Source organism: Drosophila eugracilis, unplaced genomic scaffold (assembly GCF_018153835.1).
Source record: "Drosophila eugracilis isolate 14026-0451.02 unplaced genomic scaffold, ASM1815383v1 contig_1929, whole genome shotgun sequence".
NCBI classification, from domain to species: Eukaryota; Metazoa; Arthropoda; class Insecta; order Diptera; family Drosophilidae; genus Drosophila; species Drosophila eugracilis.
This window is the reverse complement of record NW_024572787.1, coordinates 1-128,410: the sequence shown is the minus strand read 5'-3', so window position 1 is coordinate 128,410 and position 128,410 is coordinate 1. Positions and strand designations below refer to the sequence as shown.

The 128,410-nt window shown below is 39.9% G+C and overlaps 2 protein-coding genes across 3 annotated transcripts; one reads left to right on the top strand and one right to left on the bottom strand.

Annotated features, from left to right (window-relative positions):
- The first annotated feature begins 44,568 nt into the window (after positions 1–44,568).
- On the top strand, positions 44,569–104,604 carry LOC108117450 (putative serine/threonine-protein kinase STE20-like). 2 transcript variants are annotated; one of them, XM_041817821.1, is made up of 4 exons: positions 44,572–44,930; positions 56,831–57,259; positions 84,220–84,447; positions 104,431–104,604. In XM_041817821.1, the coding sequence occupies exons 1-4, from the start codon at positions 44,627–44,629 to the stop codon at positions 104,496–104,498; spliced, it is 1,029 nt and encodes a 342-aa protein (XP_041673755.1). In that variant the 5' UTR covers positions 44,572–44,626; the 3' UTR covers positions 104,499–104,604. The 2 variants fall into 2 exon arrangements, with proteins under 2 accessions (XP_041673756.1, XP_041673755.1); XM_041817822.1 differs by lacking the exon at positions 84,220–84,447 and having other exon boundaries at positions 44,569–44,930.
- LOC121529830 lies at positions 88,283–91,019 on the bottom strand. Its single transcript, XM_041817823.1, has 2 exons — positions 88,921–91,019; positions 88,283–88,716 (listed from the first exon to the last, which is right to left on the bottom strand). Exons 1-2 carry the CDS (start codon positions 89,312–89,314, stop codon positions 88,544–88,546), a joined length of 567 nt encoding a protein of 188 aa, XP_041673757.1. The 5' UTR covers positions 89,315–91,019; the 3' UTR covers positions 88,283–88,543.
- Positions 104,605–128,410: the final 23,806 nt, after the last annotated feature.

Here is a 128,410-nt window from a genome sequence, read left to right as displayed (position 1 = left end):
TTTACATGATTTCCCCGACTTAGATGGGAATTTTAAAGTGAGCGCCAATTAGTAAATGTCCCCTGGCAGCAATCGATGTGTCGGCAGCGGGAAGGGGTGTGCCGGGCAGGTCAGCCTAACGGTCTTCCTTCTTGGTTGGGAATTATGTAGGGAATTAATCAGTCCCGCGCAGCAGTCAATGTGTCGGTAGCGGGTGGGTTTGTGCCGGGCAAGTCAGCCTAGCGGTCTTCCATCTTCGTTAGGAATTATGTAGGGAGGAACTACCTCCGTTATCGTTGGCCCTTAAGGCACAACAACCAATAATAAAAAATGTGTAACGGCTGAGCCGGAATTTAAATCTAAGAGCGATGGCTCTGTCTTTATTGAGATATCAAAATGAACTGAAGTTAAAGCTAACATAAAAAGAGACTCATAGTAGCCACTCCAATGGGTAGTGCTTGCCGCCTATGCACGAGCTTCCGGCCAGACGCTGTGTCAGCAATTTGGCCGAAGCGAGCTTTCGGACGATCGGTCATTGCCGTCGCCTGGTTAACTTTGTTAACTTATACCTTATAGGGTCGGAAACGCTTCCTTACTTTACCAGTAACGGGTATAAAAATGATGTTTTCCTTTCGACTGATATATTTAAAAATTTTAGAAATATCTTTTAAAATTTATTCATACACATAAAAATCTTTTGTTTTTTCCGTCAAATAGTTTGCGTCTAAAGAGGATAAAGTTAAAAAATTTATAGGTGACCTCGGGAAAAAAAATATTATGTAATTCATTATAGAAATTTGCAGCAATGTTTACAAAATGGGTTTATATTAAAAACGATTCATAGGGGGTTCGCTTTTTACAAAAACTTTGGCTAAACTTAATTAATGAACAACTCACTCTATAGGAAAACTTTAGCAAGTCCTGAGAAACTGGTAGAGGTAAAATTGGTTACTACATAAGAGTCTACAGATGTTCATAAACTCGGTCAAAAAAAACATTGTGCTAAAAATGTAGTTTCAAAATTCTATTTTCATAGTGTATCTAAAATAAATGACGAGTTCTATGCCATCCAAGTAAAAAAACTTTCAGTAGTATTTGATAAGCCAATGTATTTGGGTTTTGCTGTATTGGACTTATCGAAGTGGGACATGTATGATTTTCAATACTAATACATAACACCCAAGTTTCAAGCAATTTTAGCTTTAAATTATTTGGATTTATATTCGTTCTGGTCTATACTATAAAAACTGATGATTTTTAAAAAGATATTCGTTGTAACATTGAATCAAAGTTTAATACATCCGATTATTCAGGTGGAAGAATTTATTTATATAATTTTAAGAAAATTAATAAAAAATGGTTGGGATATTTTAAAGATGAGTTGAATGGAAAACCAATGAGTGAATTTATAGGTTTATGCTTCTTTGTCCTTATAATAGCAAAAGAAAGCGTAAACATAATAAGACAGAGTTTACTATGTTAAACCACGATGATCGTGCTACATTAGCAATAAAACATCAAATGTTAATTGAAAAGGATATTTTGTGATAATATTAATTTCCTAGAACCTGAATATATATTTTTAAGAGATATAAAAAATGGAGGAATTACAGGTGACAATACATTAAATGAACTTAGAGATAAGCGAGAAAACATAGAAAAAGAATTATTTTGTAAGTCAATTGAATTGGAAATGTTTTATTTTGATCCAGATTGTGGAAAATATAATTAAAACAAAAATAAATTGTAAAACATGTATAATATTTTATTAATATTGTTAATATACACATCATAAAATTGTACATATATACACATGGAAATATAAAATTAAAAATAAAAAAATTAGAAAATCAATAAAACACAAATTAAAATGAATTATTTAATTTTTTATTTTGAACTATTATATAAAATTTCATCTTTATTTACACAGCTGGCTTCGTCCATTGGAAAGCCAAGCCATTTTACCAAAACTTTATCCCCTATTCGCTTAAACACTTTCTCGGTCTTCTTGAGTTCTTCTTTATAAAACCCACCCTGAATCGGATTACCTCTATAATCTTCAAGTAAGTATGTTTTGGGGAATGTATATTTGATTACATTATTTTCTAATTTTAATGATTTCCGTTGTATTATTTTGGTGTGCACCAGAGAACGTCAAGGGTGTCTTTTTTCGACACCCGACCGGTGTCACCCACTCAATTCTAATGCACAGACACCCAAAACACTTATAGCAAATGAAGGGAGTGTCTGAAACACCCATGTTTCGGGATGAGTAATTCGGGTGTCTTCAACTGATCTGAGTGTTTCTGTTTTGTGGTCAAGTCGTTGTCATCTAAGGGATTAATAGCGTTTTGTCTCGTTTATTTTGACCGTTTAGATTATTATGATTCGATCGCTCTTTATCAAAAGAAAAATGTCCAAACTTGTTAACAGACATGATGATTATAAATCATTTTTAGTACACTATTCCCTAATGTCAGTAGGTAATTAAAGCTGGTTCTGGCACAGATTTATGGGCTATTAACCTGTCACATTATTGATAAAAAACATGGTTTCCCCCACCCCGAAACCCATTATCCGTCGTCTCCTGTGATAAGGATTTCCCCTCACCACCCCACAGGTCCTTTTGGTCCGATTTAGAACCGATATACGTTCATGGACGCACCATAATAAAATTGTCAAGTGCATAGTCAGGTATAAGTCAATGTTTCAAGTTGTTCATTCAAAATTCAGATTTCAGTAAGTAAGGAGAAAAGGGATACAAGGAGTGTAACGTTGCAGTAATTGCTTTCTGAGAATATGTTTCTAAGATATTTCTAGTAGCTAGAACATAGGACAAAGGCTGATTATAATACATAAGTTTTACATTTACCTGACTTGATTTTAAAATTTTAAATATTTATATGCACGGATACTCGGTATTTATGTGCGCGCCTGAGTCAGGTATTCTATAAGATCCTCCCTCCATTGGTTTTCTGAAAGACATGACCCTTTGCTATCTCTTGGGTGAGTCCTGGGAACTCACCCCTACCCTCAAGTGTGCGCTCGGGTCTGCTTTTGCGTGAAGCTGCGAACTCACCCCAACCCTTAAGTGTGTGCTGATATCTGCTTGTGCGCAAAGGTGTGGAAATTTATTTTTAAGCGTTTTAATGAAATGTTGCAGATTTTAAGTTACAATCGTGTAAAGCATACTATTGGAAAGGGCTTAAAAAACGCTTTCCAATGACACCAAACACACTTATTCTTTTTTTAGGGAGGGTCTATATAAGGACCCCCAATTGGCGAAATTTTTGCCTTTTTAGGGTAGTTGTGAGCACTTGGGGAAAACGGAATGAATTACGAACGTAATATAATGATCTTGGACTCCTATCACCTATACCGGAAGTATTGGAATTGGAAAGCATTTTGTCTGAATTCTCTGGATCTGCGGATGCTGCTCTAAGACATAAGACTGTCATTATATAACACAAGGTGTGCCTTTGATTCTAAGCTAGATAAATTTGTAATACAAACAGGTAGTAACGCAGGATCAAATTTTGTAGACTCCCTTGTACAATTTTAAACCAATCATAATGACTTCTGAAGACGAGTTTGAATTTCAGGATTCATTAAATTGTCATATTTAAAAAAAAATATTATTAAATGATAAAGTTAGGGATCATTGCCATTTAACAGGTTTCTTAGCTCATTCTGAATGTAACTTGGAGTATAGACTATATAAATTTATACCAGTGTTTTTACATAATTATACCCGTTACTCGTAGAGTAAAAGGGTATACTAGATTCGTTGAAAAGTATGTAACAGATAGAAGGAACCTTTTGCGACCCTATAAAGTATATATATTCTTGATCAGGATCAATAGCGAAGTCGATTGAGCCATGCCAGCAACTATAGCATATGCAAAGTTGAGATTAAGCGTGAAGATTCTTGAGGTCCCGGGACAGCGCAAATTTATTACAGCATCCTGTCACGCCCACTCGAACGCCCACAAATCGCAAAAAACTAAAATTTCTGAAATCTCAGGAACTTTTGTAGTTAGAAAGTTGAAATTCAGAAAGTATAATCTCTAGATGGCAGCGCATCTTAAAGTGGTACTACTATCCGGCCACACCCACCCATACGTCCACAAGGACCGTTTTCTAGAAAAGCTGATATCTCGGTAACTATAAGAGATAGAAAGTTCGGATTCAGCACGTAGGTTTTAATGATGCTCCCAAGGCGAATTGCTTTTTAATCAAGCCACGCCCACTCTAACGCTCACAAAATCCGAAAAACCAAAATTGCAAAAATCTCGAAAACTACAAGAGCTACACAATTTTTCTTAGGAAAACGTATTTAGGAGATGCCCCTGCAACTTGCCACGAAGTTGCATCCGGCCACGCCCACTCTAAGGCCCACAAACCGCGGAAAACTGCGGCGTCTATAATATTATTATGAATGCCTTCGTTGGACCTTGTATTACTTATTTCTGTTAATATCTATCGATTTACTAAAGATTTCTCCAATCGGAACATTATTTCGCTATTTATAAAGAAATTATATTATAAGGCCTCACATGGGCAGTGACGTCACTATAAACATACTCAACATACTTCCTCAGACAATAGGTGGCGAATTGTGAATTTCCACTAGCAAAATAATATTTAAAAATTTTTTAAAACAGTAACGGGTATCTTATAGTCGCGGCACTCGACTATAGCGCTTCCTCTTGTTTTTCTTAATATGATTGTCAGTTATTTATTGAAGACTTGGCTAAAATTCCTGGTAGTATTAATTCAATCTCAGTAAATAAAGAACAATATATTTCGGTGTCCAAAACCATAAAAACTTCAAACGGAAACAATTTCGAAATTCGATTTCTTGACACATTCAGATTTATGCCATTAAGTTTAGATACCCTTGCTTATAATTTAATTGAAGATCAGTTAAATACAGTAAAAACATTTTTTTTAAATGAAATAGAATTCAGGCTTATGCGTAGAAAGGGTATCTTTCCTTATGAATATTTAGAGTCAGCTAGTCGACTTGAGGAAACTTCCCTACCATCAAAAACATCATTGTATAGTTACTTTACGGAAAAGGAATGCTCTCAAGATAATTATGAGCACGCACATAATGTCTGGTCACAATTTCTTGTTCAAGTCTAAAGGATTATCTAGAGTTGTATTTAAAAACTGATGTTTTCTATTGACTGATATATTTGAAAATTTTAGAAAAATATGTTTACAAATTTATTCATTACACCCTCAGTTGCTCAGTACACCAGGTCTATCTTGGGCAGCCATGTTAAAGACCACAAATATTCAACTAGAGTTATTAGTAGATGTCAATATGTATTGATTTATTCAAAATAGCATTCGAGGGGCTTAGTACAATGTTGTCATAGATATAAAAAGGCAAATAATCATCATCCTTTTTAATGTATTTGGATGCAAACAATTTATATGGTTCGGCAATGTCATAACCTCTTCCATATAAAGAGTTTGAATGGTTGACCCCTAATGACTTAAAAAATTATACATAACATACATAACATTTTGTAATTCGACGATTAATACTTTGACTTACAAGTTTTCTTAGGTCTGCCCCCAACTTTCTGACACACTCATCTGTATATTGTTTTGTGGTCAAGTCATTATCATCTAAGGGCTTAATAGCGTTTTTAACACTTGTTAGTTTATTCTGAGCGTTTAAATTGCCATCAGTACCAATTAAAGTTTCATTTATATAAACACATCTTTTTAAATGATCTATATATACTCTAATTAAACAATAATTCTCTCCTCTCGCAGTTCCTCTACTATTGAGAAAATCTCATTATTGTGATTCTTGTTTATATTTCGTCTTTCTCTCTTTTCTCAAAAACATTTGTTTGTGAAAAGAAATCATTATACGAATCACTATCATTCATAAATCGGTATTGAGATAAGATTCGTTTTGTTTCATGTTGTCTCCCATTGGTTGTATAGTACAGATCATCGTCATCTGTCATATCATTCTCATGCTTTTCATTTTTGTATTCATGTATTCATTGGCTCCTATATTTGTTTTTAAAAATGTCTGCTTTTCATTTTCGTTAACAAGTTCATGTAAAGTTTCTGTAATAGGTTTCAATGTTTCCTCCAACTCTACAACACTTGGATTCTTTAGATGTTTTAGGTCATCAAACTTTCTCTTCAAGGCAGATCTCGCTTTTGTTAACTGAGCTAACACATTTATTATTGAAACCTGCATAAATTTAGATAAAGTAAGTTTTAAAAAATATATTATCTTTATGTAATCACTCTTCAGTTACTCGATCTATACTGTTTACTGGAAACTATAACTTCTAATATTTATATCCACCCCATCCATCCCATGAAATAAAATATGTATTGTTTATATAGATTTTAAAATTGTACTTATTCAACGTAATATAAAATATTGTTTTTTATTGATTGTTTATTTTTTTTATATTTTGTTTACTTATTTCTTAATATAATATAAATTATCATTCTTTTTATGAATATTAAATTTCCCATCAACCATTTCCTCAATAAATTTTCCTATTAATTTTTTGGTAATAAAATAAAGATTGGTATATTGTCATTATAATCGGTTACCCCCCCTCGGGGCCGTGGGGGGCCCCAGATTTTTGAGGGGGGGGTGTTCTTTTCGCCGGGGGTGGGGGGGGGTGGCTTCCTCCTTTAGGGAGTGGGGGGTTTTTGGTTCCTTCCGGGTGGCTTGGAGGGGGAAATTTTATTTAGAACCCTTGGTGGGTCTTCCTGGCCTTTGGGGCCCGGCCCTTTTGTGGGGTTTAAATTTACTTTCCATTGATTTGTTTCGCGGGTTTTTTTTTTTGTTCCTTTTGTTTGAGACTCTGACACAAACTGAAATTTAAAGACATAAATGACCACGAAGCAGTGTCCTATGTATGGGCATCCGCCCGCTCGGTGTGTGTTTTTGGTTGGGAGAAGTTTCCCCTCAATAATCCGGCCTTCCCGCTCCTTGTTTTCCGTTAACTACTCCCCTTCAAAAATGAGGCTATTTGGGCAATCATCTCCTTTAGTTGGGTTCTTCGGGCCTAGTTCTAAAAAATATTGTATTTGTTTCTCACAACAAAGGTTAGTTTGACTCAACACGGTTAAGGTAAGGAAGACTAAGAACGTTGCGATCCATAGTGACGTTCCGGGTTGTATTGATTGCCGAAACTTTTATTAAACAATCTTTTCAAATGCATTGTCGAGATATGTGCCCCTTATATGACACAGGTAGCATTATCCACACACGCGACCGAGCGATCATTGACCACCCCTTATCACAGTGATGGAGTGTAAATCGCTTTTGTTGGATCTCGCAATGCGATTGCGGCGTCTTCTAATGTTGGTTATGGTCAAATTCGGAATGACGTTGTCTTCCAGCCTGCAATTGGAAATGTGGAAAACGGTGATCTTGCTGAATTTATTTTCGATTTTTTTTTTTTTTTTTTTTTTTTTTATTTTAATTTTTTTTTTATTAGAGATTAGCAATTAGTTTTTGAATCCACACTAACAATGTTATGAACAAGATCTGCGTTGCGTCCCCAAGTCGGTCGCTGACCCGGCAATGTCCGCATTGCGCGGCCGTGATTCGTTTTATCATGTGAGCATAACTGAACTCTCTGAACAATGTCAATGTTGCTCTGGCGTTCCCCCATAAGACGTACATCCATATAGCTAAGCAGATGATTTTATATTCAAGGCTAAGAGCCGGGCATATTCAATATGCATAAGTCTTGACGGCTGCTCTGCAGCGGGAACGTAACGTGTTTGCATTTTTAATTCTTTCCTTTTATTTTTCCAATTTTGATAGCCATTTTTCAACATCGACTATATGACTAGCTACTGTTTAGAATGGCATGAACCAGGCATTTAGAACGCCAATAAGAATAGCTGTGTCATCGGCAAACGTAGATGTTGTTAGACGTGTGCTTGTCGGGATGTCTGCTGTGTAGAGGACATATAGTGTTGGCCCTAGCACGCTACCTTGAGGAACTTCAGCTCCAACAGTGTAATCATCAGATATAGCAGTGTTGCACCTCACAACAAATTTTCTGTCGTGAAGGTAAGATTCTAAAATCTTGTGGGTGCTGTAGGGAAGCATTGTCTTGATTATGTACATTAGACCTTCTAGCCAGACTCTATCAAATGCTTGAGAGACATCTAAAAATATGGCAGTACAGTACTCTCGTTTTTCGAAAGCGTTTGGAATTTCTGATGTTATCCGGTTGACCTGCTCAATTTTTCCATGCTTTTCACGAAACCCAAATTGGTGTGACGGGATTCCTTCCTGGATTTCCAGGTATGTGTTTATCCGAGACATTAGGCATTTTTCAAAGAGTTTAGATAGGCAAGAGAGTAGGCTTATAGGTCTATATGTCGTGGGGATAGTGTGGTCTTTCCCCGGCTCTGCTATCAATATTATAATTGACTTTTTCCATCTCACTGGAAAGTGGTCAAGTTTTGCGATGGCATTAAAGAGCTGGGGGAGAGTGCAAACGGCGCAGTATGGGAGCTCAAGGATAATTTTGGGAGTTATGAGGTCGCAGCCCGGGGATTTTTTCGGATTCATTTGTCTTTTGATGATGTTTACGATTTCATTTGGGCGAAACTCAATTGGCTCATGTTAAGGCTGGGGCTCATATGATAGAGTCGGCAAAGTAAACGCATTAGTGGCAGGATTTGGTTGGAAAACATTTTTAAGGTGGTTGGCAAACGTGCTGGCTCGGTCTGCCCGTGGAATTTCTAATAGGCATCACGGTTTCTTTCGGTGAGCTCAGAGTTGGGTGAGCTCTCCATAGTAAGGGTTTGGTACTATTAGTTGACAATTGCTCAATGTAGCGGCGGTGGACATATGTTTCTTCTTGCTGTAGAGCTTGAGCAAGTTGACGTGAGGTCATTTTTAATGGTTGATCCCATGTTCCTGGATGTCGGAGTAGAGTAAAAAGGACAGGCGATTGATCAGATGAAAGATCCGAAAGGCATTCGGCGCTTATCATGTTTTAAGGAATGTTTTTGGTAATCGCAAAGAGCTGCTTTCCTTTTGGAGTCACGAGACGAGATCCCCAGTGTGTGTGCTTGGCATTGAAAAATTGCATAAACTCATCTTCGGCTATTGTGAAGCGTGGGGGCAGTATACGGCGGCTAGCATTAATTGCTTGCCAGTATTTAGATGTATATTTATGGATGTGGCCTGTAGGTAGTTTTTAGCAAATGATCGTATCGTATGATAATGGTGCTTAATACGGCTCCTGATTAAAATTCCAGTCCCGCCGTGTGCTTTACCATCTGGATGGTTTGTTCCATAGAATGAATATCCTCGTAGTTGAAAATTGTATCTGTTTGTAAGATGTGTTTGTAAGATGTGTTTTTCGGAAACTTAATGATAAAATGTAAGATGTTATCGGACTGAAAAATTTAAATGGACGATACGGACAAAACATCTCTAATCGCGGTCTCGGCGGGCTCTTCCATCCACACACCTTCTAGGTCTGCATGATCTAGGATGCTGGGGCTAATATCATTAACCTTGGCAAGTGCCACTGCTAGCATCAAACCCTGCAGCTCCATTGTTATCATCCTATTCCGAGTTAAAAGCATCTCGAATAGGTGCCCAGTATCAATTTGGGATTTTTTTGCTGACCTCAGAAGTTGGTTGACAGTAGCGGAAATTTTATTGATTTAAATTTGTACTTTATTGTTATTATTAACCTGCCTATTGTTTGCATTTATTAATTGGAATTCTTTAAATTTAATTTTGTCAAAGTCCTCTGCGTCCAGCGTTCCTGCCACTACTTTTAACGCGGTCCCTAAGAAGTCTATGCTTCTTGCTACCCTATGATGGATGCTCAACGAGTCGAGCAGGTCGCGTAGAAGGGCGACATCAACAACTAGGAGTTTCTGCATGTGAGACTGAGGGAACATGTAGGTCATCCCATTAGATTCTTCGATAACGCGCCTATATTCCGAGAGATTCGCTGAGTGTTTTATAAGTGCGAATTCCTCACATATCAGGATTCGGCCATAAACGATGGGAATGTATTTGGCTTTGGAATAGTCCGTGACACGTGCCGATGTTGCGGCCAAAAGGAAAATCAGGGATATGGTTGAAAACCTGTAATTTGGATCTGTTGTGAATTTTGTTGAAATTTGGTAGCCCACCACCAAAGCATGAATAAAATAATAAAGGAAGCAAAACTTATGCCAAGTGGCTAGGAAAAAAGATAATAAAAAATGAAAGATTATCAGGCGAGCGATAATATAGTCACGCTCGGCCTACCTAAGGTTGTCTTTGTGGACCGCCCTCCCCTTATTGAGGACTGTGGCCCCATGTCCGCTTCAACGGTTTTCTCTTCACATAACGGTGAGAGTTTGTTGCCTAGGCGTCTCTTGGACTTCACCAGGACTTTTTCACCAACCTCGAATACTCTATTTTGGCGGGAAGCATTTTCCCTATTCCGGAGCTTCCTTCAGAATTATCTGGTTTTGAAAGCAATTGAGGGGCTTGTCCGTGGCTCACTGTGAATTGTGGCCGCGCTTTAAAATGCCTCTTCCTCTTCTACAACGTTGAGTTGTTGCCTCGAGAGGGCATCCGCAACAAGGCTGGCCTTGCCAGGCATGTAATGGATTTTGGCACCACACTCGTCGAAGCGTTCTTTCCATCTTTTAATTTTTGTATTCGGATTATAATCCGATACCGCGTAGGTCAGCGGTTGGTGGTCAGTGTAGATGTTTAAATCTTTGACCCTATAAAGGTAGTGGCGCAGCTTTTCTAGCGCACAAACTATGGCCAACAGCTACCTTTTGTTGGTAGCGTAGTTAACTTCTCTGTCCTTTAAGGTCCTAGAGATCATACTCTCCCTCATGGGAAAGCACTGCGCCAATGTCATACGCTGAGGCATCTGTCGTTGGATCAAATGCCTTTTTATAATCGGGGTACCTGAGGATGACATCCTCAGAGGCCAGGATGTTACGCAGCTTTTCTTAAAAGCTAGCTGTTGCGGCTCGGTAAACTGTACCTGGATGCTTCTGGATCTGTGTCTGCTAACATTTCCAAGCTCCTCTTTTATAATGTTCGAAATAGGCTTAGCTATTGATGCAAAATCTTTAATAAAGCACCTATAATAGCCAGCCAAGCCCATGAATGATCTTACTTCGAAAACCTTTTAGGCTCTGGGAATTCTTTAATGGCCCTGACTTTTTCCGGGTCTATCGTAGTCCCCTCGCTGGTGACTAAAAACCCCATAAAGTTAACGCTTTTTTTGAAGAAGACCGATTTCTGCGCCGACACTCTTATGTTAGCGTCGTGTAGGCTCTTTAGAACGTAGTCCACGTGTCGTATGTGGGCGTTTTCGCTTCTGAGAAGACGATAACATCATCGACATAGACGTAGTAAAATTTGCCAATCTGCTCTCGCAGTACGTCGTCGATGGTTCTTTGGAAGATGCTGGCAGCAGTCCTCAACCCGAATGACAGTCGGCGAAACTCGTATTTTCCCCCGTTTAGGGAAAAGGAAGTTTTCTCACAGTCATTTTCTGCCAGTATAATTTGGTGGTAGCCAGACTTCAAATCGAGCGTTGTGAAGTAATTGGCTTTGCCTAAATTCCCTAGTATCATAGGGATAATTGGCATAGGGTAGCGATCCGGTATTGTCCTGTCGTTTAACTTTCGAAAGTCTAATAATAGCCGCATTTTGCGGTTGCCAGATTCGTCAGTGCCCTTTTTGTCTACTACCCATATTGGGTTATTGTAGGGGGATCTCGACTTCTGGATTATGACGTTTTTAGTAGGTCTTGAATTTCGCCATTGACGAAATCTGCCGTTCCAATCGGGTACGGATAGGGTCTGGTATAAATGGGCTCCTCATAAACTGTCCTGATGGTGGCTACCACTGACGTGTTTTTCCTGTCGCTTAGCATTATTGAAAATGCTTTTCTGACTAAAGGTGGTGCGCTGGAGCAGTACACTTTATGATTGGAATTCTAGCTTTTCCATCTCGGAGCCCCATTTGAGGTGGCCGGAAGCTAGGTCAAGTGATCCTCCTGCTTACTTTAATAGATCAAGGCCGATGATGGCATCAAAGGAGGACAAGTCTGGTAAGATGAAGAACGTAGCGTTCCAGTTGAACAGGGATATGAAGCATTTTTTTTGTTATCGTGGTAACGCCATGGTTGGAATTTACTGAAAATGGCTGCATGGAATTTTTTGACGGGCCCATGTCTATTAAAATCTTCATTTCTACACCTGCTACTCTTCGTCTGATGACGGGTAGCAGGGACTTTCCACTAAAAAATGTATGACGTCCGAATCGTAATCTTTAACAGCATCGTCGTCAGTTTCTTGAGCCGCGCTTGAAGCTGCGGCAGTATATTTGATCCCAGTTTCGATCGCGCCCTGCGCGACGTGATTAAGCCTCTGCCTTTTGGGTGGGGCAGATCGATCGGACTCAGACGGCTTCCTGTTTTGGTATGCCGGGGCTTGGGATGGCTTGATCATCTTGGACAGCGATGGTTCGATGTCCATGGGTTCAGGGGTGTGGGGCAGAGTGTACCTGCGCCTTGTGTTGCTTGGCGTAGTACGGATTATTGTCAGCGTTTTTCTGTGCATTTGTCTGCGCAGAAGTCTGTCGGTATTCTTGGGCCTTTGGGTGCTGTTTTTTGTCTTTGTCCTCCTGGCTTTTGGCAAATGAAGCCGCGAAGGGGTACCTTTCATGGTTAGATTCCACTTCTTGTGCCAAAGCGAGAGCCGAAGGCATATCTTTCGGCTTTGCGGTAAAAAGGACATCCGTGAGGCTGCGCTTAAGCCCCGAGATAAATACTCGGAGTGCGTCATCCCAGAATTTGTCACACAAGACCTTTGCCGACGAGGCTTCGTACGATGTTGGTAAGCAAGGTGAGCTTTTTCTCGACCTCGTCATAGTATTGTAGGAGGGTCTTATTTCCCTGCCTAAGAGTACCCATTTCCTGCTCGATAACGTGAACCTGACGCTTATCACTGCACGTAAAATCGAGTCGATTTATAATCGCGTCGAAATTTAGCACAGTGCCAAACGAGGATAGCACGGCATCGGCAGGGCCTCTTATTTTGCTCCTAATAATGATGACCGCCTGATAATGGCGAGAGCTGTTTACGTATTTCCTTAAAATGCATATTGGTGTTCAATATTGGCTACTTGAACAGCATGTTGAACGGCCGCCTGTATGCGCGATTAGATAAATTATTTAGGATCGAAATTTAAATTTTTTGCCAGCGATTTTTTCGTCTTGGTTAAGAATTTTTATTCCGCACTTGTTGTGTTATATAGTAATATTTATTTATTTATTCACACAAAAAAGAAATGCAAACAATATTGGGAAGTAATTAGTTTATAAAAATGGTTTATAAATTTTATAATAAGATAAGAAATGTCAAGGCTAAACCGTCAGCCACTTAATGGAAATTAATTAAATTGAAAAAGTTAATGGAGCTGCAGTTTTTTAGCTGTCAGTGTAAGGAACAATATTTCAATATTCTCGTCTTTTTTTTATAAAAAAAAATCAAGCAGACATAGAGGGTATTTATGTAGATAAAAGTGCTCACATACATAATTTTTACGTGAACGCCAGTAAATAAAGATATGGGGTGGTATATTATAATCGGTTATCCCTTGCTGCAGTCAGTGGTGTCGCAGATGCTAAAGAGATGATGGGGTAGTCGTCTCTGGCGGTTGCCGAGGGGGTTGCTTCTCCTTGTAGGCAGTGAGCGATGTTTGGGTCCCTGGCGGTTGCCGAGGGAATTTCCTTCTATGACGGGATTACGGTGGGAGCACTTGCTCCGTTGTCACGGCCCTTGAGGCGCGGTGACCAATTCAATAAATTGAACTTACTATTAACGGCTGTGCCGGAGATTTGATTTAAAGTGCTCTTTATTGTTTGAGACTCTGACACAAACTAAAACTTAAGGCTAACAAAATGTTTTTCTTAGCGGCCACGCAAATGTGCAGTGCTCGCCGCTATGTATGGGCATCCGGCCAGACGCTGTGTCAGCAGTTTGGCCAGAGCGAGCTCTTAAATAATCGGACATTGCCGCTGCTCGGTTGCTTTTACATTTTCAGGCATCCTTGGCTTTGACAAAATAGATTTTTATTACATACCGTGTCAAGCTTTATTCGTTTTGCATTATTTTTAACATTAATTAGTATGAACGCTGTTTCTGCGGCATCATATTTTTCATCGTTCAACAAATCAAACTTGTTGGATTAACAGGTTCTTCCTATTATCCTCGTCAGTAAGATCGAATTCGACTTCTGTAGTCTCCTCGTTCTTATAGTTGTTGTTCTCCATGTTCATTTTATTATATATATATATTGCTTTTTGTTGTTTAGCAGTTGGTTTTGTTGTTAAGCAGTTGTTTTTTATTGTTTACTAGTTGTTTTTAGTTGTTTAGCAGTTATTTTTTGTTGTTTAGCAGCTGTTGTTTATTGCTTAGCAGTTGTTTTTTTTTTGTTGTTTAGCAGTTGTTTTTTGTTCACTTGTACAACGTCTGTTGAATGTAAAGTCCAGAAGACACACATACAACACATTTGTTTCACCCTCCCTTCCCGTCCTAAGTGTAAGCCAATCAAAACGATGGGGTATTGATTCACTCCATTGACAAAGGAAAGTAGAAATGAAAGACATAAATGACCACAGTTGTATGTATCAAAATGTTAAACTCTCTCGTAGTTGTATTGTATTTGTTTGTCCCAAATACTTGACAACTTCTATAGGTGGTTGTAGATTTCGAAAACTATCAAAATAATGTATATCAGTTTTATTTTGTTATATTCGACCCAATGTGTACCACTTAATTGTGAATCATCTAGGTTTACTATATCACATTCTCGAATTCTTGGAGAGCGTAGAAGTTAATCCCCCATATATACTCCTCGAAAATTTGGTATATAATTTTGAGCAAAAGTTGTAATGTCTATATTTGAAAGTGGTCTATTGGGTAGCGGACATGTTAGTTTTTTCCCTTCTTAATACCATATCCCTAACTATATGGTTTTAGGTAGAATCCCGGTACCCGGCCCACAAAATTTATATCCTGGTATATGGGCTTTAAAAGGTAATGTATTAATTAAGTTGTTGACAAGACCACCACCTCGTTTACAATTGAAAACATTAATGAATCGATTATAAAAACGTTTCCCCATTATGTTGAAGTTAAATCTTCAAAGATTTCTCATCGAATGAGGTACATAAGCTTTAAGAATGCGTTTAATAAGAAAAAACAAAAAATTAACGTTAGAAATATCAAAGATGAAAACGAGAAAAACAACCCTCACGACATAGTTCTCTCTTACCTAATACAATAAGAGCTCTTATTGTTGGACCTTCAAATTGTGGTAAAACCGACATTATGCTCATTTTGATAGAGAGTCCAAACGGATTGAAATTCGAACATATTTACGTGTTTTCTAAGAGTTTATATCAACCTAAATATGAGTACTTGGAAAACTTAATATAACCTATTAAAGGAATGGGATATCATACTTTCTCTCATATCGATTGTGTATTAGACCCCAGTGAAGCAAAAAAATGATGTAGCTTGTGAAAAACAAGAAAACATAAGATCTTATTTATAAGGTCCTAATCACTTGATTCGTGATAATGCAAACTTTATTATAATGCTTAAACAAGATGATTTAAATATGCGACACATATAAAGAGAACATATTAATACAGATATGGGGTACGACACATTCGTGGAAATTTGTAAAAAATGTTGGGAGGATAACTTTGGATTCTTTCCTATAAGTAAAGATAACGATATGGATAATGGAAGATATAGAAAAGGTTTTGATCAATTAATTTTGATTTAAAAAGTTATTGGATTTTTTATGAAAATAGACTAAAAACAAACATTTCCACAGTTTAAAAACTGATTTCATTATGTCTAGATCAGGGACCATGTCCTTGAATGGAAATAATTCTGTTATAAATGCAAACTATTTCCAACCAATCGAATTGGATGGAGTGTGATTTTTGAGTGTGCATTAATTGATTTTAATATGTACAATTCAATCACAAATATAGACGAAAAAACAATCTCTTCCATATTGGAACTAATGTAATCACCATTTCTACTGGATCCTTTAAACTAAATGATATAACTGATTATATTTATATATAACTTAAAGATTACGGTATTGAAAAATCTTTTAAAATTGAAAGCAATAACAATACTCTTCAAGTGGAAATAACTAGCACTCGGGAGCCTATTTACTTTAATAAGGAAAGATCAATTGGTCAACTTTTTGGTTTTGATAAAAGAGTTTTAGAGCCACACCCAACAAAAACATATCTATCGGATCAGACTGTCAATATTTTAAAAATTAATACTATTCGTTTGGAATGTAACATTAGTAATTAGTGGTTCATATGTAGATAATACACCCAATCATACGCTACATGAATTCGATATTAATGTTCCTCCTGGCTATAAAATGAATGTAATACAACATAATCTTATTTACTTGCCAATCAACTGTGATGAGATAAGCACACTTTCCATACGCATCGTAGATCAAAACGGAGATTTGGTAAATTTACGTGGTGAAAACGTATCAATTTGGATGCATATTCGCATGATAGAATGATTATTTATAATAAAAGCCCTGGTTCATACACTCAAAGAAGCATTACTAATTGTAAAGCAATATAAAGAGGATCAACTCTGAAAAGAAGCTCACTTACTGTAAAAAATAAATTATTTTTAAAGTCTCTCGACTTCAAACTTCAAAATTAATAAAATATACTGAAAGAAAACAATGAATGAAATTTTAAATGTTCGAGAAAAAGTTGACTCGGATGAGAGTATTTCAAAAAAAGAGTTTCATACATATTCGTCGTATAATCAAACATTTTAACCAAACGATAAAATTCGGATTACTATCCAACATCAAGACTTGGATGTTCTCCCTCATGAAAGTTATCTCATCTTTCAAGGAATTATTAGAAAAGATACAATAGTGGGTCCTACAACTGATAATGTTACAACTTTTTTTAAAAATAATTGTATGGCTTATTTGGCCTATTTGTCGGTATGACAACCACTCTTAACCATTTTTTATCTCTTGATAACCCTAAAAGTCAAAATCTATCAAATTCTGGATGGAGTGGTGGAGATGACTTTTCTACTGGTCCTTACTTCAACTTTTCTGTCCCATTTAAAAACTTTTTAGGGTTTGCTGAAGATTATAAAAAGGTTTTCTTGAATTGTGAACATGAACTTATGCTAGTGCTAACTAAAGACTTAAACCTAACCTAAAAACTAAAATAACTAACGTTTAAATTAGAAATGACCGATATATGTTGGAAAACTCCTCATGTGACACCTAGTGACACTGCCAAAATTAAGATGTATGATATTATTAAAAGTGCTGTAAACCTACCTATTGCATTTCGTAGTTGGGACTCCTATGTTAACCCAAAATTAGGACAAGGAACATAGCACTGTTGGAATGTTAAGCATTTCAGCAAATCGGGAGAGACCTAGGTTTGCAATAATCGGATTTACACTGAACGGAAAACTTGTCACAAATAATTTATCAAACTTGAAGGTTCATTTAAATTCTGACTCATACCCATATGATAATTTAAATGTTGACATTAATAAGAATCAGTTTGCTCACCTATATGAAATGAATTCAAGATTTCAATCTAGTTACTACAATCGTGAGTCACAACCATTTTTAACACAATCGGAATTTAAATTGAAAGCTCCAATTATTGTAATTGATCTTTCATATCAAAATGAAACAGTAAAATCTGGTCCTATTGACGTGAAAATTTCAACTGAACTGAAGTCACCAAGTGACGAAAATAGCCAAGCTTATTCTCATGCCTACTCATACACAATCGATTAGTCGAATATAATCCCTTAAACGGATTAGTGCAACGAGTTGTTTGATATTTTTTTAAAATGATTTAAAATATTATATCAATTGATATTGAAGGTTTCCTAAATTTATTTTTAAGGAAATTGGAATAGTAGTTGAAAAGGAACCAAACTTGAATAATAAACATAAATAAAACATATCTATAGATATCTATATCTATTTGAATTCACTTCATTTTTTCACAAAAAAAATATTTCGATAAATAATGAAATTTCTTGAAGAAATTTATAAATTTGTTCTACAATTCAATGGGAAGTTATTTAAAAATAATACCTTCAAAAAACCAAAAATATGTTCATGAATCAAGGTGCATAAGATAAGATGGTGAACACTTTACATTCTGTAACACCGACTCGAAGGAATAATTTCATTGTATCAATAATTAATAAATAAACCTATTATGTGAAATGAAAAAAAAAACTTGTTTACTTACATTTTATGAACAAGGAAAGGGAAATACAAGTTAACTAAGTCAACCGGGCGACGGCAATGACCGATGGTCCGAAAGTTCGCTCCGGCCAAATTGCTGACACAGCGTCTGGCCGGAGGCCCGTGATAACGGGTATTATGATATTATTTATGTTTTTCATTGTTTGCATTTTTTAAATTCTTTCAATAAATATCTTGGTGCCGAATATTATCGCCAATATAACTACCAGACTACATATTTAATACCCAGCCTAGACGCAAAGGCGCCGCTGGAAAATAAATTTATTAATTGTACATTTAATTTACCCCTTATATGTAGTCGTCTTTTTGCGTACGCCTAAATTCTTTGTGTTAGCCTCGCAACAATCTTGGGTTTGTTTTTGTTTCCATTGCTTACCCACTCCACTACGACACTCGAACTCGACACCGCGACGTTTGTATTCCGATTTTGTTAACTTCGTTTTTTTTTGTCTTTCGGAACGGCAGCTTAGCCACCACGGTTCTTTGCTGTGACAATTTTTGTTGTTTATATTTTTGTGTGCCATAGCGGAGACCCAGTACCCGTGACCCCCTTCCTCTTGTCATTGCTTGGCAAGGCAACAGCTCAGCAACGAGCTCTCGTCCATCGTTACCAAGCGGCATCTCAGCCCCCGCGGCCCTCCCGCCATACCCATGGACAATACCGCTTGAGCATGCATTAAATCGCTGGGCCGATTTAGCTTGCACAGCTCCATATGAGCAACCCATTCCAACAATATAGAAACAACAGGCAGGTCCCCAGCGACTCTGAATCCGAGACCGAAGGGCCGGCAAGAACTTCTACACCGAAGAGTGTAAATGTCGGCACTCCCTCAGCCAGAAACATGGCATTTAACCCAGATCAAATAAAGGCGGTAGTACAGGCTGCCGTGTAAGAAGAGTGTAAGCGTCGGCACTCCCTCAGCCAGAAACATGGCATTTAACCCAGATCAAATAAAGGCGGTAGTACAGGCTGCCGTCAACCATGCCCTACAGGAAGCGGCCATTGACAGCCAGCGCAGGGAAAATGAGTTGCGCCAGACTATTCAACAGCTGGCCAACCAAGTGGCGGCGATACAGGTCGCACCCGCCCCAACAGTAGCTCCTCAAATTAAAGTTTATACACCCATAGATATTAACAACACCGTCGTTTGTAAAGAGCCACTAGACGCCGTCAAATGCCTGCCCGAATTTTCGGGTGCCCAGGAAACATACGTCTCCTGGCGACAGGCAGCAGTAGGCGCATACTATATTTTTAAGAATTTCGTAGGTAGTTCACGCCATTATCAGGCAGTTATTATAATTAGGAGCAAAATAAGGGGCCCGGCCGATGCAGTGCTATCCTCATTTGGCACAGTGGACAATGCATGTCATAGAGCTGGAGATGGGCACCCTCAGACAGGGGAATCTCTCACTTCTACAGTATTATGACGAGGTTGAAAGGAAGCTCACCCTCCTCACCAACAAGGCGACTATGTCATATGAAGCCTCGGCTGCACAAGTTTTGTGCGAAAAATTCCGGGATGATGCCCTTCGCGTATTTATCTCTGGATTAAAACGCAACCTCACTGACGTCCTCTTCGCGGCGAAGCCGAAGGACATGCCATCAGCACTTGCCTTGGCTCAAGAGGTGGAGGCGAACCATGATAGGTATACCTTTGCATCATCATTTGCAAGAAGCCAGGAAGATAGGGAGAAAAAACAATTTCCTAAGGCGCAAGAGCGTCAGCAAGCCGCCCCTCAGGCTAATTCCCAATATAGTGGCGGTAAAAACCCCCATTTTACTAAGCAACACAAGGCACAAGTGCACCCTGCTCCGCGCAGCGATAGGCACCGAGGACACACTCCAGAACCCATGGAAGTGGATCCATCATTGTCTAAGATGCTTAAACCATCACAAGCCCCGGCATACCAGAATAGGAGGCAGGCGGCGTCCGATAGAGCCAACCCACAAAAAAGGCAAAGGGTAAACCACATTGCCCAGAGCGCTGACAGAACTGGTGATACGTACACCACAGCGGCCTCTAGCGCGGCACAAGAAATCGATGACGACGCTATCAATGAGTACGACTCGGATGCCATAAATTTTTTAGGGGAAGATCCCTGCTACCCGTCATCAGACGAAGAGTAGCGGGGATTGACATGAGATTTCTAGTTAATACGGGCGCGGCCAAAAATTTCATCCGACCATACGATGGATTGAAAGGCGTCCGCCCGGTAGAATCTCCATTCAAGGCTCATTCGATCCATGGAGTCACCAATATCACGAAGAAATGCTTCGTGACAAAGTTCAAACTTGAAGGCCACATTCTTCATTTTACCAGATTTGTCCTCTTTTGATGCAATCATTGGCCTAGACCTTTTAAAACAGGCAGGGGTGTCACTTTGTCTGGCCTCCGGTCAGCTCAAATGGGGCACGGAAGTAGACAGCATCGACTTTCATACATGTCCCGATGTAAATTTTACTGAGGAGGACTGCTCAGATGCACCAACTTTGGTCAGAAAAGCATTTTTGAAAATGCTCAGTGACAGGAAAAAAACCTTCGCAGACCCCAATGAGAACTTGTCCTACAATACGTCGGTGGTTGCCACCATCAGAACTATTGATGACACGCCCATTTATGCCAAACTTTACCAATATCCAATGGGGGCAGCTGATTTTGTAAACGGCGAAATCCAAGATCTGTTAAAAAATGGCATCATCCAAAAGTCGAAATCCCCCTACAATAACCCAATATGGGATGTAGACAAAAAGGGCACCGACGAAACTGGCAGGCGGAAAATGCGTTTGGTATTGGATTTTCGCAAACTAAACGAGAAAAAAATACCCGATCGATACCCCATACCGAACATTTCGATGATATTAGGAAATTTAGGCAAGGCCAAGTATTTCACAACCCCGGACTTGAAGTCCGGTTATCATCAGATCACGCTGGCAGAATGCGACCGTGAAAAGACTTCCTTTTCCGTTAACGGAGGAAAGTACGAGTTTCGCAGAATGCCATTTGGATTAAAAAATACAGCATTTTCCAAAGAACAATTGACGACATACTGCGAGAGCAGATTGGCAAATTTTGCTATGTCTATGTTGATGATGTTATCGTCTTTTCGGAGGACGAAAACTCCCACACCCGGCACATGGATTGGGTTCTCAAGAGCCTACACGATGCAAATATGAGGGTATCAACAGAAAAGTCACGATTTTTCAAAAAAACGTTAGCTTTTTAGGGTTCATAGTCACCAATACCGGGGCTACCACAGACCCAGAAAAAATAAAAGCCATTCAGGAATTCCCAGAGCCTAAGAACATATTCGAGGTCAGATCATTCCTTGGCTTGGCCAGCTATTATATATGCTTCATAAAAGATTTTGCATCCATAGCTCGGCCCATCACTGAGCTTTAAAAAGGGAACTTGGAAGTGTCAGTAGACACAAATCCAGGAACATCCAGGTGCAGTTCAACGAGCCCCAACGGCTGGCTTTCCAAAAACTGCGTAACATTCTGGCTTCCAAGGATGTCATCCTCAGATACCCCGACTACCAGAAGGCATTTGATCTAACGACAGATGCCTCAGCGTAAGGCATTGGCGCAGTCCTATCCCAAGAAGGGAGACCCATAACAATGATCTCTAGGACCTTAAAGGACTGGGAAGTTAATTACGCTACCAATAAAAAGGAGCTATTAGCTATAGTTTGGGCACTTTCCAAATTACGCCACTATTTTTATGCAGTCGAAGATATAAATATCTTTACTGACCACCAACCGTTGACCTTCACAGTGTCGGAATTCAATCCGAATGCGAAAATCAAGAGGTGGAAAGCCCGCATCGACGAGTCCGGCGCTAAAATTTTTTACAAGCCCGGCAAAGATAACCTTGTTGCGGATGCCCTCTCAAGACAGCAACTTAACGTTGTGGAAGAGGAAGAGGCTTTTTCTAGCGCGGCCACAATTCACAGTGAGCTGTCGCTAACCTACACCTTTGAAGCCACGGACAAGCCTTTGAATTGCTTCCAGAACCAGATAACTCTGGAGGAGGCACGCTTTCCGTTAAAACGCAGCTTCGTCCTCTTTGGAAACAAGAGAGGGCATGTGATTAACTTTTCCTGCAAAGAGTCATTACTTGATGAACTCGCAGATGTAATCGTTCCTAAAGGCGTAAACGCCATTCATTGTGACTTGCACACGCTAGCAATGATACAGGACGAGTTGGTTCGGCAATTTCCAGCCACCAAATTTTGGCATTGCAAAAACCGCGTAACGGATATTTTTGCAGTTCCTGAGAGACGGGAAATCCTCACCGTCGAGCACAACAGGGCTCACAGATCGGCCCAGGAAAATGTTAAGCAGATACTCTCCGAGTACTACTATCCAAAGATGGCCAAGCTAGCCACCGAAATTGTAGCTAACTGCAAAACATGTGCGAAAGCCAAGTACGATAGGCACCAAAAGAAGCATGAGCTAGGCGAGACTCCGATCCCCTCTCATGTGGGAGAACTGGTACATATCAACTACAAGTTTTCGAAGTTTGGAGTTCTGCAACATGTCCACTCTAGGACAATCGAAGATCTTAAACCGGCCATACTCCAAATCATGAACTTTTTCCCTAGGGCTAGAGTAGTCTATTGCGATAATGAACCTTCGTTAAACTCGCACACTATCTCAGCAATGCTTGACAACCATTTTGGCGTTAGCATTGCAAATGCACCACCACTCCATAGCGTCTCAAACGGGCAAGTAGAGCGCTTTCACAGCACCCTCTTGGAGCTTGCTCGTTGCCTAAAAATCGACAAGGGGATAAGCGATACTGTGGAAATTATTTTATTGGCAACCGCCAAATATAATAAGTCAATTCACTCTGTCGTTGACAAACTGCCAGTCGACATCGTGCAAAAGCACCCAGCCGACCCACAGACGGACGTCCAGAATAACACGCTCAGGGTCAGGGAAAATGCCTCTCGACAATGCAGAACATTCGAAGTCGGCGAGAAAGTCTTGGTTAAGTCAAACCGAAGGCTTGGCAATAAACTCACACCACTGTGTGAGGAAAAAGCTGTCGAAGCGGACCTGGGGACCACGGTCCTCATTAAGGGGAGGGTGGTCCACAAGGACAACCTTAGATAATAATTCATTTTTTCTAATGTTTACACCTAGCCACTTGGCATAAGTTTTTTTCCATATTTTTTCATCCCTAGCCACTTGGCATAAGTTTTTTCTATATTTTCTCACCCCTGTCCACTTGATATAAATTTTTGTTATAATTGTGTTTTCTTCTTTATGCTTTGGTGGAGGGCTACAATATTTTAAACAAACACTACAATACATCCAATATTACAGGTTCGCACTCGTATCCCTGTTAGTCCTGCTTACCGTAACATCGGGGCATGTCTCGTACTACTCGGAGGCCAAATATATTCCCATCACTGATGGTAGAATTTTAGTTTGGGAGGAATTCGCGTTCGTGACACACTCGGCGAACCTCTCAGAATATAGGCGCGTGGTGGAAGAAACGGATGGCATGACCAGCATTTTTCCCCAGTCACACATGGAGAATTTTTTAATGTGTCGAAGTCGCTTATCTGCGTGACCTGCTCGACTCGTTGAGCATCCACCACAGAGTAGCTAGGAGTTTGGATTTCCTAGGAGCTGTGTTAAAGGTAGTGGCAGGAACGGAAAGGATGGTGGCCAGACGCAGAGGATTTTGAAAAAATTAAACTCAATGAATTTCAATTAATAAATGCAAACAATAGGCAGATAAATATCAATAGTAAAGTATAAGGCCAAATCAATAGTATTACTACCACCGTCAACCAACTTCTGAGGTCAGCCAAGGGTACCCAAGTCGACACGGGGCATCTTTATGAGATGTTATTATCCCGAAATAGAATGATTAGTATGGAGCTGCAAAACTTATTACTAGCGATAGCTCTAGCTAAGGCCAACATTGTGAGCCCTACTATACTAGATCATGCAGACCTAGAAGATATATGGATAGAAAAGCCCACAGGCACCCCCTTCAAAGACTTATTGTCCGTTGCTTCCGTTAAAATATTACAGTCCGCTAACCTTTTGTATTTTGTCATTAAATTTCCAATAATCAAATCGTCGTTTATTAAAATCACTGTTTTTCCCGTGTCCCATCATGACACGATGCTCAGGCTGGATGACAGAATAATAGCTGATTGCAATGGAGCAATTCACACGGTCAACAATTGCTCCACAACACCTGGAGCCACATTTTGCCAGCTGGCGTTAAGAAGGTCATGCGCGCAAGAGCTCCACGCTGGAGGCATAGCGCACTGTTACATCCAGCACCGCGATCTACACCCAGTTAATCACGTAGATGAAGGCATCATAATTGTAAACGATCATCCGGCACGTGTGAGTGTGGATAATGGCACTTACATCCACGTACGAGGCACGCATCTCATTACCTGTACCGAGAGTGCCATAGTTAATGAAATCCTATATGTCAACAATGACAGAGCCCAGAAGAGGGTCCCAGGAGTAGCCAGCTCGCCCTCCCTGAACATTACTATGGAACACAACATCCTCAGTCTTCCGTACCTTCACCGCTTGAGTGAGCGTAATCTGGAACACATCAGGAGAGTCGGGGAGAATATAAACAACTATCATTCACATCAGATAGTACTGGTAGCAGGAGCAATATGCTGCGCGTTGATCTGCGTCGGTTTCACCTATCGGCGAGTCATCCAGGCCAGGAGAGCTACGGCCCAAATAGCAGATATGATCGCCCAAATAGGGTCGGCCGAGGGCGGCCTTAATCCTGAGCGGGGAGTAGTTAACTAAGTCAACCGGGCGATGGCAATGACCGATCGTCCGAAAGTTCGCTCCGGCCAAATTGCTGACACAGCGTCTGGCCTACGCTATGAGTCTCTTTGTATGTTAGCTTTAAGTTCAGTTCATTTTGAAATCTCAATAAAGACAGAGCCATCGCTCTTGAGTTTGAATTCCGGCACCGCCGTCATACATTACATTACATTTGTTATTATTTGTTGTTGTGCCTTAAGGGCCAACGATAACGGAGGTAGTTCCTCCCTACATAACTCCTAACAAGTGAAGGAAGACCGCTAGGCTTACCTGCCTGGCGCGCTACACAACTCCTAACGAAAGAAGGCAGAACACTAGGCCTACCAGCCTGGCACACCCCCTCCCGCTGACGACACATCGATAGCTGCCAGGGGACTAAAACTAATTTACATATACATAGACTCACTTGCACACGTACACATATACACTCATCGATTATGATGTACACTACCCCCGGAACTCAACCGCATGCTCTTACAAGATGTTCACAAAACAGATGGATGTATTAACTAGCGCTGGGGAACAATGACTACCCACAAAAAACCATAACCTCTTGTATCCTTTTTATCTATGTGTTGGAATAGAGAGAGAAATACCATAACACACATTTTATTACTGTGCGAGCATGGATCTTCCTCATCGGTACCACGTTTCATGTTTACACACATCTGGGGTTCCCATTCAACAATACACGCGTACACACTTAGAGAAGTCTTATCGGCGGTACAAAGCATGATCGAAGAGCAGCGAAAAGCCAAGAAGGCTGTGGAAAAACCTGTGCAGAAGTACTCGCGAGCGGCAAGAGACCCAGAGGCCAAGAAACCTGGAAAACGGCAGCACTTCCAGAAAAAAGGCGATGCACAAGGCGCCGGCAAACGAAGCCAGCCAAGGAGGAAATAGGGGGAGACATGCTATGGCAGAGAGCACCAGCAATCCCCAAGAACCTATGAAGAAACCAGAAGAGTGGAAACAGGTGAAACAGAAGGCACGGAAGCCCAAGGTGCGACCACCACGGAACGATGCGATAGTTATCGCAACCTCCACAGGTGGATCCTATGCGGATATCCTGAAAACAGTTAGGACAGAGCCTCAACTGAAGGAGCTAGGACAAGCTGTACAGGCCGTGAGGCGCACAGCTAAAGGGGAACTATTAATCCTCCTAAACAAGGTCTCCGATCCTAAAACCGTCGAACTCTAGACCACAATGAAAGCGGTCCTGGGTAGTAATGTCGACGTCAGAGCTCTGACTGAGACAATGTTGATCGAGGTAAAGGACATAGACGAGATCACCGACAAGACAGACGTCCTATGCGCGGTTAAATCCTAGTTTGATGTGGAACTGCCAGAATCCGCGGTGGTAGGATTAAGGGCGGCATACAGAGGCACCCAAACCGCCACACTAAGAGTAATGCCTGACATAGGAAGACGGCTCCTGGAGAAGGGCAAAATCAGGCTAGGATGGACCTGGTGCAGAGTCCGCCCAAAGATAACACCCAAAAGGTGCTTTAAGTGTATGGAGTTTAACCATATAGCAGGGAACTGCAGGAACCAGGAGGACTGTTCGAAATGCTGCTACAATTGCGGCGCAAAGGAGCACCAAGCCAGAGGCTGCAAAGCAAAGGCCTGTTGCATGCTCTGCAAGCGCAAAAAGGAGAAAGACTGCGAACACCCAACAATGAGTGGGAAATGCCCGTAGTTCAAGAAGGCCATGCCAGGACTTAGGGGCAAATGAAGTTCCTGCAGATAAACCTAAACCACTGCTACCTGCCCCCAAGCCTTACCCTTCCACAGGCAATAACTGCGCTCGATGAGATTGCAGAAGACGCCCGGGAAAATCGTCCCACCGTAATTGCCGGAGATTTCAATGCATGGGCCTCGGAGCGGAAAAGCGCTACTTGAGAGCTTCGCCGCACTTGACCTAGTACTGCTTAACTCTGGAACGAAACCAACCTTCTCCAGAGCCGGCACCAATTCCACCATCGACCTCACATTTGTGAGCGCTGGGTTGGCACCGGGCTGCAGCTGGGAGGTTAGTGACATCTACATGGGGAGTGACCATGCAGCAATCATCTGCACGATAAAGTCAAGAAATTGCCCAACACGAGATCCAAAAACCGTGTCAGGGTACAAAGTAGAAACGCTAGACGCTGAGATGATACAGATGTTGTTCGAGGACCTCTCTACAAGCGGCTCGGCTGAAGAAAGGGCAAACCACATAGCGGACTATACCAGGCTAGCCTGCGACGCATCTATGCAGGAAAAGAGGAAAAACCCTTCAAAAAGAAGACCCGCATACTGGTGGAATCGTGACATTGCGGAAGTCAGAAAAGAATGCCACAGGGCAAGACGTGCGTATCAACGATCAAGAGGAAGGCCCGAATTTGAGACCCTACAGATTGATTACAGGGAAAGAAGACGAGCCCTGGAAAACGCAATAAAAGAGAGCAAACGTAGGTGCTTTAACATGATATGCGATGAAATAGACTCCAACCCATGGGGCTTCGCATATAAACTCACCACTAAACGGTTTCGGGTATACGGCAGGCCACTGCCGACATGCCCAGCCAGTCTAAGAAGGATAGTGGAAACACTATTCCCCGTGCAAGTGAGCACGGCGCGAACGCCACCTACCGGGAATATAGCGAGCATAAAGCCCACAAGTGCCGAAGAAGTCCTCGGAATACTAGAAAAAATATTGGATGACAAGGCACCGGGACCAGATGGAGTTCCGAATAAAGTGCTCAAAATTGCAATTAGGGCAAATACAAAAGAGTACGTTGATATGTATAACGCTTGCCTAACGGAAGAAGTGTTCCCCAGACGCTGGAAAACACAGCGGTTAGTACTCATACCAAAGGGGGACAAACCGGTGGAGGAACCTTCCTCGTACAGGCCGCTATGTTTGCTGGATACGGTGGGCAAAATTCTGGAAAGAATAATCCACTCCCGGCTGGAGGGTACCCTTGCCGAAACAAACGGCCTCTCCGAGATGCAGTACGGCTTTCGAAAGGGGCTATCAACCACCGACGACGTCGGCAAACTGTGCGAAATCGCTGATAAGGCCATTGAGGGAAAAGGTGGTTGTACGGCAATAAGCAGTATTGCATAGCGGCAACTCTGGATGTTAAAAATGAATTCAACTCGGCTAGCTGGCATCATACACTAAATGCACTGAGGAACCTAAGCGTCCCAGCGTATATACAGTATATAATATCGAGCTATTTCGAAGACCGCCTGCTACTGTACGAAACAGAATCCGGGCAGGCAACTCACATGGTCACCGGGGGAGTTCCCCAAGGATCAGTCCTTGGCCCTCTGTTGTGGAACGTCATGTACGATGGGATTCTTAGGATCGCGATGCCGGAAGGGGCACAACTGATTGGCTTTGCGGATGACGTAGCCATAGTAGTAACGGCTAAAAAACTCCCAGACGCGGAGGAAATCTGCAACGAAGCTGGGAAACGAGCAAGCGCATGGCTCGACGACAAGGGTCTTGCCCTGGCAGCGCACCAGACCGAGGCAGTCCAAATAAGTAGCAGGGCAGAAAGTGGAGACGGCTACGATACGAATCGGAGAAACAATAATCAAGTCAAGCCCAAGTCTAAAGTACCTAGTAGTCATGATCGACCACCGGCTTTCCTTTAAAGACCATTTAGCCAGTGGGAAGGCAGGTAGAACGGCGGCCGCTATTTCGCGAATCATGGCGAACACTCGGGGACCGAGGCAACCAGGACGCAGACTACTTGTTAGAGTTGTCACATCGACGCTGATGTATGCTGCTCCCATATGGGCCCGAGCCACAAAAAATGGAAGCTACAGGCAGGATGGCGAACTTTTTTTTACGTCCGTTAGCCTTATCCAATATATTTTCCCGACTCAAATGACTGATATTAAAATCATTATTTTTATTATCTATCTCGTCATATATATTTCATCTTCTCATATAATTTTTTTTGTAAGAATTGTTATAGGTTCCGGATCACTCGCTTTGTCCGTATAATCATGTGTTTCGACTTTCTTTCCTTTTCCAAAACATTTGTTTGTGAAAAGAAATCATTATACGAATCACTGTCATTTGTAGATTGGTACTGAGATAAGTTTCAATTTCACGTTTAACCTTGGCTCCATCGTTTGATTTTAAAAAAGTAATGCTTTTATTTTTGTAAAGGTTCTTTCATAGGGTCCTTTCCTCCAACTCTATAACGCTTTGATTTTTAACATGTTTAAGGTCATCATCATCTGACTTTTGTTAACTGACCTAACACATTTATTATTGTAAGCTGTAAAAATTTAGATAAACTATACTTAAAAAATATATAATCTGTATGTAATAATCTCTTCAGTTACTCAAGCATCTAATATTTATATTACTCCCCACCTCCATTCATCTAATAAAATAAAAAAAATGTTCATATAGAATTTAAAATTGTATTTATTTAAAATAATAAGGAATATTGGTTTTTCATTTATTTTTTTATGTTTTTATATTATATTTACTTATTTCTAAATATAACTTATCATTCCTTTCATGAATATTTCAAGCTTCAAGAAGCCCACTCTACGCTTATTGGATGAAACCGGGGTGCTGGTATTTCACCCACTTCATACGCGCCTGCACCCTCATTGCCCCCGTTTCCGATGACAACATTCAGCGGTGGCTATGCCGGCTATCCTCACTTGACCAAGATGGAGAAGCTCAGGTGGCTCATTTCATGTCTGCGGGAGTCAGCCTTGGAGACTGTGAGAGCGTTGGAGATTACTGACGCGAATTATGACGTTGTCCTTGATCTTTTGCGCAACCTTTTGAGTAATCGACGATTAATATTTCAAACTCATATAAACGAGATTCTGCAGCTAAGGGTAGTCGAGCCGGGATCCGTTACAACTCTTCGGGAGTTATCCGACCGATTCAATGGTCATATGCGGGCTTTCATGAGTTCCGGGACGGCGGACGAAATTCAAGGATGCCTCCTCAACCAGATCATCTGTCAAAAGCTAGACTCTGCCACAAAGGCAAAGTGGGAAGATTCTCTCGCAGGAAACAGTGCTGACAGCCTGCCTTTAATAATCGTTCGAGCATGCTCCTTAATGCGCCGCCTGCTCCGTGTGCCCTGTGCGATGAAGTCCGACGCCTTGCACTCCGCTTCATTTGTCTCAAGTCTGGGCACTTATCCCGTGGATGCTCGACCTCCCGGTGCCCAACCACTGTTGCATCCTCGCGAGCAATTACCCAGCACTGCTTCCGTTCCCGCTTCCGGCTTGGATCCTGGCAATGAGGCTGGCGTTGCGATCCACCCAGGCTCCGCCAGCTAACAAGTTTGTGACCCAGGATAGCCACGCTGAAGCAGTGTTCTTACCAACCGCCAACATTCTCGTTCGCGGCCGATCAGAAGACTTCCTTCCCTGCTGAGCGCTACTTGATTCCGCCTCACAAGTTCATCTCATCACATCGTGGCTTGCCAGCTAACTTCAGCTTTATCGGTCCGAATGTCTGTAGCGGTGACTGGCCTTGGAGAAGCTGAAGTCACTACGGATGGAGCATCGGTTAAGGTTTGCCTGAAGTCTTGCCTATCCCCGTATTCGGTATGCATTGAGGCAGTTGTGGCGTCTCACATCGCAGAGCGTCAACCTGGTCTAAACATTGATCTCTCCAACTGGAAGGTTCCTGCCAATGTGGTTCCAACTTCAAACAGATCTACTGCCAGTTAGGGAAATCAAACTAGGATACGGTCTGCCTCTTGTGCAGAATACACGCTTTGGATGGGTAGTTTCTGGAGATGGTTGAACCCCAGGGAAACTTCATTTGTCCGCTTCATCAGCGGTCTCCTGCTTCCTGAGCTTCACGTGCCACTCTCGCGTGGCTGAGGAGGTTGAGCTGCAGAACCTGAACGATCGACTCGCCACCTATATTAACCGTGCGCACAACAACTAGGGGACAGAGAATTCCCGCCTCAGCATTGAGGTGCAGTCCACCAGGGACACGATCACCCGCGAGTCGACCAATATCAAGAACGTGTTCGAGGCTGAGTTGCTGGAGACGCGTCGTCTTCTGGATGATATGGCCGGTCATCGTGCCAGTGGCGAAATCGATAGCAAGCGTTTGTGGGAGGAGAACGAGGAGCTGAAGAACCGTCAGCACTGCTGATACCATTCAAAGTCTGCGTGAGGAGCTGTCATTTGAAGATCGGATCCACTCACAGGGGAACAATGAGTCGCGTCGCATCCGCCAAACAGAGAACAGCGAAATCGACGGATGCCTCAACTTCGAGTACGATGCCAAGTTGAAGCAGTCACTACAGAAGCTGCGCTTCCAGTATAAAGAGCAGATGCGAATTATCTAGTCGCTAGACAAGGATAAAGTCCGTCGTCTACAAGGGGCTGCTGCTCGCACATCCAACTCTACGCACAAGTCCCTCGAAGAGTTGCGCTCAACTCGTGTTCATCTTGACGGTCTAAATGCCAAGACTCACGATTTTGAGCTCATACGTGGATTGGAGCAGAAACTAGAAACGGCGGGTTTATCAGCAGTTTCTAGTTTGTTTCGATTATTTCAGTTTCGCAAGCGCTTTACTGTTACTTTGCAGCACATGCGCTTTTGGGAGCTTTGTAGAACTGCTGTATCTCGAAGCTTTTGTAGTTATGCTGTACCTCTTCCATTCAGCGTGGTTTTGTTGCGGAGTTAATTTGGTTTGATTTGAAATCGTAATAAAATTTTGAAAATTGAACTGCCCAGATGTATCTATTCTAAAGCAACTAAAAATTCTTAGTTGCTCAACAGCAGCCAAACTATCAAAAACACTAAAAAATATACAGTCCACACAAAATCGCTCTACGCATTTAGGATCATTGTTTGGTCTTCAAGCCGAATGTTTTTGTTGTTTTCTGTGCTTCGGTTTTCACGGTAATTGTTCTTCAATGGAGCAATTAAAAGCATTGGTAATGGGACGCAGGCCAAGACTCAAGGACAATACCACGCGGACCTTGGATTGAGCTGAGGACGCGCACCAGTCGGACCTAGGTTTGCAATAATCGGATTTACACTGAACGGAAAACTTGTCACAAATAATTTATCAAACTTGAAGGTTCATTAAAATTCTGACTCATACCCATATGATAATTTAAATGTCGACTTCAATAAGAATCAGTGACACACATTTTAACACCATCGGAATTTAAAATGAAAGCTCCAATTATCGTAATTGATCTATCATATCAAAACGAAACAGTAAAACCTGGTCCTATTGACGTAAGAATTTCAACTGAACTGAAGACACCAAGTGACAAAAATAGCCAAGCTTATTGCCTACTCATACACAATCGATTTGTCGAATATAATCCCTTAAACGGATTAGTACAACGAGTTGTTTGATATTTTTTAAAAATGATTAAAAATTTTATATCAACTGATATTCAAGGTTTCTTAAATTTATTATTAAAGAAATTGGAATAGTAGTTGAAAAGGAACCAAACTTGAATAATAGTTTTATGATAAAACCACCATATGATTTCACTTTATTAAAAACAAAATCTCGAACCACTGCAAACTGGTTAACAAAAAAGCATGATAAAATTTGTTGGAACGATGGGGCGAAAGGTTTGCACAAACGCGACGATATCTTAAGGCAATAACTATTGGAAAACAATCTGCAAGGGAATGGAAAAGATACGCTTTCTACAATCATTTTTTTGAAACCACCATTTGATTAATGTCGAGGACATACAGTGTCCGTCATTAAGCCGGTTTGGAGGAAACAGATTTCCCTATTGTAAGAATCATGTCAAAGGTGGTGTGTGTGCTTTAAACAATGCATGCATCATTCTAAATTTTTTTTTAATTAGTTCAAAATAAATAAACATATCTATTTGCATTCACTTCATTTTGAAGTTGAGACCAGTGTCACAAAAAAAAATATTTCGATAAATAATGAAATTTCTTGAAGAAATTTATAAATTTGTTTTACAATTCAATGGGAAGATATTTAAAAATCATTTCCAATACCTTCAAAAAACCAAACCGCATGCTCTTACAAGATGTTCACAAATCAGATGGATGCATTACCTAGCGCTGGAGAACAATGACTACCCACACAAAACCACAACCTCTTGTATCCTTTTAATCTATGTGTTGGAATAGAGAGAGAAATACTAAAACACACATTTTATTACGGTGCGAGCATGGATCTTCCTCATCGGTTCCACGTTTCATGTTTACACACATCTGGGGTTCCCATTCAACCATACACACGTACACACTTAGACAGAGGCTTACACATATACAAATTGACAGCGTGATTCAACCCCTTAAGACGTTCCCAATCCTCCTAATTAGGGTCAGGAATAAATTTCAATATTCCCAAATAACGGATAGGGGAGTCGGAAAACTAATCATTACAGAATCGTCACATTTTATTACTTCTTTGAACACGTGCACTGATTTTAATAACTATAATTTATGGGTTTATGATTTCTGTGCCAGAATCCATACTGACTAAAAGGACCCGCGGGGTGGTGAGGAAAATCCTTATCACAGGAGACGACGCATAATGGGTTTCGGGGTGGGGGAAACCATGTTTTTATCACTAATGTTACAGGTTAACAGCCCATAAATCTTTGCCAGAACCAGCTTTAATTCCCTACCAATGTCAATACATTATCTGAACTTTTTTTACGTCCGTTAGCCTTATCCAATATATTTTCCCGACTCAAATGACTGATATTAAAATCATTATTTTTATTATCTATCTCGTCATATATATTTCATCTTCTCATATAATTTTTTTTGTAAGAATTGTTATAGGTTCCGGATCACTCGCTTTGTCCGTATAATCATGTGTTTCGACTTTCTTTCCTTTTCCAAAACATTTGTTTGTGAAAAGAAATCATTATACGAATCACTGTCATTTGTAGATCGGTACTGAGATAAGTTTCAATTTCACGTTTAACCTTGACTCCATCGTTTGATTTTAAAAAAGTATGCTTTTTATTTTTGTAAACAAGTTCCTGTAAAGGTTCTTTCATAGGGTCCTTTCCTCCAACTCTATAACGCTTTTTTAACATGTTTAAGGTCATCATCATCAGCATCTGACTTTTGTTAACTGACCTAACACATTTATTATTGTAAGCTGTAAAAATTTAGATAAACTATACTTAAAAAATATATAATCTGTATGTAATAATCTCTTCAGTTACTCAAGCATCTAATATTTATATTACTCCCCACCTCCATTCATCTAATGAAATAAAAAAATTAATTTTTCATATAGAATTTAAAATTGTATTTATTTAAAATAATAAGGAATATTGGTTTTTCATTTATTTTTTTTATGTTTTTATATTATATTTACTTATTTCTAAATATAACTTATAATTCCTTTCATGAATATTTCAAGCTTCAAAAAGAATTGGAGAATTGAAGTTGCCAAGCGCTCCAGTCCAGTTGCTGCCCACTCTACGCTATTGGATGAAACCGGGGTGCTGGTATTTCACCCACTTCATACGCGCCTGCTCCCTCATTGCCCCCGTTTCCGATGACAACATTCAGCGGTGGCTATGCCGGCTATCCTCACTTGACCAAGATGGAGAAGCTCAGGTGGCTCATTTCATGTCTGCGGGAGTCAGCCTTGGAGACTGTGAGAGCGTTGGAGATTACTGAAGCGAATTAATGCGTTGTCCTTGATCTTTTGCGCAACCTTTTGAGTAATCGACGATTAATATTTCAAGCTCATATAAACGAGATTCTGCAGCTAAGGGTAGTCGAGCCGGGATCCGTTGCAACTCTTCGGGAGTTATCCGACCGATTCAATGGTCATATGCGGGCTCTCATGAGTTCCGGGACGGCGGACGAAATTCAAGGATGCCTCCTCAACCAGATCATCTGTCAAAAGCTAGACTCTGCCACAAAGGCGAAGTGGGAAGACTCTCTCGCAGGAAACAGTGCTGACAGCCTGCCTTTAATAATCGTTCGAGCCTGCTCCTTAATGCGCCGCCTGCTCCGTGTGCCCTGTGCGATGAAGTCCGACGCCTTGCACTCCGCTTCATTTGTCTCAAGTCTGGGCACTTATCCCGTGGATGCTCAACCTCCCGTTGCCCAACCACTGTTGCATCCTCGCGAGCAATTACCCAGCACTGCTTCTGTTCTCGCTTCCGGCTTGGATCCTGGCAATGAGGCTGGCATTGCGATCCACCCAGGCTCCGCCAGCTAACAAGTTTGTGACCCAGGATAGCCACGCTGAAGCAGTGTTCTTGCCAACCGCCAACATTCTCGTTCGTGGCCGATCAGAAGACTTCCTTCCCTGCTGAGCGCTACTTGATTCCGCCTCACAAGTTCATCTCATCACATCGTGGCTTGCCAGCTAACTTCAGCTTTATCGGTCCGAATGTCTGTAGCGGTGACTGGCCTTGGAGAAGCTGAAGTCACTACGGATGGAGCATCGGTTAAGGTTTGCCTGAAGTCTCGCCTATCCCCGTATTCGGTATGCATTGAGGCAGTTGTGGCGTCTCACATGGCAGAGCGTCAACCTGGTCTAAACATTGATCTCTCCAACTGGAAGGTTCTTGCCAATGTGGTTCTGGCAGATCCCAACTTCCAACAGATCTACTGCCAGTTAGGGAAATCAAACTAGGATACGGTCTGCCTCTTGTGCAGAATACACGCTTTGGATGGGTAGTTTCTGGAGATGGTTGAACCCCAGGGAAACTTCATTTGTCCGCTTCATCAGCGGTCTCCTGCTTCCTGAGCTTCACGTGCCACTCTCGCGTGGCTGAGGAGGTTGAGCTGCAGAACCTGAACGATCGACTCGCCACCTGCATTAACCGTGTGCACAACAACTAGGGGACAGAGAATTCCCGCCTCAGCATTGAGGTGCAGTCCACCAGGGACACGATCACCCGCGAGTCGACCAATATCAAGAACGTGTTCGAGGCTGAGTTGCTGGAGACGCGTCGTCTTCTGGATGATACGGCCGGTCATCGTGCCCGTGGCGAAATCGATAGCAAGCGTTTGTGGGAAGAGAACGAGGAGCTGAAGAACCGTCTGGACAAGAAAACCAAGGATTGCAGCACTGCTGATACCACTCAGAGTCTGCGTGAGGAGCTGTCATTTGAAGATCGGATCCACTCACAGGGGAACAATGAGTCGCGTCGCATCCGCCAAACAGAGAACAGCGAAATCGACGGATGCCTCAGCATCGAGTATGATGCCAAGTTGAAGCAGTCGCTACAGAAGCTGCGCTTCCAGTATAAAGAGCAGATGCGAATTATCGAGTCACTAGACAAGGATAAAGTCCGTCGTCTACAAGGGGCTGCTGCTCGCACATCCAACTCTACGCACAAGTCCCTCGAAGAGTTACGCTCAACTCGTGTTCATCTTGACGGTCTAAATGCCAAGACTCACGATTTTGAGCTCATACGTGAATTGGAGCAGAAACTAGATAACACTTGCGAGCGTCACGGCCAAGAGGTGGCTCAGCTTGAGAAGGAGCTTATTCGACTGCGCGGGGAGATGACCCATCAACTGCAGGAGTACCAGGACATGGAGGTCTCACTGGGTTTGGAAATCGGTGCCTACGAGAAGGACTACTATGTGTCAGCTAGTGCTAAGAGCAACGTGGAGAACAAAAAAATCGATCCCGAAGGTAAGTCCGTGAAGCGTAAGGGAAAAATAAGGGCAATGATGAGGTAGCCATTGGGGGCTGGCAGCTGCAGCGTTTTTATCTGTAAAAATGAACCTTGTAACAATGAACCTTGTAAAGACCGTTGTTGGAACGACTAGGCGTGCGGTATCAAGGTTCCTCAAGGACTTTAATGAAGGGCCAGCCTTCAACAGGGGGAGGCTGTTAGGCCAACCAGCCAAAGCAAGGACGGATGAGCAGCGGCGGGTTTATCAGCAGTTTCTAGATTGTTTGGATTATCTCAGTTTCGCAAACGCTTTACTGTTACTTTGCAGCACATGCGCTTTTGGGAGCTTTGTAGAGCTTTGTACCTCTTCCATTCAGCGTGGTTTTGTTGCGGAGTTAATTGGGTTTGATTTGAACTCGTAATAAAATTTTTAAAATTGAACTGCCCAGATGTATCTATTCTAAAGCAACTAAAAACTCTTAGTTGTTCAACAGCAGCCAAACAATCAAAAATTCTAAAAAATATACAGTCCACACAAAATCGCTCTACGCATTTAGGATCATTGTTTGGTTCTTCAAGCCGAATGTTTTTGTTGTTTTCTGTGCTTCGGTTTTCACGGTAATTGTTCTTCAATGGAGCAATTAAACCCATTGGTAATGGGACGCACGCCAAGACTGAAGGACAATATCACGCGGACTTTGGATTGGGCTGAGGACGCGCACCAGTCGAACGTGACATCAGTGGAGGTGTCTTAGCGGCTGGAGCATCTCAACACAACATTTAATCGATTTGATGATTGTTAAGTGGATCCGGAGCATGACATCGCTATATACGAGGAAAAGTATTGCATACATTACTTTCGGCGATGGGAGGTACAAGACTTAGCCCGTCCACTGCGAACAACGAAAACGGCAGCAGCGGGCGGCAAACTAACAACAACGCAATAATCAGTTTGCTACGACAACAACAATGTTTCGAGCAGTATGCGGTAGATCTCGCCACTGCAAACTTGTCAAGAACTGCAAGAGGTACTGCACCAATTGTAGAAGGCATCAGCTCAAAGCGAGTTGCCCAAAATTCAAATCAAACGGTTTGCTGACAATTATTCGGAATGGCCAGCTTTCAAAAACATTTTCGAGAGCACAATTCACAACAAGGCCAATTTAACAAATACACACAAGTTTCATCTTCTGAAATCTCTTCTTGTTGACGAAGCTGCAAGTTTGGGGCGCATCTAACTATTGCGGATGCAACTTACAACACAGCGTGGCAGCGACCTAATGAAAGATATAATCTTCCGCATCGTGAATTCATTTATGGAGCAGTTTAAGAAGCTGCCAACAACAACAAGGTCTGATGCAGCAATCTTGTGGAAGGTGTCAGATGGCGCATTCGGCGGATTCAGCGGTGGATGCCATCTAGGAAACAAGGCGAGACTGTTGAATCATCTACCGGGGACTGGAAAAACTGGACGCAGATACTCGACGCAGGTGGATCGAACGCAGTATGGAGCCAAACTCACCCACACTGGAGGAATTCTTCAAATTTTTGGATGCGTGTTGCGAGGAGCTGGAGCCAAGCAAACGCGAAAAAACAGTAGGTAAGACGGCACCCTCTATCGGTGACAAATCAAAGAAGTTCACACATTAGTTGGTTGCTCTTGAAGGAAATGTCTTGGGTATGTCTGAAGGACCGAGAATCTCTCCTTTAGGGTCAGGAAATGCAAATCGACGTACAAGTGCAGACTATGTAAAGGTCAGGAACGGGTAGTCCAGGCTCACGTGCTTAGAAAGATCACTTCATCATTGGAGAGGCAGAGCTTCAACCCGTCTGCACTACCAGTCTTCAATGATCTACAACAGTACTCAATTAAGCACAAATGGCCCAATTGACATTCTTTTGGGCGGCGAGCATGTTTGGAGTGCTATTACTGTCAAAAATGTCTTCGGCAACAAAGGCAAGCTAATCGCTATTTCGTCAATTTTTGGATGGGTCACATCACTGTTTTCTCACTACGAAAATCGACATCGATGCCCCTCTCAAAAGAATCTCAAAGGAATCTGGGACACATGCGGTAAACAATTCCCAATGGGAGGAATTTCTACCTACCTATTGGTTCGGAAACTCAGAGTATTTTTCGACGGCTCATATGGCGACGCCAAAGGTAAGGCGCTAAACGATACACTCTCGATCGGACCCAGTATTCAGCTAGACCTGTTTAAGCGCACATAGTCAAAATGATTCGTCAAATCTTGGTGAGTGAAAAACCGAGAGGATCCGTCAGATCCTATAAAGCATATTCAAGTTTGCACGGTGACGTATCGGACATTATGCGCACCATTCGAGTAGTTCTAGTAGTGGATCAACTGGCTGCTGACCACCAGACCTCGAACTCGGCCAACTGATTTCCTGTGCTAAGCTAGACCTTGGGAAATGGGTATCGAAAACCAAATGCATTCAATCAGAGGTTAACAAGGATTCCTCACAATCCTCGGTCACGGTTCTAGGGCTACATTGACACCCTAAGAAGGGTGCCACGAAGGGTGTTCACAGAGTAAGACATTGCCTTATACTGTGAATCTAACTTGAGGCAAGTGTTGTCGGATGAATCACACATATTCGATCCTCTTGTTCTATTGGCACCAATCGTAGTTCTATTCAAAATACTATTTCAATAACTTTGGCTGTTTGAATTGGGACGACGAACTACCGAACAAATAAGCCGACAAGTGGCTAAAATGGCGTGCTGACTCCACAGTTCCAGATACCGCGCTTGGTCGAAAGCAACACAGACAAAATGCGGTAGCCATACTTGCAGCAAAAAAAAGGGTGGTACCCATAACGCAAAAGCCTATGCCACGTCTGGAACATTGCGGCGCACTTCTTCTAAGCCAACTTTTGCAATCGTCAAGAATGGGTTAAAACAAAAGGACGTGTCCATCAATGCATGGAGCGACTCCACGATAGTCATGGCTATCATACTCACCAGCCCTACTTAAGTGGTTTGTTGGGAACCGCACCTCAGAGATACTCAAAAAAATCCCTAAGCATGCATGGCGGCATGTGGACTCAAACCCAGCAAATTGTGCAGCCCGAGGCTTGGAAATATACGAGCTCATTGACATCCAATTTTGGTGGAAGGGTCTTTCATGGCTGAGGAAAAATAATTAATTATTGAAAAATTTAACAATTCTCACAACTGTTCGTCTTTTTCAGACAAACGCATACAAAGCGAAGTGAAAACCAACTGCCTAGCTGCGCAGGTAATTGTCAATACTGACAATCCTTTGGATAAGCTTATCAATCACCAATCATTTTGAAGATGAAGCTTATACACACGCTTGGTTATGTTGTGCGATTCATTCATCGCATGAAACACCTATCTTCGAAATAAATAAAATAAAGGCGGCAAAGATTCGATGGTTGCAAGACGCTCAATCTGCTTTTCAACCAATTTTGCTTACAAAGGCTCATCGAATCACTAACTTGATCATAGAACATGAGCACCGAGTGAACCTGCATCCTGAAGTCTCGTCTCTCTTCGTTATTGTTCGGCAACGATACCGGATATTCTGCGCACCGAATTTGATACGCAAAATCACGCACAATTGCTTGGCGTGCTTTCGACAGAGACAACACATAATACAAAAACGTATGGCATATCTATCACGCAAGCACTTCCATTCGTAAACACTGGATGCGACTATGCAGGACCCATACTTTTAAGGACGCGATGGTCCGTAAGCCCCACATCAGCAAGAGCTACATATGTCTATTCGTATGTATGCATACTCCGGCGATCCATCTAGAACTCACCACCGTCCTATGTACAGAAATATTTCAGGCGGCATTGAGATGATATTTCTCTATACGAGGCAAATGTACACGTATGTACAGCGACAACAGAACGAATTTCATCGGAGCGAAGCGATCCCTCGATGAAATGCAGAAGCTACTGAGCTCAACACAGCTCAAGGATCACGTTGCGAACACTCTGGCAGACGAAGGTATCCAATGGACCCTCACCTTACCACGTGCTCCACATTGGGGAGGAATCAGCAGTGCTTGCGGAGATCAGTGTGTGGTTGTCAATTCACGACCTTTGTGATACAGGTCAGTTACAGATAGCAACTATCTGTCACCAGCCCATTTCATAACCATAATTCATAATTCGGGCGACCATTTACGATGATCCCGGAGGCGGATCTTTGCCACATTCCTGTGGTTTGGGATACTGGCAGAGCCTCATGCAATACTATGCCGAGGTTAAGCGTAAGCTAAACAAATAAAATTGTCATGTCCCACGACATTGAAAGAGCCACGCTACTCAACATAGAGGTGAGGGCAGACGCCCTACACTTGTTTATCTCAGGTCTAAAAAAAACCTGAGGGCAGTTGTATTTCCGGCGCAGCCAAAAGACCTTCCATCGGCCATTGCATTGGCTAGAGAAGCCGAGCATCGAAGGAAGCCAGTTCGCAGCGACGTATGCTAGGGCAATGGAGCAGAAGACACAGAATTCTGAGTTTCGTACAGAAGAATTCTGATTTTCGGTCAGTACCGCACTCCCTATAAACAAGGGGACGAAAAGAATCCCCATTATTTAAAAAAAACAGATAGGAACCAACAAAATTATTTTAGCCGTAAGCAGAACCGTAAACAGAATCGGAATGTAGTACAAGCTCAAAATTCGCAGGGAAAAAAATTCGAAAACACCAAACTCCTCAGATAGGATAACTGACCAAAGACGCAAGCGGCTTAACATTTTAAACAAAACCAAAATGTATCACAACCTCAAAATATGCAGGCAAAAAATTCAAAAAGAGCCAACTTCTCTGATAGGATAACTGATCAAAGGCGTCTGCGACTTAAAAACATCGAGCAGACCGCTAGTGCCAAAGACCAAAAGGATGATAGCGCTGCGGTAGCCGCGCTGAGCGCAAATGAAGACGACAACGACTAGGTCGACTCCCATGACCTTCTGAATTCTTTAGTGAGATACCCCGGCTACCGTTTATCAAACAACGGCTGGCTGGGAGAAATTTAAAAAAAAAAGCTTAAAAATATAATGCCAGTAGCCTCCATGGGTTCAACTAAATAAACAAAAAGTTCCTAATAAGAGTTTTGGGAACAACTTCCCCATTTTTTTTATTAGATTCCGAATCAACATTTGGTGGAATTAAAGGCTTTAACTTGCTAACGCAGGTTGGAGATACCATTAATATGCAAACTAAAAAAATGTTTTTTGGTTCCGTGTCTGAGTACGTCGCAGAGTTTATTAATAAAGAAATAAAAGACCTTCTCAAGTCTAATATTATTACCCCGTCGAGATCACCGTACAACAATTCAACTTGGGTGGTCCATAAAAAAGGGTCAGATAAAACACGTGAAACGAAAAAACCATTACTGATAAATACCTCTTACCAAGTATCGAGTTAATACTGGCAAACCTTGGCAAAGCCAAATACTTTACAACCCTAGACTTAAAATCCAGAGCGGAGCAAGATTGCGAAAAAACCTCATTTTCAGTCAACGGGAAAAAGAATGAATTCTGCCATTTGCCTTTTGGATTACAAAATGCTGGTAGCATTTTTCAAAGAGCAATAGATGACGTCTTAAGAAAGCAAATAGGGAAATCATGTTCCATCTATGTGGACGATGTCATTATCTTAGAGAGACTAGACTAGATGTGTGGGAAATGCGACAGTTTGCCGAAACATTCAAGGCCACCGAGGACATTAATGAAGGGTAACAAACAGTCGGCAGAAATCCCGGAAGATTCTAGGATCACCCTAGTGTTCCTAGATTCCGACTCAGCATACTGCCTTTGTGGGCCGTACCTGGGTCCCATTGGTTTGCGGTATGGTGAGTTATGCTCATTCTGCAATCGCCGTCAACTTATTTGCCTTCGCCCACTGAGCCTAAGGCCAGGGGTATATGAGGGGCAGTCACCCTCTCACCATAAACTGACACAGAAACAAGCAGCATACAGGCGCCACATCATCAGCGGCCATCTGGGAGCAACAGTAATGCCCGGCCGCCAATCCTCAAGTAACCACTTGGACAGCAGCCATCTCAGCAGCCAACCAGCCGCTGCCACCCACAAGCACCCTGCCGGTGCCACACCATCGACTGCTATCCAGCGGCTATCATACTTCCCTGCGGGAGTTACCGACCAGTCGGTAGGTAACGAGCCGCCAGCCAAGCCACCCAGAGCTACCCTGGAATTGGTACGCTGACTGGCAACTTGACAATACATATGGATGCAATTATGTTGCAATCTAAACATCGTCCAAAACTAGGCAACGACCACTTGGGTCGCTGCCCTGCTAACGTTTTCGCTGACTCTGCAACAGGATGCCCCGACCCCCGGAACTGTGACACGAGCAGCACCGGATTTGGATTCTTTATAAACATTCATTTTATTTCATTTTTGTACTTATGTATAAGCATTTATGTATAGCATGTAAGATTTCCTATGTACACTTCGGCAGCGGCGGCTTCTTCGGTCACCGCTGAACAATATAAGTTTTAGTTTGAGAATTTACTTCAAACAGAGAAGATTCGATTCCGCTAAGAATTTTAAAAAGACTTGGAGAATATCTGAAGACCTTCCGACAAATACCAGGAGAACACCCCGAACCAACTCTTGGATTTACCATAACTCGGGCATCCTACCGGCACCACGGCCTCATCCACCCGTTCGAGAGCAGTACCGCCACCGGGCCACCAATTCCTTATTCCCTAACTTTTGCACTATGGGTAAAGTACCACATATGACAACTTTGGACATTTTTTTCAGTATCTATGGGGCAGCCAAACAACCAAAAACAATAAAAAATACACAGTCCACCCAAAATCGCTCTACGCATTTAGGATTCACTACTACCCTATTTAAATCACCACAATAGAGGCTAGATGCAAAAAATAAGGTTCTGAGGAAGTTGCAATTGGCACGGCTGTAGATATTTGTTCTCGGATAATGCAACTGGACAAATAAAAAACATATACTTAAGGTTAACAAAAAATAATTTTTTTTTTTTTTTTTTTTTTTTTTTTTTTTTTTTTTTTTTTTTTTTTTAAAAATTTTTTTTTTTTTTTTTTTTTTTTTTTTTTTTTTTTTTTTTTTTTTTTTTTTTTTTTCCCATTATAATAAAAAAAAAAAAAAATTTATTTATTTTTTTAACACCCCTCTAAATAAGATATAAACAAGTGTTTCCATTGACTACTCTGTAGCAGCAAGATTCTTAAAATATTTCTCTGCTATTACTCTCACTTTGACGAGAGCCGAAAAAAAGCCATAGCAGACAAACGAAAATGGATTTGCTCTGCTCTGCTTGGAGCTTCGACAAGTTGCGGGCTATAGTTTCTGTAATTTAGAAACAAAAAATAAAATTTAAAAACTTCCAATTAAATAAAAATTAAATGTTTATGCTATTCAGTCACATAGTATTAAAAATAGTTTATTAATTAATAATAATTAAATAATTAATCTTCGTCTTCATATAAAGTCGATCGCATTATCTAAGTAGCGGCAAGAATAAACTAACGATGCATAAGAAGCAGAATAGCCAAAACAAAAATACACCTTTATCATACCCATTGTATTTCGAGCAATTAATGTCTCGTATAAAGAAAACTGCGACATTTAAAATTCTTGCTATTTATGGGTTAATATTGTTAATTGACAGATTATCAAACAATAAAACTTTGTTCTAATCCACCGTTTCATTTTCAATACTTATTGCAATCAGTTGTCTAAAGGCAACTTAAAATTTGAAGAATGCGAACGGTCTTAAGGAAATAATTATTTAAGATGTACAGCAGTAACATACAACATTATAAACTGTTAGAAATTGTTAAATATGGGAAATTTGGATCGGTTTACAAGGGATTTGATAATAAAAATAAATCTTTAGCGATTAAAAAAGTTTATCTGGATCAACCAATGGAAAACCTTACTATCATGTGCAATGAAGTTATAACTATTCGTCGGTTTAAACACAGAAATATAATTACTATTCTTCACTGCTTTATCTATAAGCAGTTTGCTTACCTAATGTACCCATTTATGTCTTATGGAAATTGTGAAATGCTGCTTCAAAACGTCTATACATCTGGTAAATGTTGTATACATACATATATATTTGCATTTGTAAAATGCATTTTTAAATTTTCAATTTAAATTTTTTGTGTAAGCGTTTGTGGTTATTAATGAAGCAAGTAAGCAAGTTGTTTGTTTATCTGTGAATAATTTTAAGGTGGGCCGCCTAGAAATATCTGATAGTCGTAGAGTATAAGAGGAAGCGTTTCCGACCCTATAAAGTAAACACAGTGGCCCGCAGCTTATTTCGTGCAATTACCTAAAATAAGTTTGAGTCGTTATTCCTGCTAAGCTTAAACAAATAACACAAAAATGTTAACGAAGTAATTTAATAAGAAATACTAACATGTTTATTAAACTAAAACGATTTTCATAATCATAAAAACAAAAGACCTATTAAATAAAAACAAAATTTTCAACCTTTTTGGATGGCGGAGATTATTTCGTGCAGCAGATTCTACTTAACTTATTATTTGTAATTTAACTGCTAATATTTTGTATGCCATACTTTCTGCTTCAAAACAGTTTTGAGACGATTTGTCATGGAAGAAACTAACTTTTTAGTGGGTTCCACGTGAATTTTTGACCAATTTTTCCATAGGAACAGTATTCCGATCGCTTTTGTTCGAAACCTTCCTCTTTCTTGCAGCGTTGTCCATCCCAATTAAATTTTGGAGACTGTACTGGCGTTATAACGTCATAAGGGCAGTACAGATAAGCCAGGACTTCACATTTCCTGTTAAAATAAAAATCGATTAGAAAATTGAGGAAAACTGCGTTCTAACGGCTCCAAAAGTAGCTGAAGAGGTCGAGGACGAAATGGGAATGAAGTGGCACCGTACCAAACCCCAACTTTTTTACAATTACAATCATTTTGGTAAAATGGTATGTTTATATAAGGGTTTTAGTTTTTTGTTATGTACATGATTTGTTTTGTGTATCTGTTCTGTATTTGCCTACCAAGTTTTGAAATACTCTTATAATATCATTTGGATTGTTGTTGTTGTTAATTGCTCTTAAGGTGGAGTGGGGGTCGGGCCATATCGCGATTTTTTTCGACTGGTGGCTTTCTGCAATTTGCGTCGTTAAATTGGAAGAACATTCGTTTTTGTGAATGCACGGCGATATAACACCACAACAATTTTTCGTTTTCCTTTTTTCTCTTCTGGTAGAGAGGGGCATATTTTCTTTTTTTTTTTGCTTGTTATTTCAATAAGTGAACTATTAGAATATTAAATAGGGAGGGGATTTTTCGCTGCCGTTACTCAATAATGGAGCTTACAATGCCCTTCTTCCTTCTCACCAATCGACGCACTGACGTTACCTTATGCAAGTTCTACTACGGTGCCATCGGTAACTACCGTTTCTACAATTAAACCATTCACACCATGTCTACGTCGTCGTCGACCCTCCACCCAATTCTCTCATTCCAAGATTGCCTTGGCTCTGCAGTTTCACAAAAACTCAACCACTTTTACATTACAATTATTAAAAAGGAAACGTCCAAGAAACAAAACTGCAGGCCAAGAAGAAGAAAATTTTAGCTCTGCTAAGAAATTCCTAGATAGTACGTCTGTAAGCTACTACACCTATCAGCTTAAAAGTAGCAAAGGGCTTCAAAAAGTTATACAAGAAATAAAGCCATGCTTTTCGGTAGCTGACATTGCGAAAGGTCTTCAGCAGGGGTGCTCAAAATCGTCTTATGGCAGACCATTTACTGAAGTGGCGTTTTTGTGTTGGTTTGAAGCTATGTACTGAGAGAGAAAAAAGGGGAAACGCTATAGTCGAGTGCCGCGACTATAATATACCAATTATTTTTTTACACAATTTAAAAATATCAATTTCGCTAGTGGAAATTTCCAAAGCGCCACCTAATGTCGGAGAAAGCATGTTGTGTAACTGATAGTAACGTCACTACTCATGTGAGGCCTTATAACCTAAATTTCTTCATAAATAGCGAAATAATTTTCCGATTTGCAAAATCTTTGGTAGATCGATTGACACAAATATCGTGTACGCGTGTGAAAGCTATATATTATATTATTAAATATCTTTCTAATAATTCTAAGCGCCTGTTACAGAATTTAGTGTTAAGGGCCCTAAACCCAATTAGCATCGTGTGTACGGTATTCGCTTATACCTGCAAAACAGTCAGCAACGGCTGCTGTACATTTCGAAAACTTCTCAACGCCGAGCGTTTCATAACTTCGGTTGCTAAACATAGGTTTTTGCTAAATGGATTAGTATCGGAATTTTCAAAGTGTCAGGAGAAGAGCTAGAAGTAATTTTATAAAGATCATTGTAGTTTGAACATAGTACCCGAAATGGTTCATGTTGGGCAAAGTTCGAACTACAATGCTCTAAGGATAGAGGAATATAGTTTCTAGTAATCCTAAGGGGTACATGGATATTCAAGCGGCCTAGAAGGGCCTGGCTATCAATTTCACCCTTAAGAAGATTATGTATAAAGACGACCCCAAGCATCGTCCTACGATTAGCGAGGGATAGCAAATTGATTAGTAAGAGTCTACTTTTATAAGAGGGAAGGTGTATATTTGCATCCCAGTTGAGACCGCGGAGAGCAAATATTAAAAAATTCTTTTGGATGGATTCAGTAAGGCACTGGTGAACCCCATACTGGGGGTCCCAGATACATGATCCATATTCCAGAATCGGACGAACCAAAGAAATAAAAAGTGTTTTGGTAACATAGGGGTCGTTAAATTCCTTTGGCCACCTTTTAATGAAACCAAGAACTCCTCTAGCTTTATTAACCATAGAGGAAATATGGTCGGAAAACTTAAGTTTTGCATCGAGTAGGATGCCAAGATCTTCAACTGCATTAATTCTTTCCAGAGCTACACCATGCAAAGTATAAGTGGCAGCTTTAGGTCTTAGGCGACAGAACGTCATTGCTTTGCACTTAGAGCCATTAAGATTTAATAAGTTTGCAGAGCACCAGCTTTGAAAATTATTAAGGTCAGATTGCAGTTTCACCTGGTAGGAGGCATCAGTATATTGCAGACAGAGATTGACATCATCTGTATACATAAGTACTAGGGAGTCATTAATAACCAAGGGAAGGTCGTTAATGAATAAGGTAAAAAGTAACGGACCAAGGGGGCTCCCCTGAGGGACCCCGGAGGAAGCACAGACTAAACCAGACACTAAATTTTTAAAAAGAACTCGTTGCGTTCTACCTGTGAGGTAACTGCTAATCCATCCCAGGAGATCAGATTCACGGAGTCAAATGCTTTACTGAAGTCAGTGTAAATGACATCCGTCTGAAATTTATTTTGGAAACCAGTGATCACGAAGGATGTTAGTTCCAGAAGATTGGTAGTGGTAGACCGTAATTTCATAAAGCCATGCTGGCGTGGACATATGACAGATCTACACTGGTGCTGCAAGTGAGGCACAAGAATTTTTTCGAAAAGTTTCGGAATTGCTGATAGTTTAGATATACCTCTGTAATTTTCAGCATCCGATTTTTTTCCCTTCTTGTGAAGGGGAATGATAAGGGACTCTTTCCAGATAGCGGGAAACGTGGACGTTTCCAGGGAAAGGTTAAATCATTTTAAAAGGGGTTTGACCAGCAGAGCAGTACCTAAGCACACAGCCCGGTACCCCGTCTGGACCTGGCGAAAAGACTGGCTTCACATTCTGAAGATTCTTTATAACCCCACATTCCGACAAGGTGGGTCGGGAAATAAAGTTAGACCGGGGGATATCGTAAGCGTAAGTCTGCGCGTTTATTAACAAAGGTGAATAGGTAGTTTGAAAAAACTGTGCAAAAAGATCGGCAATTTCCTGATCCGTGCTTGCAGTAGATTTTCCAAACGATAGCAAAGACGGAAAGGTTTTAGATTTACGCTTAGTGGTAACAAAACTATAGAACTGTTTCGGATCCAGGGCAAACTGGTTCTTACATCGAGCTAAATAGTTCTGATAACACTGAGTGTTATGCACGGTAAAGTTAGACCGAGCCACCATATAATGCACGAAACAGTCATTGCTATTAGTTCTTAAGTATTTTTTTTAATAATTTTAATTTGATATTTTTTAGAATAGAAAAGTGCCTTGTATACCAAGGGGGTTTATCCGCCATAGCCGGATACCGCAACGGAACAAAGCGATCAAAAATTAGGTTTAGTGTACTATAAAATATATCTAGAGCAGTCAACATATCGGTGCATGCGTACAAATCGGACCAATCAAATTCTGAAATAAAGTTATTAATTTTTTTAAAGTCTGCTTTACGAAAGCATCGAATTTTCTTATCAGCGTAATTGTTCTTAGGCTTAGTGCATAGCCCCGTATCGATCGTAAGATCTAATGTTGGATGATAAGGATCTTCAGGGAGTGTGAGAGGTGGAGCTCTGTAAATGGATACGGCGTCAGTATCAGAGAGAAAGCACAGATCGAGCAAACGACCTAAAGAATTCCCTATATGATTAATTTGAGCCAGTGACATGTCTAACATGCCAGCAGTAAAGTCGTGATGCGACATAGGTGTTAAAGCTAAGGTGTTATCGTTCATGGACCAAGCCACCTGCGATAGGTTGAAATCACCCAACACCACCAGCTGATCCATGTCCGATAACATTGAGAAGACAGACTGAATGGCTGCTAGGTGCCGCTCATATGTCAAGGAAGCGGACTTAGGCGGAATATAAGAGCAAGTGAGATATAAATTTAACCTAGACAATGAGATTTTAACTGTGATAAATTCTAAGTCTTCAGTTTGAAGATTTATCACCTCGGAAACGAGATTAGAGTCCACTGAAACTAGGACTCCACCACCATTTCCGAGGGATCGGTCAAGCCTATATATTGTGTACCTACTGGGGAAAACTGCAGAATTAAGAATTTCTGGAGTTAGCCAGGTTTCGGTAAACACAATGACCTGGGATGCAAACGAGAAGCTTACCGAGAACAAATTAGAAAGTTTAGAGCGTAAGCCTCTAGTGTTCTGGTACGAAAGAATTATGGATGATGTTAGTTTTTTAGGTTTGCAGGAGCGTTTACTTGTGGAAGCTTAGCAACATTTTCGGGATCCGAAATATGGGCTGTTACCGGTGTCGTCACGATTGGAGTGGTAGACGGCAGCGGTGACAATGAAGGAGACTGTTGAAAATCAGACGGAGGGAGAAGGGAGTTATTTGCATTACTGGCGGTAACCGCCGGCGGCAAACGGGACGTTTTTTTGCGCTTCAACAATTGTAAATTGTTGAACTGAGTGTCCAGCGCAGAAAACAGGTCGTTAGCTTTTCGAAAAGCAACCAATACCTGACCGAACCCATTTTTAGTCTGCCGCATAAAAGATCTAATTTCCTTCAGAGCCTCACGACATCCGTAACAACAGTAGTGTAAGTCAGAGTCAGAACGACCCAAAGCCTCCGGAATGGTGGCTGACTTAAACCCTGCACGCTTGGAGTGCGCAATGTTATCACACAGCCAACAGTGGACGCTTACTTGGTCAACCGACACAATTTTATTGCATTTTTTAATGCAACAGATAATATCAGACATTTTGGTAAATAATTAGCAAGATGTAAACCACTGTGCCAGAAAAATATTATAGGGAAGAAGAAAGGGAGTTTGAGAGAAACAGTTAGGGGCAAGAGAGTAAGCGAGAGAGTGTTAGTGAGAGAAAGGCGTTATAAGAGAGTACAAGTTGTATAAGAGAGGGATAGAGAGTTTGTTTTCGAGAGCTACAAGCCAGTGGGAGATATAGAAAAGAGATGTTGTGCTGGAGAGGTAATCGGTGAAAGCGGTGTTAGAATACAGACCACAGTTGTTGATATTTGTTTGCAATAAATGCTTTATGCAAACAGATGACAATAAATGCACTGCACGCCGCGGAATCGAAAAGACGGTTTTTTTTTCAATTAGATAAACGTTTGAAAAAAGGTAGTAAAAACGAGGTGATTCATTCAATAATTAAATCACTAGAGAAGACGCAAAACCCAAAAACACAACCGCTCGCTTTGAAAGAGAAGTGATGCACGAACGAACACTATTATCGTGCAAAGGCTCAGGCTCCGTGGCGCGTCAACTTGCGGCGTTAAATACATTTTTGAGTGACTAACAGTTTGTCAAATTCCATGAAATTGAATTGCAGGTGAAATTAGAGTTAGTCGAGAGAAAGAATTTCGACTTTGACTGCTCGCAACTTAATCGTGAAGATGAAATCCGACGCGCGCATAAGATTTGCCACGGCTAACTGTGAAACAAAAGGGAAAATCTGCCGCTACCTAAAAAGCGAGAAAAGAAACTTAATGGCAAATTCAACCGAATTGCATGACATCAGTGCCGCCTTCAAAAGCAATTCGCGGCCTACAAGACTCCCGGAATTTCAGCTTCCGCGATTTGGTGGAGCATACATCATTTGGCTGGACTTCTACGCTATGTTCAACAATGTGGAAAAATTCTTACCAGGTGTCCAGTCCAGTCCAAGGAGCATTATTTGACGAAATTCCCGCAACTTCTAGGATTGACTCAAATATACTACTCAGCGCTACAACAAAGCAAAAAGGATGCACCTTTGTTTAAATTTGACAAATCTTACGGAAATTCATATCTGGCAGTTGTAGGAATTGCCACAAGAAGTATCATACTCTTCTACATATGCAATCGAATCTCATTGCACCCCTTCCACAACCTGGTCCTGAAATGACGCCACATACCTCATCTTTAGTTTCTATAGCCTTGCCCAAACCACCACATGTAGCTCTGTCTCCAAATAATACCGATAACGGGTTGCTTGCCACGGCAATAGTATTCGTCAAAAACCGCTCTATCGTATTCGTACCTTGTCGGGCCATACTCGATTCGGCCTCTCAAAGTCCTTGCTAGCATCGGATAAGTCGGTTAATATTTTTGCACAATACGGTAACGCAAAGTACAGCGCGTCGCTTATAGCAGCCGTTACCCAGACAATCACCTTCTATCAACCTCATATTCACCTTAACGCAGCTGAGTGGAAAATACCGGAAAACCTCGAGCTGACCGGAACTCTTTCCTATAAAAGTCAGCGCATTGACTTGCTTATTGGAGCAAGTGTATTACCTCAATTCAGGAACCCTACACTCAGTCGAAATCAGAATCGATTTCTGACACACTAAAGAAAAGTTGCCCAGATTCTACAAACACCAATTTCGAAGGAAAATGCTCTTTGCGAGCAGCTATTCCAACAGCAATAAGCTCGGCTCGAATCTGTCTAATATTCTGTTCTGCTTCCTGCCAAAACTAGGTTCGATGTTTTAGGAAATTCATAAACTAGGTGGAAATTCAGATTTGAAGTTGCAGTACGCAGCCCTTATTAAGAAATACCTCAACCTTGGCCACATCTTTAGCATCTAAAAACGCGGTGTTGCAAGAGCATTAGGCCCAGTTTGGGATACCCTATAGGATAATTTGCTATTTAGTATCTCAAGCTGGTGAACAGACCATTCTTTCGACAATCGAAGATTCTACGATCTGCTTGGATTGGGCCAATCATCACCAAGAAAAAGATTTTTATGTAGGTCCTATGGAAGGATAAGCTTGACTGGGATGAGCCCTTACTTACTCGCTTTGTTTTACAGCATAAATTATTTGGTCAGCATCATTGTATGCTGAATTATCTTTTTTATCTGCAGACAAGCCGAGATAAGCGCTATCGAGTCGCTGATTGCTCGGCTCGTCCCATTGCATTTCGTTTTGTATCACTGTCAGTCAGTCGCAGCGCTGCTTAAATAAATCGTAGAAAACAAAATCTCTCAACCTTTTCCCTTTTCCCAGGACAAAAATAATTTGATTTGTTACATTTATACCAAATATTTTAAAAAGAGAAAAAAAATTGTCACATATCACGACTGATATACTCGTAATATTGATATACTTTTAAGTTTAACCAAATTGAAATATTTTCCAAAAAAAAAAACAGAAGAAACGCTATAGGTGAATGCCGCTACCATAAGATTCCCGTTACTGTCATTTTGCTAGCAGATATTGACGCATTGCCACCATTTGTCATAAAGAAGCATGATGGTGACTTCAATGCCTATGTAAAACCTTATAAAATACACTTTTTAATAAATAATAAATCATCCAATAGTAATAACTTCTTCGGCTAGAAATAAAGGATCTGAGCCCACAAGCAATCGGTAAATCAAATCTGCATTTGTATAAATCCGAGATTCTGATTCCATATTATTAGACTCTGCAGCTTCTTCAGATATTTCACCAATCGGCAAAAGTACAAAATTGTATCCAAAGAGCCAATATTTGATGTAGTGATTCCGAAAGTAGTAGCATAGATAAAAGTTAATAATTAATAATTAATTAATTATAATCTCCAAATTTGTTTTCAATTGATTTTATAACCTATTGCCAAACACTTCGGCGATGTTGAAAACCGGAGTGTAGTGTCTTCATAAATACCCGTCGGCTACCAATTTCGGGCAGTATGGCCATGGTTTGTGGTACCACTTCCACCACTCCTGGGTTTGTCCACTAGAAGTCCCATTAATTTGCATTTGGAGCATCATAAAAACCCAAATGCTTAATCCGAACTTTCTATCACGTATAGTTACCGAGATATCAGCTTTTCTAGATCGAAAACCTTCTTTTTAGCCTTGAGGGCTTATAGTAGTAACAGTATACGATGCGCTGGCATCTAAAGATTATATAAACTGAATTTCAACTTTTTTGTAATTGTTCCTGAGATTTCAGCGATTTTAGATTTGCGCGATTTTTGGGCGTTAGAGTGGGCGTGGCATGATGCTGTAATAAACTTGCGCTGCTTAGGGACCTCAAGAATCTTCATGGTTAATATGAACTTTGTATCTCTCATGGTTCCTGAGATCTCCGTTTTTCGGGTTTTGTGGGAGTTAGAGTGGGTGTGGCTTGATCGGAAAAAAATAATTTGCATAAGGGGCATCATACGCGCAATAAGTATTCCGCACAGAACCATTATTTTCGAAATAAAATTGCACTATTTTCAAGCGTTGTTCAGGCGTGAGTCTATTCATGATGAATTGCCAAGCCAAACTGAAAATTATTCATTTGACAGCTGTTAAATTGGTCGCCATCTTGAACTTAAAGTTCTATACCTCTAAAAAAACACCCTTTATATGTTAATTCTTAGTAACTTTGGGAAAGGGACGTCTTAGAGTTCACATTGCTCCGAATAAGTAAATAATGCTTGCTAATATTTTTTGTACCTTTTTTATCCATTTTTGCCAAAAATATTCTTTATACTTATTAAATGAGATTAAACAAGAGGAAACGCTATAGTCGAGTTCCGTGACTATAAGATACCCGCTACTATTTTACAGAATTTTAAAATATTTATTTTGCTATTGGAAGTTCCCAATGCACCACCTGCTTTCGGAGAAAGCATGTTGAGTAACTGATAGCCTAAATTTCTTCATTAATAGCGAAATAATGTGCCGATTTGCAAAATCTTTGGTAAATCGATAGATATTGACAAAAATATGTTATACAAATTCAAACAAAGACATACACTATTATATTATGGACGCCACAGTTTTCCGCGGTTTGTGGTCGTTAGAGTGGGCGTGGCAGGATGCAGGCAAGTTGCAGTGGCATCTTTTAAATAAGTATTCTTAAGCACATATTTTTAGCTCTTATAGTATCCGAGATTTTTGCATTTTTGTTTTTTCGGGTTTTGTGTCTTTTAAGCTTGGTGGGCGTAAGAGTGGGTGTGGGATATTGATACCAGCATAAGGTGCGCTGGCATCTCAATATTGTACATGATGAATTTCAAATTTCTAGCTCATATATTTCTTAAGACTTCAGCGATTTTAGTTTTTTATGATTTGTGGCCTTATACCTGTTACATACTTTTAAACGAATCTAGCATACCCATTTACTCTACGAGTAACGGGTATAAAAAGTATTTTTAAAACAAAAAAGAAATCTACAGGAAAGTGATGCAACCATGAGATACACGTTACTTTGTTAATAAATTTGTTATTGTATATTAATTATATTTTGCCTAGACATTGATTATTGCCGGAACCATATAAAGCATTTGTATATGTTAACTGTCGGTGACGTCCTACATTTTTAATGTACTGGACTTACATTATATTAATATTATGAACTCCACAGTTTTTGCCAGTGTGTTGTATATCCTGGCGTGGTCAGCCCGTCTGTCTGTCTATATGAGTGTGAAGATATCACAATTCTGAAGATTTCTGAGACGTTATGTTTTGGCATCAAAGACGTGTGCTATATTTAAATAATCTTCTTTATAAATGAGTGAAAGTGTAACACATTTCTTTTGAGAAATTTTCTTAGACCTGTTAAAAAGGGACCTGTTAAATAAGTATATTCATTAAATCCTTATTTGTCACTATGCAAAACATCTTCCGAGTTTGTTGAAGCCGGCACTTCTTAATTTCTTTATTGTGAGACTCCGCAGCTTCACCTGAGAGATTTCCCATTTGCAGCAACGCATGTTCTATCACCTGAGCTGTGGATATTTTTTATTCGCTGCTAATCAATATCCAAAGTATCCAAATTTGGTTATAAGTACAGGGATACTTATCGTGGTATAAGAAACGGTATTGGTAACTATCGCAACGACTGATAACAAAATAACTACTACGACCTAAGAACGGCTATAACCGAAATTATAATATTTCGACATAGATAATTACTGTGGTGGAGCTAATAACAATAAACATAAAATTACCAAAAATTCAAGAAGTCAAAACAATAATGTCCGATAAACGAAAAGAATGCTCTTTAAGAAATACGTAAATAATTCATTAATACAGACTCATTAATAACAAAGATTATAGCGATACCCATTAAATATCCAGCATTGGTGTAGGAACAACAAAGTCCGTCTGCACTTTCACTTGGTAAAAGTGAACGAATATTTGGTGTTGGGTCTATTTTTAAGTGACAAGTAAAAAACTCAAAACAAATCTACCTCCGGAAGCAGTCGGTTAGCTTTAATTATAATCACCGACTAAGTCTAGGCCAACTGTGTCATTCTCCCCAACATAGTCTTCGAATAATGCAGCGGATCGTCGAAACAGCCGTCCTATCATCCGCGCATCCGGGCAATACACCAATTGTAATCTAGATTTAGACTTTAATTTTTTGTATGGACTACTAGGTAAAGATTTCATATAAATACAAGTTTTAAATTGACTTAAAATCAGAAAACCAATTGCCCATACTGAGAAACAGGTAATCTGTATCTCATTTCACCATACAATTAAAGAACCGAAAAAATTTATTCTCACCAAAAATATATATGTACCTTATAGGGTCGGAAAAGCTTCCTTCTACCTGTTACATACTTTTCAACGAATCTTATATACCTTTTGACTCTACGAGTAACGGGTATAACTAGCCCAATATGTAAACCCGCGAAGTTTAAATTGAAAAAAACGCACTTCTTGCCCACAGTAGTATAGTGAGAGACATTAAAGAAGGCAGAAGCAAAATATTAAATGTATTCAAACTATATGCAGGCTTATTTTACTCGTTTATATACGTGCATTTCTTTAATTTACATATTATTAATTATTTATAATACTTAACCGAAAAGGTTAAATTATTATCAACTTCATAACATTAGAACATTAGAAGTAAAAATTGTTCTACCTGGATTTGTAGTCGTATGTATTTCATTTTATTGCAATGTTTTTGTTCTGCTGCGATGCTTACTCAAACTAGTATATGACAAACTGACAATGATATAAGCTTTGGATATAAAAGAGTAAAAATATGTTTAACTTACTGAAATATCTCTATTTACGATTTTTTTATTACAGATAGTTGTATTAGTAATATATTTGGCTTGTCAAATATATTTTCTTGGGAATCTGAAATCTTAAAATTTGCCATAATTCATTCTTTAGCTGATAAAAATATTATTTATTTCAGGATTTCCGGAGACCATCTTAGCATTAATCCTAAAAGATGTACTATCAGCGCTTATTTATATTCACTCTGAGCATTGTGTTCATGGATCTATAAGGGCTAAGAATATTCTTCTAAATTCCAGAAAAGCTGTAGTGTCTAACTTTGGTGATTGCCAAACATTTATTAACCAGGGAGAAAAAAAGAAATGTTTATATGGATTAACTGCAAAAAATGAAAATCAACTGTATTGGACAGCACCAGAAGTTTTACAGCAAAACCTTTCTGGTTATACAGAAAAAATAGACATATATTCCATCGGAATCACTTCTTGTGAAATGGCAAATGGCTTTCAACCCTACAAAGACAGAGAACTGACATTTATGTATATTGAAAAAGTTCGTGGCAATCGTCCCTTGTTCCAGGATAAAATGTATCTAATGGAAGACCAAGGTAATTTTACGATTTTACTTTATACATACCTACATACATTTGTATTTATAAATACGTTTTATGCACATCTGATAATGATATTACTTCACGTTCCGGTGGGTAGTTAAAAAATAACAAAATCGATTTTATTCTTGTAGAGTAAAGGGGTAAGTGGGAGCCTTTACCTCCGATGATCTCTGAGAGTGGGAGAGCGACTAATTATGACTCTCTATAAGGCTATACTTTGACTCTCTTCTATTCTTTTTTTCTAATCTAATCATTTGAGCCGCAGAGAACAGACCATCTCAAGAACTACAAAAGCTAGAAAGTTGAAATTCAGTAAGTATAATCTTGAGATACCAGTGCATCTCATGGTGGTACCATTTTCCGGTCACACCTACTTTTTCGCCCATCCTCGAAAGACCGTTTTCGCATGTTGTAGAAAAGATGATATCTCAGTAACTATAAGTGATAGAAAATAAAATAAGCTTGTAGGTTTTTATGTTGCCCCAAATGCGAATTGTTTTCTTTTCTTTCATCTAGCCACGTCGACCAAAAATGCAAAAAAAATTTACCTATAAGAGCTATAAAGTTGTATTTAATATTGTGTGTATGTCTTCGTTTGACCTTGTATAACATTTTTGTGAAAATCTATCGATTTACCAAAGATTTTTCAAATCGGAACATTATTTTGCTATTTATGAAGAAATATAGGTTATAGGGCCTCACATGGACAGTGACGTAACTATCAGTTACACAACATGCTTTCTCCGACAATATGTGGCGTTTTGGCAATTTTCACTATCCAAATTAATATTTTAAAATTGTGTAAAACAGTAACGGGTATCTTATAGTTGCGGCACTCGACTATAGCGTTTCTCCTTTTTTGTTCGCTTTGTAGGCGTATGGCTGGGCGTGGCAAGAATGTGAATGCTTAATCTGCATTATAGTTTCCAAGCCCTTAGCGATTTCAGTTTTTTGTGCCTTTAAACTCCCGCCGCTGCGTAGTCTTCTCAAGAACAAGAACGATCAGACGGACGAACCGATGGACGCTACCTGCCTTTGTTACAATTTTTTCATCGAATACATTAGAGGATTGCTCGCTAGCGAGCTGCGAGTCAGAAGTGCAAGGGTATTTATATCCTGCAAATTTATTATCCAAATCAAATAAAACCAAGCCAATAATTAGTGCACCCGGTAAATAATGGGACAAAGCCGCGAAAGTCAACAACAGCAACAAGTCGAGCGCCGACTCTCTGTTGCTCGGAACAACGCGTACTTTTCGTATGTCTCTCCGGAGCCAGAAAATAGTGCAATGTCTTTAATGTCTCTGTCGCCACTACTCACCCCAAACAGCGTTGCCGTTACTCAGTCTTGGAGCTCACAATGCCCTTCCCAATCTCTTCCACGGTACCATCGGTAACTACCGTTTCTGAAATTACGACAACAACTGCTTATACGTCGCCGTCGGCTCTCCAGCCGAATCTCTCATTGCAAGCTGGACCAACAACAACCACTGCTACAGCTACGAAAACAAATAAAACCAAATCAAAATTCACCAAGCGGGTCCGGCTATACAGACCGGACTAGATCGGTACTTTCATATCAAGGGTAAGCCCAGAATACCGCGGTCGGTAACAAGTCAAAAATAAACCGTGTCCAAATTGAAAATAAATTACCCGGCAGATCTAACAGCAATAGATTTGCCCTCCTAGCAAAAAATGAACCAGAACAGGCTCAGGAGACCCAACCGAAACCTAATCCTCCTCCAATTTACATTTGGGAGAAAATCTCGAACGCCCTGCTAAACAAAAGTTTTGCGTCGACCGGGGACGGAAACTTTCATATTGTTTCGGTCACACAAAGGGATATCCATGAAACCAAACTTCAGACCAAATCTGAAGAACAATTCCGAGCTGTATCCAAATACCTGGAGGAAGCTACCAACTAAAACGCAGCAAAGGCCAGCAAGTGGTACTAAAAGGAATCCAGCCCGACGTAACCGCTTTGAAGTTGTCGATGCTTTTAAGGAAAAGGGTTCTCTGCAAAAAACGTCAGTAACATTGTAAATAGGAAAAAAAAAGCTGCAACTACCCTTCAGGGTCGAGCTCGAGCCAGACACCAGAGTCCTGAAGAAAAATGGAGTGCACCTCATCTATAATCTGCAATACGTACTGCACCGAAGAATTAACGTGGAAGAGCCACATAAAAGAAGCGGCCCAGTAAAATGCACAAGCTGTCAGGAGTTTGGACACACCAGGGCATACTCTTCAATTCGAACAGTCTGTGTAGCTTGTTGAGACTTCCAAAATTTGGCTAACTGCCCTGCCAATAACGAAAACCTCAATAAGAAAAAATTCGTTAACTGCCAAGGTAAGCACTCGGCAAACTACAGGGGCTGTCCGATCAACAAGGAGATAAAGGACCGCATGCGTAATGTGACTGCAACGCGTCATCAACTTCCAAATAAGAGGCTACACTTTCTACCGCACAGATAATCCAGATGAATTTCCGCCCATGGGGGAACCTGCATCCCAATAAGGGAACGCATCAAGCACCACCTCCACCAAAGTTTTGCAACTAATTACTTGCAAGCCACGTCTATCAAAATGCAGTCAGGCAACGGAAACCTCACCATAGCAGCTGTCTACTGTACAGCTCGCTTTTCTATTTCTGAAGGACAATACATGGCGAAAGCTTTTAAGCTGCTGGCGACTATAATGCCAAACACACGCAGTAGGGATCAACGCTTGTGACTCCCAAAGGAAGGCAATTATACAATGCCATCATAAAACCGAACAACAAATTAGACTTCGTTTCCCCTGGCAGCCCACATACTGCAAAAAACATTCCCTGCAATATAATAAGCGCCAAAGCGCTTTCGGACCTGTCGTCAGTCCATTCGCCAGTGCAAATAGCTCTTCTTCAAAGCGCAATAAGTACAGATCACCATCACAGGCTGACGTCGCACAGGCTGACTCACACATTAAATTAAACCAATTCAACTTTGAAGCGGACATCGACTGCTCTACCGATGCTCTTCAAAGAGTATTCGTGGAGGCAGCTACTATCTCAACACCACAAGACAGGGACCACCACTTCAAAACTAATCTGTAAATTAAACGGCTAGTCCTAGAAAAGAGCCATCATTAAAATGACGTCTTAAGAAAGCCACTCGCACGCTAAATCGAACTCTAAAGCAAGCAAGAGAAGATGCACAGCTGCGGTATATTAAAAAAATTCGCCAACCAGTACAAAAACATCCTCTGTGGAGGGCTCACCCAAATCTGATTTCCACAATCGAAACAGTCACTCTTATAAGAAATTCATATGGCAGCTGGGTCCGCAGATACGAGGGTACAGCCGAAAATTTTGCCTTACATCTCAGAAACGTCTTCCAGACGAACCCTGCCACTGGTTCTTTTGTCCTACCACAAATCGTATCTGAATCTATTTCCCTACCACCATTGTTTCAGCGACAGGAGATCGCAAAAGTCATAGGGGAACTGAAACCGAAAAGACCCCTGGCAGTGATCAAATAACCCCAAAAAGGGTTATTGAACTCCCAAACTCGGCCATTGAGGTTATTTGTAAGGTCTTCAATGGTCATGACACTCGGAAGAAATCTATTATTATTATGATACGGAAGTCCGGAAAAGACCACACAATTTCGTCATCTTACAGACCAATTAGTTTATTATCGTGTCTCTCTAAGTTGTTCGAAAAATGCCTTCTATCTCTCATAAGACCATATCTAGGAGCAGACAGTGTTATCTCTGCTCATCAATTGGCTTTCGTCAAAACCATGGAACAATTGAACACGTTAAAAGAATAACATCAGAAATTTGCACAGCCTTTGAGCATCGGGAATGCTGCAGCGCAATATTCCTCGATGTATGCCAAGCCTTTGATCGAGTATGGCTAGATGGTCTCATGCACACACTTGCCTGGTTACACTCACAAGCTTCTTGAGTCGTATCAATATAACAGAACCTTCGCAGTAAGGAGCAATACAGCAACATCCGGCGACTACTCTATCAAAGCTGGAATCCCACAAGGAAGCGCGTTAGGGCCTACTCTGTTCCTCTTATACACAGCGGATATTCTCACGTACGAGCAGCTAACAACATCTACGTTCGCTGACGACACGGCAATTTTAAGTAAGATTCCCCAAGTCAATGATGTAACGTAGACACTTAGAATGCAAGAAAGTACATCTAAAACTAAAAGCCAACAGCCTCCAGTGGATTCTTAACGCTCGTTCGACCCTGCGTCTGGACTACAAGGTTTTGCTTTAGAACTCTCAAGCCAATCTGGACATATGACTCCAAAGCTATGGGGAAACGACAGCAGGACCAACATAGACATTATACAGCGCGTTCAATTCAAACCAGAGTGCTGAGTCGCCAGTTTCTTTAATACGTGTGTTGGCCACTTCTGGCCGGGCTCTGGGTGATTGCCCCCAGAGTGCAGAGTTGGCGGTTTCCTTATTACGCGTGTTGGCCACTTCTGGCCGGGCTCCGGATGATTGTCCCCGGTGTAATAAAATGTAGGGCCTTATTGTCTGGTGACCACGACAGGACTGTCATGGTCGCCAAGTAATTGTTCCAGTGACAAAACGTGTTCCGTTTGACTATATTTTATTGAATGTTTTGATATGAATATATTCTTAAAGCTAAGAGCTCGCGCTGCGCTGCCTATAAAAACATCAGCAGAGCGGCAGCAGCTGCTATGTCTATAAGAATATTTTATGCTCACACATAAGACGAGAGCGCGAGAGAGATCCATATGCACATGTTATATATGTGAGTTGTCAAGCTATGAGAAAATGCTGACACTTGCACTTCCCACGTAAGGGGCTCTGTGGCGCGTTTGGTCCGATCATATTTCTGTCGGCCAATTTGTGTTTACACAAAACACAGTAGCACAATGTTGGCATTGGTACAGTGTGTATTCGATACGATCGGCGGTTTCCCTATTCCCTGTGTTGGCCACCGGATGCGGCCCACAACTCGGCAGTTTCCAAATTTGGGAACTGGGTGTGTTAACTTCTCCTCCTTTTAAGTGGTCGCCGTCCCGGGAACCCGATGGTTCCAAGTCATCGTGTATTCTTGAGTTGGCGTGGACTTTGGTCTTTAGATGGTGGAAGCTGGACCGGATAGACTGTTAACTTCTTACAAACGAGCTTAGGATTGGGGAATTAAAAAAAAAAAAAAATGATATCGGAATTTTGAAAAACGCTTATACTAGATGTTTCCAAAATTTCTATCAAACGAATGTTAATAGGTTGCTTTTCTTTAAATTCGCCAATGTCGGAGCTATTAGAACTTACAATACTTAATTTTGCTAGGGTCAAGCCTGTGATGACGATTCTATTTTTAGCCAAAATGATTTCTTAAAGATGTGTTTCTCTATTTGTCTCGAATTTTTGAATTTGATTAATTGCGCTCGAAAGTTCATTCAAACGTTCTTGATTTGATATTTAATTCTGTTTGATTTCATCTGTTTTTATTAGCTGCACTGTTTAAATTAATGTCGGGTGTACCAGCAAATACGTTGCAGGCTTATGGTGGATTCTAAGGGTGGCTACCAACTTGCGAATGTGTTGATGCTGCTATAACCGGTAGTCTGTGTTCTCGTTAGCGCTTCCGTCTGGTCAGCAAAGTCCTCCTAGGTCGTCATGTTCGTTGCATGTTGTAGGTATCCGAAAGATTCCCAGACTACAATGTCACTCTCCTCTATGGGATATAGTCCGCGTTCGTGTAGTCATTCACTTTCACGGTCGCGGCCGTCCTAACAGCAATTAGTGCCCATAATATAATGTATTTTATATAATGTATTTAATGTAGATGAATATAAAGTATATGAAAAAATATAAAAAAGGGTCGGGAGTCTAGCTTAAGGAAACTAATTAGATGGGTCTGGGAATTTTTCCAACCTGCTTGTCGGTGGTTGTTCGGCTTGTATGCTTTCTCCTCAGTGTGTCGGGCGAAAGTGGCCGCAAAAACGCTTCTTTCGTTACTCGATTCAGCTTCTTGTGCTATTGCTAATGCTGATGGCAAGTCACGCGGTTGTGCCGTAAAAACGACTATTTTTAAAGATTTTTTAGACAAGATATGCTCATTTAAGATGGCAGCTGTGGTTGCGTCGTGTGTCATAATTGTCTTGTTTGTCAAAAGCGTTAGCTCTCGTTTTATCTCGTCATAGTACGTCATAGTAGTGGTAGCTCCCCCTGTCTTGACAAACTTAATTCTTATTAATAACGTGCGCCGGAGTTTTTTCTGCGTACGTGAATTCTAGACGTGCTAGTATGGCATAAAAATTAAATACTGTGTTAAAAGAGAGTAACACTGCAGCCGCTGGTCCTCTTACTTTATTTTTTTAAATGCCGATGTCTTGGTAGTGTCGACTACTATCGTCATACGGTTCGAATACTTTAATGGCCGCGGTGGCGGCTTGCCACCAGGAGATATAATTTTCCTGCCTACCGTCAAATTCTGGAACCGACTTGACCATATCAAGGGGCTCTTTGTATTGTATTTCTGGTTTTAATTCAATTTCTAGAACTGTATGAATTTGTGGGGTGCTATCATTGGCTTAACTCCCCCATAACTGCGGCTACTTTCCTATCAAATAGCTCTTGTTGTTTTTGGAGTGCGCCAACTATGGCGGCCTCCATGCTCGCAATATTTTCTGCCTACATTTTAAGTGGCTGTTGTTTTGTTTCTTTGTTTGTGGCGTTAAGGGAACCAGGTCGAATTAATGCACCTCTACTAGTACATGGTTTCAAATATGTCTCAGTTTCTTGTAACTGCTGAGCTCTCTGTCTTTCTTCTTTTGAAAGCTTCCTATACTCTGCTATAACTTCGTCATCTGACTCGACTTCTTCGTTAATTCGGTACATGGAGTCGTTGCTTTACTTAAAAAACAAGACGAAACGCTATAGTCGAGTGCCGCGACTATAAGATACACGTTACTGTTTTACACAATTTTAAAATATTCAGTTTGTTAGTTAAAAATCCCCAAGCGCCACCTATTATCGGAAAAAGAATGTTGAGTAACTGATAGTGACGTCACTGCCCATGTGAGGCCTTATAACTTAACTTTCTTCATAAATAGCAAAATAATGATCCGATTTGAAAAATCTTTGGGAAATCGATAGATATTGACAAAAATATGTTATATGTCATACGAAGGCATTCATAATAATATTATAGACGTCAAAGTTGTTCACGTTTTGTGGGCGTAAGAGTGGGCGTGGCCGGATGTCCCGAGATATTTGCATTTTTGATTTTCCGGGTTTTGTGGGCGTTAGGGTGAGCGTGGCTAGATGGGAAAAAATTAATTTGCATTTGGAGCATCATAAAAACCTACATGCTTAATTCGAATTTTCTATCTCTCATAGTTACTGAGAATAGCTTTTCTAGAAAATGCGAAAATCGTCTTTTGAGCCTTGTCGGCGAGTGGGTGGTTGTACTACTATAAGATGCGATGGCATCTAAAGATTATTTATACATTCAGAATTTCAATTTTCTAGCTCTAATAGTTCCTGAGATTTCAGCGATTTAAGTTTTTCGCGATTTGTGGGCGTGGTAGGAACCTCATGGTTAATCTTTGTATCTCTTATAGTTCCTGAGATCTCAGCGTTCATAAGGACAGACAGACGAACATGGCTCAATCGTCTTCGATATTCATTCTGATCAAGAATATACATTCTTTATAGGGTCGGAAACGCTTCCTTCTACCTGTTACATACTTTTCAACGAATCTAATATACCCTTTTACACTACGAGTAACGGCATTTACTTTCACTCAAGCCCGTTAGGGCAAGGATCCATTAATAATAGATTGGGTTTATTATATTTTAGATGGCTGTTGTTTGTTGCTTTATTTTTAAAAAATAGTAATCCATGCGCAGTCAGAATTTTATTAAGCTAAATATTTATTAATTATTTTTTATATTTTTTCAAAACAGTAAGAAAATTTTGTTGAAGTTTTTTTTTGCAAATTAAAATATGAGCTTGTTTAATAATTATCGTCTTCTTTTATAATTAAATATCAAAAATTTGAATTTATTCGTGAGATTTTGAGAGAAATAAATAATGATATTTATAAAAAATTGCGAAAAAGGGAATTAATTATGTTCCCACGGTTAAATAGCGGCGGATTTATTTTCTTTATTTATTAATATATTTAATTGTTGTTGTTGCTGCTGTTGCCGTCGCCGTCGCTGCTGCTTACGTCACTGCTGCTGTCGTGGCTGCTGCTGCCGTCGCTGTTGCCGTCGCCCCTCTCTCGGTGCAGGTGTAACGTCTCTCTCTTTTTGTTTCTTCTCTTCTCTTGAAGGGGTGACGGGATTTATTAAGTTCCCGTTTTTGGTTTTACTTGGTTTTCTACCCACTTGCAAAGCTCGTGAACTTTTCCTCTCTTCTCTTGAAGGGGTGAGGGGAGTTTTTATTGTTCCCGTTCTTGGTTTTATTTTCACTTGCGAAGTTCGTGAATTTTTTCTTGGCGTATTTTATCCTGCCAATTTGATGCACTGCACTTTTGTTTTAATTAATTGTTTAATTAATTGTTTTTATTTTAATTAATTATTTCCGATTGCAATTACTTATGTAAATGCATTAGAACTGCGTATCGTGTGAGTCGATCACGTTGGGCGTCAGTTATTTTATATCGACCTTTGTACTATTACTTACACTTTCACTCAAGCCCATTAGGGCAAGGAACCATTAATAATAGATTGGGTTTATTATATTTTCTCCCTTTATATTACCTAAACCTGTTAAGGTAAAGGATAATATAAGCAATGTTACAATTATTATTTATTACACAGCTATGGCTGGGGAGTACGATCTTAGACTAACTTAATGGTCTGATCCGGCTGAAGCTAGAATCCTTTTTCTGGTCGCAGCGCTGTTCCAAATTGCCGGGTCAGCATTGGGTTTCCGGTTACTGACGATCACTCGCTGTGCAGGTGTTCTGGCCGGGCTCCGGGTTATTGTCCCCGGAGTGGGGAGTCGGCGGTTTCACTATTCCGCGTGTTTGTGACCGGATGCGGCCCACAACTCGGCAGTTTCCCAATTTGGGAACTGGGTGTGTTAACTACTCCTCCTTTTCAGTAGACGCCGTCCCGGGGACCCGATAGTTCCAAGTCATCGTGTATTCTTGAGTTGGCGTGGAATTTGGTCTTTAGATGGTGGAAGCTGGACCGGATAGACTGTTATCTAACTAAACTAAACTAACTAAAGAGATGAAAAGAGTTTGGTAACATAGGGGTCATTTAATTTCTTTGACCACCTTTTAAAGAAACCTTTAGATTTATTAACCGTAGACGAAATATGGTCGTAAAACTTATGTTTTGCATCGAGTAAGATGCCAAGGTAGGGTATAAGTGACAAGCTGAGGAATGAATATTGTAAAAAGTAAACGGACCAAGATGGCTCCACTGAATGACCTCGCAAGAATCGTTGGCCAAGGCAGACACTGAATTTTTAAAAAGATTTCGTTGGATTCAACCAGAGAGGTAACTGCGAATCCAACCCAGAATATCAGAAGTCTGATTTACGGAGTCAAATGCTTTTCTGTAGTTTGTTTAAATGACATCCGTCTTGAGTTTATTTTGGAAACCAGTGAAAACGAAGGATGTTGCAGGAGATTGTTTGTGGTTATTATACCCGGTACTCGTAGAGTAAAAGGGTATACTAGATTCGTTGAAAAGTATGTAACAGATAGAAGGAAGCGTTTGCGACCCTATAAAGTATATATATTCTTGATCAGGATCAATAGCGAAGTCGATTGAGCCATGTCCGTCTGTCCGTCCGTCCGTCCGTCCGTCCGTCCGTATGAACGCTGAGATCTCAGGAACTACAACAGATACAAAGTTGAGATTAACCATGAAGATTCTTGAGGTCCCGGGACAGCGCAAGTTTATTACAGCATCTTGCCACGCCCACTCTAACGCCCACAAATCGCAAAAAACTAAAATTGCTGAAATCTCAGGAACTATTGGAGCTAGAAAGTTGAAATTCAGAAAGTATAATCTTTAGATGCTAGCGCATCTTAAAGTGGTTCTACTATCCGGCCACACCTACCCATACGCCCACAAGGCTCAAAAGACCGTTTTCGGATTTTCTAGAAAAGCTGATATCTCGGTAACTATAAGTGATAGAAAGTTCGGATTAGGCAAGTAGGTTTTCATGATGCTCCCAATGCGAATTGTTTTTTTCCGATCAAGCCACGCCCACTCTAACGCCCACAAAACCCGAAAAACCAAAAATGCAAAAATCTTGAAAACTATAAAAGCTACACAATTTTGCTTAGGAACACGTATTAAAGAGATGCCTTTGCAACTTGCCACAAAGTTGCATCCGACCACGCCCACTCTAGCACCTACAAACCGCGGAAAACTGTGGCGTCTATAATATTATTATGAATGCCTTCGTTTGACCTTGTGTAACTTATTTCTGTTAATATCTATCGATTTACCAAAGATTTTTCAAATTGAAACATTATTTCGCTATTTATAAAGAAATTAAGGTTATAAGGCCTCACATGGGCAGTGACGTCACTATAAGCATACTCAACATACTTCCTCTGACAATAGGTGGCGCATTGTGAATTTCCACTAGCAAAATAATATTTTAAAATTTTGTAAAACAGTAACGGGTATCTTATAGTCGCGGCACTCGACTATAGCGTTTCCTCTTGTTTTTTCATAAAGCCAAGCTGGCATGAAGATATGACACACATATGATACGCACTGGTGCTGCAAGTGAGGCACGAGAATTTTTTGAAAAGTTTTATTATACCTTTATAATTTTCAGCATCCGACTGTTTTTCTCTTCTTGTGAAAGGGATATTGGAAAACGTGGACGTTTCCAAAATAAGGTTAAAAAGTTTTAGAGCAGGTTTGACCAGAGTAGACGTGCAGTACCTAAGTACACAACCCTGTAGCCCATCTGGACCTGGCAAAAAGGCTGGTTTCCCGTTCTGGAGATCCTTTATGATTCCACCATAGGACAAGGTGAGTCGGGAGATAAGATTGGACCGGGGGAGATAATAAGCCTAAGACTGTGTTAACAAAGGGGAGTTTGAGAAAACTGAGCAAATAGATCGGAATTTCCTGATCCGTACTTGCAGTAGATTTTCCAAACGATAGCAAAGACGGAAAGGTATCAGATTTATGCTTAGTGTAATGTTCTTACATCGAGTTAAGTAGTTCTTAGAACACTGAGTGTTATGCACGGTAAAGTTAGACCGAGCTAACATCTAATGCACATAACTCTCATTGTTACCAGTTCTTAGGTATTTTTTATTGAGTCTTTGAAAAGTTTTAAAGGAACCTTGTATACTGAAGGGGCTTATCTGCCATAGCCGGATACCGCAACGGAACAAAGCGATTATCTAAAGCAGTTGACATATCGGTACATGCGTATCAATCGGACCAGTTAAACTCTGAAATATAGTTATTATTTTTTTTTAAATTAGCTTTAAGAAATATCAAATTTTCTTATCAGAGTAATTGTTCTTAGGCTTAGTACATAGTCCCGTATCGATCACAAGATCTAATGTGGGATGATAAGGATCTTCAGGGTGTGTTAGAGGTGAAGCTCTGGATATGGATACGGCGTCCGTATCAGAGAGGAAGCATAGATCGAGCAAACGACCTAATGAATTCCCCTATATGACTGATTTGAGCCAGTGACATGTCTAACAAGCCATCGGTAAACTGTGGTGAGAATATTGATGCCATATATTTGGTCTTGTCGTTTGTAGTGTAAAACACAAATGAAATAAAGTTTGTAGTGATATTTATTTTGGAGCAATATGAACGACAATATGAGCAACAAAGTGTCACAGTGTATTCATACATATAAATTATGTATGCCTTGGTGCTGTATATAAGTACAATAGGGTTTCGATAAGTGCGCATAGTACAAAAGTCATGATGTGACATAGGTGTTAAAGCTGTAGTGTTATTTATTTATGGTAAAATCATGATGTGACATATGTAGGTGTTAAAGCTGTAGTGTTATTTATCTATGGACCATGCTACCTGGGGGTAAGTTGAAGTCATCCAACCACCAGCTGATCCATGTTCGATAACATTGTATTTAAGGTTCGGGTCTTCAATCACACTTGTAGAGTAGAGGTAGATTTGGTTGAATTATGTATTTAATTCTCCGTGAGTTCTCCTTCTCCAAAGTGAGCATACGAAGTACGTAATGTGGTTTCCAATATGTCTTGACTTGTAATTGTCATTAAGGAATTTGAAATGGTGCATCCAGGTTTTGCAACCATTAATCCTGAACCTTTTAAATTTATATTGGAGGTTCCGTCTAAACACACTGCAGATAATGTTAGTGTGGATCTTGTTGTAAAAATCCAGTGATTTTTTATGATCTCGGTTTGCATTCTTTGCAAACTGGAGGCTATTAGAGAGAGTTGAGTCGATTATGTAATGTACTAGAAAATTTATTAAATCTACTTTCGGTACCAGTTGTTTCAGCTCTATCCTTTTTAAACGCTTGGAATTCGGATCTCCTCCTCGAAATGTAGAGTCAATTAAAATGTTTGTTTTTTAACAAAATGCCCCTTAGCTTATCGTTTCCCATTTTATCAGCAACATTTATTTTTCTTTTTTTAATTTTTTTTTTATATTTTTTTTTTTTTCCTCCTTATTTTTTTAAAAGTCTTTGTTTGAAACTGCTTGAACAAGTGACCAATTTTTTTTGTGCCCATTGAAAGGTATAGTAGACAATTAAAATCCAACCCGTTTTCGCAAGTTGACTCTTTCCAATCCTTTCAAATAATATTCCAGGTTTCGATGCAAATTGAGTAACGTTAATCGATTGTGCTGCTACTAAAGGTAATAAAAGAAACAACTATTAACGACATTGTTAGTGAAGGCATTGTTGATTTCTTCGGCCTTTTCGCCTGCCTCTCATCAGGTGTATTCTCATCTTCCTCTACTGCAGCTGGATGCTTATAAACAGGTTCCTCCTCTGAGAATAGTAGGGCGATCTGTTGATTATCTCGTTTAAATATTCCTTTACTCGTTTTGACTTCTACAACTCTGACAAAATTATCTTTGCCATGAATTGTCTTAATTATTCGTCCCAATGGCCATTGCATAACTGGAGTATTGTCTTCCTTTATCAACACTAATGCTCCTTCCTTTACGTTTGCCGAGGATCTTCTCCATTTCTGACGATGCTGAAGTTGTTGGAGATAATCAGCTGAGTCCAAAACGCATGCTTTAACTTGGAGACGGATTGCCATCTCTGTCTCAATTATTGTGGTTGCTGAGATGGCTCACTATCTGCTTGTGCGGTTAATGGTTCTCCAATTAGACAGTGACCAGGGGTAAGTGCCGTCACATCATTTGGATCGCTCGATATCGGAGCCAATGGTCTTGAATTCATGATAGCTTCTAGTTCCACTATCACAGTTTCTAATTCTTCATAGGTCAGATCCGCTGTAGAAACATTCTTTAGCATTAAATGTTTTGCCGATTTTACCGCCGCTTCCCAAAGTCCTCCAAAATGCGGTGCTCTTGGTGGGATAAACTTAAAATTGACTCCTTTATTATTGCATGTCTCCTTTATAGACTTCTTGGCCTTTTCGGAGAAGAAAGCTTCTTCCAATTCTTGACGCTTATTCCTTGCTCCAACAAAATTCGTAGCGTTATCGTAGCGTAAAGTCTGACATTTCCCGCGACGACTTATGAATCAACGAAGTGCTGCCAAGAATGCTTCTGTGGTTAAATCGCTGACTAATTCCAAATGCACTGTCTTGGTCACAAAGCAACAAAAAATTGCTATGTAGGCAGTATGTGGATTATTTCCACGAATTTTATAGTAAATCTTAAATGGTCCACAATAGTCAACTCCAGAATTAAGAAACAGTCGAGCTTGTGTGACTCTTAAGGGTGGTAACTGTCCCATTATATGTTCCATTAACTTTGGTTTAGCTCTTGTGCATTTGACACATTTTAGTGTTTTTGCCTTTATTGCCCAATATCTTTGCCTTGATGTGGCTATTAGGGTTTGTGCTCGACAACGCATATTTTCCTTGTAGATTTTTTCAAATATTAATTTGACTATTGGATCATTAGATGGCAATAGTATAGGATGTTTTGCATCGAATGAAAGCTCAGATGCTTCCAATCTGCCTCCAACTCGAATGAGATCATCCTGATCCCAAAAAGGGCGCTAAGACTACTGCCTCATCCGACTTCCCGGGATTTCCTTAATTGTTTGATTTCAGCGCTAAAATTATTGTGCTGAATCTTTCGAGATTGGTCCAACTCTTCAAATTTCACCATTGTCGTTGGGTCTGATGTGTTTCCTTTTGAACCGCATGATGTATGTATTCTAAGTAATTTATCGAATGAATTCCCGTGATTAATACCATTAAGCCAATTCTGACTTTGCGTGGTTGCTACCAAAATTTCTGGGTTTTCCTGGGGCATTGGATGGCGTTCTGATTTTGCAACAAATGGTAATGACCATTTTGAGGATTGGCCATGCAAAAAGAGTGCACCATAGAACCAAAGACTGAAGTTGGCGAACTTGGAACCACTTATTTCTCTTGATGCTCTGCAGCATTTCTGGGTTTTCCTGGGTTTTCCTGGGGCATTGAATTGCGTTCTGATTTTGCAACAAATGGTAATGGCCATTTTGAGGATTGACCATGCAAAAAGAGTGCACCATAGAACCAAAGACTGAACTTGGAACCACTTATTTCTCTTGATGCTCTGCAGCATTGCTTTCCGTTACAGTTACTCGTTTATCCTTGTGAATTGCACGAAGATAAATAGCTGTGGCATACGCTTTTTCTGAAGCGTCGACGAACGTATGTATTTCCTTTGATACCGGCATCTTTCCATCAAACACATGACGGGGAATTTTAAAGTCATTTCCTGGAATTCCTTCGATTCCGATTGTAATTGCGTTGGCAATTCTTCATTATATTCAAATTTCTCTTTTCTTAAGCCTTGCATGAATATTTTGGCCTTTATAACTACTGGAGAAAATAGTCCGAGTGGATCGAATATTTTGAATATTTCTGAAACCACAGTGCGTCTTGGTATTTTGTCTGTGTTCACCGTTTGTATTTTTCCACAGAGTTTATCAATCGTAGGATTCCAAGTGATTCCCAAGGTTTTAATGCTGCAGTCCTCATAGACAGCATCTTCAAATTGTACTGTAGGAATAATTTTTTTTTATCCAGTCCTTGAAGAAGATGGTTACTATTTGCGCACCATTTTCTTAATTTAAATCCGGAACTTAATAGTATGTGATAATGTTCCTTTTTAATTTGAAGGGCCTCTGATATTGTATCAGCTCCGGTGATACTGTCGTCGACATAAAAATCATTTTTAAGAGCAGACGATCCTATAGAATATTTCTGCATTTCCTTGCTTGCTAAATACTCCAAGCCAGATATGGTGCAGATTAGTGCCATAAGTGACGGTTTTCAACCGATAAAACTTAAGCCTCTCTGCCGGATCATTTCTCCAGACGATCATTTGATATTGTTGATCACTTGGATTTTTCCAAATCTGCCTGTACATTTTTTCAATGTCAGCAGTGAATACATATTTATGCATTCTAAATCGAAGCAGTATTGACATTAAATTGTTTTGCACTGTAGGACCTTTGTGCATTAAATCGTTACAAGTTTTCCCGGAAGATGTCACTGCAGATGCGTCAAAAACAACTCTTAATTTTGTTGTCTTACTATCGGGTTTGAGAACACAATGATGCGGTATAAAGTTGTGGAACTTCGTGAGATGTATATTAGGTACTTTCTTCATATGCCCAAGAGTTTCATACTCCTTCATAAAATCTATGTATCCTTGCTTTATTGCCTGACCCTTTTGCAACCGTTTCTCCAATTATAGAAACCGTCTCGTGGCAATGTCACAACTCTCCACCAGCGCTGAAGTACGCTCCAAAAAGGGTAACTTAACAATCAGTCTATAGTCCTGAGCCTTCTGAACGTTCTGAAGGAAGTGATCTTCACACTGTTTCTCCATTGGTGAAAAGCATTTTGACTCTGGTTGAAAATTATTCAATTCCCAGAATTTAGCGAGTTGCTCATCAACCTTTTCTTCTTCCTTAAGTACAGCTCATACTGATGATGAAGGTGCTCTCACCGAAATTTTCCCGGCTACAATCCAACCAAGTTTGGTATTCTGTTGCTTTTGGCATCCATTCTTTAAGCTCATGCACTCGGCTCGCATTATATTGAAGTAATGCTCGGCTTCAAGAAGAATATCAATTTTTCCAGGCTTTCCAAATTGAGGATTAGCCAACATTATATTTTTTGGTATTTTCCAATTATCATTTGAAATTGTATACGTTAGTTTTATTTTTTATTTATTTATCTAAGGCTAACAATTAGTTAAAACTAAGAGCTAACAAATGGCTAGGAGCAATAGCAGCTAGGGCCTTCAGCTCGGCTTAAGTTAGAATATGGCTTGTGAATGTTTGGCTTATGAGTATATACAAGATATTACTAGGGATTACTATTTACATTTTATTTACAAAAACTTTGATTTAGTTAGATTTGGGAGGTGATATGGGAGTTGTTTAGGAATTTGAGGATGTTTAAAGAGTTTGTATCTGTGAGGTTAGCTATGGTGCTGATGGGATCAGGATTATTGAGGAATAAGGATCTTTGCGTGGAAAGGGAGGGGCAGGAGCATATAATGTGGTGGATGTCAATCTGGGAGATGTTGCATAATGGGCACACGTTGTTCCTAGTTCTGTCGAGGTAGTGGGTGTTTGTTAAGAATGAGTGTCCTAGTCTGAGGCGGGTGATGATGATTTGTTCTCTTCTGTTTAGGAGGGAGATTTTGAGGGGCTGGGTAGACGTTGATAACTTGAGTATTTCTTGATTTCAAACGGACGTACGCAGTTGTGTTTGTTTTGCATGTAGGAGAGATTTTAAGAAATGGGATGCATCACGGGGGCTTAGGTTAGGGGTGTAGATTAAGGGGAATTTGGCAGCATGTTTTGCTGCAAAGTCAGCTTTTTCGTTACCTGCAATGCCCATGTGACTGGGGATCCAGATTAGTTTGATTTTTGGGAAGTGTTGGGTGATCATATTGCGAGCTAGGGTTGGATAGTGAGAATGGTTATCGTGGTTAAGGATCGCGGTAACTGAGGAAAGGGAGTCTGTACAGATGGCATGCTTGCCTGGCAGCTTGGCGCAGATGACTATGGCTTCCTGGATGGCTATAATCTCGCTCGATAGTACCGAGGAGAAGATAGGTAGGAGGCCTGTTTTTATGGTTTCGCGCTCGGTTGTAATGCTGTAGGTGGTTATACCATTGGCTTTGGAGCCATCTGTGAAGATGAAGTTGTGATTAGGATAGGATGATTTGAGGGAGTGGAAGAGTTGTTGGAAAACGATTGGGGGAGTAGTGTTTTTATTATATTTGGAGAGGGAGGTGTCTGTGGCTTTGATGATGTTGAGCATGTTGAATTTTTTGGAGGGTAACTTTTTTATTGGGAGGGTTGGGATAGAATGGGAGTAACAGATTTTTAGGATTAGGTTATGGTACTGGGATATCTATAGTTTCGTTTTTGGGGTTTTGTGAAAGTTTTTAGGGGGGTGTCCTTAGACAGGGAGAGGGTTATGGAGAGCTTGCCGGTAAGGAAGTCTCTTTTGTGTTCGATGGTATTGATGCCCGACTCAGCCAGTAAGTTGTTGGTTGGCGTAGAGCGGAATGCACCCAGGGCTGATCTTATTGCGGAGTTAAGGGAAGATTTTAGGCGGTTAGGCTGGGATTTGGGTGCGCGACCATAAATGGGGAGGCAGAAGTCAATTTTGGTCACTATAAGGGATTTGACAATTTGGACAAGAGTTGCTGTATTAGTGTTGTACTTGAGGGAGGAGAGGTGCTTGACAATTCCAAGTGGTTTTGTGAGGTCAGATTTCAGTTTGTTGATGTGACAGGACCAGTTGTATATGTGGTTAATAGTAAGGCCTAAAATTTGGGGGGTATTGGTGCTCGGAATAATGGTGCCGCCTGAGATTATATTGGCCTTGCAGTTATGTTTGCGGCAGATGTGGATGAGTTGACACAGAGTTCTACAGAGAGAATGGAGCCCGATTGGAGGCACCATTCGTCAATGCGATTAAAAAGGGATGAGAGGTGGGATGTAGGATTTTTACGCTTGTTGTGTTGAATAAGGAGGTGGAAGTCGTCAGCGTAGGCCCAGAACTTAATTTGTTTAGGGATAGATAGGATGTTGGAGAGGGAATTGTAGGCAATTAGGAATAGGATTACGGAAATGGGTAAGCTTTGTGGGATACCATTGTAAAGCGGGAATATGTTTGAGAGACATTTCCCAGACTTGACGATGATTTCCCTGTTAGTCATAAAGTTCTTGACGAAGCTGGTGATTTTTGGGCCTAAGTGCCAATCCACCAATTCTATCGAAGGCTTTAGTAAAGTCGAGCGATAGAATTGACAGATGCTTTTTGAGAGCAATAGATCTGGAAGCTAGGTGGTCTACGTAGAGTAGACTGTCTAGTACAGATTTGCCTCTTTTGAATCCGAATTAATTAAAACGAACCACCACAACCTCTTGGCCACAATTTTGTCAAGAACTTTAGATAGGCACGGGTTCAGGGAAATGGGTCTATACGAGGAGAGTTCAGTTTTGGGTTTGTTGGGTTTAAATATGGGAAGGACGAGGCTAAGTTTAAGTGATTGGGGGATGTGGGAGGAGAGGATGTTGTGTAAGTAGTTGACAATTCCAAGTTTTACTGGGATGGGAAGGTTTTTGATCATGGAGTAGGAAATTCGGTCGAGGCCTGGGGTGTTGCCTCTTACGGAGCTCAGTGCGGATAAGAATTCTAAATAGGAGATGTTTGTTTCAATTTCTAGGGCTGGGTTCGAAGGTTGGCATGTGGGGACTGTATTCAGGAGTTGTTTATTGAGGCGGAATTGGGGTGAAAAGTTATTATCATCTGCTTGCTCTGACTAGGTTTTACCGAATGTGTTTGCGATTTCAGTTTGCTCGGTAATTTCCATGGGGTTGCAAATGCAGTGAATATGTTTTTGTGGGTGCATGCCGCAAAGTCGTTTGATGTTTGCCCACGTTTTTGTGGGGTCAGAAAATTGATTGATATCCGTAGTAAAACTATGGATAGAAGCTCTTTTGGCTATTCTGACGGCTCTTTTGAGTTTTGCGTTTGCTTTTTTGTATTCGATGGTGTTGAAGGAAGTAACTTCTCTTTTCAGGGTTCTTCATTTTATGGATTTGTCCCGTTTAAGAAGAGTTAGTTTCTTGTTCCACCAAGGAACTGTGCGATGGAGGGGGAAAGTCGTGTTGTGGGGAATTGAGAAATGGGCACTTTGAGTGATTATTTTTTTTATTAGTGCTGCTTCGCGGTTGACATTGCGGCTGGGATGGGTTGACGTGTTGAGGAGGAGGGATTTTTCTTTAAAGAGTTCCCAGTCTGCGGATCTTAGTTTGAAGGAAGGTTTGGATAAGAAGGAGGGAGAGGATGGGTTGTTAAACAAGGATAAAAGAATAGGGAAGTGGTCACTGCCATATAGGTCGTCCAACACTTCCCAATGGATTTCGGGTGCTAATGGTGATGATGCGAAGGATAGGTCGATGTGAGTGAAGGTGTTGTGGGTGGAGAAGTGGGTAGGGGATTTTTCGTTAAGGGGCATGAAGTCTGATTTGTCTAGGTAGTCCGCTATTATTTTCCCTCTGGCATTTTGTTTAGGCGAACCCCAGTAGGGGTGACAGCTGTTAAAGTCACCTAGGACAAGTGTGTGCAGATTGTGCGAAGCAAAGGTATTTTCGAGGTTATTGGTATTGAATGATTTGGAAGGTGAGATGTATGCAGAAATTATATTGAATTTGTATTAGGTTTGATATGTGGGTTTCTTGAAGGGCTAAAATGTGTGGATTCTGGGATTTAATTTACATTTGAAGTTCTGTGTAGTTGTTTCTATAGCCATGTATGTTCCATTGAATAATTCTTAACATAAATATTTATTTGATGTGAATAACTTAGAGGTAAAATTGATTTATATTATGTGTTTTGGGGATTGCGCTCAATAGAGGAAAGGGATTTCAATTTTGATCTTGTAAGGACTGAGCTTTGTTCTTGTTTCAAAAGACGTTTTGTTCTGTTAGATGAGTTTAAGGGTAATAGTTTAACTTTCTTTGCAGTGGGGTCGGCCTGGGAGGTGGTCGGTGTTTCTGATCCAGATGACATGGGGTCGTCTGGGGGCATGCTCGTCACGGTGGGTTGGTCTGTGAAGTTTGATTTGTAGCTTACAGGTGTTCTAGTTGTTGGCTGAAGAGAGTGTTGAAGTGTAGTGGTTCCGTTGGATTTTGCAGTCGAGGAGTATAGAGCACCCTGGTGCTCCGCTTGTTGTAGATTGACCAGGCAGCCCTGGTGTCTACTTTTTGTAGAGTTTTGATGGCCTGGACTTCCTTGTTCGATAGGAAGACAGAACAAGATTTGAAGCGGGAGTGGTGTGTTGTATCGGGCAGACTGTTAGAAGTACAGTTGATGCAATTGGGCTCATTGCGGCAGATTTCGATGGATGAGTTGTCGATGTGGGCAGGGAGCCCACATTTGGCGCAAGTTGCGGCGTTCTTGCATAACTTAGCGGTATGTCCGAAGCGTTGACAGTTATTGCAGCGCATTGGAGGGGGGATGTATGGGCGCACTTGAACTCTCTCGTAGCCAATATACAAGAAGTCCGGGAGATTGCTCAGTTTGAATGTAATTTTAATTAGGCCGTTTTCGTTTTCTTTTGTCTTCTCAAATAGTTTACCAGGAATCAATTTGTAAATCTTTTCAACAGCTTCCACTTTTTGTGATTTTAAGTTTTGGAGGATTTCAGTCTCATCGATTCCTCTCAGGTCGTTTGAATAGATAACACCTTTGGTAAAATTGAGGCTCCGGTGTTCAGTTATTATGATTTTTATGTTATGGTAGGGAATGTTTGAGGGCATTTGGTCGAGCTTCATTAGCTTTTCTGCCTGTAGTTTGTTTTTTTGTTTTTATTAGGAGATTGCCATCCTTTGTTTTTTTTGCAACTGGTGACTTCACCATGGATTGCGTTGTCGATTGTTTTTTTTATGATAAAAAGCGAGATGTAGGATAGCGACTTAACAATGTGATCTGCACTAGAGGCGACTAGGTACACACCATCGGTGGGATGTTTTTTCCAAATGTCGGGAGGCGTTTCGAACATTTTGGGGTCAACGATCTAAAAAATGTCTTAAACTTTCAGAGATCATCACTGCAGCGCTCGAAATCTAACTGGACTTTTTTACGGTTTTGTTCTGGTTATTGAATTCGCTTGCGCTTGGCTGCTGCACTGCGTGAACGTATCGCGGAAGAACACAACCGATGGCTTTGGCGGTCGAATGTGAACTGTGTATACGTTAGTTGATCTGCGACTATGTGGGGCAAAACCATTGCTTCAAGCCGAAAATTAAAATCGCCTTGTGTTGACTTTAGCTGAACGTTGATCCTTGCCTTGGAAGTCTGAGATTTTCCGTCAATGCCATTTATTTTCATCATCGAATTCGTGGTTTTCAGTGAGAGCATTTTAATTGCTCTTTCGGAAATGACATTAATTTGGGATCCAGAGTCAAGCAGGGCTCTGAATTCTGCCTTTTGTTTTGTCCTGGCGGTCACCAGGAGAATATAGCTGGATTGCTTTCCACTCGCAGATGCGGCCGTGTTACTATCCGAGAGGTCTGGTTTCGTTTCCAAATGCAACAATGTATTGTGCTTTTTTTGCATTTAAAGCAATCTCTCTTTGTGCATGTCTTTGACGGGTGATTTTGGCTTAGACATTTAACACATAATTTTTGTTTTTGATCCCAGTTGAGACGTTCTGCTGGGGCTTTCATTGCATTTATATATGCTGTGATTTGGTTTCTTACAAAAGAAACAGTTATATTGTGTCTCAGCTCAAACTGATGCACATGTATTTTGTTTTCTTCCCTTTTATGATCCAATGGCTTCAAGCGTGAGAAACCTTTATTCAAAAAGGTTTAAAAATTCGTTTAAAGGTTGAATTTGCCTTGTATTTTGAACGCACAAGTGGTTTTGTCGATTAAGCTTTTTTGTTAAAAGACAGAGTAGAAGTGGATCCCATTTGTCTGTCTCTATGCCGATATTATCGAGAGCAGATAATGGTTCCTTCTCATTATAATGCAACGATTTAATTGTTTTGGAATCATTTGTTATTATAGAATGATCCAAAAATTTTTGAATTAGGGTATTACTAAATACTCATTTATTGTTGAGGCGTTCTTCAAGTGTTTTCCACGCAGTTGAATAATTTGCCTCCGTTAGTGATAAATGGCGAATTAGGCGCTCTGCCTCTCCATTAAGATTAGTCTGCAAGTACCACATTTTTTGACGCCTAGTTGACCGTTGAAGACTGTAATTGACGTCGTGAAGGCGGATCAAATGGATATTATTTGCGGTTCAAATTTTTTATCAAATTGACCTTTGGTTGATCAAACTATGATCGATTATGCAGGTTCAAATTGGAGTCCCAATTTGAACAATTGTTGCGGTTCAAAGTCGGGGTTCACCAACTGTAGGATTTCTACCGAAATCGGGTTTGCTGAAAAGTTTTTTTTGCGTGCATCAAATACAGAACCAGTGGCATTAGACGCAATAAGTAGAGGCAATAAGTACAGAACCAATTGGGCTGCGGAGAAGTGAATACGTCAAAAATTCTTTTCGTACTGATTTTATTGAGCATGGATCCGGATTTATATACATGATTTGGGGTTACAAGGATATTTACTTAGGTCTAGTCTAGATACAAATGGACAACATGGTTTATTAACAGATTACAGGAAAATATCCTAAATAAGCAATTACATCTACCAAATGGTGTGAAGAAACGTCCGTCGGCTGGATGCATATGGTTTATGACCCGTGTATCGCATGCAGATATGCGCAGACCAAGATATCAGCTACCTATTTATTTAGGCCAAAGTAACTATCAGAAGCGAAAGAATATCTGCTAAGTCGAAATCGTACAGACTGAATGGCTGTTAGATGCAGCTCATACGTCAAGAAATTGCACTTTGGCGGAATATATGAAAAGGAAATGTATCCTAGAGAATGTGAATTTTGCGGAAATGAATTCTATGTCTCCAGTTATGTTCTTAAACAAATATATGTTGCGGACAGATTTCTGTAGAACATATAACGTCAAAAGCCATCGGAGGAACACGAATCTTGACACGTTTTTGGCGTAGAGATATTTATACTTGATTCTAGTAGAATAAAAGGCTATATTAAATTCATTGAAAAAAATATATCTGGTAGAAGGAATCGTTTCTGATATATATATATATTCTTGATCAGGATCAATAGCGAAGTCGATTGAGCCATGTCCGTGAGATAAAGTATGAAAATTCTTGAGGTCCCTACGCAGCGTAAGTTTATTTCAGCACCCTTCCACGCCCACAAATCACGAAAAACTAAATCCGGTGAGATCTCAGAAACTATTAGAGCTAGAAAATTCAGAATGTACAATCTTGAGATGCCAAAGGATCTCATGGTAATACTATTATCCGACCAAACCCACCCATACGCCCACAAGGCTCAAAAGACGGTTTTCGGATTTTCTAGAAAAGCTGATATCTCGGTAACTATAAGAGATAGTTCGGATTAAGCATGTAGGTTTTTCTGATGCTCCCAATGCGAATTGTTTTTTTCCAAACAAGCCACGCCTACTCTAACGCCCACAAACCGCGGAAAACTGTTGCGTCTATAATATTATTATGAATGCCTTCGTTTGACCTTGTTTAACTTATTTCTGTTAATATCTATCGATTTTCCAAAGATTTTTCGAATCAGAACATTATTTCGCTATTTATAAAGAAATTAAGGTTATAAGGCCTCACATGGACAGTGACGTCACTATCAATTACACAACATGCTTCCTCTGGCAATAGGTGCCGACTTCTCAATTTCCACTAGCAAAATTAATATTTTAAAATTGTGTAAAACAGTAAAAGTAAACTATAAAGTATATATATTTTTTATCAGGATGATGAGCGAAGACGAATGAGCCATGTCCGTCTATCCGTACGGACGCTAAGAGCTCAGGAACTATAACAGATACAAAGTTGAGATTAACCATGAAGATCCTTGAGGTCCCTTCGCAGCGCAAGTTTACAGCATCCTGCAAAGCGGTTTGTGTGTGCGTTACGCCCACTAAGCTCGAAAGCTTCGCATTTCGTAGAAAAGCTAATATCTCTGTATCTATAAGTGATAGAATGTTTGAACTGTAGCTTTTATGATGACCCCATTGAGAATTGTTTTTTCCCATCTAGCCACGCCCACTCTAACGCGCACAAAATCCGGAAAAACGAAAATGCAAAAATCTCGGTAGCTTTGAGCTATAAGAGCTAGAAAGTTGTGGTTAAGAGTACGTATTTATGGGGAGCCTCACTCTAATGCCCACAAATCGCAAGAAACTGTGTATTTATGTCAATACCTATCGATTTATCAAATCATTTTTAAGTCGGAACATTATTTCTCTATTTATAAAAAAATGTAGGTTATAAGGCCTCACATGGGCAGTGACGTCACTATCAGTTACTCAACATGTTTTCTCTGACAATAATGGCAACAATATTTGCGCTTAGGAGAATTGTAGATCACTGAACTGGGTATCCAGCGCAGAAAGCAAGGCAAAACCATTTTAAGTTTGCGGCATGAACGATCACATTTGCCTCTGGGCCTCACGACACTATTACAGTAGTGTAAGTCAGAGTCCGAGCGACCCAAAGCATTCCGGATGGTGGCTGATTTGAACCCTGCATACTTGGAGTGCGCAATGTAATCACACCTTCGGCAGTGAACGCAATAAATATTTTATGCTAACGAATAACAATAATGCACTACGGGAAGGGACACATTTTAAATTTTGAAGCAGATTAAGTAATCTGAGAAAAAAACACTTGTCTCTATGTGCTAGCGTGGACGTGTACTCAAGTCCCACCCCTTCCAGAAATGGTGAAATGGTTCCTCGTGATGCCTTTCTTAACAGGGCCTGAAATTCCTGATCACAATTATACAAAAATCCGTTGACTGGTCATGCACTAACTGCAAGTTAATCGCCATGGTCGTGAGGCACGTAAACACGGCTACCAACCGCTTATGGTGTGGGCTACGGCCACAGTGGTCCAAAATAAAGTCCCGTATTTTTGAACGGCCAACCATTGGCCTCCAGACAATCTTCTTCGAGGCGGCATCAGCCTCGCTCTCTACAGCTTACACTGACTGCATACAGAAATCACATATCGAAGAGCTCCGCGCAGTCTCTAGAACCTGCACCGGATCCGTAATCGTAGCATCACATTCTGGTGCTCCATTCTCACGTGGGCATCGCGCACAATCATCTTCGTGAGGCTGTGCCGGTGGGAGAGGATAACTGGCCTCTTTGCGTACTCTCGCAAGACTCCATTGCCATCACATTATCCACATTTCACTTCCCTTAGCGACTTCCAGTCCTCATTGCGCTCTGCGGACCAACAAAATCTCAGCTGGCTTACACTCAGCTACGGCTTACACTCAAGTTCATTTCATTGTCCACGGAATCCTTGAACCTTAGGACGCAGGCCGTAGTTCTAAAAATCGCATGTAGCTTGAGACTCTGTGCAACGATGTAAACGTATCACTCGCTCCATCGAGCACAGACTCACTCGGCATCTCCTCTTCATCTTCTGAATCTGCATCGTCGCCAGCTACAGATGCTAGCAAGCTGCCTGCTGGCCTTAAGAAATGTCTGTCCTCTTAACCAGAGCGACTCATTACTTAGGCCGTTAGCGGGTGGTAGTCAAGAGTGAATTCGTCATCGTTCGCATTGGTGAACACCTCGTCTTACTTGCACTTCACCGTCCTCATAAGTAATACTCCAGTAAATCGCTGCCGCAAATTCCGATTGCCTCGCATTGGCAAACACGTGCGTCTTGACAGTCACCTGCCCAAATAATTTTACATCTCAGCCGGTAGTGGGTCATCCCATGGGACCTTCGATTGTACGCCATATCAAAGCTACGTGGCAGCACAACATGATCCTCTTTCCATAATATTTCTGTTTGGTATCGAAGACCAACTTCGTACACTCACGTCGTCACTGGCTGCGTTCGTTGGAGCCGCCTTCACTCCGTAATTCTCTATCTTGAAGTAGTCTTCGACCATCTGTTCCACCTCGGTGATGGTGTATCTCGTCGCCGTCCAGCCGGTCCATTCTCCAGCGAGTACATATCCACCTCCTTTCCAGCTTCGTACAGTTCCACCAGCAATATACGTGGCGGTAGTCATTCTCCATCATAGTCGACACAGCTCTAACACAGCTCCGCAAATGGCGATGGTCTTTCATTTGCTCGGATGCCTTCCCTCAGTCCAACTGCCAGTTTGACTTGATTGTAGCATCTCCAATTGCCCCCTTGCTGGGGCGGTCTCCTAAAGCCCTCATTGCTTGCGATCGATGTCTTCTCGCGAGCCTCCACCTCCACTTTCCAAGCAGAGGCAGCACCGGAAGCTTTCGTGGAGTCCAGCTTTCTCCAATAGTCGTCGCCAAACAACCTAGAGAATACGCTCCTGCCGATATTTTGACATCTTCTTCACGCTAGAACCGTGGTACCGGTAAAGTAAGATAGCGACACATGTATATTCCTCGTGTTACAGCTCTGCCAAACTGTACACGGTAATGGGGATCTCTCTATCTTCGAATGATGTTAGCTTAGATACGCCAATCCGCTTGCGTATGGCGACTGACCTAACCCAACCTCACTAAATCTACCGGGATCGTCTTAATTATACAACAAGCAAGTACAACCTCTCATTCCGCACGATCACTACATTAGAGTATTTTTTAATGCCGTTAAACACAGCTACAACTTAAATAATTTTCATTATTATATTATTTTTTTCAGGGTCAACTTTATTGAATCCAACTAATGAACTATATTCCCATAAGATGTTCATAAACAAAACATTTTCAGATGAGTTTTATCAATTCATAGAATTATGCTTAAATGAAAACGCAAAGTCTCGATGGTCTGCTAAGAAATTAATGAAACACTCATTTCTTAAACAATGCCGCTTCACTAGTCTTGCAGACCAATTAACTGAAGGTTTACCTACATTTAAAATAAAAGATCGTAAGTATGTTAAAACGGCACACAGATAATAATATACAAACAGTAATGACAATAATGAATTTAAAACGTAATATTAGGTTGTCAAAAAAGTCTTGCGGTATTTTTATTGAATTTTCAATTGTTCATAAATTTGGTTACAATAATGCGGTTCAAGTCAAATATGCGCCGTTTTGTTTGATGACGCGTTCCCAACGAGATGCCAACTTCATAAATCCCCTCTCATAGGAGCTGGCTTCCCTATTGGCAAAAAATTCGGAGAGCTAATTTTCACAGGCCTCTCTTGTGGCCAACTTCAGACTACCAAGCGCGTTCGCCATGGACAGAAACAGGTGGTAATCACTTGGTGCGAGATCCGAACTATACGGTGGATGCAAAAGAACCTGCCATCCGAGCTCCCGGAGCTTCTGGCGCGTCACTAAAGATGTGTGTGGCCTGGCGTTGTCCTGGTGGAAGACAATTCGGCGTCTGCTGATCAAAGATGGCCTCTTCTGCATGAGTGCTGCCTTCAAGCGGTCCAGTTTTTGGCAGTACAAGTCCGAATTGAGCGTTTGGCCATAGGGGAGCTGCTCATAGTGGATCCCACCAAACACACAAAAGAACCTTCCTGGCCGTCAATCCAGGCTTGGCCACCGTCTGGGCCGCTTCACCGCTTTTCGACCACGACCGCTTGCGACTTACGTTATCGTAGGTGACCCACTTTTCATCGCCAGTCACTCTTCAAAAACGGGTCGATTTTGTGTCTATTACGAAGCGACTCGCATGCGTCGATACAGTCAAAGATGTTTTTTTGCGTCAATTCGTGTGGCACCCGTACATCGAGCTTCTTAGTGACTCCAATCTTCTTCAAATGGTTTATAACGGTTTGATGACTCATGCCCAGTCTCATTGGTCTCATTGGTCTCATTCGACCAATTCTGCCATTTTATAGCAATTTTCGACGACAGGCCTTCCGGAGCGTGCCGCATCTTCGACCACCTCTACACCAGAACGAAAATGTTGATACCATCGTTGTGCTTTGGATATGGAAACTGTATCGGGTCCATAAACTGCACAAATTTTATTAGCGGCTTGAGATGCATTTTTGCCTTTATCGTAGTAGTACTGTAAAATATGCCGTATTTTCTCTTTATTTTGCTCCATGAATGCGACGCTATAACTCACAAACGACTTAAAAGAAAAGACAATCAATCAAAACGGTATAGTATGACCTGATGCGACGAATAAAACAAGCACTACGCGGTTTCAGCGCCAACTAGCGAAAATACCGCAAGACTACATTGACAACCTAATATAATAATCATTTATTCGAGTGATCAAAATCATTTTCGTAGTATCGTCATTAGGCACGCTACAGAATAAAAATGTTTTTTAATTTTTTGCTTTATACGTTTATATAAGTTTTTGGTAAGTAATGGCCGGCGGGTTATGTAACGGGGCCGCGGGGCCTGCGTCACACGTGGTGTCCTAACCGATGCTCGCCAGGCGCAGATGTCGTCAGCGTCGGGCGCTCGTTTAAGAATACGGTGGAAGGAACTACCTTCGTTGTTAGTGGCCTTAAGGTACGCTAACCCAAATCAGGTAAATGGCGGCCGCCGGAGTAACTTTCCTTGAGTGCCCGCTCTTTATTGGGATACAAAAGAAGACTAAAAACTAAGAGCCAAAGCAATCTAAGCATTGTATTTGAGCTAGATGCGCAGCCTCGCCAAGCTTCGCCCATGCGGCCCGTTACAACGATTTATCTGGCCCCTGGCAACTCGGGGAGCGCTCTCAACACGGACAAGATAGCAAGGAAAACTTGGTGTTGTAAACTTGTTGGAGAAAAATTCGGCAGAATTCTCACCTAAGATTGTCCTTATGTACCACCATCCCCCTAATGAGAAGAGACGTTCCCATGTCTGCCTTCCCCTAACTGTTGTTGCTTTTAAGGTATACCTTCTTTCCTATCTTCTGTCTAGTCGGATTGGACTTGTCTAGAATGGGCTTTTGCGCCGTTTCGACACTGCGTTCCACTGCCAATTTTGGATCGTCAAAAATGACCGAAATTATTGTTTTATTGCACCCTATCGTGGCTCTCATGACAAAATCGACGGTGTCTTCAATAATCTTATATTTGCATGTGTATATATGTAGAATTTTATGATGTGTATATTAACAATTTGTATAAAATAGTATAAAATAGCACGTAGCTTTACAATTTATTTTTTGTTTTACTAATATTTTCACAATCTCGATGAAAATAAAACATTTCCAATTCAATTGACTTATTTTCAATTAGCTTATCTCTAAGTTCATTAAAATTATTGACGACTGTATTTCTTCCATTTATTATATCTCTTAAAAATATAATTTTAAGTTCGAATCTTAACATTACAATTTAACTAACAGTATACGAAGACTGCATTCTGGTTGCGCGTCCCTCAGGTCGGTCGCTGGGTGGGTAGGTCATTGCGACGAAGGCGTGATTGGTTGCTCAACCTTGTTTGACCTCTCGCCATGTGGTGACCGGGCGTTGATAAGGCAATGAGGCTGCTGGCTTTTAGCTTTAGGTGTGTTCTTTTGGCTTCAATGTGCCGGCGCCATGTGAGTCTTCTGTTGAGATGTACTTTGTACTTTGTATGTTACTTTGTTTGCTTGTGGGAGTAGAGTTTTGTTTAACGTAATCGGCGGGCAGTTTTGCCTGTTTAGAGTGAACGTAATGTGCTTGCATTTTAGTTCGTTCACTTTATTTCGCCAATCTGATAGCCATTTTCATCATCGACCATATGAAGAGCTAGCTGCGCAGTTGCTTGAATCGGGCATTTTGAGCGGCTAAAAATAGCTGTGTCATCAGCAAACGTAGTTGTTGTTAGTCGTGTGGTTGTCTGGATGTCTGCTGTGTAGAGGACATATAGTGTTGGCCCTAGCACGCTACCTTGAGGAACTCCAGCTCCAACAGTGTAATCATCAGATATAGCAGTCTTGCACCTCACAACAAATTTTCTGTCGTGAAGGTAAGACTCTAAAATCTTGTGGGTGCTGTAGGGGAGCATTATCTTGATCTTGTACATTAGACCTTCTAGCCAGACTCTATCAAATGCGTGAGAGACATCTAAAAATATGGCAGTACAGTACTCTCGTTTTTCAAACGCGTTCCGAATTTCTGATGTTATCTGGTTGACCTGCTCAATTGTTCCATGCTTTTCACGAAACCCAAATAGATGTGACGGGATTCCTTCCTGGATTCTCAGGTATGTGTTTACTTGAGTGATTAGGCATATTTCAAAGAGTTTAGATAGGCAAGAGAGTAGGCTTATAGGTCTATATGACGTGGGGATAGTGTGGTCTTTCCCCGGCTTTGCAATCGTTATTATAATTGACTTTTTCCATCTTACTGGAAAGTGCCCAAGTTTTGCAATGGCATTAAAGGGCTGGGTGAGAGTGAGTTATGAGGTCGCAGTGCGGTGATTCAGTTGTCTTTTGATGATGTTTACGATTTCGTTTGGGCGAAACTCAATTGGCTCATGTTGAGGCTGGGGCTGTTTCTTGTTGCTGTAGAGCTTGAGCAAGTTGACGTGAGGCATGTTTTATGCTTTGCTTAGCAGATGGCGATCTGTGATATTGCCATTCTCGACGTAAACGTCGCTTTTCGAGGACGAGCAGTTCGATTTGTAGATTTGTCTTCGTTTGATTGCATTGTGTGTTTATAGTATGAGGTGTTGAAACTCGAGCTGCAGAGACGAGTACAGATTTCAGTGAATTAACAAAACTGTCAATGTATGAGCTAATATACTTCCTGTACTTAGCGCAATTGGTTTTATGTGAGGTCAGTTTTTATTGTTGATCCCATGTTTCTGGATGTCGGAGTAGAGTAAAAAGGACTGGCGAGTGATCAGATAAAAGATCCGTAAGGCATTCGGCGTTTATCATTATTTATTTATTTAACAAAATTACATCTAGTATACAATACTAAATCTAATACATTTATTAAAGAGTACTAGCTCCTAGGGCCTACGACTCGAGATAAAGATAAAAAGATAAAAATACTTAAATATTTAGGTTGGTTCTAATGACAAAATGATAAATGTTCATAATGGTTTCTTGTGAAATTATATTTAAACTATCGGAGGGTTTTTTCTGGCCGAAAATCAGGGCCCTGACGCTCTCCAGAAGACGGCATGAGTTGAGGTGTTCGCCGCAACGGCAGGCGGGACGTGGTGTTCCAGTAAGGATATGTTCGTGTGTTGCACGGGTGTGCCCGATACGAAGGCGGATGAATGTTGAACATGCCCGCTTTCCAAGGTGCCCAGGCAGAGAAATTTTTGTGAAGGTATTGTTGATGGAAAAATATCGGTGGTCATATAGGTCCCATTCTCTGAATTGTTTGTCCTTAAGGTGGAGACGGACGGTCCTTGTTGTTGAAAGGAGTAAAAAGAAAGGATGGTTTTAGCCGCATGTCCTTTGCGGCCTGGTCTGCTAGTTCTTTTCCATGGATACCTTGGTGGCTGGGCGTCCATACAAGGGTTATATTATTAAAAGAAGAAAGCCGTCTTATCTCCACGATTGTGGGATCGGTTTGACCCCAATTTTGTAAAAAAGATAAGGTGGAAAGGCTATCGGTACAGATTACAAAGTGTCCCGAGTATTTGGTGGCAAAGAGACAGGCTTGTAATATGGCGAAGGCTTCCTCAGTAAATATGGAGTTGTAAGGGGGTTGCATTCCACCTGAGATTATTTTGTCATTACTGTCAACAACAGCAAAGGTAGTGTCGTCGTCTGTTTTTGATCCATCGGTGTAGAGCCAAGATTTTGTGCCGAGTTTTTCATGTAGGCATCGAAAGCGGGTCTGGAATTCAGCTTTGGTGGTATTATTTTTTGAGCCGTTGTACATATTAGGGATCACATTAGCTTTTGTGCTGTTTCAATAGGCTGGTAGCTTAGCAGTATTCCTATGATTGGGCGGGGGAAGGCCAAGCTGCGTTGTGAAGCTGGCACACCGCCTAAGCGTTGATATGACTTTGTAATTCCGTTTTTGCTTGAACATGGCTGAGAAATCCTTCCTTAGTAGAGCATTTTTTGTTAAATGCATTTTGCAAACGAGCTGCACGGTCAGCCAAAATGCATGCGGTAGGTGAGGTAGGAAAATCGTTTATAGCACATCGGATTGCACCATGGTATGGAGCCTGCAACTTGTTTAAGTGTGATTTTGCACACCATCCGTAAACTGGTAGATCGTAATCTATTTTGGAAAGCATCAGGGCACGAGTAATTCATATTAGTGTATTAATATGGATGTTAGTATATTTGGATGACAAAAATTTTATATTGTTAAATCTGGACTCCAGTTGTTTTCTTAGTTTAATACAATGCTGATCAAATAGGAGTTTGGTATCGAAGGTTAAGCCAAAATTGTTAAACTTTTAACATTTTCTATTCTTTTATTTTTAAAGTTAATATGGGAGAGAGTGCATCTGTGTTTGCGGCAAATATGGAGTAATTTATATTTTTCAATGGCTAGGGACGCAACCGAAATGGCTCCCCAGGAATCTATTTCACTTAATAAATCTACAAATTTATCTTTAACAATATTTACATTTTTTAATTTGGAAAAAATAATAGCGTCATCTGCGTATATTGAGAGTTGAATGTCCTTATGTCTACTTAAAATACAATTAAGTTTATCAAAAGCGATAATAAAAAGAACTACTGAAAGCCTTATTTAAGCCTTGCGGTATGCCGTTATAGAGACTGTGTTGGAGGTGTTGTTGTTTACGCGAACTCTGAAGGAATGATTGGTCATGAAGGCCTTTATAAGGTTATAAAGTCTTGGACCAACACCCCAGCGCTGAAGCTGACCAAGTACGGCATGAATTCCCACGCGATCGAAGGCTCTTTCAAAATCAGTCGCTAATGTAGAGACGTGATTTTTCGTGGAAAGAGCGTTTGACGAGAAGTGTTTAAATGCAACTTGGTTCTGCGAGATCAGGTTATTTCGGGTGATGAACCACATAAGTCGGCGGGCAATCATTTTTCTACAGCTTTTCCTAAACAGGATAGGAGGGAAATGAGGCGGTAGCTGTTGATTTCTGCCGGAGGTCTATTTGGTTTGGGATGGGATGACAGTGGCTGATCTCCAACTGTGTGGGTATTTTCCGGAGCTAAAAATTTGATTGTATACTCCTAAAAGCCTGGTTTTAAGGGAGATTGGCATTTCCTTAAGCATTGGGTAGGATATCCGGTCTGCCCCAGGGGTTTTACCCTTTAACCCGGCTAATGCATATTCGATTTCGGCTAATGTGAAGTTTTTTTCTAAGCATTTGGCAGGTGATGACAGAGCTGTTAGAAGATAGGACTGCGATAAATAGGCGTCTTTTTGGTGTACGTATTCGTCTGAAAAGTTACTGTCAGCCGAATAGTTTGACCAAAGATGCCCGAACTCTTCTGCGATATCCTCAGAACCTGTTACGACACCTGAATCGCACTTCAAAAATCGAAACGGCTGTGGTGGTACGCCGGCCAGCCTCTTTACGTCGGACCAAACTTTTTGGAAGACGATAAAGGGGATATCCTGGAGGTGAAATTTTCAAGACAAGTCCTTTTGGCCACAAGTACAGATTTTTTAAAAACTGCATTTATCAAGTTGGTGTCGGACATTCTGGCATTATAAACCCAAAAATGAATAGTATTAACATCCGTTCTTGGTGTGGAATAGAATAAATGAACATCCAATCTTAGGTAGAGCAATTGTTATGATGGTATCTAAGAAGTAATTCATATCCATAATATAATGGAATGGAATGAATAAATAAAGGAACTATCAAACATTATCTAGAATAGATGAACATCCAATCTTAGGTAGAGCAATTGTTATGATGGTATCTAAGAAGTAATTCATATCCATAATATAATGGAATGGAATGAATAAATAAAGGAACTATCAAACATTAGAGCAGAATTTGACAAATCATATAAGTCACTAGACCAGAACAGAGCTATACAGAGAACCACAGTTAGAAAACACGCCGAAATATTGGTTAAATGAGATAAATTTAATTAGGATCATTGGTCTCAGGTTTCAAAGTATTTGATCAGACTAAAATCCAATTTAGCAACTATTAGGGAAAAGTTCAAGCTAGATATATCAATACCCAATATACTTAATATGTCAGTAATAATCGAAACTGGTGAAGAACCAGAATCAAAGGAAGCGAATAATACTGACCATGAAGAATTGGAAGAGGAAGAAATAAATAATCTCACTATACCAGCTATATTAATGTCTGATTTGGACATTAATGCAGACTCAAGCATATTTGAGGAAAATTGATTACAATGGTTTATGCTGTTGCTTTTCATTTCGAAGCATCTGAAGGTTGTAATCTCACCACGGAACTGCAGCCTTGCGCACAACCCGTTTGGTTTGTGGAATACTGCAGTTGGCTGCGGACCTAATCGCTTTTGTTATTTGTGCAACTTGGTGGTTTAGACAACCTGACTTCCAATCCAACGCTCTTCTTTCTCACATAGATCTATATGCATCCCAATTGGCTAGATCTATTTTAAATTTAGGTGGGGGAGGGGTAGGGGAGGTACTAAAATGTATGGAAAAATCAAGAGATATGGGGAAGTAATCACTACCGTGAAGGTTGGATAAGATTGACCAACTGCACCTGTGTGCTATCTGCGGGGTAATGAAGGAAAGGACAACGTAGGTAAGGGAATTGTGGGTGGAAAGATGTGTGGGAGATCCATTGTTGAGGACAATCAGATCTTTTCCCGATATTAATTTCTCGATTTTTTTGCCTCTGGTGTTTGACTGACTAGAGCCCCATAGAGGGCTCCACGAGTTAAAGTCCCCTAGAACTAGGGGTGTCTAACTCTATCGAGAATGGCGGTTAAGTCAGATGTTGTAAAACTTTGATTTGGAGGAATGTAAACATTGACAATCTGTATGCAAATGCTTACATTAAGCTCCAAAACAGAGCAGAGAATATTAGAGTCGATATTTCGGTGTGAGTGGGAAAGGTTTTGTTTGATAAGAATACCAACGCCTTGCTTAGCACTGATGTTCTGCGGTAAATTGTGGAAATAGCCAATGTAACCCTTGAGGCAGACAAAGTTTATAAAGTTACAGGGCAGGTTTATTTCTTGTTAACATAAAATGTCAGGGGATTGTTCATTTATTAATATAGAAAGTCATGATAATTGTTAAAAATTCCGTTTATATTCCATTGTAATATTTTAATTGGCACATATTAAAATAAATCAATAAGATTTCTGTTGGATATAGGAAATGCTATGGGAAAGACTGGACTATGAATCCAATGTTTCCATTGATGAATCGTAGTCGGATGATATATTTAAGGCGTTAGAGTTAGTTGAGGATTCTGGTACTTTGATTTTGTTTGCTTCTTCAATAAGAGCTTTAATAATATTCGACCGCGAGCGATCGATTGGGCTGATTAAAGAGCTTGGGTCTTGTGCGTCGGGTGCAGTGGAGAGAGAAGATTTGTATAAATTTGAAAGAGATGAGATTGGCATGTTCATCTGAGAGGTCGTGTTGGTTATACTATGGGTTTCGGTCGGTTGTGGACGGAGGGCTTGCTGCGCTGGCGACACAAGGGAAGGTAGTCGATGCGTTGTTATTGTTTTTTTGTTGTAAAATATTGCGGGCTTCACGGAAGCTGCATTTCTTGCTTGTTTTTATGCAGAGAAGTTTTCTTTGGAATTGATATTTTGGGCATGTTGGAGAGGAGGCTGGATGATCGCCGCTACAGTTTGCACAAAAAATGCGAGTGCAGGGCACTGGAAGATGAGGGGAGAGGTTACAAGAAACGCAAGTTGCAGTGTTCTTGCAGTGTTTCATTGTGTGTCCCAATAGTTGACAAGACTTGCACCTCATAGGATTAGGAAAATATTCCCAAACCTTTACGGTGGGCCAAGAGACGTCAAGCTTTCTTGGTATTTTGTAGGAGTCAAAAGTAACTAATATTTTTCCAGAAGGTTTGGGTTTGCCGTCAACAATTTTCGTGAATTTGTAGACGCTGTGCACATTTTGTGACTTAAGCTTCTCTACAATTTTTAATTTGGGAATATTTATTAAGCAAGGGGCATAAATGGTGCCCTTGACAAAATTGAGGGATTGGTGGAGCTTGATCTCAACCTCAGCTATGCCAAAAAAAAATATACAAAAACACACGTGCCCGATGGAAAGAGGGGAAGCGAAAAAATAAGCGAATGGTAGGAAGGAAGAAGAAAGAAAGAAGCGAAATTGCAAAAACCACTCGATGACTGTGAGTTTTTCATATGTTTAGGAATTTTTTTGATAATCGCAAAGTCTATTAAATCGGGAAGTTTCTTTGGGTCTGCCGGCCAGTATGTTGGTGTGCCAGAAGAAACATAGTCGAGCTTGTTCTTGGCTTTGATAATTGCATTATAGAGCTGCTTTCCTCTTGGAGTCACGAAACGAGATCCCCAGTGTGTGTGCTTGGCATTGTAGTCTCCTGCTGCTATGAAGTGGTCTCCGAGTGAGTTGAAAAACTGCATAAACTCATCTTCGGCTATGGTGAAGCGTGGGGGGCAGTATACAGCGGCTAGCGTTAATTGCTTGCCAGTATTTAGGTGTATATTTATGGATGTGGCCTGTAGGTGGTTTTTAGCAAATTTCGTATGATAATGGTGCTTAATACGGCTTCTGATTAAAATTCCAGTCCGTCCGCCGTGTGCTTTACCATCTGGATGGTTTGTTCCATAGAATAAATATCCTCGAAGTTTGTTTGTGAGATGTGTTTCTGAAAGCAGCATTATGTCGATTTGATTGTCTTTTTTTTTTTTTTTTTTTTGATATAACAATACATTTATTAAACGTCAATCAGCCAACTTAATGGCTATAATACGTTGAGTACTACATAGAACAAATAACATAAATACATAACAGGAAGGAAATTAACAAATTTTTATAACTAGATAACTAGAGATCAATGCTAAATGCTAATGCTAAATTTACTGCTTTAGGACTCGAGAAATTTGGCGTCCTCTTGTCCAGAGATCGGCTGGATGCCTTCGCTTTAAACGTCTTCTTATAGTAGTGTGAGCCAGCGAGGAGGCTAGGTGGTTTGTGTGAGCTGTGAGACGATCGTTGTACCGACTCGAGTGCCTGTTTATCTGTTCCCTAATAGAGGGAATGTGGAGGTCATCTTCTAGAGCTTTGTTTCTGACGTACCAAGGCGCATTTGCAATCATGCGTAACGCCCGGTTTTGAACCCTTTGAATTTTCATGACGTTAGAATCCGAAGCCAAGCCCCATAGTTGGATGCAGTACATCATCGAGGGCACCACAATTGATTTGTACAGTAGCACTTTGTTAGCTAGGCTTAGCTTGCTCGTTGGCTTAAGCAACCAGTAGAGTTTCCTAAGCTTGGAACGACAAGTAGCTGCTATTTTCGAAGTATGCTCCACGTGAGGCGCTTATCTAAAATGAGGCCCAGGTACTGCGCCTGTGATGATTGCGGAATGATGTCGTCGTGAAGTTTGACCTCCGGAAGGGACTGCACTCTCCAAGCGAAACAGCAGTGTTGTGATTTCCTTCCATTAATCGCTATGTTCCACCTGTTGGTCCACTTGCCGTATGTGTCCAGAAATTCCTGGGTGATTCTTGATGCCTCGATACGGCAAGAGGAGTTGACTAGGAACGCCGTGTCATCGGCGCAGGTGGCCAGAAGTGTGTTTGGTTCATTCGGACAAGGCAGGTCAGAAGTGAACAGGGTATACAGCACGGGACCCAGGACACTCCCCTGTGGAACTCCAGCACGAGCAGATCTTGATCTCATCTTGATCAGATCTTGACCTCACTCCTCTTACTTCAACCATAAAACTTCGACCAAGTAAATATGATTTAAGTAAGAGGAATCGGGCAGTGATTTGATTGTCTAGTACGAAAGCTTTGTAAAATGGCTTGGCTTTCCAATGGTCGAAGCCAGCTGGGTAAATAAAGATGACATTTTTTAGTACAAATACCAAATTAAAAGACAATGTAATATTTAATTTTTTTTTGTTTTATTATTATTTTTTTCTTATAATATATAATTAAATTTAAAAAATATATTTACATACAAGTTTATAATGTGTATACTAACAATTTTAATAAAGTATTATATGTTTTTTACAATTTATTTTTGTTTAACTTATATTTACCACAATCTCGATCAAAATTAAACATTTCAAATTGAATTGACTTACAAAATAATTCTTGTTCTATGTTTACTTGCTTATCTCTAAGTTATTATATCTCTTAAAAATATATTTTCAAGTTCTAAGAAATTGATACAATCCACAATGATCATCGTGATTTAACATTGTAAACTCTGTTTCATTATGTTTATGTTTTCTTTTACTATCATTAGCACATAAATATTTTGTTTGCCCTTGATCTAAACATTGTCCTACTACCATATAGTGGAGTTCCAGGGAGTTATAATGATCCGTAGTTAAATTCCTGGAACTCACACCTTTTACTTTATTATAAGAGTTTTCAACTTTATTTACTTTATAACTATAAACTTTGGAGCATAGACCTATAAATTCACTCATTAGTTTTCCATTCAACTCATCTTTAAAATATCCTAACCTCTTTTTATTAGCTTTTTTTAAATTATTTAAATCAATTCCTCCATCAAAATAATCGGATGTATCAAATTTTGATTCAATATCACCACGAATATCCTTATAAAAATCATCAGCTTTTAAAGTATAGATGTATGAGTCTGTATCCATGTAATTTAAAACTAAATTTTCTTGAAATTTGGGTTTCATGTATTGGTAATGAAAATCATACATTTTCCACTTTGATAATTCCAATACAGCAAAACCCAAATACATTGGCTTATCAAATACCACAGAAAGTTTTTTCATTTCATTCATTCATTAATTTAGAAAAATCTTTTTCAAATTTATTCTTGGCATTGTGTCTATGTAAAGTATTTAAGTCAATATAAGTCTTTAGCCAAGGTTTTTGTAAAAAGCGAACCCCTCTATGAATCTTTTTTAATATTAACACAATGCATTGCTGCAAATTTTTATAATGGATTACATAATTTTTTTTTAACAGACAAAACGGAAAATCATGTGTATCATGAAGGCGATAGGGGTAAATTAGGTCTACTTCCAGAAATATCTATGCTCACTATCAATAGGTACGTTATTAATATCAAAATTTTTTAAGTCATTGGGGGACAACCATTCAAACCCTTTATATGGAAGAGGTTGTGACATTGCCCAACCATATAAATTGATGATTCCTTTGTTGGATCATAATCTGTTGAGTATTTGTTATTTTCCTTTGTATATCTATGGCAACATTGTACTAAGCCCCCTCGAATGCTATTTTGAATAAATCTATACATATCGATATCTACTAATAACTCTAGTTGAAAATTTGTGGTCTTTAACATGGCTGTCCAAGATAGACCTGGTTTAGTAAAAAACTGAGTAACTGGTCTAAACATGTTTTTCTAAAATTTTCAAATATATCAGTCAATAGGAAAACATCAGTTTTTAAATACAAATCTAGATAATCGTTTAGACTTGAACAAGAAAATTGTGACCAGACATTATGTGGGTGTTCATAATCATCTTGAGAGCATTCGTTTTCTGTCAAGTTAGTATAGAATGCTGTTCTTGAGTTTCCTCAACTCGACTAGCTGAATCTAAATATTCATAAGGAAGGACACACACATAAGCTTGAATTCTTTTTCATTTTTGAAAAATGTTGTTACTGTATTTAACTGATCATCAATTAAGTTAAAAGCAAGTGTATCTAAACCTGATGGCATAAATCTGAATGTGTCAAGAAACCGAATTTCGTAAGTGTGTCCATTTGAAGTTTTTATGGTTTTGGACACCGAAATATATTGTTCTTTATATACTAGGATTGCTTTAATACTACCAGGAATTTTAGTCAAGTCTTCAATAAATAAATGACAATCATATTTAGAAAAATTATGGAAAAACACTGGTATAAATTTACATAGTTTATACTCCACGTTACATTTAGAATGAGCTGCACCCCTAAATAAACCTGTTAAATGGCAATAATCCCTAACTCTTTCATTTAATAATATTTTTTGCAAATATGTCAATTTAACGAATCTTGAAATTCAATGGTTTAATTTTATACAAGTACTCATCACTCAGTTTTGATAAATCTTGTACAAGAGAGTCAACAAAATTTTATCCTGCGTTACTACCTGTTTTAAAAAACAATAATTGCGGGTCTCAATATAGACCCTCCCTAAAAAGTGTTTGGTGTCATTGGAAAGTATTTTCAAGCCCTTTCCAATGGTATGCTTTATACGATTGTAAGTTAAAAATTGCAACTCTTTTTTAAAACAGTTAAAAATAAATTTCCACACCTCCGCACAAGAAGATATCAGCACACACTTGAGGGTTGGGGTGAGTTCGCAAGCAGACCTGAGTGCAGACTAGAGGGTAGGGGTGAGTTCCCAGGTGGACTCACTCAAGAGATAGCAAAGGGTCAGGTCTTTCAGAAAACCAATGAAGGGAGGATCTTATAGAATACCTGACTCAGGCGCACACATACATACCGAATATCCGTGCATAAGTATTTTAAAATCAATTCAGCAAAATGTAAAACTTATGTATTATAATCAGCCTATTTCCTATGTTCTAGCTACTAGAAATATCTTAGAAACATGTTCTCAGAAATCAATTACTGCAACGTTACACTCCTTGTATCCCTTTTCTCCTTACTTATTGAAATATAAAAAATCTGAAATTTGAATAAACTACTTGAAACATTGAATTATACTTGACTATGCACTTGACAATTTTATTATGGTGCGTCCATGAACGTATATCGGTTCTCCATATCGTCACATTTTATTATAATAACCATAAGCTATAGGTATATGAGAGTTTAAATTAAATAATTTCGGGCTTACTTCAATATTTCTCGGCTCCAGTACACATTCAAAGTCAGCGTAACCGACGACCGGCACCTCAAACTGCTTGCGGTATTGGGTAAACTCCAGAGTTCGCTTGTGTAATTCCGGTAGCCTGGAGACTTTTCCGCTACAAACAGTTTTATGTCTTAGAGCAGCATCCTCAGATCCACAGAAATTCAAGCAAACATTACACAGCCATTGTGAACTGTTCTGTGAGACCCCTTTTGCCTTGTTAAATTAAATATATAAATATATATATAAATATATATGATACATACCTTGAAATATTTTTAATGAACATATAATATCTATTTTCGCCAAAAACAGTATGTTAACGTGACATGGTTTTTCAATCTCCGATTGAAACAGCGGCCCAATTATTTGTTTGGTGTCTTCATTATACCCAGAGATGTTTATACTCAAGTAGAGATTATTCTTTAAAAAATGTTTCACACATTTTGTTTCCATAGAGAAATTTAGATTGGTGAAATCTAATATTAATCCATTGTTCAAGTTACATTAAATTAGGGGTATAGAATTTTAAGTTGGCATACTGTTCAAGATGGCCACCGATTTTACAGCTGTCAAGTGATTTATTCCCAGTTTGGTTTGGCAATTCATCATAAATAGACTCACTCGAAAATAATGATTTATTGAAAGACATGATCATTCATTCATCGTTGTTTTATTGAAATTTAAAGTTATACTTTTTCAAAATTTCCGTGAAGGTAAGCTGGTAATTAACAATATTTTTGATTTGAGAAAACATAAAATATGTATGAATTCTGTTGACGAATATAATTTTAAAGCCGACAGAGTCTGGGAATGGGTATTTTGTAATGTAATTATACCCGTTACTCGTATGGAAAAAGGGTATACTAGGTTCGTCGAAAAGTATGTAACAGATAGAAGGAAGCGTTTGCGACCCTATAAAATATATATATTCTTGATCAGGATCAATAGCGAAGTCGATTGAGCCATGTCCGTCTGTCCGTATGACCACTGAGATCACAGGAACTATAAGAGATGGGAAGTTGAGATTGCATGAAGATTCTTTGAGGTCTAAACGCAGCGCAAGTTTATTTCAGCAGTCCACTCTAACGCCCACAAATCATGAAAAACAAAAATCTTTGAAATCTCAGGAACTGTTAGAGCTAGAAAGTTGAAATTTAGTTTGTTTAGCCAGCCACATATCCGGCCACACCCACTCTTACGCCCATCAAGCTCGAATGACGGTTTTCTCCTTTTGTAGAAAAACTGATATCTCGGTAAATATAATATATGTGATAGAAAGTTCGGATTAAACATGTATTAATTTTTGGTACCCCTAATGCACATTGTTTTTTCCGATCACGCCACGCCCACAAAAGGCAATAAAACTAAAAATGCGAAAATCTCGGGAACTATAAGAGGTAGAAAGTGGTGCTTAAGAATACGTATTCAAGAGATGCCCCTGAAACTTTACCTTAGTGTTTATCCGGCCACGCCCACTCTAACGCCCACAAACCGCGGAAAACTCTGGCGTCCATAATGATATAGTGTATGTCTTCGTTTGACCTTGTATAACATAATTTTGCCAATATTTATCGATTTACCAAAGTTTTTTTTAATCGGAACATTATTTTGCTATTTATGAAGAAATTTAGGTTTAGGTTTTAGGGCAGTGTCGTTACTATCAATTCCTCAACATTCTTTTTCTGACAATAGGTGGCGCTTGGGGAATTTCCACTAGCAAAATGAATATTTTGAAATTATGTAAAACTGTAGCGGGTATCTTCGCTTCCTCTTGTTACAATCATTGTATTATTATATTTACTTTGTTATAGGCATTTGCAAAAAGGATTACGGGTATTGGTGAATTCCATTTTTAAGTGGTAAAGGTTGGGATTGTATGTTTTGAATTTGAACACAGATTTTTCGGTTAGTTAGAAAGTTTATTTAATATTTTATAATTTTAATCCTAATTTCGAATTAACGAGTTCATCTATGATTGTGTGAATTCCTATTTTGTCAAATGCTTTTGAGATATCTACTGAAATTATTGAAAGGTGACTTTTTCTGGATAGGGTGGTGGTATTCAGATAATCTAGTGTTGCTAGAGAGTCTGATACCGATTTTTCCTTTCTGAAGCACATTTGACGAGTATCGTGTAGCTGGCTATTGTTAACTAGCCACCATAGTCTTTAAGATAATATTTTATCCATTACTGTGGATAGATAGCTATTTAAAGATATTGTTTTAGAGTTTAAGTAGCCTTTGCTTTACCGAATCTGGTAGATTTTTAATCGTTGGGTAACTGATGCGGTCCTACCTGGTGTTTTCCCTTTAAGTTTGATTATGGCGCATTTTAATTTAATAATAGAAATATCGGATTTTTAGGGTTGGGTTTGCGAGGATGTACTGTGGGAGAAATTGTAGTTTATGTCTTCTTTGTTTGATCTAAAAGTAGGGTGGAAGTTATTATTAAGTTATGCATTTGACCAAAATTCACATAGTGCTTTGGAGGTGTCATATTTGTTTGTACGGGTTGGGTATCGAATGTATTACTAGGGTTAATAAGGAAATAAATCTGGCTGTTAGTTTTCAGGAAACAGAATCTATTGAATTTTATCCATATTGTTGGAATTGGAGTTTGTTTGTTTGGATTTATGTCTTAGGTAAATTCTTGCAAGGCTTTCCGTTTTTTTGCATTATTTCTCGTTTGTGTATTTCGTTGGCTTTTTTGTAAGTTATACATTGGTTGTATTTATATTGCGACACATGTTTTGCCAGGCTAATCAGTTCATTCATTTTCAAAAAGTTGAATTGAGATCGGGAAGTGTTTTCCTCGTGAGTAATTATTTTGTGATTCCCAACTTTTGTACCAGCTGTTAAAATCGTCTGTTATTAGAATAGGGGCGTAAATAAAATTGTAAGTGTCTTGTAATTCTTGTAGAGTGAATGGTTTGTTAGGAAGGATATAACTGGAAGTTATAGGAAATTTGATTTTAGAATGTACGGTTACGGCGATTGAGCCAAAGCTTATATTGCGGATTTGGTTCCGCCATAAGGGTTTTTCGAGTTATTTATGTGGTAGAGGGTGAAGTTTATTGAGATGGGAATATTATTTGTAGAGTTGAGGTGTGCATCTTGAATGGATATTCTTTTACGGTTGTGATTTTTATGAGTATTTGTAGGTGGTTATAATTATTGAGGTATCCATTTCATTTAATTGTAATATTTTTACCATATTAAAATAATTTTGTTTAGTATATTTTGAATAATTTCATAGGCCTAAATCTTCATCAGTACTCATTGTTTACTTATTTGCAGATATTTTGCTTTTAGTTTTCTTACCACTTTTAGTTTTTTGGTTGTTGTTTTTTTCTCTTGATTTCAATGTAGTACTCAACGTATTTGTTTTAGCTGAGAGTATTTTAAGTTTTAGTTCGTCGAAAATTTGTTTAAATTCGTTATATAGAATGCGGCCTGTCTTGTGGTCCACTTCTTGGGTTGTTTTGATAGCAGTCAGTTCTTTTACTGGTTATACTGGTTTGGGTATTGGTGCATGGTTCGTTGTTTGTTGTGTGCATTTTTTCTGAGCAATTAGCGCATGTTTTAGGGCTTTTACAGTAAGCGGAGGGGTGTCCCGATCTAAGGCAGTTGAAGCATCTCATTGGAGGTGGAATGTATGGTCGTAGATTAACTACTTCATAATTTGCCGGGGAGGGTAATTGTTGCTTGTTAATTGTTGTTGTTGTTAGTACAATAAGGCTACTTTCTGTCGTTTTATTTGGATCGTTGTTGTCTTTTTTTTAGTATTTTACGGATGTCAATAACATTTTGAGGTTTTAGATTATTCAAAATTTCTTGTTCGTCGATATTCCGTAGATCATTGAAGTAGATAATGCCTTTGGAGTAGTTCAGAGTTTTGTGTTCTTCAGCGTGGACCGGGAAGTTGTGAGATGACTGTATTTTAAGTAGTTTCTGTGCTTTTATATAGTTTTTTGTTTTGATAATAAGGGTTTCAGATCTAGTTTTCTTACAAGTTTCGACTGCTCCCTTACAGGCGAAGTCAACCACTTTTTTTATTATAAACGGTGATATTTTTTCAAAAGTTTCATTGTCGGTTCTACTTACAATAATATATTTTGGTTCACTTGTTATCAAGTTTATCTTTCTCAATGGACGGTCGTGTGGTCGAGACAATGCGGTGTTTTTGGGCTCGGACCCTGCCACGTGTAAGAAGGTTCACTTGTTCTTCGTGTTTTTCTTTCATGTGTAATTGTGTACGAAGTAGTCGCGAATCGGGTGATCTATTTATAGATTAAATTGATAAGCTGTCGCTTTGAGCGGAAGTAAGTCACACGTCTTAATCTTTGAAGCTCAGAGTGAAACTGATGAATAGATAAATTTATTTTATATAATATACTATAAACAAGAGGAAACGCTATAGTCGAGTGCCGCGAGAAATGGCTAGCAGATTGGCGCATAAAGGCTAACGAGCAAAACAATAAACACGTCACCTTTGCTCTAAACAGACAAACTTGCATCCCACTGTCTCTGAACAACATCTATATTCCACAAACAACTGAAGTACCATATCTTAGAGTCCACCTCGACAGAAGGCATACTTGGCGAAAACACATCGAAGCTAAAAGAACACAACTTAAATTAAAAGCAAGCCTACATTGGTTAATAAATGCCCGTTCTCCGCAAAAAATGGACTACAAGATTCTTCTGTACAACGCAGTTCTCAAGCCAATTTGGAAATATGGCTCCGAGCCATGGGGAATCGCATGCAATATAAAAGTAATACAGCGAGCTCAATCACAGACACTGAGAACTATAATTGGTGCACCGTGATACATATGGAATGAAAACATTCACATAGATTTTAATGTGGGATATGTTAAAGAAGAATTAGAAAATGTAAAAGCAAAATATACGATCAAGCTAAAGCTTGAGCGGTCTCTATCATGTAACACTAGCAACTCACGATTGAGGAGAAAAGATCACCCCACCCACCAACAACAGCTGGGCCGTTCTCTTAAAAACACTTAATTTTAAACTTATGTATTAGGCTAAGATTTGAATACTTATCGTCAGTCTTGAAGAGAAAAGATTTGATAAATAAATACCGTAATAAAAAAAAAAAACAAGAGGAAACGCTATAGTCAGTTGCCGCGACTATAAGTTACCCTTTACTGTTTTACACAATTTTAAAATATTCATTTTGCTAGTGGAAATTCACAAGGCGCCACCTATTGTCAGAGAAAGCATGTTGAGCAACTGATAGTGACGTCACTGCCCATGTGTGACCTTATAACATAAATTTCTTCATAAATAGCGAAATATTGTTCCGATTTAAAAAACCTTCGGTAAATCTATAGATATAAACAGAAATAAGTTATACAAGGTCAAACGAAGGCATTCAAATTAATATTATAGAAGCCACAGTCTTTAGCGGTTTGTGGGCGTTAGAGTGGGCGGGCCGGATGAAAACTCGTGACAAGTTGCAGTGGCATCTCTAAAATACGTTGTCTTAAGCCTAACTTTCTAGCTAGATTTTTAGCATTTTAGCATTTATGTTATTGCATTTTTGGTTTTCTGGGTCGGCCACAAACGTTAGGGAGGCTAGATGGAAAAAAAAACAATTTGCATTTGGGGCATCATTAAATCTACATGATTAGTCCGCACTTTCTTTCTCTTATAATTACCGAGATATCAGCTTTTCAAAAAAAATGCAAAAACCTGGTATTTAGGTGCAAAGTCTTGTGAAGTAAGGAGAGATCCGCCTGTCTGCCCTATGAAAGTGAATATCTCGGGGAAAATAAGACGTCCTGAATTTAGTTAGTAGTAGCTTAACTGTCTTCCAACCACACATAATTTTTTTATTCAGAACAGTTTTAAAATGTTATGATGAAATTCGATGTTATTTGGTATTTTAATATTTATTTAAATTTTATGTTATTTATTTTAACTGTTCCCCAACAAAGGAAATCTTATAGTCAATGAAGGTTTATTCTTGTTCTAATTTAATAATATGAATTTTTTCCATTTTCAGATAAAACAGTTCATGGCGACGGCAAACATATCAAGAACAATAATGGGAGAACGATATGGAATTTTTAAAACATTGTGTGCTGTATGAAATTCCGAACTTGTTTTTTAATTTTGATTAAACTTCTTAAAATTTTTTTTCTTCTGCGCATCAGAAACCATTTTATTGCATCCGAAACCAACGTATTTCATTTTGAGTTAAAAAAAATTAAATTTACACAACTGATACAATTTAAAATTTATAGTACTGAGCGAAGTCAAACATACAAATACAAAAATGCACTAAAATAGAAGTGGGGTTTTCAATGACTTATGTTAGCTTACGTTACATCGTGGCTGATGTGAGTATTTTGTAAGCTTTAGTCTTAACTTACTTAACCTTTGTTAGCTGTATTATTATTATTATTTTTATTGCTTCTTACTTTTCTGCAAAAAACAATTTTCTTGATGGGCATAAATTATTTGAATTCTCCCGAACAGCTTAGAGGTTGGCTATTAACAATATCTTGGACGAACTCTCGGAAACTATAAGACTTTTTTTAACTAAGCATACGTATTCTAAAGAAGTCACCACAGCTTAAGGTGACTTTCGAAAAGAAAAAATCACGGCACGCGAATACATATTTATATCAGTTACTCGTAGTGCAAAAGGATATTTTGGATTTGTTGAAAAGTATGTAACAGGTAGAAGGAAACGTTTCCGACCTCACAAAGTATATATATTCTTTGATCAGGATCAATTGCAAAGTCGATTGAGCCATGTACATCTATCCGTCTGTCTGTCAGACCGTATGTCCGTCAGTTTGTCTGTCCGTATGCACGCTGAGATCTTAGGAACGATAAAAGATACAAACTTGAGATTAAGCATATTTTTACAACCCTTTTAAGCCCAAAACTCGAAAGTGGCAATTATTATTATTATAATGTATGTTTTCGTTTGACCTTGTATAAAATTTTTTTGTCAATATCTATCCAATTACCATAATATTTTTCCAATCGGAACATGATTTCCCTATTTATAAAGAAATTTGGGTTACATGCTTTTTTGACAAAAGGTGGTGCTTTGTCCATTTCCACTAGCAAAATGAATATTTAAAATTTATGTAAAGCAGTAACGGGTATCTTACATTCGCGGCACTCGACTATAGCGTTTCTTGTATTTTTTCACTTGCTGCTTATTTATTGAATGTTCTCTTGTGGGAGACTAAAAATAGGTTATCAAATCTTAAGTGTAAACAAAAACCTAACTAAATAGTTGACAGCTGTTATAACAGGTGCCTCAATTATTTTTATTTCTGGGCATTGAAATCGCTGCGTTGCAGTCGAGTGCTGTCTGAGATCATATTCGTTTTTTTTTTCTTCGGTAGGTCTCTTTGAAACTATAGTTTGCCTATTAGAATAGTGTTGTAGTCTAATCGTGTCAGTTGTAGTTTTTTACATTCAATATGTATCGCCATGTTAGACGTCTATCCAGGTAGACATCTACATAATTTATTTCGCTAACTTGCAGGATTTGGGTGTTCTTCGAGGTTATCGGCGGGCATGTCTGCATGTCTTGGTTACAATAATGCGACTCAAGTCAAATATGCGCCGTTTTGTTAGATAGAAGCATAGAAGCTCGCTTCCCTATTGGCAAAAAACTCGGAGAGCCAATTTTCACAGGCCTCTCTTGTAGCCAACTTCAGACTACCAAGCGCGTTCGCCACGGACAGAAACAGGTGGTAATCACTTGGTGCGAGATCCGAACTATACGGTGGATGCAAAAGAACCTGCCATCCGAGCTCCCGGAGCTTCTGGCGCGTCACTAAAGATGTGTGTGGCCTGGCGTTGTCCTGGTGGAAGACAATTTGGCGTCTGTTGATCAAAGATGGCCTCTTCTGCATGAGTGCTGTCTTCAAGCGGTCCAGTTGTTGGCAGTACAGGTCCGAATTGAGCGTTTGGCCATTGAGGACCAGCTCATAGTGGATTATTCCCTGCCAAACCCACCAAACACACAGAAGAACCTTCCTGGCCGTCAATCCAGGCTTGGCCACCGTCTGGGCCGCTTCACCGCTTTTCGACCACGACCATTTGCGCCTTACGTTATCGTAAGTGACCCACTTTTCATCGCCAGTCACATTACTCCTCAGAAACGGGTCGATTTTGTTGCGATTTAGAAGCGATTAGCATGCGATGATACTACATAAACTGCACAAATTTTATTAACGGCTTGAGATGCATTTTTGCCTTTATCGTAGTAGTACTGTAAAATATGCCGTATTTTCTCTTTATTTTGGTCCATGATTGCGACGCCATAACTCACGAACGACTTAAAAGGAAAGACAATCAATCAAACATGTGTTAGTGCGTGAAATGAGCTTTCCAAAACGGTATAGTATGACCTGATGCGACGAATAAAACAAGAACTACGCGCTTTCAGCGCCAACTAGCGAAAATACCGCAAGACTTTTTTGACAACCTAATATGTTTGCCATTTTGTTCGTTGATTTTACCTCGTTGATTTTGCTTCCCTAGTTCCTCTGTAGGACAAGTTTGGAATTTCGAACGGCTCAGAATGGCGGATTCGTCAGCAAACATGGATGTAGTTAGACACTCGCTTGTGGGGTGTCAGCCCAGGGTACTACCTTGAGGCACTCCAGCCTCTGTAGTATAGGAATCCGATGTTGTTGCTTTGCATCTTACCGAAAACGATCTTTAATATATGTAGATAGGACTCAAATTAGTTTTTGCATATTTTTTGTATGCAGTATGTCAGACTCTGTCAAACGCTTGGTTTGCTGGTTTCCCAGGCCCTATGCAGGCGAATTTTCTTCAGAACAAGCTGTTCTATCAGAAGATTAATTGGGTAGGTGTTGAAATTGTTTCTGCTTCGACAAAAACTGATTCCAGATCGATAGTAGAGTCCGACAATGTCAATGGGTCAAAGTCATGGTGCGTACTCACATATTTCTTGTATTTTATCCGGTTGTTGTGTGCGACATCAGCGTTTGTGGGTTGTTCCTGATTTCGGGGCTATGTAGAAGCGTTACTAGTATAGGAGAGTGATCAGGTGCAGATATTTAGCAGTTATTAGATTACGTGGAATGTATTCGGTCACACTAAAGTCGATTAAATCAGCCAGTTTTCTGGGGTCTGCTAGCTAGTAGATTGAGCTATCCGGAGGTATGCAGTAAAGTTTCTTTACCAGATTTATTATTGCATTACATAACTGTTTGTCTCCAGCTACTAAAAATTGGTTTCAGAAAGAGTGGAGGAAGTCCATAAATTGTGAGATTTTAAAGCTAGGCGAATAGTAATAGTCTTATATCCTGCAATAGTCTTATACCCGCTGTGTAACTGTGATCAGTCATCGGTGTGGCTTGTAAATAGTTCGTTGAAAAACTTAGGTGAAAATGGAGCTTAACGCGGTCTTTCATTAAAATGCCGGTACCATGCGCATTGTCGTCCGGATGGTCGGTTCTGTTTAGCGTATAGACTCTTATAAGAAAGTTGTAAATAGTGTTTAAACGTGTTTTTGGAAGCAGCATAACGTCGATGTGATTTTCCTGAAGGTCTTGTTTTTTTCCAGTTTGTGCCTTGAAATGCAGTTGACTTTCCATATTGTTATTCGAACATCCGGTATTGATTACATTGATTTGTGGGACGCCAGCATCTGTATTAAGTTCATTTTAATTTGCATCACATTTTGCACGGTGGTTTTCATTAGACGACATTAATTCAATCACGCTCTTTTACAGGCTGACTATCATGGATTCGATGTTGATTTGGTAGCTTTCCGTGACTTGATTGCTGCTTCTTTGGAGAAGATTAATTCCGGTGGTATTTTAGATTGAACAAAACAATTTTACTTGTTTACAGAACGTGCCGATGTACGGCACATCGATGTACATCGATGTCACTCGCTGCATTCGGCTCTTGAGATCATTGTACACGGGGCAGCTGGTGGTTTCCTCCGTAGTTTCCACAGGTGTTTCGAAACAGACTGTCTCGAGAATTTTCCCATTTGTAATATTGTTGACAAGTGCAATGGAGATTTTCTCTGAAATAAATTGGTAGGGGCTTTGTTTTATTTTGGGCCAAAGAGAGAGTGTATTTCTCACTCGTTTTTTGCGCTTTCTGATATTTGCAATTTTTAGATTTAAAGTAGCGTTTTTTCGCAATCATTTCGAGGCTATTTCGCACAGCTGAACGTACCATATGCCGCGGTGCAAGTTTTTGTGAAGTAGGGAAAGATCCGATTTCTCGGAAAAAAGGAGACGCCCTGGATTTAGTTAAAAGTAGTTTAACTATCTAGAAACCACAAATAATTTTTTTTGTTAGAACAGTTTTAAAATTTATAATATGATGAAATTTGATGTCTTATTCTCGTTCTTATATAATATTTTTTCTTCTGATGGCAGATAAAACCGTTAGTGGCGGAGCTGAACCCACTAGGTCTGCTGCTGCAAGCAGGGAGCGGATGCTGCGGAGATGAGCAGAGGTAACCTGTCAAGAAATGGAGGTCCTGCATCATAGTCTGTGATGCGGACTGAAGACTCAACGATTATCACCCTCGAGTCAATGGCGAAGCGTCTGCGAGATCGATTCGCCACGCTTTAGGAGGAAAATTGGAAATTTTCTCAGCTGGCCAGGTGGAACTTGCAAAGCGCTCTAGGAGAGGTGCTGCCCTCTTTACGCTTTTGAATGGAACCAGTGGTGCTGATATTTCACCACTCCATAAAGGCCTGCTCCCTTATTGTCCACGTTGCTGATGCCAACATTCCGCGATGGATATGCCGAGTGCCCGGATTTCTAAGCCCTGTTTAAGACGACGATTGACAGCCATCCTTAATTGACCATGATGGAGAAGCTCAGGTGGCTCATTTCATGTCTGCGGGAGTCAGCCTTGGAGACTGTGAGAGCGCTGGAGATTACTGACGCTAACTATGATGTTGCCCTTGATCTTTAGCGCAACCGTTTTAGTTATCGACGATTAATATTCCAGGCTCACATCAACGAGATCCTGCAGCTACGGGAATTATCCGACCGATTCAATGCTCATATGCGGCCCCTCATAAGTTCCGGGACAGCGAAAGAAAGTCAAGGATGCCTCCTCATCCAGATCATCTTTCAAAAGCTGGAAAGACTCAATCGCAGGAACCAATGCTGACAGCTTGCCAACTTGGAAATCTATGGCTCGGTTTTTCGAACAAAGATGCCTTACCCTTGAGACTGTGCACTTGGCCTTAGCTCCGCATATGGCAGTGGATCAGGGGAGCCATTTAATAATCGTGTTGTTCCGCCGGCTCCGTGTGCCCTGTGCGTTATCCTGGAACATGCTGTGCCTTCCTGCTCAAGATTCCTCGCCTTGCCAGTTGAGGAATGATACTGTGAAGTCCGGCGTCTTACCCTCTGCTATATTTGACTAAATTCTGAACACTTCGCCCGAGTTACCGGACGCGTTGTTGCGGACACACCGCCGCCCCCCAAACCCAAGCGACTTAGATGAGTGGACATCAACCCACACACTGGGCACATACACGCTGAGCTTGGAAACCAGCGAAACGTGAAACCACCGATCAAGCAGATTCTCATTCCCCACTCCAATCTGCTAAACACGCAGATCCGCAACTCATTTCCATTCATTCTCTTATACTTCTCCTTTATTTCATAAGTCACTTCATAGTATTACAGAATAAAGTATTATAATAATTTGGACTCTCCACTGAACAAGAACGTCTTCTGCTTTATTTGAACCATACTAAATATACATATATACTTAAATATCATATACACCTCATTCGTTGGGAAGCTTCTAGTGGAAGGAACATAATTCCCGCGGATGCTCATCCTCCTGCTGCCATTTGTATTGACAGTCTAAATGACAAGATTCACGATCTTGAGCACATTAACGCCTCTTTCAATGGTCGCGAACGTGAATTGGAACTCGATAACACTCGCGAGCGTCACGGTCAAAAGGTGGCTCAGCTCGAGAAGGATCTTATTCGACTGCGCTAAGCGATGCCCCATAAACTACGGGAATACCAGAACCTTATAGACATCAAGGTCTCACTGGAAATTTTTGCCTACGACAAGCTGCTGGTCGGCGAGGAGGCGCGCTTGAACATTACCCCAGCCGCCAACACGGCTACGGTACAGTCCCTCAGCCAATCACTTCGTACTTCCACCCGTGCCACGCTCTCACAAGGCACTTCCCCTGGCGCCATGAGTCGCAAGCGTGCTGTGGTTGATGAATCTGAAGATCGCATCATCTCGGACTACTATGTGTCAGCCAGTGCCAAAGGCAACGTGGAGAACAAGGAGATCGATCCCAAGGACAAATTCGTGAAGCTGTACAATAAGGGCAACGATGAGGTGGTCATTGGAGGCTGGTAGCTGCAGCGTTTAATCAACGAGGGAGGGCCATCTACAAGTTCCATCGTTCTGTAAAAACTGAACCCTGTTACTGTACTAAAAACAGCCGTTGGAACGACAAGGCGTGCGTTTTCAAGGCTGTGCCTGCTGCCCCTCAAGGACTCTGTTGAAGCGCCAGACTCCAACGGGTGGAGGATGCTGGGCTTAGCAGCCAAAGACTACGACGGATAAGCAGCGGCGGGCTTATCAGCAGTTTCTATTTTGTTTAGGTTCTCCCAGTTTTACATGCGTGTTATCCAACCCGTAAATATTCAGACCTTAAGAAATTCATAAACAATTCTTCAATCGCTGCTTCTAGCATCGCAAGCAGTATCTCCCCTCACTTAAGCCGAGCCCTGAATCACATCCGGCCTATTATATGCAACTGCCGCCAGTCATAAACAAAGCCCCCAAATTTTCCGCTTGTGGTCCGATTTGTTAGAAGGATTTGAACCTACTCAAAAAATAGGCGCCGTGATCAACAAAATATAGGCGTCCTAAGATATTACGGAAGGGAAGAAAAATTAGTTTTTCATAATAAACTTAGCGATGATAAAGCTAACCCCCACCGAGGAAAAAATTAATCTTCCATTAAGTGAATTTATTATAAATAAATATTTCAATGAATTAGCATTAATGAAAACTAATTCACTCTACGCCGTAAAAAGTAAAGGAATTCCGACGTTGATTTATCTGTCAATAGAATATTAAAAAATATCCAGTTGGAATTTTCAAACCAAGTGGAAAGAATGAAAGAAAACATAATAAATCAAATCGAAACAAAGCATTCTACGATCGATATCCAATTTCCATTTCGAACGAATATTAAGGTTGAAATCTCTACCCTACATGACAGACCAGCTTACAGCAAACAGTGTCCCTTTGTCTGTCTCAGATATTGTTAATAATGAAATAAGCTGAATGTTATCATAACAAATAATAAGGCCAATTAGAAGCCCATACAAGTCACCCGTCTTAGTGGTCCCAAAAAGGGGACAAACTGAAGACGGAAGCCCTAAGTTAAGATTAGAAATTGACTATAGGAAAATTAACGAGAATACCGTTCCAGATAGATATCCGATGCTGGATCTATCTGTGATCTTAGCAAATTTAGGAAAGGCAAAAGTCTCTTCAACAATTGACCTAGAGTCCGGTTTTTATTAAATCTTGAAGAAAGACTCTGACATTGAAAAAACATAATTTTCTATAAATATGGAATTGTTAAGAATGCCATTTGCCCTAACGAATGGTCCTAGAATTTTTCAGAGAGCAATGGACGACATATTAAGGAATTAAGTCGGGAAATTTTGTCACGTTTACATGGACGACATAGTTATATTTTCAAACACAATTGATCAGCATTACCAATACTAATTGAAAATTATAAACATTTTATTCAAAGCAAACATGACAATTTCGGTAGAAAAATCAAAATTCTTTATGAAAGAAACCAGTTTCTTAGGTTATGTAGTATCTTACAATATTATTAATTACAACAACGCAACCCAAAAATATTACCTAACACACTGTCTAGAAACATTTCCATACAGCAGGATGAACCTGCTGTAAAAGCTTTTAGCGAGCAAACTCTTGTAGCTCAATAACACTAACTCAACCAGATTATAACAAATAAATTCATATTAACTACAGACACCAATAACATTTATTTTTAAAAACATTAAACCAAATTCAAACTGACCATGTGTCATTATCCTTCATATCCGTCTTATACAAAAATCCTAATGTAGAAATGAATCGGTGGTACTGATTTATTGAAAGTTACTGTCCTAAAATTATTTACAAATCAGGAACTACTAATGTAGTTGTCAGGAATCCAAATTAACCACCTCTCAGATGAAAGCTTAGACTCAGAATCTTCATATTCAGAAGAAAATACTATTCACTCAACAGAAAGCAGTTCCGAGAATATTATCGAGGAAACATACAAACCTTTAAATCAATTTAAAATTAAATTACTGATCACAACGGCTGGACAAAAAATACAAAAAAATAACAAGACAAAATTAACGATTTAATTGAAAATAATAACAGGCAAGAAATAATAACTTCCAAATTGTTTGGTGAAGTAAAGAAAATATCTACCACATTAAATTCAGTTTTCACCCATCAAGAAATACCTCTAAGAAAACACCGCTTACGGTTAATTACCCTTGATTTGCAAAATTTAATTGACACTATTACTTTAGCGAATATCGATATTTTTAACACGAAAATATTAAACCATGACGATATTCTAGAAATTTATAAACATTAAGAAAAACCATCCATGATTACAGACTTAGTGGATGTTTCCGAGTTTTAAATTGCACTACGCAAAGAATTATTTGTAATTTATATTAGATATACAGTAATTTAAAAGTTATGGCAAATTTGTTTTAAGCAATCAAGTTGCTAAATGCAACGAACACATTTTATGAAATATATAATTTTAATAAAGAATTGTTCAATAACTATTGCAGTCTAACTAAAACCCAATCATGTTTTACCCGTTTATTAAATGAAGAAAAATCCAACTGTATTAAAATAAAAGAAAAAATAATTCTAATTTATTACAGCCCACAATTACCTTAATTTTATTATTTATTTATTTATCTATTTTATTTATTTATTTATCTAAGGCTAACAATTAGTTAAAACTAAGAGCTAACAAATGGCTAGGAGCGATAGCAGCTAGGGCCTTCAGCTCGGCTTAAGTTAGAATATGGCTTGTGAATGTTTGATATGAGTATATACAAGATATTACCATGGATTACTATTTACATTTTATTTACAAAAAATTTGATTTAGTTAGATTTGGGAGGTGATATGGGAATTGCTTAGGAATTTGAGGATGTTTAAAGAGTTTGTATCTGTGGGGTTAGCTATGGTGCAGGAGCAAATATTGTGGTGGATGTCAATCTGGGAGATGTTTGCATAATGGGCACACGTTGTTCCTTGTTCTGTCGAGGTAGTGGGCGTTTGTATAGAATGAGTGTCCTAGTCTGAGGCGGGTGATGATGATTCGTTCTCTTCTGTTTAGGAGGGTATTGAGTATTTCTTGATACCAAACGGAGGTACGCAGTTGTGTTTGTTTTGCATGTAAGAGAGATTTTAAGAAATGGGATGCATCACGGGGGCTTAGGTTAGGGGTGTAGATTAAGGGGAATTTGGCAGCATGTTTTGCTGCAAAGTCAGCTTTTTCGTTACCTGCAATGCCCATGTGACTGGGGATCCAGATTAGTTTGATTTTTGGGAAGTGTTGGGTGATCATATTGCGAGCTAGGGTTGGATAGTGAGAATGGTTATCGTGGTTAAGGATCGCGGTAACTGAGGAAAGGGAGTCTGTACAGATGGCATGCTTGCCTGGCAGCTTGGCGCAGATGACTATGGCTTCCCTGGATGGCTATAATCTCGCTCGATAGTACCGAGGAGAAGATAGGTAGGAGGCCTGTTTTTATGGTTTCGCGCTCGGTTGTAATGCTGTAGGTGGTTATACCATTGGCTTTGGAGCCATCTGTGAAGATGAAGTTGTGATTAGGATAGGATGATTTGAGGGAGTGGAAGAGTTGTTGGAAAACGATTGGGGGAGTAGTGTTTTTATTATATTTGGAGAGGGAGGTGTCTGTGGCTTTGATGATGTTGAGCATGTTGAATTTTTTGGAGGGTAACTTTTTTATTGGGAGGGTTGGGATAGAATGGGAGTAACAGATTTTTAGGATTAGGTTATGGTACTAGGATATCTATAGTTTCGTTTTTGGGGTTTTGTGAAAGTTTTTAGGGGGGTGTCCTTAGACAGGGAGAGGGTTATGGAGAGCTTGCCGGTAAGGAAGTCTCTTTTGTGTTCGATGATATTGATGCCCGACTCAGCCAGTAAGTTGTTGGTTGGCGTAGAGCGGAATGCACCCAGGGCTGATCTTATTGCGGAGTTAAGGGAAGATTTTAGGCGGTTAAGCTGGGATTTGGGTGCGCGACCATAAATGGGGAGGCAGAAGTCAATTTTGGTCATTTGACTATTTGGACAAGAGTTGCTGTATTAGTGTTGTACTTGAGGGAGGAGAGGTGCTTGACAATTCCAAGTGGTTTTGTGAAGTCAGATTTCAGTTTGTTGATGTGACAGGACCAGTTGTATATGTGGTTAATAGTAAGGCTAAATATTTTGAGGGTATTGGTGCTCGGAATTATGGTTCCACCTGAGATTATCTTGGCCTTGCAGTTTTGTTTGCAGCAGATGTGGATGAGTTGACATTTTTCTACAGAGATAATGGATCCCGATTGGAGGCACCATTCGTCAATGCGATTAAAAAGGGATGAGAGGTTGGATGTAAGATTTTTACGCTTGTTGTGTTGAATAAGGAGGTGGAAGTCGTCAGCGTAGGCGCAAAACTTAATTTGTTTAGAGATAGATAGGATGTTGGAGAGGGAATTGTTGGCAATTAGGAATAGGATTATGGAAATGGGTAAGTTTTGTGGGAATATGTTTGAGAGGCATTTCCCAGACTTGACGATGATTTTCCTGTTAGTCATAAAGTTCTTGACGAAGTTGGTGATTTTTGGGCCTATGTGCCAATCGTGCAGCTGGTGTATGATCGTGTGTACACCAATTCTATCGAAGACTTTAGTAAAGTCGAGCGATAGAATTGACAGGTGCTTTTTGAGAGCAATAGATCTGGAAGCTACGAAGAGTAGACTGTCTAGTACAGATTTGCCTCTTTTGAATCCGAAATGGCTGTTGTGTATGAGATCGTTATTTAAAACGATCCACCACAACCTCTTGGCCACAATTTTGTCAAGAACTTTAGATAGGCACGGGTTCAGGGAAATGGGCCTATACGAGGAGAGTTGTGTTTTGGGTTTGTTGGGTTTAACTATGGGAAGGACGAGGCTAAGTTTAAGTGATTGGGGGATGTGGGAAGGAGAGGATATTGTTGAAGTGGTTGACAATTCCAAGTTTTACTGGGATGGCAAGGTTTTTGACATGGAGTAGGAAATTCGGTCGAGGCCTGGGGTGTTGCCTCTTAGGGAGTTCAGTGCGGATAAGAATTTTATATATAGGAAATGTTCGTTTCAATTTCTAGGGCTGGGTTCGAAGGTTGGTATGTGGGGACTGTATTCAGGAGTTGTTTATTGAGGCGTTGTTTATTGGGGTGAAAAGTGATTGTCATTTTGCTCTGACCAGGTTTGACCGAAAGTGTTTGCTATTTCAGTTGGGTCTGTAATTTCAATGGGGTTGAAAAAGCAGTGAATATGTTTTTGTGGGTGCATGGTGCAAAGTCGCTTGATGTTTGCCCACGTTTTTGTGGGGTCAGAAAATTGATTGATATCCATAGTAAAACTACGGATTCTCCATTTTATGGATTTATCCCGTTTAAGAAGAGTTAGTTCCTTGTTCCACCAAGGAACTGTGCGATGGAGGGGGAAAGTCTTGTTTTGGGGAATTTAGTAATGGGCACTTGGATTGGATTGACGTGTTGAGGAGGAGGGATTTTTCCTTAAAGAGTTCCCAGTCTGCGGATCTAAGTTTGAAAGAAGGTTTGGATAAGAAGGCGGGAGAGGATGGGTTGTTAAACAAGGATAAAAGAATAGGGAAGTGGTCCCTTTCATATAGGTCGTCCAACACTTCCCAATGGATTTCGGGTGCTAATGGTGATGATGCGTGGAGTGGAGAAGTGGGTAGGGGATTTGTCGTTAAGGAGCATGAAGACTGATTTGTCTAGGTAGTCCGCTATTATTTTCCCTCTGGCATTATTTTTAGGCGAATTACAGTAGGGGTGCCAGCTGTTAAAGTCCCATAATTTTAAGATATCCGAATATTTATTATCCAATAATTCGGAACTATCCTTTGACAATATCAAAATTCTAAACCCATTTCTCCATCAGAAAAATACCTTTAATACTTAATATAATATCAGTAGTTTAAGTATATATAATTTTATTGTCAATAATTAAATTAAAAAAATATCTATTAATCATCAAACCAAGGCAAAATAATATCAGACCAGCAATAATATTCAAAATGAGTCCAAAGATAATGTTCTAGCAGATTTACCAGCTCAACTAAACGCTATCTCTCCAACGACATTTGAATCGTGACGCTTCAATTTAGAAGGGGGAGTGTTATCCAACCGTAAAATATTCAGCCCTCAGGAAATTCATAAACAATTCTTGAATCGTAGCAACCGCTGGAAATTCTAGCTTTGCTAGCAAATTCTCCCCACACCAGAACTGAGCAATTAGTTCTCAAGATCCTGAAGACCGAAGTAGGTGGTACCGGGCAGCTGAGCAACTAACAAACCTTTTTAGGGAACTCAGAAGCCATTTTTTTGAACAAAAATTGTACCGTTGACACGAACAACTCTCTATGGAAGTGCCCAAAGTCGCTTAAACGACAACCCCTTATATAAGTTCCAGACCGATTCCCTAGTGGTGAATTTGCGAAAAATGAATCAGAGCAAGCCAATACTTTAGGTCAACATCTAGAGGATCGTTTCAATCCTTTTGACTTGGCCTCGATAGAACAAATTAGAGAGACTCATAAGAGCTTGGAGACTCCATTGCAGATGTCATTGCTGACAGAGTTGAAGAAATATCTCAAGCCATCCAATGTTTGCCGAAAAATAAAGCTCTGGGTATCGATAGGATTTGTAACGCTACCTTGAAGTCTTTGCCAAAAAGAGCTATTCTATTCATAGCATTAATTTTTAATGCTCCGTACAATAGACTTTTAAGATCTTATCTGGAAGATCGAGAGTTTAAGGTCAAAGTAAGAGAAATATTAATATGAAATACCAAGCCCTAACAGATAACATATGTTAGACCCCTCAAAAACACTTATTGCGACATATGCAGATGACATTGCAGTCATCTACAACTCAAGATGTCACAGAGAAGCAGCCAACGGTCTACAGAATTTCCGTGCCACCATTGCAGCTTGGTGCAAACGGTCGAACCTAAAGATTAATCCGTCAAAAACAACGAACACCTCTTTTACACTAAAAACACTAATAATCACTACCTCTCTTATCCAGGTAGAGAGAGTTACTCTGGAGCAGCCGTCACAAGCGCCCAAATCCCAAGAACACCGTTAATAAATACGGGCCGTATATGCGCATTGCATCCTGCCAATCTGGAATTTTTATGGAATTCAAATTTGGGGAATTAAAGCCAAATCAAATTAAAAAAGAATCTAGGTGCTACAAAATAGAATGCTAAGAAACATAACAGACTGTCCGTTGTACGTGCGTGACACCACTCTTCATAGAGATCTGAAATTGTTCACTGTAGAGGAACAAATTGGTAGACACACAAGCAGATACAGTGACAGACTAATAAGACATCGCAGCCCACTTGCTAGCCTACTGAGACTCTGAAACGACAAGGTTTTGCCAAAACAATTTGAAGACAATGAGACATTTTCACACATGTAAACCTTTTAAAGTAGTAAGGTTTGGTTTAATGTTACAGTTGCCCACAATGTGTTGTTAAGGTACTTTTATGACGTACTGTTTCTCCACTTCATAAATGATTACAAAAAAAACCAAAACCGAACCCTGTGTGAACCATATTCGGGCTAAAATAAACAAATGACCCTTTCCAATCTTAGCAAGCCCTCATTCTAGCATCGCTAGCAGAATCTCACATCCGGCCTTCTATAAACAAACGTAAACAAAGTCCCCAAGTTTTCCGCCTAGGGTCCGATCTAGTCCGAGCCAGTTGCTACCCTTATTATTCTGGAGTAATCGATTTATTTAGTCTCAATTATTTCATCAGCCAATTGTCCGATTCTCTTTACTTTTGATAATCTCATTTAATCTCTTTGGTTAAAAAATTCTCTCAAGCCGAGGTTTCATGAATAATAATTTTCCCAATCAGGGCAGTTCTTTTTCGGGAGTCCAAATGATCGGGCTAAGTACAACTAACTAACTACAATTAAGTGTCTTGAATTGTGAATTAAATTAAATTAAAGGTGAACACCAGAAAATAAAAAATAATTTTTTTTTATCAACGACTGAATCCTAAATTTAATTTACATATGCTTGGATTGGATTTACAAAACCGGAAACATTTTTATTAACAATCCTGAAGAGAAGAACAACTTACATCATTCTCGCAGGACCACCGAGTAGTCTTGCTCCGACCATTCCATCATTCTGGCCGTCAATTCAAGCCAGGTGGGAGGACAAACCACTCAGCCAAACCACCCAGTGCACTATAGGAAATTTTGCCACTTTTCTGGCCAAAACTAAAATCTCAAGAACAAGGCAAGATATTTAGGATCTCTTTTTATACCCGCTACTCGTAGAGTAAAAGGGTATACTAGATTCGTTGAAAAGTATGTAAAGATAGAAGGAAGCGTTTGCGACCCTATAAAGTATATATATTCTTGATCAGGATCAATAGCGAAGTCGATTGAGCCATGTCCGTCTGTCCGTCCGTCCGTCCGTCCGTCCGTCCGTCCGTATGAACGCTGAGATTTCAGGAACTATAACAGATACAAAGTTGAGATTAACCATGAAGATTCTTGAGGTCCCGGGACAGTGCAAACGCCCAAAAATCGCAAAAAAATAAAATTGCTAAAATCTCAGGAACTATTGGAGCTAGAAAGTTGAAATTCAGAAAGTATAATCTTTAGATGCCAGCGCATCTTAAAGTGGTACTACTATCCCGCCACACCTATCCATACGCCCACAAGGCTCAAAAGACAGTTTTCGGATTTTCTAGAAAAGCTGATATCTCGGTAACTGTAAGAGATAGAAAGTTCGGATTAAAGATGTAGGTTTTTATGATGCTCCCAATGCGAATTGTTTTTTTCCGATCAAGCCACGCCCACTCTAACGCCCACAAACCGCGGAAAACTGTGGCGTCTATAATATTATTATGAATGCCTTCGTTTGACCATGTATAACTTATTTCTGTTAATATCTATCGATTTACCAAAGATTTTTCAAATCGGAACATTATTTCGCTATTTATGAAGAAATTAATGTTATAAGGCCTGACATGGGCAGTGACGTCACTATAAGCATACTCAACATAATTCCTCTGACAATAGGTGGCGCCTTGTGAATTTCCACAAGCAAAATAATATATTAAAATTTTGTAAAATAGTAAAGGGTATCTTATAGTCGCGGCACTCGACTATAGCGTTTTCTCTTTATACCCGTTACTCGTAGAGTAAGAGGGTATACTAGATTCGTTGAAAAGTAAGTAACAGATAAAAGGAAGCGTTTGCGACCCTACAAAGTATATATATTCTTGATCAGGATCAATAGCGAAGTCGATTGATCCATGTCCGTCTGTCCGTCCGTCCGTCCGTCCGTATGGGCGCTGAGATCACAGGAACTATAACAGATACAAAGTCGAGATTAACCATGAAGATTCTTGAGGCCCCGGGACAGTGCAAGTTTATTACAGCATCCTGCCACGCCCACTCAAACGCCCACAAATCGCAAAAAAATTTAAAATCTAGAACTATTGAGCTAGAAAGTTGAAATTCAGAAATATCTTTAGATGCAGCGCATCTTAAAGTGGTACTACTATCCCGTCACACCCACCCATACGCCCACAAGGCTCAAAAGACAGTTTTCGGATTTTCTAGAAAAGCTGATATCTCGGTAACTATAAGTGATAGAAAGTTCGGATTAGGCAAGTAGGTTTTCATGATGCTCCCAATGCGAATTGTTTTTTTCCGATGAAGCCACGCCCACTCTAACGCCCACAAAACCCGAAAAAAACAAAAATGCACAAAGCTTAAAAACTAAAAATAAAATTTGCTTAGGAACACGTATTTAAAAAAATGTTTCTTCTTTTTTTTTCGGGGTTGCATCCTGCCACGCCCACTCTAACGCCCACAAACCGCGGAAAACTGTGGCGTCTATAATATTATTATGAATGCCTTCGTTTGACCATGTATAACTTATTTCTGTTAATATCTATCGATTTACCAAAGATTTTTCAAATCGGAACATTATTTCGCTATTTATGAAGAAATTAATGTTATAAGGCCTGACATGGGCAGTGACGTCACTATAAGCATACTCAACATAATTCCTCTGACAATAGGTGGCGCCTTGTGAATTTCCACAAGCAAAATAATATATTAAAATTTTGTAAAATAGTAACGGGTATCTTATAGTCGCGGCACTCGACTATAGCGTTTCCTCTTTATACCCGTTACTCGTAGAGTAAGAGGGTATACTAGATTCGTTGAAAAGTAAGTAACAGATAAAAGGAAGCGTTTGCGACCCTACAAAGTATATATATTCTTGATCAGGATCAATAGCGAAGTCGATTGATCCATGTCCGTCTGTCCGTCCGTCCGTCCGTATGAAGGCTGAGATCTCAGGAACTATAATTCAGAAAGTATAATCTTTAGATGCCAGCGCATCTTAAAGTGGTACTACTATCCCGCCACACCCATCCATACGCCCACAAGGCTCAAAAGACAGTTTTCGGATTTTCTAGAAAAGCTAATATCTCGGTAACTGTAAAAGATAGAAAGTTCGGATTAAGGATCTAGGTTTTAATGATGCTCCCAATGCGAATTGTTTTTTTCCGATCAAGCCACGCCCACTCTAACGCCCACAAACCGCGGAAAACTGTGGCGTCTATAATATTATTATGAATGCCTTCGTTTGACCTTGTATAACTTATTTCTGTTAATATCTATCGATTTACCAAAGATTTTTCAAATCGGAATATTATTTCGCTATTTATGAAGAAATTAAGGTTATAAGGCCTCACATTGGCAGTGACGTAACTATAAGCATACTCAACATACTTCCTCGTACAATAGGTGGCGCCTTGTGAATTTCCACTAGCAAAATAATATTTTAAAATTTTTGTAAAATAGTAACGGGTATCTTATAGTCGCGGCACTCGACTATAGCGTTTTCTCTTTATACCCGTTACTCGTAGAGTAAAAGGGTATACTAGATTCGTTGAAAAGTATGTAACAAATAGAAGGAAGCGTTTGCGACCCTATAAAGTATATATATTTTTGATCATGATCAATAGCGAAGTCGATTGAGCCATGTTCGTCTGTCCGTCCGTCCGTCCTTCCGTCCGTATGGGCGCTGAGATCACAGGAACTATAACAGATACAAAGTCGAGATTAACCATGAAGATTCTTGAGGCCCCGGGACAGTGCAAGTTTATTACAGCATCCTGCCACGCCCACTCAAACGCCCACAAATCGCAAAAACTAAAATTGCTAAAATCTCAGGAACTATTGGAGCTAGAAAGTTGAAATTCAGAAAGTGTAATCTTTAGATGCCAGCGCATCTTAAAGTGGTACTACTATCCCGTCACACCCACCCATACGCCCACAAGGCTCAAAAGACAGTTTTCGGATTTTCTAGAAAAGCTGATATCTCGGTAACTATAAGTGATAGAAAGTTCGGATTAGGCAAGTAGGTTTTCATGATGCTCCCAATGCGAATTGTTTTTTTCCGATCAAGCCACGCCCACTCTAACGCCCACAAACCGCGGAAAACTGTGGCGTCTATAATATTATTATGAATGCCTTCGTTTGACCTTGTATAACTTATTTCTGTTAATATCTATCGATTTACCAAAGATTTTTCAAATCGGAATATTATTTCGCTATTTATGAAGAAATTAAGGTTATAAGGCCTCACATTGGCAGTGACGTAACTATAAGCATACTCAACATACTTCCTCGTACAATAGGTGGCGCCTTGTGAATTTCCACTAGCAAAATAATATTTTAAAATTTTGTAAAATAGTAACGGGTATCTTATAGTCGCGGCACTCGACTATAGCGTTTTCTCTTTATACCCGTTACTCGTAGAGTAAAAGGGTATACTAGATTCGTTGAAAAGTATGTAACAAATAGAAGGAAGCGTTTGCGACCCTATAAAGTATATATATTTTTGATCATGATCAATAGCGAAGTCGATTGAGCCATGTTCGTCTGTCCGTCCGTCCGTCCTTCCGTCCGTATGGGCGCTGAGATCACAGGAACTATAACAGATACAAAGTCGAGATTAACCATGAAGATTCTTGAGGCCCCGGGACAGTGCAAGTTTATTACAGCATCCTGCCACGCCCACTCAAACGCCCACAAATCGCAAAAACTAAAATTGCTAAAATCTCAGGAACTATTGGAGCTAGAAAGTTGAAATTCAGAAAGCGCATTCTTAAAGTGGTACTACTATCCCGTCACACCCACCCATACGCCCACAAGGCTCAAAAGACAGTTTTCGGATTTTCTAGAAAAGCTGATATCTCGGTAACTATAAGTGATAGAAAGTTCGGATTAGGCAAGTAGGTTTTCATGATGCTCCCAATGCGAATTGTTTTTTTCCGATGAAGCCACGCCCACTCTAACGCCCACAAAACCCGAAAAAAACAAAAATGCACAAAGCTTAAAAACTATAAGGGCTACAAAAGTTTGCTTAGGAACACGTATTTAAGAGATGCCTCTGCAACTTTCCACGGAGTTGCATCCGGCCACGCCCACTCTAACGCCCACAAACCGCGGAAAACTGTGGCGTCTATAATATTATTATGAATGCCTTCGTTTGACCATGTATAACTTATTTCTGTTAATATCTATCGATTTACCAAAGATTTTTCAAATCGGAACATTATTTCGCTATTTATGAAGAAATTAATGTTATAAGGCCTGACATGGGCAGTGACGTCACTATAAGCATACTCAACATAATTCCTCTGACAATAGGTGGCGCCTTGTGAATTTCCACAAGCAAAATAATATATTAAAATTTTGTAAAATAGTAACGGGTATCTTATAGTCGCGGCACTCGACTATAGCGTTTCCTCTTTATACCCGTTACTCGTAGAGTAAGAGGGTATACTAGATTCGTTGAAAAGTAAGTAACAGATAAAAGGAAGCGTTTGCGACCCTACAAAGTATATATATTCTTGATCAGGATCAATAGCGAAGTCGATTGATCCATGTCCGTCTGTCCGTCCGTCCGTCCGTATGAAGGCTGAGATCTCAGGAACTATAATTCAGAAAGTATAATCTTTAGATGCCAGCGCATCTTAAAGTGGTACTACTATCCCGCCACACCCATCCATACGCCCACAAGGCTCAAAAGACAGTTTTCGGATTTTCTAGAAAAGCTAATATCTCGGTAACTGTAAAAGATAGAAAGTTCGGATTAAGGATCTAGGTTTTAATGATGCTCCCAATGCGAATTGTTTTTTTCCGATCAAGCCACGCCCACTCTAACGCCCACAAACCGCGGAAAACTGTGGCGTCTATAATATTATTATGAATGCCTTCGTTTGACCTTGTATAACTTATTTCTGTTAATATCTATCGATTTACCAAAGATTTTTCAAATCGGAATATTATTTCGCTATTTATGAAGAAATTAAGGTTATAAGGCCTCACATTGGCAGTGACGTAACTATAAGCATACTCAACATACTTCCTCGTACAATAGGTGGCGCCTTGTGAATTTCCACTAGCAAAATAATATTTTAAAATTTTGTAAAATAGTAACGGGTATCTTATAGTCGCGGCACTCGACTATAGCGTTTTCTCTTTATACCCGTTACTCGTAGAGTAAAAGGGTATACTAGATTCGTTGAAAAGTATGTAACAAATAGAAGGAAGCGTTTGCGACCCTATAAAGTATATATATTTTTGATCATGATCAATAGCGAAGTCGATTGAGCCATGTTCGTCTGTCCGTCCGTCCGTCCTTCCGTCCGTATGGGCGCTGAGATCACAGGAACTATAACAGATACAAAGTCGAGATTAACCATGAAGATTCTTGAGGCCCCGGGACAGTGCAAGTTTATTACAGCATCCTGCCACGCCCACTCAAACGCCCACAAATCGCAAAAACTAAAATTGCTAAAATCTCAGGAACTATTGGAGCTAGAAAGTTGAAATTCAGAAAGTGTAATCTTTAGATGCCAGCGCATCTTAAAGTGGTACTACTATCCCGTCACACCCACCCATACGCCCACAAGGCTCAAAAGACAGTTTTCGGATTTTCTAGAAAAGCTGATATCTCGGTAACTATAAGTGATAGAAAGTTCGGATTAGGCAAGTAGGTTTTCATGATGCTCCCAATGCGAATTGTTTTTTTCCGATGAAGCCACGCCCACTCTAACGCCCACAAAACCCGAAAAAAAGAAAAATGTACAAAGCTTAAAAACTATAAGGGCTAAAAAAGTTTGCTTAGGAACACGTATTTAAGAGATGCCTCTGCAACTTTCCACGGAGTTGCATCCGGCCACGCCCACTCTAACGCCCACAAACCGCGGAAAACTGTGGCGTCTATAATATTATTATGAATGCCTTCGTTTGACCATGTATAACTTATTTCTGTTAATATCTATCGATTTACCAAAGATTTTTCAAATCGGAACATTATTTCGCTATTTATGAAGAAATTAATGTTATAAGGCCTGACATGGGCAGTGACGTCACTATAAGCATACTCAACATAATTCCTCTGACAATAGGTGGCGCCTTGTGAATTTCCACAAGCAAAATAATATATTAAAATTTTGTAAAATAGTAACGGGTATCTTATAGTCGCGGCACTCGACTATAGCGTTTCCTCTTTATACCCGTTACTCGTAGAGTAAGAGGGTATACTAGATTCGTTGAAAAGTAAGTAACAGATAAAAGGAAGGAGATGCCAGCGCATCTTAAAGTGGTACTACTATCCCGCCACACCCATCCATACGCCCACAAGGCTCAAAAGACAGTTTTCGGATTTTCTAGAAAAGCTGATATCTCGGTAACTATAAGTGATAGAAAGTTCGGATTAAGGATCTAGGTTTTAATGATGCTCCCAATGCGAATTGTTTTTTTCCGATCAAGCCACGCCCACTCTAACGCCCACAAACCGCGGAAAACTGTGGCGTCTATAATATTATTATGAATGCCTTCGTTTGACCTTGTATAACTTATTTCTGTTAATATCTATCGATTTACCAAAGATTTTTCAAATCGGAATATTATTTCGCTATTTATGAAGAAATTAAGGTTATAAGGCCTCACATTGGCAGTGACGTAACTATAAGCATACTCAACATACTTCCTCGTACAATAGGTGGCGCCTTGTGAATTTCCACTAGCAAAATAATATTTTAAAATTTTGTAAAATAGTAACGGGTATCTTATAGTCGCGGCACTCGACTATAGCGTTTTCTCTTTATACCCGTTACTCGTAGAGTAAAAGGGTATACTAGATTCGTTGAAAAGTATGTAACAAATAGAAGGAAGCGTTTGCGACCCTATAAAGTATATATATTTTTGATCATGATCAATAGCGAAGTCGATTGAGCCATGTTCGTCTGTCCGTCCGTCCGTCCTTCCGTCCGTATGGGCGCTGAGATCACAGGAACTATAACAGATACAAAGTCGAGATTAACCATGAAGATTCTTGAGGCCCCGGGACAGTGCAAGTTTATTACAGCATCCTGCCACGCCCACTCAAACGCCCACAAATCGCAAAAACTAAAATTGCTAAAATCTCAGGAACTATTGGAGCTAGAAAGTTGAAATTCAGAAAGTGTAATCTTTAGATGCCAGCGCATCTTAAAGTGGTACTACTATCCCGTCACACCCACCCATACGCCCACAAGGCTCAAAAGACAGTTTTCGGATTTTCTAGAAAAGCTGATATCTCGGTAACTATAAGTGATAGAAAGTTCGGATTAGGCAAGTAGGTTTTCATGATGCTCCCAATGCGAATTGTTTTTTTTCCGATGAAGCCACGCCCACTCTAACGCCCACAAAACCCGAAAAAAACAAAAATGCACAAAGCTTAAAAACTATAAGGGCTACAAAAGTTTGCTTAGGAACACGTATTTAAGAGATGCCTCTGCAACTTTCCACGGAGTTGCATCCGGCCACGCCCACTCTAACGCCCACAAACCGCGGAAAACTGTGGCGTCTATAATATTATTATGAATGCCTTCGTTTGACCATGTATAACTTATTTCTGTTAATATCTATCGATTTACCAAAGATTTTTCAAATCGGAACATTATTTCGCTATTTATGAAGAAATTAATGTTATAAGGCCTGACATGGGCAGTGACGTCACTATAAGCATACTCAACATAATTCCTCTGACAATAGGTGGCGCCTTGTGAATTTCCACAAGCAAAATAATATATTAAAATTTTGTAAAATAGTAACGGGTATCTTATAGTCGCGGCACTCGACTATAGCGTTTCCTCTTTATACCCGTTACTCGTAGAGTAAGAGGGTATACTAGATTCGTTGAAAAGTAAGTAACAGATAAAAGGAAGCGTTTGCGACCCTACAAAGTATATATATTCTTGATCAGGATCAATAGCGAAGTCGATTGATCCATGTCCGTCTGTCCGTCCGTCCGTCCGTATGAAGGCTGAGATCTCAGGAACTATAATTCAGAAAGTATAATCTTTAGATGCCAGCGCATCTTAAAGTGGTACTACTATCCCGCCACACCCATCCATACGCCCACAAGGCTCAAAAGACAGTTTTCGGATTTTCTAGAAAAGCTAATATCTCGGTAACTGTAAAAGATAGAAAGTTCGGATTAAGGATCTAGGTTTTAATGATGCTCCCAATGCGAATTGTTTTTTTCCGATCAAGCCACGCCCACTCTAACGCCCACAAACCGCGGAAAACTGTGGCGTCTATAATATTATTATGAATGCCTTCGTTTGACCTTGTATAACTTATTTCTGTTAATATCTATCGATTTACCAAAGATTTTTCAAGTCGGAATATTATTTCGCTATTTATGAAGAAATTAAGGTTATAAGGCCTCACATTGGCAGTGACGTAACTATAAGCATACTCAACATACTTCCTCGTACAATAGGTGGCGCCTTGTGAATTTCCACTAGCAAAATAATATTTTAAAATTTTGTAAAATAGTAACGGGTATCTTATAGTCGCGGCACTCGACTATAGCGTTTTCTCTTTATACCCGTTACTCGTAGAGTAAAAGGGTATACTAGATTCGTTGAAAAGTATGTAACAAATAGAAGGAAGCGTTTGCGACCCTATAAAGTATATATATTTTTGATCATGATCAATAGCGAAGTCGATTGAGCCATGTTCGTCTGTCCGTCCGTCCGTCCTTCCGTCCGTATGGGCGCTGAGATCACAGGAACTATAACAGATACAAAGTCGAGATTAACCATGAAGATTCTTGAGGCCCCGGGACAGTGCAAGTTTATTACAGCATCCTGCCACGCCCACTCAAACGCCCACAAATCGCAAAAAATTTAATAAAAAATAAGATTAAATATTGGGTTAGAAAGTTTAAATTCAGAAAGTGCTAAAATCTTTAGATGCCAGCGCATCTTAAAGTGGTACTACTATCCCGTCACACCCACCCATACGCCCACAAGGCTCAAAAGACAGTTTTCGGATTTTCTAGAAAAGCTGATATCTCGGTAACTATAAGTGATAGAAAGTTCGGATTAGGCAAGTAGGTTTTCATGATGCTCCCAATGCGAATTGTTTTTTTTCCGATGAAGCCACGCCCACTCTAACGCCCACAAAACCCGAAAAAAACAAAAATGCACAAAGCTTAAAAACTATAAGGGCTACAAAAGTTTGCTTAGGAACACGT

What these genes read in the sequence shown, in the direction of transcription:
- LOC108117450 (XM_041817821.1), top strand. Translation starts at nt 44,627, where the DNA reads ATGTACAGCAGTAACATACAACATTATAAACTGTTAGAAATTGTTAAA. An exon ending in TCAAAACGTCTATACATCTG is followed by an intron (nt 44,931 to 56,830) that starts GTAAATGTTGTA and finishes TATTTATTTCAG; the next exon opens with GATTTCCGGAGACCATCTTA. An exon ending in TACATTTAAAATAAAAGATC is followed by an intron (nt 84,448 to 104,430) that starts GTAAGTATGTTA and finishes TTCCATTTTCAG; the next exon opens with ATAAAACAGTTCATGGCGAC.
- LOC121529830 (XM_041817823.1), bottom strand. Translation starts at nt 89,314, where the DNA reads ATGTACAACGGCTCAAAAAATAATACCACCAAAGCTGAATTCCAGACC. An exon ending in ATGGACGCCCAGCCACCAAG is followed by an intron (nt 88,717 to 88,920) that starts GTATCCATGGAA and finishes CACCTTGGAAAG; the next exon opens with CGGGCATGTTCAACATTCAT.